The sequence below is a fragment of the Coregonus lavaretus genome, assembly GCF_964263955.1.
Source record: "Coregonus lavaretus genome assembly, chromosome: 5".
NCBI classification, from domain to species: domain Eukaryota; kingdom Metazoa; phylum Chordata; class Actinopteri; order Salmoniformes; family Salmonidae; genus Coregonus; species Coregonus lavaretus.
Genome location: NC_139992.1, coordinates 59757568 through 59879977, shown reverse-complemented (window position 1 = coordinate 59879977; position 122410 = coordinate 59757568). Strand labels below are relative to the sequence as shown.

Genomic DNA, 122410 nt, shown 5'->3' with positions numbered 1-122410 from the left:
AGCAGCAGTACTCTGTATGTGTGCTTATATGGAAATACTTGGTACAGAAAAGTAAACCGTGTCATTAAATGTCTTCCTCTGGGTGGGGGGTAAATTGGTATAATTGAGGAAGCTCTCCTCTTCCTCTCACATTTATGTCTGAATGAATTAGGGCAAGGCCTTGGGACCTTCCCCCTGGGCATTTAAATACATACTTCTCCAGTAAATCACATCCTGCTGCAACCCAGACAACTTGATCATTTGACATAACTTGTCTTTATACAGTGTACTGTGCTGTTTTATTCCCGAACCAACCATGTCCCCCCACATCTCAGATTCAGCAGTAGTGCCGACAGACATTACATTTATGTTAACAGTCTCTCACAAGAGACTATGTGCTGTTTGGGGATTCTTTAGTAGAATTGAGAAACAATTCCCTTCTACTCAAAGGGGTGAAGCAAGGATGTGCAGTCAGGGTCTGCAGAGTGTTCTCTGCTGGCCCAACAGTTCTGAAAACAACTCCAGTAATGTTCTAGAAAAGACAGCATTAACTTTAGCTTGGTTACAATACCGCTATGTCTGCATAAGTGGGGTTAGCTATCTTAGTTCCCAGACTATTGCTTGCTGCAGCACGTACATACAGTTGAAGTCGTAGGTTTACATACACTTAGGTTGGAGTCATTAAAAATCGTTTTTCAACCACTCCACAAATTTCTTGTTAACAAACTATAGTTTTGGCAAGTCGGTTAGGACATCTACTTTGTGCATGACACAAGTAATTTTTCCAACAATTGTTTACAGACAGATTATTTCACTTAATAGCTTGGAAAATTCCAGAAAATGATGTCATGGCTTTAGAAGCTTCTGAAAGGCTAATTGACATAATTTGAGTCAATTGGAGGTGTACCTGTGGATGTATTTCAAGGCCTACCTTCAAACTCAGTGCCTCTTTGCTTTACATCATGGGAAAATCCAAAGAAATCAGCCAAGACCTCAGAAAAAAATGGTAGACCTCCACATGTCTGGTTCATCCTTTTTCCAAACGGCTGAAGGTACCATGTTCATCTGTACAAACAATAGTATGCAAGTATAAACACCATGGGACCACGCAGCCATCATACCGCTCAGGAAGGAGACGCGTTCTGTCTCCTAGAGATGAACGTACTTTGATGCGAAAAGTGCAAATCAATCCCAGAACAACAGCAAAGGACCTTGTGAAGATGCTGGAGGAAACAGGTACAAAAGTATCTAAATCCACAGTAAAACGAGTCGTATATCGACATAACCTGAAAGGCTGCTCAGCAAGGAAGAAGCCACTGCTCCAAAAACGCCATAAAAAAGCCAGACTACAGTTTGCAACTGCACATGAGGACAAAGATCGTACTTTTTGGAGAAATGTCCTCTGGTCTGATGAAACAAAAATAGAACTGTTTGGCCATAATGACCAACGTTATGTTTGGAGGAAAAAGGGGGACGCTTGCAAGCCAAAGAACACCATCCCAACCGTGAAGCACGGGGGTGACAGCATCATGCTGTGGGGGTGCTTTGCTGCAGGAGGGACTGGTGCACTTCACAAAATAGATGGCATCATGAGGAAGGAAAATTATGTGGATATATTGAAGCAACATCTCAAGACATCAGTCAGTAAGTTAAAGCTTGGTCGCAAATGGGTCTTCCAAATGGACAATGACCCCAAGCATACTTCCAAAGTTGTGGCAAAATGACTTAAGGACAACAAAGTCAAGGTATTGGAGTGGCCATCACAAAGCCCTGACCTCAATCCTATAGAAAATGTGTGGGCAGAACTGAAAAAGCATGTGCAAGCAAGGAGGCCTACAAACCTGACTCAGTTACACCAGCTCTGTCAGGAGGAATGGGCCAAAATTCACCCAACTTATTGTGGGAAGCTTGTGGAAGGCTACCCGAAACGTTTGACCCCAAGTTAAACAATTTAAAGGCAATGCTACCAAATACTAATTTAGTGTATGTAAACCTCTGACCCACTGGGAATGTGATGAAAGAAATAAAAGCTGAAATAAATCATTCTCTCTACTATTATTCTGACATTTCACATTCTTAAAATAAAGTGGTGATCCTAACTGACATAAAACAGGGAATTTTTACTAGTATTAAATGTCAGGAATTGTGAAAAGCTGAGTTTAAATGTATTTGGCTAAGGTGTATGTAAACTTCCGACTTCAACTGTATGTCTTGATTACGTAAACAACACCTTGATTACATAAACTATTTGATTTAATTAAATAAAATGTGCATACATATCAATGTTTCACTGTCTATCATCTTCTCATTGTACTGTATGCTTATCCAAAACATGTAGACTAATTACCTCATCCTAAATGCATTTCTCATTCTCCTTTGCCCACACAGTCGATTGTGTGCCTTGACAGACCAAGCATGAAAATCTAGCTGTGGACAATGACCATCCCCTTGCCCTGAGCCACATCACATCCACTGTTGAGTAAGAGGCCTGTCCTATTCAGGGCTACTGCAGTGTTGTTGCCATAGTCTTCCATTTCTATTGGATGAGACGGCCTACTCATCAGGAAGCAACATGGAGGTATATATCACATATCGGCTGCTACGCACTTTTAACACTTGACTACGTACTTCTCAAAATTCTGTATTCCCTTTTTGGATGTGTGTGCAGACTTGTTTAGATAGGTGCTACCAGAGCAATATTCTGTATGTACACAAATATATGTAAGTTGCTCCACCAAAGTGCACAGCTGGCACAGAAGCACATTAGATTCCGCATTGGAGTCCCGCACTCAAGTTTCAAGCGTAATTCAGAATTACCTGGCACAGTGAAATGTGAATGTACTCCTAGGTATGAATATATCCCTTGGGGAGGGGGATAAAGAATAGATAAAGTGTGAGACTATAGTTGGGGAGTAGATCTGAGGGGAGAAGGGCCATAAATATAAGGGGGCATGGAGAGGAGTGCAGTGTTGAGGGTCTTAGGCACGATACTAATACCATACCATCCAGTTTATACTCCTTTTTACATAAGTGCAGTCCATTAACACGTCATGAACCTTGCCACTGCTACACAAACCATACCTTTCAATTCCTGTCTGTCTGTCTGTCTCCATGCCAATTCTCAGGCCATATATAACACACCAACAATGTGGTAATTCAATGCCACACTGAACAGTCTTACATTTCTACATGACAGTCATTCATTCAAAGCAGCCATCATGGCAGCATCTTACCCTGCCAGTGGCTATCCACGAGTGGGGACGTCAGTATAGATAGCACATGGAGGAATCTTCACTGTAGAGCATGCGCTGAGTGGTGGTGATCAGTGGAGGTGCAACATAGCGCCATCCTTCGTCACCAGGTCTCCCTTGAAAAATAAGTATTTTGATCTCATTGGGACTAAGATAGAGTTAAATAAAAATCGTAAAGGGTATCCGTGGTAGTAGGAATCCAGCCAGGGAACCCAGTCAAGGGCCCATGTTGAAGCTACAATGAAGAGAAGGCATGGTTTGGTCTTTAAGTCTTCAACAGCTGTTTAGATCCAGGGAGGAATTGCAGGGTAATCCACTGGGAGTCTGAGAAAACAAAATCCACGTGAGGTTCATATCCACAGAAAATAACAGAAAAGGCTCTTGCAACAATACCATAAACCCATGTGCACCACCATTGCTCTCTCTCTCTCTGAGCCTCCCTCTGCAATTCAGTCCTTTATCGCTCTATTTCTGTCCTTCTCTCTGATGCTCACTCATACTTCCACTTCAGTGCCCCCTCTCTTTCTCTCCCTATTCTCAGCTGTGTCTCAGCGTTATGCTCAGCCTGTGCCCAGCGGATGTATAACATGTGTTCAGGGTGGGGGTTGGGGACTGCTGACTTCATAGGTGGCACGTTCTGCTTCTGCAAGGCGGGTGAGGATAGCCATAGCATTTTGGACTATTTTAATGAGTGACCATGATAGACTTTAAAAAGTTGCCTCCAAAGCTACTTCAAAATCGTTATACTTTACATGAGAAGGGCAATTATTCTAACACTGCGTCAAAAGGTAGTTACAAGATATTTGACCAACGGTATACATTACTTTCTCTGAATTGACAGAATCAATTAAGTTTAAAAGGAATGTGTTTGACTTGTGGGTACTGCTGAGGAAGATAATGCTATGCTGTCAGGACTGAATTGGCCTCAGGTCTCAAATTATCAGAAATAAAATGATAAAATCACAGCAAACACATTACTAAAAAAAAAAAACATTATGGTCCACATATCAGCTTAATAACCTGCTTATGAATGGTTGCCCATTTGTGCACCTCATTTATTAGTCCATCTTCAGTGGAGTAGTATGATTCAATAGAAGGTGCACTGATGACGCAGTTATCTACACATTTGACAGGGCAGAGAGAGAGAGAAAGAATAACGGCTTTGGAGTATTATTAATAGTACGTTGGAAACTGATGTAAATAATCAGATCCTTTATGTCTGTATCATGTCACATGACCCTCAGATGATACACTGTCAGACTAACTCATGTCGAAAGAATCCTATGTCGCATCTATTGAAGAACTAAAAAGGCCCAAAACTCTAAAAACATTGGATTATTACAATGACATGTTTACAGTGAACATTTGATTATTAGATAGAAATGTTTATAGTGAAAATAAGGGCTATAACATTAACACCTGATATATAATATAGTATCTACAGTATATTTTTGCTATGAAATATACAGTAACAGACAACCAATGCCACGCTATCATTATGTATTTCTGCCTAGTGACTACCTAATCCACATTTTCTAGTGAGGATCTAAAAAGGGCCCTCCTTGAAAGTCCTTAGAAGGAATTGTCAACCTAGAATCTAGCATGGTTGCATTTACAGTCGTTAGGGCTATCAGAAGTGACTCACTAGGCCTAATGAGGTTAATGGGGAGGGAGGGGTGTAGATTAAGAGAGGGAGGAAAAGAGAGTGAGTGAGAGGATAGGGAGAGAGGAAAATAGCAAAAAAAGACTATGCGAGAGGGAAAGCAGAGAGAGCATGAGCGAGAGAGAGCAAGTGAGCTCGAGACAGAGACGCTTAAATGAAATTTCCCCTCTGGGAATAATACAGTACCTATCTATCTAATGCTCAATCAGTTGTTTTTTCTTTACATGAGCGAAATACATAAAAGTATAAAAGTAAGCTAATGTATGGGGACATGAGTGACAGCTGCTTAGATTTAATTAGGTAGCTTTTCAAAACAAAGTGTGGAGTGAGTGCTAACGTATTAGTTTGAGGTAGATACTGTTTGGAAGATAAATGAGCAAAAATGTGAATAGGGTTCCATGTACATGTCCATACATGTGTGTGAGTGTTTGAAGGACCAGGACACCCCTGGGCTTATGATGTGACCTACTTTGGGGCCTGATGCTCCCAAGGCTGGCAGGGAGTGTGTGTGTGTTGTGCAGTATGTAATGTACTGATGAGATGAAGCTGCATGGCTGCATTAACTGTATGACTAAGAACCTCAGCTGGACAAGATACAAAGAGATGAATGTTAAGGAATGTACAGATGCATATAAACGCTAATGCAAACAAATATAGCCTACAGTAGGAAAATTCATACCTGAAGTACACAAACCATACAAGTACATAAATTCATAAAGATGGGACATGCATACATTAAGGGTGCAACACACCAAATTCTATCTCTGGAATGCCTTGATAGCTCACACCATCAGATCCATTGTGGGCTTTCAAATGTATGTGAAACACAGACCTGGGTCAAAATAATATGTTTCCTTTCAATAACTTTAGGTGCGCTTGATTTAGCTGTGCAGGTTTTGCTACCTGCCATCACATCTTCTGGCTCCAAGGATCGTCCCTCAGAGACGTGGCCAATCACCAAACTATTTAATAAAGTTCCGTCTTTGTTGTTCATTCAGTTAAGCCTGTACTCGATTGAACTGCCCTTATGTAACCAATGAGTGAAATAATTTCGTCCCAGTTCCATCCGCTTGTCATCTGGCCAAATTTCCCTGCATGTCATCAAATGGTTAATACTGTGAGTCAGAATGGAGGGAAATAGCTACTCTCCAATGTAACACTCAAATTTCACATTGCACGGAGATACACAAAGACCATTTAAAAAAAAAAATTATTTAACCTTTATTTAACCAGGTAAGCCAGTTGAGAACAAGTTCTCATTTACAACTGCGACCTGGCCAAGATAAAGCAAAGCAGTGCGATAAAAACAACAACACAGAGTTACATATGGGGTAAAAAAACATAAAGTCAAAAAATACAACAGAAAATATATAGACAGTGTGTGCAAATGTAGCAAGTTATGGAGGTAAGGCAATAAATAGGCTATAGTGCAAAATAATTACAATTAGTATTAACACTGGAATGCTAGATGTGCAAGAGATTATGTGCAAATAGAGATACTGGGGTGCAAAAGAGCAAAATAAATAACAATATAGGGATGAGGTAGTTGGGTGGGCTAATTTCAGATGGGCTGTGTACAGGTGCAGTGATCGGTAAGGTGCTCTGACAACTGATGCTTAAAGTTAGTGAGGGAGATAAGAGTCTCCAGCTTCAGAGATTTTTGCAATTCGTTCCAGTCATTGGCAGCAGAGAACTGGAAGGAATGGCGGCCAAAGGAGGTGTTGGCTTTGGGGATGATCAGTGAGATATACCTGCTGGAGCGCAGACTACGGGTGGGTGCTGCTATGGTGACCAATGAGCTAAGATAAGGCGGGGATTTGCCTAGCAGTGATTTATAGATGGCCTGGAGCCAGTGGGTTTGACGACGAACATGTAGTGAGGACCAACCAACAAGAGCGTACAGGTCACAGTGGTGGGTAGTGTATGGGGCTTTGGAGACAAAACGGATGGCACTGTGATAGACTACATCCAATTTGCTGAGTAGAGTGTTGGAGGCTATTTTGAAAAACGCCGAAGTCAAGGATCGGTAGGATAGTCAGTTTTACGAGGGCATGTTTGGCAGCATGAGTGAAGGAGGCTTTGTTGCGAAATAGGAAGCCGATTCTAGATTTAACTTTGGATTGGAGATTCTTAATGTGAGTCTGGAAGGAGAGTTTACAGTCTAACCAGACACCTAGGTATTTAAAATTAAAACATGAATATGTGAAGATGAAATTATAAATAAGTAATTTTGTGAATTAAATGACTAGAATTACCACAATGCATGCATATCAATCAATCAATCAATTTTATTTTATATAGCCCTTCTTACATCAGCTAATATCTCGAAGTGCTGTACAGAAACCCAGCCTAAAACCCCAAACAGCTAGTAATGCAGGTGTAGAAGCACGGTGGCTAGGAAAAACTCCCTAGAAAGGCAAAACCTAGGAAGAAACCTAGAGAGGAACCAGGCTATGAGGGGTGGCCAGTCCTCTTCTGGCTGTGCCGGGTGGAGATTATAACAGAACCATGCCAAGATGTTCAAAAATGTTCATAAGTGACAAGCATGGTCAAATAATAATCAGGAATAAATCTCAGTTGGCTTTTCATAGCCGATCATTAAGAGTTGAAAACAGCAGGTCTGGGACAGGTAGGGGTTCCATAACCGCAGGCAGAACAGTTTAAACTGGAATAGCAGCAAGGCCAGGCGGACTGGGGACAGCAAGGAGTCACCACGGCCGGTAGTCCCGACGTATGGTCCTAGGGCTCAGGTCTCTCAGTTGGCTTTTCATAGCCGATCATTAAGAGTTGAAAACAGCAGGTCTGGGACAGGTAGGGGTTTCGTAGCCGCAGGCAGAACAGTTGAAACTGGAATAGCAGCAAGGCCAGGCGGACTGGGGACAGCAAGGTGTCATCATGCCCGGTAGTCCTGACGTATGGTCCTAGGGCTCAGGTTCTCAGAGAGAAAGAGAGAACGAGAGAATTAGAGAGAGCATACTTAAATTCACACAGGACACTGGATAAGACAGGAGAAGTACTCCAGGTATAACCAACTAACCCCAGCCCCCCGACACATAAACTACTGCAGCATAAATACTGGAGGCTGAGACAGGAGCGGTCCGGAGACACTGTGGCCTCATCCGAAGAAACCCCCGGACAGGGCCAAACAGGAAGGATATAACCCCACCCACTCCGCCAAAGCACAGCCCCCGCACCACTAGAGGGATATCCCCAACCACCAACTTACAATCCTGAGACAAGGCCGAGTATAGCCCACAGAGGTCTCCACCACAGCACAAACCAAGGGGGGGGCGCCAACCCAGACAGGAAGATCACGTCAGTAACTCAACCCACTCAAGTGACGCACCCCTCCCAGGGACGGCATGAAAGAGCACCAGCAAGCCAGTGACTCAGCCCCTGCAACAGGGTTAGAGGCAGAGAACCCCAGTGGAGAGGGGAACCGGCCTGGCAGAGACAGCAAGGGCTGTTCGTTGCTCCAGCCTTTCCGTTCACCTTCACACTCCTGGGCCAGACTACACTCAATCATATGACCTACTGAAGAGATATGTCTTCAGTAAAGACTTAAAGGTTGAGACCGAGTCTGCGTCTCTCACATGGGTAGGCAGACTGTTCCATAAAAATGGAGATCTATAGGAGAAAGCCCTGCCTCCCGCTGTTTGCTTAGAAATTCTAGGGACAATTAGGAGGCCTGCGTCTTGTGACCGTAGCGTACGTATTGGTATGTACGGCAGGACCAACTCGGAAAGATAGGTAGGAGCAAGCCCATGTAACGCTTTATAGGTTAACAGTAAAACCTTGAAATCAGCCCTTGCCTTAACAGGAAGCCAGTGTAGGGAAGCTAGCACTGGAGTAATATGATCAAATTTCTTGGTTCTAGTCAGGATTCTAGCAGCCGTATTTAGCACTAACTGAAGTTTATTTAGTGCTTTATCCGGGTAGCCGGAAAATAGAGCATTGCAGTAGTCTAACCTAGAAGTAACAAATGCATGGATTAATTTTTCTGCATCATTTTTGGACAGAAAATTTCTGATTTTTGCAATGTTACGTAGATGGAAAAAAGCTGTCCTTGAAACAGTCTTGATATGTTCGTCAAAAGAGAGATCAGGGTCAAGAGTAACGCCTAGGTCCTTCACAGTTTTATTTGAGACGACTTTACAACCATCAAGATGAATTGTCAGATTTAACAGAAGATCTCTTTGTTTCTTGGGACCTAGAACAAGCATCTCTGTTTTGTCCGAGTTTAAAAGTAAAAAGTTTTCAGCCCATCCACTTCCTTATGTCTGAAACACAGGCTTCTAGCGAGGGCAATTTTGGGGCTTCACCATGCTTCATTGAAATGTACAGCTGTGTGTCATCCGCATAGCAGTGAAAGTTAACATTATGTTTTCGAATAACATCCCCAAGAGGTAAAATATATAGTGAAAACAATAGTGGTCCTAAAACGGAACCTTGAGGAACACCGAAATGTACAGTTGATTTGTCGGAGGACAGACCATTCACAGAGACAAACTGATATCTTTCCGACAGGTAGGATCTAAACCAGGCCAGAACTTGTCCGTGTAGACCAATTTGGGTTTCCAGTCTCTCCAAAAGAATGTGGTGATCGATGGTGTCAAAGGCAGCACTAAGGTCTAGTAGCACGAGGACAGATGCAGAGCCTCGGTCTGACGCCATTAAAAGGTCATTTACCACCTTCACAAGTGCAGTCTCAGTGCTATGATGGGGTCTAAAACCAGACTGAAGCATTTCGTATACATTGTTTGTCTTCAGAAAGGCAGTGAGTTGCTGCGCAACAGCTTTTTCTAAAATTTTTGAGAGGAATGGAAGATTCGATATAGGCCGATAGTTTTTTATATTTTCCGGGTCAAGGTTTGGCTTTTTCAAGAGAGGCTTTATCACTGCCACTTTTAGTGAGTTTGGTACACATCCGGTGGATAGAGAGCTGTTTATTATGTTCAACATAGGAGGGCCAAGCACAGGAAGCAGCTCCTTCAGCAGTTTAGTAGGAATAGGATCCAGTATGCAGCTTGAAGGTCTAGAGGCCATGATTATTTTCATCATTGTGTCAAGAGATATAGTACTAAAACACTTAAGTGTCTCTCCCGATCCCAGGCCCTCGCAGAGCTGTGCAGATCCAGGACAGCTAAGCCCTGGAGGAATACGCAGATTCAAAGAGGAGTCCGTAATTTGCTTTCTAATGGTCATGATCTTTTCCTCAAAGAAGTTCATGAATTTATCACTGCTGAAGTGAAAGCCATCCTCTCTTGGGGAATGCTGCTTTTTAGTTAGCTTTGCAACAGTATCAAAAAGAAATTTTGGATTGTTCTTATTTTCCTCAATTAAGTTGGAAAAGTAGGATGATCGAGCAGCAGTGAGGGGTCTTCGGTACTGCACGGTACTGTCTTTCCAAGCTAGTCGGAAGACTTCCAGTTTGGTGTGGCACCATTTCCGTTCCAATTTCCTGGAAGCTTGCTTCAAAGCTCGGGTATTTTCTGTATACCAGGGAGCTAGTTTCTTATGACAAATGTTTTTCGTTTTTAGGGGTGCAACTGCATCTAGGGTATTGCGCAAGGTTAAATTGAGTTCCTCAGTTAAGTGGTTAACTGATTTTTGTCCTCTGACGTCCTTGGGTAGGCAGAAGGAGTCTGGAAGGGCATCAATGAATTTTTGTGTTGTCTGAGAATTTATAGCACGACTTTTGATGCTCCTTGGTTGGGGTCTGAGCAGATTATTTGTTGCGATTGCAAACGTAATAAAATGGTGGTCCGATAGTCCAGGATTTTGTGGAAAAACATTAAGATCTACAACATTTATTCCATGGGACAAAACTAGGTCCAGAGTATGACTGTGGCAGTGAGTAGGTCCAGAGACATGTTGGACAAAACCCACTGAGTCGATAATGGCTCCGAAAGACTTTTGGAGTGGGTCTGTGGACTTCTCCATGTGAATATTAAAATCACCAAAAATTAGAATATGATCTGCTATGACTACAAGGTCTGATAGGAATTCAGGAAACTCAGAGAGGAACGCTGTATATGGCCCAGGAGGCCTGTAAACAGTAGCTATAAAAAGTGATTGAGTAGGCTGCATAGATTTCATGACTAGAAGCTCAAAAGATGAAAACGCCATTTTTTTTTTTGTAAATTGAAATTTGCTATCGTAAATGTTAGCAACACCTCCGCCTTTGCGGGATGCACGGGGAATATGGTCACTAGTGTAACCAGGAGGTGAGGCCTCATTTAACACAGCAAATTCATCAGGCTTAAGCCATGTTTCAGTCAGGCCAATCACATCAAGATTATGATCAGTGATTAGTTCATTGACTATGACTGCCTTTGAAGTGAGGGATCTAACATTAAGTAACCCTATTTTGAGATGTGAGGTATCACGATCTCTTTCAATAATGGCAGGAATGGAGGAGGTCTTTATCCTAATAAGATTGCTAGGGTGAACACCGCCATGTTTAGTTTTGCCCAACCTAGGTCGAGGCACAGACACAGTCTCAATGGGTATGGCTGAGCTGACTACACTGACTGTGCTATTGGCAGACTCCACTAAGCTGGCAGGTTGGCTAACAGCCTGCTGCCTGGCCTGCACCCTATTTCACTGTGGGGCTAGAGGAGTTAGAGCCCTATCTATGTTGGTAGATAAGAGGAGAGCACCCCTCCAGCTAGGATGGAGTCCGTCACTCCTCAGCAGGTCAGGCTTGGTCCTGTTTGTGGGTGAGTCCCAGAAAGAGGGCCAATTATCCACAAATGTTATCTTTTGGGAGGGGCAGAAAACAGTTTTCAACCAGCGATTAAGTGCTGAGACTCTGCTGTAGAGCTCGTCACTTCCCCTAACTGGGAGGGGGCCAGAGACAATTACTCGATGCCGACACATCTTTCTAGCTGATTTACACGCTGAAGCTATGTTGCACTTGGTGACCTCTGACTGTTTCATCCTAACATCGTTGGTGCCGACGTGGATAACAATATCTCTATACTCTCTACACTCGCCAGTTTTAGCTTTAGCCAGCACCATCTTTAGATTAGCCTTAACGTCGGTAGCCCTGCCCCCTGGTAAACAGTGTATGATCGCTGGGTGATTCGTTTTAAGTCTAATACTGCGGGTAATGGAGTCGCCAATGACTAGGGTTTTCAATTTGTCAGAGCTAATGGTGGGAGCCTTCGGAGTCTCAGACCCCGTAACGGGAGGAGTAGAGACTAGAGAAGACTCAGACTCAGACTCCGACTCGCTACATAATGGGGAAAACCGGTTGAAGGTTTCTGTCGGCTGAATGAGCGACACCGGTTGAGCATTCCAACAGTATTTCCCTCCAGAAGCCATGAGAAAGTTGTCCGGCTGCGGGGACTGTGCGGGGGGATTTATACTAACGTTACTGTCTGTACTTACTGGTGGCACAGACGCTGTTTCTTCCTTTCCTACACTGATATTACCCTTGCCTAACGATTGCGTCTGAAGCTGGGCTTGTAGCACAGCTATTCTCGCCGTAAGGCGAGAATTCTCCTGTATATTATGAGTACAGCGACTGCAATTAGAAGACATCATGTTAATGTTACTACTTAGCTTCGGCTGTTGAAGATGTTGATGAACCATGTCCAGATAAAGCGTCCGGAGTGAAAAAGTTGAATAAGGGAAAAAAGTTGCGATGGAAAAAAGGAAAATAACGTAAAGTTGGCAGCTAAAACGCACAGGAAAATGACTCTTCTGTCTCGGGATAAACGTCCGGGGTGAAAAAGTTTAACGAAAAAAGATGAGTGAGGACAAAACTAAAAAGTTGGTAAATTTGTTGAACACAGAGATTGATTAAACGTTTATTAAAAGTAAAACGTGAATAGTTTGGCAGGGAGCCAAGTAGCAACAAACAGCACAGCAGCACGGAGACAATGCGGAAGCGAGACGGAAGTCACGTGTTTAGTCTCAGTGACATCACACACACACAGGCTAGACAGGGTGCATACAGTACATATCACTCTTGTAGCCAAGCTATACTGAACAAAGATTATAAACACAACATGCAACAATTTCATAGATTTGAAATAAATTCATTAGGCCCTAATTTATGGATTTTACATGACTGGGAATACAGATATGCATGCATCTGTTGGTCAATACCTTAATACCAATACCATAAATGGGCCTCACAATGGACCTCAGGATCTCGTCACAGTATTTTTGTGCATTCAAATTGCTATCGATAAAATGCAACTGTGTTCATTGTCTGTAGCTTATACCTGCCCATTCCATAACCCCACCGCCACCATGGGGCACTCTGTTCATAACGTTGACATCAGCAAACCACTCGCCCACACAACGCCATACACGTGGTCTGCGGTTGTGAGGCAGGTTGGACGTACTGCCAAATTCTCTAAAGCGATGTTTGAGGCGGCTTATGGTAGAGAAATTCTCTGGCAACAGCTCTGGTGGACATTCCTGCAGTCAGCATGCAAATTGCACGCTCCCACAAAACCTGAGACATCTGTGACATTGTGTTGTGTGACAAAACTGCACAATTTAGAGTGGCCTTTTATTGTCCCCAGCACAAGCTGCACCTGTGTAATGATCATGCTGTTTAATCAGCTTCTTGATATGCCACACCTGTCAGGTGGATGGATTATCTTGGCAAAGGAGAAATGCTCATTAACAGGGATGTAAACACACGTGTGCCCAAAATATGAGAGAAATAATATTTTTGTGCGTATGGAACATTTCTGCAATCTTTTATTTCAGCTCATGAAACATGGGACCAACACTTTACGTTGTGTTTATATTTTTGTTCAGTATAGATGAATTGAATTGGCATACATATTGTAATTAGTTGAATGTATAGTGAAAGAGCATGCAAAAACTATTCCCCAAAATAGTGTGCTGGACATTAGAATATATTATGTAGAATGGCTTAAGCACCACCCCTAAATGTAACCCTGTCATTGACCACTTTGGGAGTGAGCCATTTCCATCAACCTGGTAATATTAAATCCAATCACAAAAGGCAATAACATAAACAGACAAATGTCTATGCGTTTTGACACATCTCTGCGAAGGACTATACCATGCCAAACAGTGTGCTCGTTTGTTTGTCTGAAGGTGGCCAGAACTTTCCTGGCAGACACTAGACCACGTCTTACAACGCGAGCTGTGTACACACCTTGGTCTACACAGTTATTTTTTTTACTCTCATTGAGTCCAATGTTAATGGTAGTTTTAGAGTTTTGAACATGAGAATGTTACAGAATGCACCTTTAATATATTTCATTATTCTTTTTTGTACAATTATAAACAATTATACGAAAATAGTAAAGTTATAGTAAAGTCATCATGTTTATTCTTTACAGATTAGTAGAAGTCAAATAAAGAAGGATTAACCTGTTAATAGAGCAATAAATTGCAACATTTTGCAGCACTTTCGGTGTTATTCTGAATTGAGATATGCACGCTTATCAAAGAAATTTGCGCACGTCTCCCATTGACATCGTTGAATGATTTACAAAAAAGTAAAAAGGTAATTTGGCCATTTTGAGTCTTGATAAGTACTTATATTAAGACAATCACAGTTAAGGTCTATGGCGTTGATGTTTTCAACCATGATCACCACACTAAATAAGATGCTCTGTACAATATCCTTGTTCAGATGTGCTACATCAAATCCAGAGCCCACAGATTCAAAACTGTTGTGTAATAGTCGTGCATTTGTGCAATTCATACGCTGTAAACCTTGCTGATAACAGCTTGCATGTCCTTTTACATTATTCGTTCAATCAACCTGAATAATACAAAACGTTGAGGTTTTGTAGTAAAGTTTGGAAGGTTACATGTGTACCCTGCTCCGTTCTTTCCAGAACTCTGCAATGCCCAATGACAAAGCTCTCTCTGCCAGGACTCTGCACTCACGGGGCGTGAACCCCACCAGTGCCGTGCCCTTAGTGGCCACCCCCTGCCGTCCTGCCAGCTCTGCCACCCTGGCTGTGATAAGAGATGCCGGGGCATGGCAGTATAGCTGCCCACCAATACTGAAGGTGGGCCATGGCTCTTCCCTCTCCCCAACCTGGCTAGGAGGGTTCCCCTTTATGCTCTCCACATTGCAGGCTATCTCCACGGCACCCTCATGTGGCAGGGCCAGCACTTGCACCCCTGGTAGGCCCCCAGGAGTAGACTCCCTAATCGCCATGGCGACGCTGCGCCCCAGAGCCAGGTCCTGGGTGTCGATGGTGACGTTGCAGTTCATGACGTAGGGACTAGCTCCGATACCTGCATGGCAAAGGTGAGGTCAAAGGTCAGAAGATTAAACAAAAAGTCACAAGATGGTGTGAACAAAAGGGTACTGAGATGCAGTTATTTACAAATGTGCCCAATTAGTGGTTACTGGGTACCCTCTCTCTGTGCTATGCTTCATGAGAGTGTAATGTGGGGGCACTGAGGGCTTGTCATCAGAATGAAACATGCAAATCTAACCTAACCCTATGTTTTAAAAATCACCTTGCATTTCATCCCATGATATCTCAGTATTTGCGTGCACAGGACATCCGCTAAGCCCTAAGCGGGTGCTAACCTGTGAGGCCATATCGTTTCTGTGGCAGGGGCCCCATGTCTGGTCGGCTGGCTCCTGTGTCTGGATTCTTCCTGAACCAGCCCATCTCCTTGCGTCTCTGCGCCAGGCCTCGGTGCTGGGGTAAGTCCGCCCAGCCAAAGAAGAAAGCACTGGTGCCACTGACCCGTTCAGTCAGCCCAGCAGCCACCGCTGGACAGGGTGAGAGGATGGGTTAACACATACCTTACATACAGTGCCTTCAGAAAGTATTCACACCCCTTGACTTTTTCCACATGTTGTGTTACAGCCTGAATTTAAAATGGATTGGACACACAATACCTCATAATGTCAAAGTGGAATTATGTTTTTATAAATTAATTAAAAATGAAAAGCTGAAATGTCTTGAGTCAATAGGTATTCAACCCCTAAAAATAAAATAAAATAAAAATAATAAAATAAAATAAAGTATTCAACCCCTTTGTTATGGCAAGCCTAAATAAGTTCAGGAGTAAACATTTGCTTAATAAGTCACATAATAAGTTGCATGTACAATAACAGTGTTTAACATGATTTTTGAATGAGTGCCTCATCTCTGTACCTCACACATACAATTATCTGTAAGGTCCCTCAGTCAAGCAGTGAATTTCAATCACAGATTCAACATCAAAGACCAGGGAGGTTTTCCAATGCATCGCAAAGAAGGGCAACCATTGGTTGATGGGTAAAAAAAAAAAGCAGACATTTAATATCCCTTTGAGCATGGTGAAGTTATTAATTACACTCTGGATGGTGTATCAGTACACCCAGTCACTACAAAGATACAGGCGTCCTTCCTAACTCAGTTGCCGGAGAGGAAGGAAACTGCTTAGGGATTTCACCATGAGGCCAATGGTGACTTTAAAACAGTTACAGAGTTTAATGGCTGTGATATGAGAAAATTGAGGATGGATCAACAACATTGTAGTTAATCCACAATACTAATGTATTTGACAGAGTGAATAGAAGGAAACCTGTACAGAATCAAAAATATTCCAAAACATGCATCCTGTTTGCAACAAGGCACTAAGTTATTTGGCATATCTTGTTGCTTGCTAGCTACTCTGTTGACAGTTTGACAAGAATATGTGGTAGCCAATTAGCTTGTTAATTGTTTACAAACAAATTAGTGAATGTGCTAGAAACTAAACAGCCATCTTAGCTAGCTAATTGACTGCAGTAGCTAGCCAAAAATGACTTGTTTTAAAAGTTGGATAATTTGATCCTTTGAGGCTTTAAAGGTGTTCTTACACTATGATTTTGAACATTCAAAGCAACTGGGAAACATCCATGGCAGGCATTGTTGTCACTTTATCTTGCTACATAGCTTCTGAGTGATAGGAAGCAGGAGCACCACCACCAATCAGCCTACACCACTGCTCACACACCCGCCGTTACTATGACAACTAGCGTAGACATGTCAGCAAATGACTGCTGTCTCACACACAAATCCGATTTGGTCACTTGTAAATTGCTGTTTGGGAAGTCAATATTCCAAAACAAACTGATTTGAGCATTAAGGCCTGCAGTGTGAACAAGGCGAGACTTACAGCTGTAATTGCTGCTAAAGGTGCTCCTACAAAGTATTGACTCAGGGGTGTGAATACTTATGTAAATGAGATATTTCTGTATTTAATTTTCAATAAATTCGCAAAAATATGTTTTCACTTTCTCATTATCGGGTATTGTGTGTAAATGGGTGAGAAAAAACATATTGAATCAATTTTGAATTCAGGCTGTAACACAACAAAATGTGGAATAAGTCAAGAGGCATGAATACTTTCTGAAGGCTCTGTACATACACAATGCACATGTATACAGCATACAGCATAATGACTGAGAAGAGAGAAAGAGGGGGCCAAATCCTTAAAGTGTACACACATGCATACAGGCACACACACACCTCTAGCTTCCTTGGCACAGTCCCCCAGTCCCACCTCCTCTCCCAGAGGGTAGAGGGGCACCAGGTCCACAGCGCCCATTGTTGGGTGGCCCCCTGCATAGGCACTCATGTCAATCAGCCCACAGGCCTGCTCACACGCAGACAGCACTGCCTCCCCTACAACAGAAAAACATTGACAACGCCTTCTATTATTGGAATGACACAAGTGAAATCAGGGTTCAGTTATTGGTTAAATTAGGGTGCTTAGTTCCTGGTCTGCTTGAAAAATGTTTAAGCAGCCATGTTCAGGGGTTACCACTGCCCCTCATAAGAGTAAAAGATTGTTGGAGGATAATGAAGACCGTTGCAAAGTACTTGTCATATTTATTGTAACATTGTGATCCTGAACAAAGCCTGTAGGAAATGTCCCTTAGTGTAGTTGTTGTTTTTCCCCAATAAAAGGACAGAGACTCACTGATGCAGTCAATACTGGCCACGATGGTGATGACAGAGCGGTTGTAGTCTTGGTCATTAAAGATGTTGAGCACTGTTGTCCCTTCTCGCCGTCCGCCTGACAAGATGCATACAATGGGAAAGATGCATAAATCCATGAAGAAACCATCCTATTTTGTTAAATACTAACTATTGTTCACTCATATCACTATGTTACTACTGTATAAGCAGTGAACAATGTAACATTTTTACAGGGGTAACTCACCATTACTGTCAAATACAGCTGCCCTGGCCACTGTTTCCACCAATTCCTTCCTGCGGGCTTCTGAGACATTGAGGAGGCAGGCGACCAGACGCTGGCCCATGGCACTATGAGCCATCCCCCTGAAGGAACCCATGTCACTGAACTTTAGGTAGGCTGAATTTGCAGTGGTCCATTTCACCAGGTACAATTGTAGCTAAGCACCATTTATTTGACAACTGTACTGTATTTCCTTGGGTCTCTACTATATTCTGATGCTTGAAAAGTGTTCACTTTGGGATAACCTGTCTTACTCCATTTAAATACAACTTAATGGAGAAATTTAACATTTTCATCCCAAAAATGTCAATATGTCTACAACATTCTGTAGCAAACTGCAGCTCAGTGATCAGAAAGTAGGGGATATCTCGCCATCATAACATAAACAACATAGCAAACATAAACATGGAGTACAATTATTATTATTATTTTGTTGAAAAAAATACAAACGTATTCGTCTCAAAGGAATATCCCACTTGAAACTTTGAATGTTGTCATCAACCGATATGCTAAAAGTCCAAACATGGTCAATGCAGTTACACAAGACGAGAAAGCAAGCACAGTTCATAAATGCATTAATGAACATATAAAACATGACATGCTAAACATCTCTCGTGTGCGGGGTTGATATGTAGACATTATGTCATACTTGCGTTCTAATAACCACGAAAATTGACAACGCTTTCAGTCGATCACGTGTCTAGTGTAAAGCGAAAAATGTATACCATTTGCAAAATCATACAAAGGTAAAACTTCTTGTTCTTCTTCTTCTTCTTCTTCTTCTTCAGTGGGGTTTATCGGCGGTTGGCATCCAACGTTATGGTGCATTACCGCCGCCTACTGTACTGGAGTGTGGGCCAGAGACAGGGAGAAACTAAATCCTACCTGCCAGCCCCGTTGCTCTTAAAAAAAGATAACAAAATATTTGAGACTACATCTAATGACGTTCTACTCAATAAACTAATTTCCTGTATCCCCTTCTCCCTCATACTAGATCTCATCATCTCTCTTTCCCCCTGATACTGCCCACACTGTAGGAATACATGCTCCACGGTCTCTGTTTCCTGACAATAATCACACTTTCCTGTTGGATGCTTTCCCATCACATGTCTTATTCAACTGGCTGTGTCCCACCCTTAATCTTGTAAAAATAGCCTCCTCTCTTCTGTCCCTTCCTGCCGTCCTCCTCTCTCCATCTCTGCACCATCACTGTATATATCAGTCTTTTTGCCTCTGCCTTGCTAATTGTGGTCCTCTGTAGCTCAATTAATAGAGCATGGAACTTGTAACGCCAGGGTATTGGGTTTGATCCCCGGGACCACCCATATGTAAAAATGTATGTACACATGACTGTAAGTCGCTTTGGATAAAAGCGTCTGCTAAATGGTATATTATTATTATTGAAACTTCAACATCCCCTAAAGATAAAAACCAAAGAACGTACAGTATATGAAGAACGCCTCCTCAGAAGTAGGCATGTGCACAAACTCGATTCGACCTTGCACTCCTAAGCGACGCATAAAAAAATAAAAAATAATAATAATACTTTGGCAAAGCCTCAAGTCTGTAAAAGTTAGTGCACTGTGTTTGGGAACAGAAGAATGTGTTGAGATCAGATGTTTAATCGATGAGAATGGGCGGCAGGTAGCTTAGTGGTTAAGAGCATTGTGCCAGTAATCGAAAGGTCGCTGGTTCTAATCCCCGAGCCGACTAGGTGAAAAATCTGTCGATGTGCCCTTGAGCAAGGCACTTAACCCTAATTGCTCCTGTAAATCGCTGTCGATAAGAGCGTCTGCTAAATGACTAAAATGTAAATGTATGATAGACAGAAACTGCTTATCCAATAGAAATCAGTCGTCGCTAGTTACCAAAGTCATAAACACCGCCCATTTCTACAATTCTCTGCTTAAAATTGGATTTAAAACCTAACCTTAAATTAATACCAAAAAGCTAATTTTTGATCACATTAATTTTTACAATATAGACAATTTTGACTTCGTGGCTGTGGTAACTAGTGGAAACCATAGAAATCCCCGATCACACTTGTAAGCAATGTAATGGCGACGTTGGCTAGCTAAGCTCATGCACAAAAACACGTCATCGGGGGCTAATGGTCGTTTCGCGCCAAACTGCGCATGTGCAGGCCGTCAACTCAAAGGCACTCCTTCGATATACAAGTTTTTGATGAAAACGTGTCAGTTTGTCACTTTCACGAGGTTTGAGTAATAACATGTTCAAGTATTTAAGACATTGGCTCGAATCTAAGTTGTGCCTTTAGATTTCGAGAAAATTAACAACTAAGGAAGATTTTTTCACTTCTCTCATTGACTTCTCAAACCGCAAACCCCGGCCTGGTCTGCTTCGCAAGCGTTCCCGGAAGTCTCTTGTGACGTTGTACCTCTGGGTTTAGAAACTCCGTGGTAAACTCAACCTTCAACCACAGAGGCAACATCGCGAAAGCATGCGAAACAGACCAGGCCAGGGTTTGGGGTTTCAGAAGTCAATTAGAGAAGTGACAAATTCTTCCTTAGTTGTTCATTTTCTCGAAATCTAAAAGCACAACCTAGAGTCGAGTCGCCAACCTCATGAAAGTGACAAACTGACACGTTGTCATTTCCATCAAAAACAACTTTTTGAAGGACTGCCTTTGATTTGACGGTCTGCACATGCGCAGTTCGGCGCGAGACGACAGTTTAGACCCGATTACGTGTTTCTGCGCATGAGCTTAGCTAGCCAAAGTCACCATGACATCGCCTACTACAAGCGTGATCGGGGATTTCTATTGGAGAAGCAGCTTCTGCCCATCTTCATACTGTACTGTCTTTGCTTCAATTTAAGAACTATAAAAATATGTGAACATGCGCAATTCGTATTTTGCTTACGGGAACTGGATGAGGCCGGGCTGGTTCTCGTGCTGACGTCCTTTGTAAACAGCGACACGTGGAGGACCACAATGCAAAGACAACAACAGTACCACATTAACATCACCCAGGTTGACAAAATTATCACCGTCCAGGATAAACAACGATGTTTTTGAGGAGGATATACAACGAAATAAGGTAGAAAGTTGTTTGACTATTTTGTCGGTATTGCATCGTTTTGCACGTTCATTGTCTATGATGGCGTATGTCAGTCTCGGATGCTGTATGTTAAAGTTAGCTGGCTATGCATTTGCGTCTAGACTACAGTAATCCGGTTTTAGCCCACATGATAACCGCTCGTGGAGTTGCAACTGGCTTTCGTTGTGCAGCCAAAGCAATGAGCGCTGCAGCAGGTTCATCGTACTTCCAGGCTCCAGAACTTTGTCTGCCTGGAGTCCAGGAAACACGCCCTGGGTGCCCGCCGCGAGTGCGGAGACTGGTCGACATACCGGGATGCGAACCGGACCGAGTCAACGACTTGCTTCTACTCAGTACTTCGGAGTCACAGGGACAGTGCGGTTCAGCCACCGAGGCCTCCGAAGAACGCAGTGCACATGTTGTGTTTTTCCCTGGAGACATACAGGTGAGGTGTGGGCGTTGTCAGGCAGGACATTTGAATATCACTTATTTCGCCATCAAAGGAACATTTTAAGCTATTTGTCATTACATGATGCAGCTTGGTAACGTTATACACTTATTCCAATTGATGCCAAGCATTCGGTTAAAGGGCCGTTGTGTAGCTAGCCTATAATCCTGTTAGCTAAATTGGTTACAGTTATGGTTGTTTACATTTCAAGTGGAGTGTCGAATTCACATAATCATGCCCACAAATAATTAAATTCATTCCAAGAGTCCCAACAGGCTAGCCTACTTCAATGTTATTATTCCAAGTGTGTCTTAGTATTTCCGAGGGCTTTTTTGTATTCTTGGGATGTTGCGAGTGGGATGCTCATCGATTGTTAATGAATGTGTTCATTGTATGCAAACCCCTCAACCTGGTCACATAGGGACCACTCTTTCACCAGATGTGTGGAACACCATTGAGAGGAGGATAGTTGAAAAACTGGTGAAGTAAGCTAGGTCTTCTACCCAAGGACCAAAGAAAGAGGTCAGATTTGAGCCTTGGTGGAAGGGGTAGCCTATTTTCAGTCAGAATTAGTTTATGGTCATTGTTAGGCAAACTGCATGACAGGTCTTGTCTGCCAATTGATGCGGTTGTAATCGAGTTGCCATGGTGCACAAAAACATGAACCCTTCTTAAGCTGCTCTAAGCCAGGTGACTCACCCCATCTTTCTCTCTCTCTCCATCCTCGGCCCCTCTCTTCTGTCTATCTCCCCCACTCTCACCCCCATCTGTCTATTTCCCTTTTCACTGACCCCCTCTGTCCACCTCTCCTTTTCCCCCACCTCTCTCACCTCCACACAACCCACTCCTCCCATCTATATCCTACACCCCTGTTCCTCTGTCCATCTCCTCCCTCTCTCATCCCTAGAACTTCCAGCAGGAGATGTCGCTCCAGCCGGAGGGGGCGCAGTGGCTGTCCTGGAGCCTGGAGAACGTCGCCCTCACCCTGGGTCGTCGCTTCCCTGACCGCCACGTGTGGGTGATCCGAGCCTCCCGCATGTACCTGCACAAGTTCAGCTGCTACCACAACTTTGTGGAGAGCAACCTGTTTGGAGCGCCCGAGCACTCACCTGACTACGGAGCATTTCGCCACCTCAGGTGTTCCATCTCGTAATGTTTTATTCTAGCACTGTGATTGTCGCTAACACTCACTACCAACCTATGTTATTTTTATGCTGTTCTCTCAATTTACTGTAAATTACTTTAGATAATCTGCCAAATGACTGAATTGTAACTGTGATTGTAGGGCACTGCTGAGCAACGGCATGGAGCAAGCTGGCTTGCCTAACCCCCTCCCGCTTCAAGGGGGCGGCGACAAAGTCACCCCTGGTTTCTCCTTGGCCGTGGTGGGCTTCAGCAAAGGCTGCGTGGTGCTCAACCAGATGGTGTACGAGCTTGCGAGGGCGCGGGCTGACCCGGAGCTGGGGCCATTTGTGGAGCGCCTCTCAGACATGTACTGGCTGGACGGCGGCCACCCGGGAGGCAGCGAGACCTGGGTGACTGACAAGCGGGCGCTGGGGGAACTGGCAGCCAGCGGGGTTGCGGTCCACGCCCACGTGACACCGTACGAGGTACGTGACCCCATGCGGGCCTGGGTGGGCCGCGAGCATGGGTGCTTTGTCAAGAAACTTGAGGACCTAGGCGCCCGACTCAGCCAGAAGCTGCACTTTGAGGATGAGCCCGCATCCATCGAGAACCACTTCCGGATCATCCAGGATTTCTGAGGTGTTCGTTCATTCCTGACTGTCTATTGGCATGCAAAGTAAAAAAAAACTGGCAAAGCTTGATTCACGCTTATGATTTGAACTGCAAAATTCTGGTTTAATGCAAGGGGCTAAAGCTAGTTGAGTCTCATTTCATCCCTTTCAGTTCTTCCTTTCGTGCAGAAGTCAATCTCACTGTCCCCATCTTCCTGGACCTCATATTTCATGATCTATGATATCTTTAATAGCCAAGAATGCAGATTCCGATTGGAATGCTTTGCCCTTATCTAGACACCCCTCAGTCATTTCTCCTAGGAATTTATTTCCTTACTACTACAGATTGGCCTACATCATTGACAAAGTTTGCATATTGTACTTAAATAAGGGATATTTTTTATGTGAAAATCTGAAAGAATGCAACTTTAAAGACTGACATTAAGTATGTAGGACAAAATCAAACCTTTGATAAAAAAATGCCAAAGCATCTTTTGGCTGAAAGTGAGCAGAGGTTATTTGCAGTGTCTCACGCTGTTGCTCTGATGTCTGTAATCTCGTAAAGTCTTATGATATAATAGACACTATTGAATGTTAAAGTACGATGAACCTCATTGAGATACTCTTGAATTTCTGTCCTCAACCTCCCCTTTAAAAAGAGATTCTCCGGTACTTTTGTATACTTTTTAGCCAGTAGTTCTGAAAGTAGCACTCACGAGCCAGAAGTGGTGCCTAAAATTGCGTACTACGTCACATACTGTATGTGCAGATATGTGCACCACTTCATTGCTCTCTCTCGCTCTGCTGTGTGCATCTTGCGAGCTGTCACTCAAATGGCGAGGGGCTGAAGCTCATTGGCTAGAACTCCAATTGCTAGGGGGCTGGCCCACGTGTGGGGAAAATGGCACCACACAACATCCAGTAAACAGTCGCTTTCAAACTAGGGATTTCGTGTCTAGTTTAGAAACAGTAATTCTGCTCATAGATTATGCATGTATGAACTACACTGAAACATCCAGGCCAAAGCGGGAGGTTTAAAAAAATACTTACTAGTCGCCAAAGTTCCAGAGCATGTCTTTAAGATTGAGGGTCAGACCTGTCAATTGTCAGATTATCTAAGCTTGATTGTAACCTTTGCCTTTTTGTGAAATACTAAACATTGATCGTAATCTAAAAGTAGATTTGATCTGACCCCACTGTCCATGTCCGATGTGGTTGAGTAAGTTTTATTTTCTTGCAATATTTCAGTGGCAACAGTTGACTATTCCTCAAGTGCACCAGGTCCTTCCATTGAACATTTTCTTGATGTCAAGTGACATACTGTGGTGACTTGGAGTGGGCCTTTCTCTCTCACCAAGGAACACTTGGTGGTGTTTGTGCGGAACAACTACATTTCCTGATATTGTTTGAATGTCCTGTAACTTCTTGTAAATTGACTTATGTTCAGTGATGGACTTTGAGTTGGAGGTTAGCTTAAATTAATCTTGCAGGCTGTTGTTCAGCATGCATAATGCATTCTAATAGACTAGAGGGATTTCTCTTGGTAAGCTTAGAGCTGCTTTTGCACTACCATTCTGGATTTCTGGTGATGATTGTTGTTTCAATGTCTACTCAAATGCAATGAATGTACTTTCTACTTCATAGCCATTCAATTTTTTAAAATGCTGTTGTTTTTAAGACATGTTATTCCATAGCTGTTCTTGTATGATTTGTTCATTTAGAAAAAATCTTAACTCTTAAAAGAAACCATACTGTTGGAATGTGTGTATAGTGGTTCTTTCGCAGTCATAAAAAGCACATTTTATATTTGTGAATGCTTGAATACACATAGCTGCATGCATGTCTGGCACACAGCAATCATGATGAAAAGAGCATTTTAAGGTACACTACATGACCAAAAGTATGTGGACACCTGCTCATCGAACATCTCATTCCAAAAACATGGGCATTAAAATAGAGTTGGTCCCCCCTTTGCTGCTATAACAGCTTCCACTCTTCTGGGAAGGCTTTCCACTACATGTTGGAACATTGCTGCGGGCCATTCAGCCACAAGAGCATTATTGAGGTCGGGCAGGGCTCACTAATGCGAGGTGTTCGTTGGGGTTAAGATCAGGGCTCTGTGCAGGCCAGTCAAGTTCTTCCACACCAATCTCGACAAATCATTTCTGCATGGACCTCGCTTTGTGCACGGGGGCATTGCCATGCTGAAACAGGAAAGGGCCTGCCACAAAAGTTGGAAGCACAGAATCATCTAGAATGTCATTGCATGTAGCATTAAGATTTCCCTTCACTGGAACTAAGGGGCCTAGCCCGAACCATGAAAAACAACCCCAGACCATTATTCCTCCTTCACCAAACTTTACAGTTGGCACTATGCATTCGGGCATGTAGCGTTCTCCTGGCATCCGCCAAACCCAGATTTGTCCGTCGGACTGTCAGATGGTGAAGCGTGATTCATCCCTCCAGAGAACGCGTTTCAACTGCTCCAGAGTCCAATGGTGTTGAGCTTTACACCACTCCAGCCGACACTTGGCATTGCGCATGGTGATCTTAAGACTTGTGTGCGGCTGCTCGGCCATGCAAACACATTTCATGAAGCTCCGACTAACAGTTCTTGAGCTGACGTTGCTTCCAGAGGCAGTTTGGAACTCGATAGTGAGTGTTGCAACCGAGGACAGACGATTCTTACGTGCTTCAGCACTCGGTGGTCCCATTCTGTGAGCTTGTGCGGCCTACCACTTTGCGGCTGAGCCTTTGTTGCTCCTAGACGTTTCCACTTCACAATAACAGCACTTACAGTTGACCAGGGCAGCTCTAGCATGGCAGAAATTTGACAAACTGACTTGTTGGAAAGGTGGCATCCTATGACGGTGCCACGTTGAAAGTCACGGAGCTGTTCATGGCATGGCTGTGTGCTCAATTTTATACACCTGTCTGCAACGGGTGTGGCTGAAATAGCCAAATTCACTCAATTGAAGGAGGTGTCCACATACTTTTGTATATATATTGTATATCGATGTAGTAAATGTTAACTTATAATTAACATACGGTCATTACAAACACCTGTAGCTAGCTATGTCCTTACAACTTGTGCATCCAAAATGGATAAGTAACAATGGATTAGTTTTAAATGGAGCTTAGAGGGGAAGTTCAGGATTTTACAAATTGATGGTGCCTCATCCTGAAAGGAGTCAATGGGAGTGATGGGGGCATGTGTGCAATTGTCAATGTAATTGCCAAATCAACCGAAATCAACCCCTTATTTTTTTTGTATTACTTAAAAGGTGATTAGGCTTATATATATATATATATATATATATATATATATATATATATATATATATATATATATATATATATATATATATATATACATGGCACACATTCCCATCAGCACTAGGAGGCAATGTTTCCTCATCAGTAGATGGCAGAATGGATATAATTGCTTACTTGCTTTTGGCAGCACAATGCGTTGGATGATGGCATGCCTTAGCTCTCTGTTGTTCATGGCCGCTGGTAGTTCCTCTGTTTTAAGACCAGTCTCTGCAGGTGTTGTCCACAAATGTTTCTTGTGGTCTTCGCACCTGAGAGGGGACCCACTGAGATAAGACAAGACAAAATGTAGAAAAAACAACAGTTGACAACATCAGACTCAGGACTTTGTACAGTAGTGTAAAAAGACCAGACTCCATCCACCATGTAGGTTTTCTATCATCTTTAATGAGCATTCCCGTTTGCTAATGACACCTAAATATTAGATTGATGTTGATCAGAAAATACAAATAGGGATTTTACATTGTTTTTAGAATGGATCATTTCAAATGCAAACGGAATATACCTACAAATCTATCAAATGCGAAATAAACATCTTTAAGGGTTATTGCTTGTGCTTCTAAATGGTATTAGTTTGACTCAGACGTTTCCTTCAGTATTACCCTGGTAAAGTGGGAGAAGATCTCACTACAGGAATGTGAAGAGTGCAAACTGGCCACCTTTGTCCCCAGAGAACACACGGGTCACTTGACTAGCATCTGTATCTAAAAGTAAATTCAGACAGCCATACAAAATGAAATCAGCAGTGGAGATCTTACAAATATAATCAAGTTGTACAGGTCCACTTTGTGCCGACTGGTGTCAGCAGTACCTTCGAACGTCTGGTTTTCATTTAAGTGTCTGTCTTTGAACCACTCACTAATGACGTATTGGTGTTCCAGTTCTCCTTTAGGATGACAGCATACAGTGAGAGCATGGCCGTGACTGGAGACAGCCCTCTCGAAGAAAAAGGCTATTGTGTGTGCCAGGCCGGTGACATCTCTGGGAAACCTTGAGGACCACAACAAACAAGGATATGTAGTCTTTGCACCTCCTTGAACAAAGCGACATGTTCAGCTGAGGGCTGCTGGCAGTTAGGCTTCATAACACTCCAGTTTCAATGAGAATTTCTTCAGTATGGGTTATTCTTTCACAGATTGATGGGGAATGCATGCTCAACAGAGCACTTCCATTCATCCTGCTGGTAATACTGTACAAATATAATCTGTCTAAACCTTTCTCTTCTTTATCGACTGCATTACCAAAAGGTTTCTGTCCACATTTTATCCCATCAACTCCATAACCTTTACCCACATCACTTCCGTAATCAAAAATATTTTATCTTCCTCTGTAACCATCTCAATGTCATCATACCCTTTCCTCATAACCGAAACAATATTTTTCTCTTCTAAATCCAAAATCCATCTCTAATCACTTTTCCAAACCTTTCATGTATATCCCACATTCACCACTTCACAACCAAAGCATATTTCAATTTCATGTCACCTCCGTTACCAAAACAGCTTTTTGTTAAGAGATGCCATCAATACTATATCCCATACAACCCATATCTTCTTAATAAACCCATCTGAATCCAGTTAAATACAGCACATACACATATGTACATCTAAATCTAAACAAAACACCATCCCATTATATAAACATATTGAGAATCATGTTAGAATATAAAAAGGCACACAATAGTTACGACCAAAGTGAAAGGTAATTTTCCCTGAGATGAGAAGGAAATTGAATGAACATAGGGATAGGAAGGAAAATGAACTCGCCTTCATACACAGACAATCTGTTATGATTCCCAAATATACCCGACTCCCATTAAACTTGAAAGGGTTCCTAGCCATAAAAAAACAGTAGCTTTTTAATGCCAATTAAAGGAATGCAGATTAAATGACTTCAGTGAATATCAGGAAATACACTGTGTTCAAGTTACACAAAAGAAAACATGGAATTAAAAACATCTCTTCATAGGGCATAGTAATTTTCCAGTTAAGTAATCAATGAAATACCCAGAAGATAAATAGTTAAATGCTTCAGTCACAGTTCCCCTAAGCAAATGACTAAAGAGGAACTGACAACGTTTGAAGAAACACATTTGAGTAAGCATGGGAGTGGTGTATGAACTGTCCATGAGTCACCTTTTTACAGAACCCTCTTAAATCTCTATTATTGTTTAATTGTAAACCAGAGGAAGAGTTGGGGTTAACAGTAAACTGTGTGTGTAATAAACAGACACCAGTGTGACTTGTTGGCTTACTAATTATGCAGGCCAGGGCCGGGTACTGTGCATAGACAACATGTCTAAGACAACATCATACTGTGCTTTCAGATGTGGCGTGTTGTAGAGTGCTGGAGAGCAAGACAAGAGAATGTCACAGATAAGAGAATGTCACAGATGGAATATAATGTGCGTAAGCTTGTTTGAGAGTAGGGAGGTAATGTACAGCTTGGGTCAGGCAAACAAGGACATAGTGTGAGGACATACTTTACTTTCACTTCCTTAAATAGACTGATTTAGCTCATATCTGCACAGTTTGGTGTTCTGTCGGATGATTTTCTCACGAAATACTAAGAACACTTTTACGACCACTTACTGCCTTTCTGGCAAAAATTATCACGTAATAATTTGTTGACTATTTAAATGTCTCCTTTAAAAGTTACTTGTGGCAAAACAGTATTGCATAGATTTCCCTTGAGATATATCTGGCCGCATATTCTCTAAATTCCGGGACAAAACATACCCGACAAAACAAAGACAATACACTGGAAAGGACCAAAACAGCTCACAATAAAATACATGACTTATCTTAAATCAACTCTTAAATCAATGCATTATTTAGAAACACAAACTACACATAGAAACAGTGACGAATTGACGTTAGATCACAATGGAAGCTGGTTATCTTTGGTTTGGCTGGGCGCTCTTGGATACAAGCGAGCACTAGAACAGAACAGAAGCGCTCTTGGGTAGGCGACACTGTTGCCGGCAGGTTCCTTGCTGCATAAAACCAATAAAAGCAAAATGGGAGCTTGTGGGAGGGGTGCGCTTGCGTCGCTCTTTCCCCCTCAGAAGTCCCCGTCACCACCATTGGTGGCAGCGGGTGTCTCCTCCTCGAAGCGAAACCTCTTGGCCTGGGTGTGGGGCGAGTCCAAGGTGAAGTTCTCCTTGTCCTCTGGGTCCTCGGGTGGGGCGGCCCACTTGGTACCGCTGCTCCTCTCACGGGGGGTTCGTGGCAGGACAGGCTCGGTACTTGGGTATTGATGCTGATGCTGCTGCCACAGCCAGGGGTGGGTCATGCAGTCAGCTGCACTGGGCCTGTCCCTGTGTGGAGAGCGTGAAGACGGACAAGGGTCAAAACCAATTATTTGAAATGAAAACAGAAAATGTTTAGTAAGCACAAAAACAAAATTATTTATTATAATTTGTATTGCTGAACACAATTTGTTCTACCGCTTCCTGTCAGTAGCAGTACTTCAACTACCATTACAATTCCCTGAACCTTTACTGGCTGGTGATAGTCCCACTTACTCTGGAGTTTTGACCAGCAGCTTGCGGATGAAGTCGACGGCGAGCTCCGACACCCTGGAGAAGGCCTCTTGGCTGTAGTCCACATTGACCTGGGACACGTTCAGGTACGTCTCCTGCTTGTCATCCCCTGCAAACGGAGACTCGCCCGTCACCAGCATGTAGGCGATCACTCCCACACTCCTGAAAAATACATAACACACACACCCAGAATACAGTTAGTACAAATGTGTCAGAGGGTGTACACGTGTTGACCTGCAAACATACACACTTCACACAAGTGCCTCAGGCAGGCACGCACATACATCAACATATACACAGTCAAAAGAGTTTATAGTGTTAATAGTGATGACTCACCACAGGTCAGTTGCCGTTGTGATAGGCTCATAGTTCAGGATCTCTGGAGCTTATGTGAGAAAAGGGAGAAAGAGAGAGAGGCCATATCATTACATCACAACATTGTTATTGTAGAATGTCAAGACTTAATTGCAGCTAGTTGAAGGAACGTTGGAGGTATGTTACATTGCCTTACCCACGTACTCAGGCGTGCCCAAGATCTCTCGGAGCTCTCCGACCGTGCCCAGTTTGCGTGCCAGGCCAAAGTCCACAATCTTTATGTCCCCCAGCGGAGCCAGGCTGGTCAGTAGGATGTTCTGGGGCTGAAAGAAAGAGGGAGGGATTGGGTGAGTAGTCAAAAAGGGTGACTTAAAAGTTGTGCAGTGTAATAATAAAGCTGTATACAGCAGGTCCAGTCATTCACAATCCTTCCTGCATGAGATCATGTTTATAGGGAAAATACGCAAGTGGTGATGTAAAGATGAATAAGGGAGCAAATAGGGTTGAGAGGTGAATTTTAGGTTTATGTACATGTGTTTGTTGTATGTGTTTGTGGGCAGTGCACTTCTGTTTATATACTAGTCTATCTGTGTGTGTGTATTAAGAGATGTGGAGGGACAGACCTTGAGGTCCAGGTGCACCACGCTGGTCTGGTGGAGAAGGTGGACGCCCTCCAGCGTCTGTCTGATCAGCCGTGTGATCTGGCCCTCTGGGAGCAGCTCATCACAGTCACAGTGGTCAAAGATCTCACCCCCCGCCGCACTGTCTCACACACACAGAGAGACTGTCACAGTGTCTAACACAAACTATCGTAAAACTTTTTTGCATGATTGCATCCATAAAACCTAGGTGGTTTTGACTCAGCTGAGTGTATAAGCCTGTTTCATATCATTTCAGGTCAGGCAACAGATAATTGGGTACTTCCAATGGAATGGCCTTCCCCTTTCAGAGTTTACACGGCACTTCGCTTTCAGGGCAGGATTTGAAAGGCTTTCCTCAAAACTCAATGAAACATGTCTATTGGCTCTCAGAATATACAAGACTGCTAAGGGTATGGTTTAGGAACAACAGCAATCTCCAACTTATCTACTTCCCCAGTGTCAGATGAACTTGTAGATACCATTTTTATGTCTCCGTCTCCAGTATTAAGGAAGTTATAGGTAGTTTTGCGCAATGACTGGAAGTCTATGGGTATCTGCTAGCATGCTGGCAAATACCCATAGACTTCCAGGCATTGCGCTAATGCTAGTTAGTATTGCGCTAGCGCTAGTTAGCAACTTTCTTCAAACTGCACGCAGACATAATAATGGTATCAACGAGTTCATCGGACTCTGAGGAAGTAGATAATGGGCCTCATTGCCAAAATCCTGAAGTATCCCTTTAAGCACAGAATGTGGATTGCAGCCTATCTACAACCTGCATTCTAGTTTCTGTTTTGTTGGATTCAGTGTAAAGGAGTACCGATTCCAATAAAGTTCAAAGTATAATCACACATTATACCGTCTCAGATATGAGAAACTTTAAATAACCTCTGTCATGTACAAAGATATGGAGAACAAAAAATGGAGAAACATACATAAGTAACATATTTGAAAGATGGGTTACTGATTGAACTGATAGCATTGAGTGCAATCTAGAAGTTGCCCATAACTCACTATTCCAGCAGCAGGACGATGTCGTGGTCTGTCTCGTAGGCAGCGTGCAGGTTAACCACGCGAGGGTTGTTGCGGGCCGCCTCCAGCACGGCCATCTCGTGTACCACCTCGGCCCGGCAGTCTCTGCCCCGCCGCCGCTTCCGCAGGAACTTGGCGGCAAACACCTTCCCCGTGGACCTCTCCACGCACCGCTTCACCACCGCAAATTTCCCCCTGGCACCGAGGACGAAGGGAGGGAGGGCCGAGTCATTCATCACACACTATCTGGGTCATTTTAGTCTACACTGAAGGAGACAACTTTGTTACAATATGACATCAGTTAATATGTACATTTACACAAACATTATATTTCGCTTTGGATAAAAGCGTCTGCATATATTATTATTTATCTAGAGTGACTTACAGGCAGTTCAATCATCAACAGTAGGACAACCACATAGTGCACTGCCAACCAAACCGTACTGTGCCGGCTTTGATATTTTTTTCTCACATTGTCCTGTCAAGCACCGTTACAACAAGTAGGTGGATGCATAACCCGGCAAGCTCAGTAAGCCTATAGCTTGGCTCAGTAGTGTGAAAAGGGTTAAAATGAGGCCACTCCATACCCACACCCTCCCATAACAACACACAATATGTTGTGTGGTAATCAGGGTCTAAAATGAACACCTGCCACATGGATAGATTTTTGCATTGGCGGGTAAGATGTCCATTTCATCAGCCACGTTGGCATTTATAGTAAAATAACTGCTGCAGTAGCTGTTTTCAAAGTATTTCTGCCGTTTTGTTTCATAACTTAATTGCACAAAGTCAAATAACTATGAATCCTATATAGACTATCGCACCTTGGGTTGCAACACTGCCTGGCTGCGCGCACGTGAAGAGCTAAGTGAAAGATTCATTTTTAGGCATAAACGTTGGTCTAATTTACTTGACACGAAAGTCTACTGAAGTGAGACTTGGCCCTTGTGTTTCTTGGCTATTTACATTGTTTTGTTCACAAGTTAGGTTGTTTTCCAATGTTTGAGTTTCAACTGCTAGGGAAAAGACACTGCTACTAGTCAGACTCAATCTCACAGGCACAAACATGACTCGAGTTGCATTACTACATAACCTCCCACGTGATATTTTGGTTAAAAGACTCAGGTCACAAAAAATGAAATGAAATTAAACAATACACAACATTACTTATTACTAGTAATAAATGTATTGTTTTAGAAACATTACAAAGCATGCTCATCCGCCTTTTTGTGCTTTGTTGGTGTAATCTTTGTAGAAAAAAAATATTTGGGCTGGTAAAAAATCTGAGTGGCTGGTAGATTTTTTAATTTACCTTGCCACAGTGGCTGGTGGACCAAAAAAATTATTTTAGGCCTTGGTGGTAATGGTTAGCCTAGTCATTACCTTACCCTATGCGTTCTTTATTTCTTTACTTGATTGTAAATGCATTAGGCCTACAAACTCTTTATGCAATAATTTTACATTTCACATTGTCCAAGAGTTCACACATTTTGCTCAAGTCATCACTAGCCTAGGCCTAACCATAGCCTAAGCTTAAAACAACATGCTTTGCTATCTAAAAAGGCAACTCAAAGTACTCCCCATACCATGCATATCCCTAACTGTTGACACCAGAACTGGATTGATGTGTGAGGACTGAGAATTTACAGTCCCAATCTGATTGGAAACTGTGGCATAGGTCTACACAAATGCCGACAGTTCATGACTGTCAAGGCACCAGATCAGCTGTAGCCTACCTTATATGGTGGACTGAAAAAAAGTGGACTGACAGTAGGTTTGAAAACAGACCTTTTATGCCTACACATCTGTGTGTGGACATACTGCAGTCAACATCTCTCCTTCACACTGCCAACGAGTCTGCCATGGACACTAAAAGGGCAGACTTTTTCATCACTCAGTTGCGACACTTACAGTTGAAGTCAGAAGTTAACATACACTTTAGCCAAATACATTTAAACTCAGTTTTTCACAATTCCTGACATTTAATCCTAGTAAAAATTCCCTGTCATAGGTCAGTTAGGTTCACCACTTTATTTTAAGAATGTGAAATGTCAGAATAATAGTAGAGAGAATGATTTATTTTCAGCTTTTATTTCTTTCATCACATTCCCAGTGGGTCAGAAGTTTACATACACTCAATTAGTATTTGGTAGCCTTGCCTTTAAATTGTTTAACTTGGGTCAAACGTTTCTGGTAGCCTTCCACAAGCTTCCCACAATAAGTTGGGTGAATTCTGGTCCATTCCTCCTGACAGAGCTGGTGTAACTGAGTCAGGTTTGTAGGCCTCCTTGCTCGCACACGCTTTTTCAGTTCTTCCCACAAATGTTCTATAGGATTGAGGTCAGGGCTTTGTGATGGCCACTCCAATACCTTGACTTTGTTGTCCTTAAGCCATTTTGCCACAACTTTGGAAGTATGCTTGGGGTCATTGTCCATTTGGAAGAACCATTTGCGACCAAGATTTAACTTCCTGACTGATGTCTTGAGATGTTGCTTCAATATATCCACATCATTTTCCTTCCTCATGATGCCATCTATTTTGTGAAGTGCACCCGGACCACATGGCGCTGCCACCCCCGTGCTTCACGGTTGGGAGGGTGTTGTTTGGCTTGCAAACATCCCCCTTTTTCCTCCAAATATAACGATGGTCATTATGGCCAAACAGTTCTATTTTTGTTTCATCAGATTAGAGGACATTTCTCGAAAAACTACGATCTTTGTCCCCATGTGCAGTTGCAGGCTGTAGTCTGGCTTTTTTATGCTGGTTTTGGAGCAGTGGCTTCTTCCTTGCTGTGCGGCCTTTCAGGTTATGTCGATATAGGACTTGTTTTACTGTGGATGTAAATACTTTAGTACCTGTTTCCTCCAGCATCTTCACAAGGTCCTTTGCTGTTGTTCTGGGATTGATTTGCACTTTTGCACCAAAGTACGTTCATCTCTAGGAGACAGAACGCGTCTCCATCCTGAGCGTTATGACGGCTGCGTGGTCCCATGGTGTTTATACTTGCGTACTATTGTATGTACAGATGAACGTGGTCCCTTCAGGCATTTGGAAATTGCTCCCAAGGATGAACCAGACTTGTGGAGGTCTACAATTTCTTTTCTGAGGTCTTGGCTGATGTCTTTTGGTTTTCCCATGATGTCAAGCAAAGAGGCACTGAGTTTGAAGGTAGGCCTTGAAATACATCCACAGGTACATCTCCAATGGACTCAAATGATGTCAATTAGCCTATCAGAAGCTTCTAAAGCCATGACATCATTTTCTGGAATTTTCCAAGCTGTTTAAAGGCACAGTCAACTTAGTGTATGTAAACTTCTGACCCACTGGAATTGTGATACAATTAATTATAACTGAAATAATCTGTCTGTAAACAATTGTTGGAAAAATTACTTGTGTCATGCACAAAGTAGATGTCCTAACCGACTTGCCAAAACTATAGTTTGTTAACAAGAAATTTGTGGAGTGGTTGAAAAACGAGTTTTAATGACTCCAACCTAAGTGTATGTAAACTTCCGACTTCAACTGTATATGCCACACAATGCATTCTGTGCCGTTTCCAGTTTGAGTGTTTGTGTGGTTTCACCTTATAGCCTTTCGTTTGAGTGTTTGTACAAGGCTTGGGCGGTATACCGTATACCAGGGTAATTTCGAAATAGCCACAGGATGGTTTTTCCCAATACCGCTGAAACTATTTCTTACGTTTTTCAATAAATGTTTATATTTGTAGCAACTTTAAGTAAATACCTGCAGTCAACTTGTGCAATACATTAGGAGATAAAGCAGATTGCGTTCTTCATTTCACCTTGTCACATTATTTTACATTATGAAGCTTACTGTAGTTCCCCCAGAACAGTTGAGCCAGTCACGTGTTTGTTTATAAATAGCACAACGTAAGAAAATGGGAGCAGGTGTGTCCAGTTGTGTATTGACAGGGGTCAGTAAAAAAAATTCTCAAAATATAGAACAATAATGAGGCTATATACAGGGGGGTAATGGTACCGAGTCAATGTGCGGGGGTACAGGTTAGTCGAGGTAATTTGTACATGTAGGTAGGGGTAAAGTGACTATGCATAGATAATAAACAGCGAGTAGCAGCAGTGTAAAAACTAAGCAGGAAGGGTGTCAACGTAAATAGTCCGGGTGGCCATTTTATTAATTGTTCAGCAGTCGTATGGCTTGGGGGTAGAAGCTGTTAAGGAGCCTTTTGGACCTAGACTTGGTGCTCCGGTACTGCTTGCCGTGTGGTAGCAGAGAGATCAGTCTATGACTTGGGTGACTGGAGTCTGACTATTTTTGGGGCCTTCCTCTGACACCGCCTAGTATATAGGTCATGGATGGCAGGAAGCTTGGCTCCAATGATGTACTGGGCTGTACCCACTACCCTCTGTAGCGCCTTACGGTCAGATGCCGAGCAGTTGCCATCACCGGTCAGGATGCTCTCGATGGGGCAGCTGTATAACTTGAGGATCTGGGGACCCATGCCAAATATTTTGAGTCTCCTGAGGGGGAAAAGGTGTTGTGCCCTCTTCACGACTTTCGTGGTGTGTTTGGACCATCATCGTTTTTTGGTGATGTGGACACCAAGGAACTTGAAACTCTCAACCCACTCGACTACAGCCCCTTCGATGTGAATGGGGGCATGTTCGGCCCTCCTTTTCCTGTAGTCCACGATCATCTCATTTGTCTTCCTCACGTTGAGGGAGAGGTTGTTGTCCTGGCACCACACTGCCAGGTCTCTGACCTCCTCCCTATAGCCTGTCTTGTTGGCGATCAGGCCTACCACCGTTGTGTCGTCAGCAAACTTGATGGTGTTGGAGTCGAACTTGGCCACGCACTCGTGGGCGAACAGGAAGTACAGGAGGGGACTAAGCACACACCCCTGAGGGGACCCCGTGTTGAGGATCAGCATAACAGATGTGTTGTTGCCTACCCTTACCACCTGGGGGCAGCCTGTCAGGAAGTCCAGTATCCAGTTGCAGAGGGAGGTGTTTAGTCCCAGGGTCCTTAGCTTTGTGATGAGCTTGGTGGACACTATGGTGTTGAACGCTGAGCTGTAGTCAATGAACAGCATTCTCACATAGGTGTTCCATTTGTCCAGGTAGAAAAGGGCAGTGTGGAGTGCGATTGAGATTGTGTCATCTGTGGATCTGTTGGGGCAGTATGCAAATTGGAGTGGGTCTAGGGTTTTCGGGATGATGATGTTGATGTGAGCCATGACCAGCCTTTCAAAGCACTTCATGGCTACCGACTTGAGTGCTAAGGGGCGGTAGTCATTTAGGCAGGTTACCTTCTCTTTCTTGGGCACAGGGACTATGGTGGTCTGCTTGAAACATGTAGGTATTACAGACACAGTCAGGGAGAGGTTGAAAATGTCAGTGAAGACACTTGCCAGTTGGTCCGCGCATGCTCTGAGAACACTTCCTGGTAATTCGTCTGGCACCGCTGTCTTGTGAATGTTGACCTGTTTAAAAACACCCCCAAAGCATAATGTTTCCACCTCCATGTTTGACAGTGGGGATGGTGTTCTTGGGGTCATAGGCAGCATTCCTCCTCCTCCAAACACGGCGAGTTGAGTTGATGCCAAAGAGCTCCATTTTGGTCTCATCTGACCACAACACTTTCACCCAGTTCTCCTCTGAATCATTCAGATGTTCATTGGCAAACTTCAGACGGGCCTGTATATGTGCTTTCTTGAGCAGGGGGACCTTGCGGGCGCTGCAGGATTTCAGTCCTTCACGGCATAGTGTTTTACCAATTGTTTTCTTGGTGACTATGGTCCCAGCTGCCTTGAGATCATTGACAAGATCCTCCCGTGTAGTTCTGGGCTGATTCCTCACTGTTCTCATGATCATTACAACTCCACGAGGTGAGATATTGCATGGAGCCCCATGCCGAGGGAGATAGACAGTTATTTTGTGTTCCTTCCATTTGCAAACAATCGCACCAACTGTTGTCACCTTCTCACCAAGCTGCTTGGCGAAGGACTTGTAGCCCATTCCAGCCTTGTGTAGGTCTACAATCTTGTCCCTGACATTCTTGGTCTTGGCCATGGTGGAGAGTTTGGAATCTGATTGATTGATTGCTTCTGTGGACAGGTGTCTTTTATACAGGTAACAATATGAGATTAGGAGCACTCCCTTTAAGAGTGTGCTCCTAATCTCAGCTCGTTACCTGTATAAAAAGACACCTGGGAGCCAGAAATCTTTCTGATTGAGAGGGGGTCAAATAATTATTTCCCTCATTAAAATGCAAATCAATTTATTACATTTTTGACATGCGTTTTTCTGGATTTTGTTGTTATTCTGTCTCTCACTGTTCAAATAAACCTACCATTAAAATTATAGACTGATCATTTCTTTGTCAGTGGGCAAACATACAAAATCAGCAGGGGATCAAATACTTTTTTCCCTCACTGTACCTACTGAATATATGTACATTTCTACCTCAATTACCTCGTACCCCTGCACATCGACTTGGTACTGCTACCCCTTGTATACTCATTGTGTATTTACTCCTCGGTTTATTATTTTTCTATTATTTCATTTTTCCCACTCTATGCATTGTTGGGTTGGGCCCATAAGTAAGCATTTCACTGTTAGTCTACACCTGTTGTTTACGAAGCATGTGACAAATACAATTAGATTTGATATAGAGGGAGACATATGTTATAGCTAACTATGTTATAGCTAAAGATGATATCCAGCCTAACTAGGATGATGTGAGTACGTTTTAGCTCACTAACGTTAGCTCTCGAGGATCCAAAAGGCCAATGGAATGCATTGGAGTCGTAAGATGTGCGAGAAGAGAATGATGGAATGAGAAAGTTTGAAAAGGGGACATTGTAACATTGGCTCACCTGCCCAACTCGCCAGTGATTTCATAAACACTGTCCATCGGTTCCGTATTGATATGGGTTTGAATTTCTCCAAGTAGCCCAGTAGGTCCATTGCGGCTGTCAAGCCGCCTGCGAGACATCGTTGTTACTAGCCTGATTTTATTGTGGCATTAAATTAGCACCTGTCAAGCCGAGTCAAGGCCGTAGACTAGCTAGCCAGCTAGTAGTTAATGTGTTTAGCCAGTGCTAAACCAGGTAGTTAGCTGAATGTTTAGTTAGCTAACGTTATACCTATTAGCTGGATAGCTACATAGTAACGTTAACTAAGTTACTAGCTAATAGCTAGCTAGTTTGAGATGCTTTAGCTGTAGAGAAGAACTTGTTAGTAGTAAAATAGCTGGTTAAGGTTAGTTACTTGACAGACAGGTCACGCAGAACAACGGCTAAAGTTAGCTAGCTATCCATCTAAACACGCAAACAACAGTACGAGCTAGCTACCTTTTACTTTTCTTTTCTAGACAGTTAACGTTAACTATACATCACGAATTGTCACTTATCGGGATGCTTGACAAACTTTCCCTATTGACTGTGTTGATTAATAGGAGAGTTTACTGCCTAGCTAGCATCTGGCTATTATCCTTCCTCTCGTTGAAGTGAGCAACATATCTTCAAAATTAGATTGCGACCAATCTCATTCGGACGGTTTTGACATTTTGTCGCCTCGTTCTGCGCACGCGCGACGTGTCTACGTCTTTTCTACAGCTCAATTTTCATGATAAAATAAATGATATTTTAACCCATGCATCAGTTGTAACATAGAAGTATAAATGCAATTGACTGGGTGTTCATTTACATCATTTGCTAGGTATTAACACATTTTTTTGAAAGTTTGTCAAAGAGACGGCATCATCGACGTGAACCTGTGGCCGCTGATGCCCTCTGGTGGTTATATGCAAAATCAAAAACGTTAGGTTACGACCGTAACCCCGGTTCTCTGATAGTATGAGTGAGGTATTTCACTTATGGGATATGCTCCCAGTGTATTTGTCAGAAGCCTTTATTACACTACGCCAGCCATGACTGGCTGGACTTGAGAAGGGTGTCCTTCCTACCCTATATAAAAGATCCCACGCAGCGTCTGAGTCATTCAAAATTAGCAACACCTCTTCTGAGGGTGGTCTGGTGAAATACCTCACTCATACTATCAGAGAACCGGGGTTACGGTCGTAACCTAAAGTTCTCTTTTAAGAATTTGTTTCGGTATTTCACTTATGGGATATACTGACTCCCGTATTGCCAGACAAGCTTATCCTGACGACCGTCTATCCTGTGCGATATATCACACAAATGGGCCTTGCCCCTCAGAAGATCCGACACGTAAAACAGTATGCGCCAGGGTCGGTGCAGTGAAATCGAGCCAATAAAACTTTGCAAATGTATGAGGCAAAGCCCAACTCGCTGCTGAGCAGATACAGTTGAAGTCAGAAGTTAACATACACCTTAGCCAAATGCATTTAAACTCAGTTTTTCACAATTCCTGACATTTAATCCTAGTAAAAATTCCCTGTTTTAGGTCAGTTAGGATCACCACTTTATTTTAAGAACTTGAAATGTCAGAATTATAGTAGAGAATGATTTATACCAGCTTTTATTTCTTTCATCACATTCCAAGTGGGTCAGAAGTTTACATACACTCAAGTAGTATTTGGTAGCATTTCCTTTAAATTGTTTAACTTGGGTCAAACGTTTCTGGTAGCCTTCCACAAGCTTCCCACAATAAGTTGGGTGAATTTTGGCCCATTCCTCCTGACAGAGCTGGTGTAACTGAGTCAGATTTGTAGGCCTCCTTGCTTGCACACGCTTTTTCAGTTCTGCCCACACATTTTCTATAGGATTGAGGTCAAGGCTTTGTGATGGCCACTCCAATACCTTGACTTTGTTGTCCTTAAGCCATTTTGCCACAACTTTGGAAGTATGCTTGGGGAAATTGTCCATTTGGAAGACCCATTTGCGACCAAGCTTTAACTTCCTGACTGATGTCTTGAGATGTTGCTGCAATATATCCACACAATTTTCCTTCCTCATGATGCCATCTATTTTGTGAAGTGCACCAGGCCCTCCTGCAGAAAAGCACCCCCACAGCATGATGCTGCCCTCCACCCCTTGCTTCACGTTGGGATGGTGTTCTTCGGCTTGCAAGTAACCCCCTTTTTCCTCCAAACATAACGATGGTCATTATGGCCAAACAGTTATATTTTTGTTTCATCAGACCAGAGGACATTTCTCCAAAAAGTACAATCTTTGTCCCCATGTGCAGTTGCAAACCGTAGTCAGGCTTTTTTATGGCGGTTTTGGAGCATTGGCCTTGCTGAGCGGCCTTTCAGGTTATGTCGATATAGGACTCGTTTTACTGTGGATATAGATACTTTTGTACCTGTTTCTTCCAGCATCTTCACAAGGTCCTTTGCTGTTGTTCTGGGATTGATTTCCTGAGCGGTATGACGGCTGCGTGGTCCCATGGTGTTTATACTTGCATACTATTGTTTGTACAGATGAACGTGGTACCTTCAGGCATTTGGAAATTGCTCCCAAGGATGAACCAGACTTGTGGAGGTCTACAAAAAAAAAATCTGAGGTCTTGGCTGATTTCTTTTGATTTTCCCATGATGTCAAGCAAAGAGGCACTGAGTTTGAAGGTAGGCCTTGAAATACATCCACAGGTACATCTCCAATTGACTCAAATTATGTCAATTAGCCTAGCAGAAGCTTCTAAAGCCATGACATCATTTTCTGGAATTTTCCAAGCTGTTTAAAGGCACAGTCAACTTAGTGTAAGTAAACTTCTGACCCACTGGAATTGTGATACAGTGAATTATAAGTTAAATAATCTGTCTGTAAACAATTGTTGTAAAAATGTACTTGTGTCATGCACAAAGTAGATGTCCTAACAGACTTGCCAAAACTATAGTTTGTTAACAATACATTTGTGTAGTGGTTGAAAAACTAGTTTTAATGACTCCAACATAAGTGTATGTAAACTTCCGACTTCAACTGTATCTTGGATAGATATGCCCTTAAATAAAGCCCAGGATGTAGCCATTCCTCTAGTGGAATGAGCCCGTAGACCAGCAGGAGACAGAAGACCCTTACTTACGTAGGCCAAAGCGATAGCCCCCACTATACAGCCCCCACCCTGTTTAGAGAGCACTTTACCCGTGTAAGGTTTCGCCCAGGAAACAAACAACTGATCACATTTTCTAAACCCTCAGTCCTGTCCATGTAGATGCGCAGAGCGTGTACTGGGCACAGCATATGCAACCGTTGATGTTCCAGAGAGGAAAACAGTGGAGGATAAAAAGCTACCAGCTCAAGGGGAAGACACATCAAAGATGGGTTAATAATCTTAGGGATAAAGGCGGGGATAGGCCGCAATGATACCCTCTCATTACCTGGTGCAAATTGTGCACATGACGAGTGCACTGAGTGCGTGAATGTCACTTAAATTCTTGATGGAGGCCAGTGCTAGTAATAGTGCTGTCTTAAATAAAAGCATCTTCAGATCCACCTGATTCAGGGGCTCAAAAGGATGTTGGTACAGAGCATCCAAAACAACTGATAATTCCCATGACAGGGCAAGCTGTTTGGACACCGGACGCAAACGACATGCACCCTTTATAAAACAGGAGACGAGGGGGTATTGTCCCACTGTCGTGCTCCCAAATACCCACATGACAAGCCGAAATAGCTGCCAGATATACCTTAATAGTAGAAAAAGCCTTTCCTTTGTCTAATAATTCCTGTAGAAATGACAGGATTACATGGACAGAGCACTGGAATGGCAGTGTCTGTGACTTAGTGCACCATTCCACAGACACGTGCCATTTGCAATCATAAAGGGACCTGGTGGATGAGGCTCTAGCACTCTGAATAGTCAAATTTACATTTTGGGGAATCCTGGTGGTGTTCGAGTTTAACCGTTCAAAGGCCAGGCCCAGAGTGCCAACCGTTCCGGGTGAGGATGGAAAATCTCCCCGTGCGCCTGGCACAGTAGGCCCTGATGCAGAGGGAGGGGCCACGGTTGACCGCATAGTAGTTGAGTGATCTCCGCTAGCCAGTGTTTCTCTGGCCAATGTGGCACTATTAGTATGAGAGACAGACCCTTCTCCTGCACCCTGGCTAGGGTGGGGGAAATCAGTGCCAGTGGGGGGAATGCATACAGGAGGACGTGTGGCCACTCGTGCGCCAACGCGTACACTCCCATCGGTGCATCTCGATCCCTCAGGGAAAAGAACAGTGGACCCTGTGTATTCTCCATCGATGCATAAAGATCCACTGCTGGAATGCCGAAGTGCATCCAAACCTGATTGGCTACCTCTGGGTGGAGCTTCCACTCCCCATATACAGGTTTCCCCCTGGAGAGTAAATCTGCCCCCAGATTCAGTCCTACCGGTACATGAGTCGCTCTCAGTGACTGGAGATGCACAATGCTCCACATAATCAGTCTGTGTGCCAGTGTGTGTAAGTGAGGGGATCGCAGTCCCCCTTGTCTGTTTATGTAAGCAACAACGGTGGTATTGTCTGTTCTGAATAGAACATGATGACCCTCCAGAAATGGGAGAAACTACTTTAATGCTAGGAACACTGCAAGGAGTTCCAGGCAGTTTATGTGAATAGAACGGAGATGGGGTCCCCGTTCACTGTTCTGCCATCATGGGTCACAACCCAACCCGAGAGAGATTAGTCCATCGTGACTACTTTTCTGGATAAAACAGTGCCCATCTGGACACCCTGTGACAGAAACGTCAGGTGTCTCCAGGAGTGCTGTGCTACCGTGCAATCTATGAAGATCTGTACACTGTGATGTTTGTGACGTATTGGGCTCAGACCTAGAGACGAGACCCAGCGTTGAAACCCTCTCATATTCAAGCATCCTAATGGGATGACTACTAAAGCTGATGCCATCAAACCTAGCAGCCTCAGGCATGTTTTGAAAGAGACCAGGTTATACGTTCCACTGAAAGGCGAGCTTTGAATGATACCGAATCTAGGGTTAAACCTAGGAAAGACACTGTCTGCGTGTGAATCAGAACGCTCTTCACTGTGTTTATTCTGAAACCTAGAAATGTCAGGTGTTCCAAGAGCAGCTGACTGTGTTCTAAGACATTTTGTCTCGATTGAGCGCACAGCAGCTAATCGTCTACAGTACGTACGTCATTAGCCGAATGCCCCTTTCTCCCTTCTCTGATTTCCTGTGAGGAGGGTATATTGAGATGTGAAAGTAAGCATCCTTCAGGTCGATGGCTACGAACCAATCGCCTGGGCGCACAGAACGTAGCAGAGCAGTGTGTCAACATTCTGAACGTGTACTTTCTCATGTGTCTGTTGAAAGCACGTAGATCTAGGATATGGCGTATACCACCGCCCTTTTTTGGAACCAGGAAATATTTCGAGTAAAATAACAATTCTTATTGCCATTTTCCCCATTAGCGTTGTGATTTCCTCCCGGAGGACACACACTGATTCCCCCTGAGCCTGAGAGTATCTGATTCCATCTAATCGAGGTGGGGTGACAATGAATTGTAGTCTGTGTCCCCTGTCTATCATGCATGTACCCAGTTTGACACTGCACATCCCCGCCAGTTCTCTCTCCGCTCCGAGAGAGGGCTGATGGGCTTCCCCCCACAGATGGTGCAGCAGAACCCTCTGTCCGGGGAAGGGTGTATGACAGTCCGCAACGCACTGCGCATGCTCGGCTGGCCCACACTGGGAGAGCGGTTAAGTGGCGTATCACCACAGAAAAATAAGTAGCTCCCTCTGGCGGCGTTATAGGGAGGCACCCTATTTGTTTTGATTTTGTCAGAAACAACATGTCTGACTGCACCCTTGGCCTGTAGCTTGGTTGCGCTAGTGGTACATTTTTTTATGTGAACTGACATTGGGGAGTGTTTGTGAGAAAAGAGGGGGCCGTTGTAGGAGCATCCACCTGAACATTGTCTCTTCTCCTCTTTGGGCTGTACTCTGTGACCACCGACTTGGGGACGGTATGCCGGAAATAACACTGAGGTGCCTGGGTACTTGCACCCTGGAACAAGCTCAGGATTGGTAAAAGAGATAGATCTGCGCTTGGGGGAGGCCGTACTCGCCTGTCTGGCAATGGGGACACCGCTAGGCCATCCACTTCTTCCTCCTTACCCCCTGGGTGGGGTTAGGGGCTGGCTGGCTCCTTTGTGCCATGGGTGGGAAGGGAGGCTTCTTAGCCCAGGGGCCTTTAAGGTCCAAGGTTCTCTGCTACCCTGGGCTCGCAGCCTGGGGAGCTGGGAGTCTGGGGATCTTAAAGGTTGAGGGGGGCCGACCTGCTGCAGCCTGGGAGAAGGTGCGGTAAGGCACAGGGGAGGCACTGGGCTGTGTCTTAACTGTAGACACCGTGGATAGATTGAGCCATCGCGCCCTCTCCTGGGATATCATATCACTCATCCTGACGCCTGGACGGCAGCTTTAAGCAGACGCAGGATGAGGTCTGTGGCAATGCAGATCTCGTTCCATAAACCCGGCTCCGGTGTGAACGCTATCTCCTCCTGTATCTCATCTTGGTATGCCGAGAGCATGGAGGCGGTGCTGTGAGCCCTCACCGCTGTGGCGACCGACCTGTAGACCTTCTCTGTCACGGAAGACTGGAAGCGCTCGTACTTGGTTGGTAAGGTGGGGCCAGTTGAGGTCATGGAGGAATTCTGGCTGGGGTGTAGATGGGAAGCCATCAGGGGTTCGATGGGGGGCATGTGGGCAAGCCCAATCTCTTCCATGTCAACACAGTCCAACACCAACCTGCCTTGGACAGGGTTCTTGGAGGAGAAAGGTGTACCCCAGGTACGGGTAACATCCTCCAGGCCTTCTGGGAAGACTGGTAGTAATTGCCTGGCCACCCGTTTGGCTTTGGGTACCCTCGTAGCGGGACATGGTGGTCTCTGCTACTGCGTTGGGCCAGGGAATCACCAGTTTATCCACAGCGCATTTGCACACGTCCTGCAGGTCCACACCGAGAGTTTCCGGTTTTGGATTCCCTGGCAGGAGGCTTGGTGGCCTGGCCTGAGGGGTCGAAGGAGCCTTTGTCTCCGTCCGATGATTTCGAAAGGAGGCTGACGTAAAACCCCATGGAGTCGTTGTTGTCTCCAATCAGGAAGCCCGGCAGGGAAGCCGCGAGGTCGTTGCTGGAGTCTTCCAACAGCGGGACAATGCCGTTGAGCTGGTCGCCCCAGCTAGCGCTAGCTGTCGCTCCAGGATTCACTGTGGGGATATCTATTGCCTCTGGTGAGCCATCGGGGACGCCAGCCACCATGTTAGGGTCCTGTTGACTCAGGCGACGGAGGCTCTTCACAGTGAAGAGGGCACAGTGTGGACAGGAGCCGGGGAAGGCTTACGCCCAAGGCAAGCGGAGCACACCGAGTGGGTGTCCTTGGCCGATATCTTGTTTCCACAAGAGAAGATTCGTGCCAGGAGCTTCTCCTCGTTTGGAGTGGGAGATGCTTTTGTTGCCATAGCTGGGATGCTATGTTTTTAGCTGTCAGAAAAAAACTAGCGTGGTAGGCTAGTGAGATAGCTAGTGATTAGTGGGTGATCTCCGACGGTGGCACTCGGATGGCCGGATACCGTTTCCGAAATGACAGATTAGAAAAGGTAGCTTAGTGTAGCTAGTAAAAAACTTTTATTTTCTAAGTAAAACCACAAAAGCTAGCTAGCGTGGTGGCTAGCTTGCTAATGACTAGTCACTGTTTGGATACAGCTAACTTGGTCCTGAACGAGTTAGCCATGTCCCAGCTGTACCCGTTCCTCCCTCAAATAATCTTCCTCTAACTATGGTGAAGGAAAAGGAAAATTGCCACCACCACACAGTCCAGACAATAGGGCCCGGCGATCGAGTTCTAAACTCACGTCTGTGGACAGTTTAGCTAATTCTGGAAAATGCAGTCGTGTTGAGTTAAGCTTTCTGATGAAAAGCGAGAAGAGGTGTTTGAATGACTCAGAGACGCTGCGTAGGACCTTATATAGGGTAGGAGGGACACCTTTCCCCAACGCACACGTCTAGACGTCCAGCCAATCATGGCTGGCGTAGTTTAGTAAAGGCTTCTGAAGAATACGCTGGGGGCGTATCCCATAAGTGAAATACCGAAATGAATACTTGAAAGAGAATAACATTTTTGTGTTATCTGATCACAGAACAATTATCTCCCAAGGACAGGGTCATTCTGACATGTATTGCACAAAAAGCTGAAAACCATCAATACAATCATCGATCAGCAAACAAAAAAAACTTTGACTTTGAATTGTTTAGTTGGGCCCGGGTATTTTTCATATTTTCCTATAGATTTTGTTTGTGGAATGCAGTTAAAATAAGATGTGTGTGTTTGTTTATTTCTGCAGAAATTAATATATAGGATAGAAGGAGAGATATTCTCAATTTTATAGATTAGAAAACCATGCCCAATCTATGCTGTAGTTCTTCATCTGCTGCTCTCTAAGCGTTGGGCCCACTGGCTGAGCCCCTGGTTCATCTCTCAAAAGATATACAGAAAGAAAACACACATTCATGTATCTCTAATTAAAACTTGCAAATTAAAACTTGTCATTTGTCATTGTCTTTTAATACAATAATTGGGGTGAAATGGAGAGATACAGGAGCTTTTGCATAGAGTGGAGTTCTGACACTGAGATGTCCAATCCTATTGGTAATTGATCAGGAATGGGGAGTGGTGGTGGCGCTGAGCTTTGTCCTCATTGGGCGAGGAGCAAACTGACTTTATTCTTTTTTGGACATTCGCAGCAGAAAAATCCTTAGCGTGGAAAATGTATTGATTGGCAGAAATGATTAAAACCCTGTTGTGAAGGGTTACTGCCTATGTCACGAAGCTGCCCCTCTAAACTCAAGGTGATGTGGGTATGTGTGGCCGAGGCTTGGGTCATTCCTAATTCTGTCAACCTGACAGAGTTAGGGAGACATGGTTGACTATCGAAGCCCCAAACCTTTGGTACATTCGGTGCAAAATATATATTTATACACACAACAGGTACAGACATACATGTACACAAAGATAAGAGACATACAGGACCAGCACACCGTGTGGTTCTCTGTGTAGCCATGAACCATGACCATTGACCTCTAACCTATCATCAAGACAGGTGATCTCATGAATGTAACAAAAACAATTCCCTTAAAGCGTGCTGCCATAGTACTTCAGTAACACTCGTCATAACCAGTCATATAAACAAACAACATAATGCTTGTTATAACATTTCACAATTGTGAAGCCATAAACAATGTGTCACAAAACCTAAGTATTTATTTGACCACGGACATATTTATAACGCATTATAGCAGCATACCCTAAAGTTCTTAACCGGCTCCTCCCACCCTTTTCTCAACATCGATAGCGATATCCTCATGCAAAAGCTAATAAGGACAGACTTTTGTTGCACTATTTCGGCATGCAAATATCGAGATATAACACAACACCATCTAGGGGTTCCGGACTCAGTGCAGCTCACAGAGTTGCTGAGATGGACCCTGCATGCAGTTTCAAGCCAGGCTGAGATATGAAGGCTTCCTCCACAGTGCATCACAGTGGGGCTTCCAGCCCGGGTTGTATGTCTAGCTCGCACAGAACTCTGTACAGTAGTTGTAATCGTGCGTACACCCCATAGAAATGGTGTGTCTGTGTACACGTGTGTGTGTGTGTGTGTGTGTGTGTGTGTGTGTGTGTGTGTGTTTGAATGAGTCCTTTGGGTAGGGGTTATGCACTGAGAAGTCCAAAACCAGGATGAACACGTGCTTTCAAGAAATCATAAGCATCTGTGTAGGTGTGTAGTGTCCCGAGCTTAAAGATGCTTCCATAGCTGTGTGTACGTACTGAAGTAAGTACCATATCATGTACTGCCCTCTTGTGTTTGCATCCAGGAACTGTTTTGGAATACACAAGAGTTGTAGCTCTGTTTTTGTTGTGTGTAACACACCTAAAGCCATTTAAATGTTCTTTTGACCGACCAAATAAACATTACAAAGTCTCTCGTTACAACTCAGTTTTTGGTTGTGACCCAAGAGGAAGAAATAGGCGCGACCTACTATCGGGTCCCCAACCAACCCTCCGCAAAACACTGAGTGAAAGTGTCTCTCATAACAAGGAACGTGTCTGGTGCCACTTTCAGTCTCGGCTTCCACATTCCTCTGTCCAATTTTAAGTGCTCCACTTCCTGGTGCGGCGGCTGTGTTTATTTTTCTTTGGCCACAAAGGCTCCTCAGTCCTCCTACTACGGCAAGCCAGAGGTGCTGAAGGTTCATACATTCAGTCTTTTATGTGATACATTCATCGGTTCACTGGATGGGAGGCAATAACATTAGTGAGAGATAGAGCCATTTGTTAGGCAATGTCTCAGTGTGTGTGTGCGTGCGTGCGTGTGGAGCTACGTGTGTATGAGAAAGTGCATCTCATTTATTTTGAAAAAGAGTAACCCTACAATTGTAATTGTTATCGTGAGTTAGTGTGTGCCAGTTTTAGAGCCTTGCTCGTGTAGTCTAGCATAAGAAGTACAATGTGTTTTGGAGTGAGACAATGCCTTTGGTGCCCCTTAGGAGCTGTGACATACAATTTAATCCCCTCAGAAATTAATCATGAGGGTTATCTTGAAAGTGTGTGTGAGTGAATGAGTGTGTGTTTGCGTGCATGTGTGTGTGTTTGAAGGCAAGGAATTAGTCCATTATGTATTATAGTGTCCACTGTCTGCAGTCCCAGAGTAGAAAGACACAGTTCCGAGGTCCAGAGCAGGAGGTCAATCCAGGAGTAAGCATAGGGTATTAGGAAGAGGTGTCTCTGGACTTGAAGTGCAGGCTGAGGCCCAGTAAGAAAAAGAAGGAGATACAGTAACCAAGGCCAATAAACTGATAAGAGATAAAGCACAAGTGTGGTTGTTGTACGCAGGAATCGAATGGAGGGCATCAGTGCAGGTAATGGAACAGCAACGTTATTCCAGGAAGTGTGGGATCATGGAGAAGGGAGGTATAGCCAAGCGGGGGGGGGGGGGGGGTGGGATTGTCTTGGTGGTGAAATTGTCCCCAAAAGTTGTTGCTTCTCCAAAATGATAATTTCTGATAGATCTAGTCTATTCAGTTTCCATTGTGTACTGTGAGTACTGTCTCGCCGCAAGCTAAGGTGGCGGGATTTCCTCTTCACCATTGTTCTTTCCCAATTCGACCCCTGGCTGTGGCAGCCATTTTGGAGAGGTTACTCCAGGCCAAAGGTGCTGGTTTCCTCCACGGCCGTCAGCATCTTCTCGTAGAGCATGGAGAACGAAGGGTACGGCGGGAGGTCCAGACGGTTAAAGCATGTGTGAGCCCTGTAGAGAGGCAGACTGATAGTGAGAGGAGTACACTGACAGATGCGCATAATATACACACACTGCATACACACTAATTGATATGTGCACACATCACATATGCACAAACATACAGAAAAATAAGAATAGCTCACACAGACAGGTAGTCAAACATGGACAGACGGACGAACGGACAGACAGAGAGGTGTACTATACCTGGGTAAGGAGGTGATTTTGCCCCACTTCTCCACACAGAACCTGCGTGGTCCATTGCTACCTCTGAGGGAGGCAAAGCCCTCATAGGGAATACTGGAGGTGCCTGTCACAAACTAAGGAGACATACACAATCTTAACAATCCCCGTTTAGGTAACATTTTATTTTACAGCCCCTAATGACCAGATATTCGCTTAGAAACTACATGTTAACAGGGCAATTATGTCATTATTGCCCAGAAATTATTTATCGGTCACTAGGGGATTAATTGTACCAGGATGTTCCAATTGTTACCAAGTAATATCACATTCAATACCAGATAAATACCAGTAGCAACAGGGCTGACAAACAAAGAGTTAGCGAAGTTAAGTTAAGACCTTTCGTCAGTATCAAACTCTATTGGAGTGTCCCCTGAAAAGTAGTACCTGCAGCAGTCTGAGTCTCTGCTCATTGTTGAACCTCTCCACTGCTGCCCAGAACCAGCGGATTACTATGTGGTTGTCATGGTAACCTGGGGAGAAATATGAAAGGTGTACCTATCAGCCGTAGACCAAAATAAGCCTGCTTTTCTTAAAAGCACAATCTGTAACAAAAGTGCTGCCCCTGAGTTGTGCGGAGCCAAGCAGTAACACCTGATTCCACCAATCAAAGTCATGATCTAATCTTTAAAGACCAAGATTAATATAATCAGGGGCATCACTACTTGGCTGAAAAAGCGTGCCCCCACACCATCTGACTCTCCAAGGTTAAGACTGCCCCCCACTGCTCCCCTGTCTCTACCTCCTCTGTACTCTGTGTTGTTCCTCCAGTCTGCCAGGTCGATCTCTGCAGTGCCAGCGATCACCAGCTCCAGCTCCCGGGCATCAAACACAGACACCAGCCGCACGTCCACCACCTGACCAATACATGTCACAATTCTGATACATTTACTATTACAGAGACAATACCACCTGGCCAGTACATATCACAATACTAATTCACTTCTAATACATTAGGAGTAACCACATTAATTGTTAATGGCATGCATGACTTTCTATTTCATCATATCTATTTCAGATAAATTACCACTTGCTGCATCATTATCTATTACACAATACCTGACCAATACATACTGTATCACAACGTAGCTCTGCATCATTATGCAGACACAATGCCACTTGACCAATACATATCACAATGATGGACCATTATCGATGATGTGTGTGATGTCATAGGGTCCTGTGTTTTGTGCAACCATGTCACATGACCTGGATTTTAACCTTTATTTAAAGCTTTTTCATCAAACTGTCCCCTTTTCTTTTTTTGTCAGATGTTCCAGCACCATCCTCAGACAATTACTTTAATTTTTGCTGTAATTCTCATTTCTGGATAAGGCTTAAAATACAGGATAAAATCTTGCTATGTCACATGATTGCGCAAAACACAGGGCCCTACCTCATAGAAGCCTCGCACCAGGCTCTCAGTCTGCTGAGCCACGCCCCTTTCGATGCGCCACTTAACCATGCGCTCTATGTACTCCTTCTTATTCTTCTCTGACACTGGAATACCTGCCCCGCCTGGCTTCAGCTCTCTCTCTGTGATCTATAGGGCCGTAAAGATAGAAACACAATATAGGGTGAATCCTACCTTACCATTGACATCAATTAATGACTAAGTAAAGTCAGGATTTACCCCCAAGTACAACACATTGCAACAAGCAGTTAAATATCAAATGGAGGGTAGTGTATGTAGTCTAAAACGATTGAAGATACATACAATACATTAATTATTCAAAACACAAGCATGCACACACACCTGTCCGAAGACCTCCTCGTTGACGGTGAAGGTGAGGTCCAGCATGTCCTCGATGTCGTTGTCCTTCATCCACTGTAAACTTTGGTGGAACTCCTCGTCCAGGAACTCCAGGTCACTCAGGTCACACGGGCTGTAGGGGTCAAAGGTCAACGAGAGGCGAAAAATTTAACTCATAACTCTAAGCCTTATATTGACATTTTAGTAATTTAGCTTGTTGTTTTCCAGAGTGTATATCAACCACATAATGAAAGCATGGTAACTGAATAACTAAAGTCAAATCAATCTAACCAACTCCTGTCTGTTCAGCTTCTTCCAGTTCAGTAGTTACTACCTAAAAAATTCTGAGGTGTGTATTTTTCATATAATATATTTTACGCTAAAGCATAACTGGCAATTTGCCAGGGTGGTTGCATTGTCAAACCTATAACAATGCGGTGTTCATGGTGATAGGAGCCCTAGCCGTTTGCTAGCTAAGAGGACCTGATTGAGACACTTACATCCGCAGCAGGCCCTTGTAGAACGGGCGGGTAAAGAAGGCATCCAACAGATACTGGTGGATCAGAGCAAGGCCCAGGATACGCCCACTGAAACGAAACCTGGAACACAGAGCAACATTGCTAGGTGTAATACAGTACAGTATGTACAGTATATGATGACAAGTCAGATGTTATTATAGGTCTATCTGCGTCTTTGTTCCTTATTTTATCTACAGTATGTCTGTCCAGCATGTCTGTCTGTCTTCATAAATCCGACCACACGCCCGCCCGCCCGTCCATCCTTCCATCCATCCATCCATCCGCCTAACCATAATGGTAATGTACTCGTCACTCACCACTCGTGATGGTTGTCGACGAAGGCAGACATGGGGCTGATCTGCACAGTGTAGGTGTCATTGGCCGAGTACTCAAACAGGCCGTAGTAAGGGTTAAACAACTCCCTTGACACCAAGAAGAAGAACTCCCTTGAAGGGCCGCTGTAGTCCAGCCTATAACACACACACATTTTGTAAATCATGTATTGAAATTATGGAAAATAAACAATGTAGAGACACAACATAACAGCCGATGCAAATTAGCAAACTTTTAAGGTAATGTGTAGCATATATGAAAGAGCTAAACCCCAAAAGGCAACACTCACCCTTCCTCGCCCACAAAGCTGACATAGAGCTTACTCCTCTGCAGGTCTTTGCGGGAGTAGCACATGATCTGATTGAAGGCATCCTCCAATAGGTGATCTCTACGAACGATTAATCTGGAAGAAGGAAAAACACCCAGATATAGTTATGAATGCATGCAGGCACAACACACACACAAACCCAGTTTAGGATTGAACAAATCAAATCAAATTGTATTGGTCACATACACATATTTAGCAGATGTTATTGCGGGTGTAGCGAAATGCTTTCGTTCCTAGCTCCAACAGTGCAGTAGTCCCTAACAATTCACAACAATACACACAAATCTAAAAGTAAAATAATTAATTAAGAAATATATAAATATTAGGGCGAGCAATGTCGGAGGGGCATTGACTAAAATACTGTAGAATATAATACAGTATATACATATGAAATGAGTAAAGCAGTATGTAAACGTTATTAAAGTGACTAGTGTTTCATTATTAAAGTGACCAGTGATTCCATGTCAGAATACTGCTGATATTTAGCGGTTCTCTCAACCTATTGAATGACGTCATCAAGTACTCACTTGACTTTCCCAGGTCCCTGGCCATAGCCCTTCGTCTCCAGCTTGCGATAGAAGTTTCTCAGTTTGGCCTCAAAGTCACGTTTGTACGGGGCAGGGGCACGTGCATTAGCTCTCTGAGTACCTGAGAGAGGGGCGGAAGAAGGAGGAAGAGCAGGGAGGAGGGAGAGAAGTATGAAAAATAGACAAAAAATACATGATAAGTTCCTCAGAATATCGTAATTGTATCTTATTATTACAACCAACATTAGCATAGAATTGGTTTAGAAAAAACACTAAACTTCACTAATTGAGAGCGCTAAGCAACTTTTACGGCTCAAGGCTTTATCTCATTATCTTGCCCTGCTTTGGATGGATAGTTTCGATTAGAAGCAAGACTAAGGGAAGAAGAAGGGCATGAGGAGAAAATGAGAGGAGAAAATATATGTGTGTGTGTGTGCGTGTGCGTGCATGCATGTGTGTGGTCTCACCAGGGGAGCTTTGAGGGGAGGAGCAGTAGCTGGGGTGCAGTAAGGCAGCAGGTGGCACATAGGACATCACCTCCTCTTCAAACAGGCTAAGGGAGAGAGGAGTGCTTAAATGATCTCTCTCACACACACACACTCAATACCTTCTCGCACACACAAACATACACCAATCACAAACAGACATTAACACATAAAGACAAATACAAAGGTCCCACCTGAGCAAAATTACTAGATCAGCATCGCTAGAGAGACGAGCAAGCCCAGAAACGCCCTCGCTGCGAATGAACTGTAACCTTTCCCTGCAGACAAACACACACACACACACACACACACACACACACACACACGTTAACATTCGTGATACTGCTGTTTGGCATAATCATAATATGTTTAGAGGGTTAGGATTAAGGGTTAAATATCTGATTAAAGGGTTCCCATGGTGATTGGGGTGACCTACTTGAGTGAGTGGTTCCTGACAAGCTCTGGTTGCCTCTCCTGCAGGATCTCAATGATGTTGGGTTGCCGTAGAAACGCCACAATCTTGTCATTGTAGGCTGGGGAGAGACCCATGTTAGTAATCAACATTACTGTGTCTATTAGTGCATAAGTGAGCACTGTATATAGCGTGCGTGTGTGTGTGTGTGTGTGTGTGTGTGTGTGTGTAAAAAGGTTTAATAGGGGGTGCTTATATTTTTCCTGTTTCCCTGCATGTACAAGTGGGTAACCTGTATGAGTTTGAGGTGTGAAATTGACATGTTTTTTGCATATCCCAACTCCCCTTGAGACCCCCTCAGAGTGGAGTTGTGGCCAGGGACCCCTGGAGCAATTAGGGTTACAGATGCACTATGCAGAAATCGCTCCACCATTTCAGGGTTGCTAAAATTCTAATAAATAGCCTAATTTCAGTCTTGTGATAAAACAAGCAGTCACTGTGTAGAGAATCATTGTACCATCTAAACCGCTGTGAAATATATTTTCCATAACCAAAATATTGTATATTCAGCTGTTTGAAGCTGGTGTACAAAACCGAAAGTAAAAGACGCAAAAACAAAACTTCAGAACGGGAAGCATAGAAATAGCACACATAGAACAGATCTACCGCTTCTTAGACTTGCTTTCAATGGGAATGAAATATCTAGAACTCACGTTTCTATGTGAATTTGGTCGGGTTGACCCAAAAAGCTACATATAGTAGCTTTAAGTGGAGCAATTACGGTTAAGTGCCTTGCTCAAGGGCAGATGGACAGAATTTTCACCTTGTCTGCACAAGGAGTTGAACTAGCAACCTTTCGGTTACTGGCCCAACACTAACTGCTAGGCTAACTGGCGTGCGTACGTGCGTGTGTGTGTGTGTACTCACCCACAGGCACCAGGTCCTGGTATTGATTGCGAGTGGACCCACTGAAGGTGCTGGAGGGGCGGGGCATGACAGGTGGGCTGGAGTGTCGTGTGTTATCTACCACCTGCAAGGGGACACTGAGTCAGTACGGATCCCACTGCTGCTATCAATTGACACAATCAGGGAACTCCCAGCCATAAACCCAGCATTGTCATTGTTTCTATTGAAAACTGTACAACCTACACCCATTTTAGGAACCCTTTCAATCTTTTTCTTGCTATAAGCATTATGATTTATATTTGTATTTATTAGGGATCCCCATTAGCTGCTGCCAAGGCAGCAGCTACTCTTCCTGGGGTCGAAACATATTAAAGCACTTACATTACATATAAAACAAAATATAAAACAGTACATCATATGACATTATTACACCACTACCCATCTACAATACAAAATGTTGAATACCACCATACAACAATATCACAATGTGTGCGTATGCATGTGTCTATACCCTTGTGTGTGTGTCTCTTCACAGTCCCCGTTGTTCCATAAGGTGGAATAAAGTTCCATGTAGTCATGGCTCTATGTAGTACTGTGCGCCTCCCATAGTTCTGGACTTGGGGACTGTGAAGAGACCTCTGGTGGCATGTCTTGTGGGGTATGCATGGGTTTCCGAGCTGTGTGATAGTAGTTTAAACAGACAGCTTGATACATTCAGCTTGTCAACACCTCTTACAAAAACAAGCAGTGATGAAGTCTCTCTCTCTTCCACTCTGAGCCAGGAGAGACTGACATGCATGTCATTAATGTTAGCTCTCCGTGTACTTTTAAGGGCCAGCTGTGCTGCCCTGTTCTGAGCCAACTGCAATTTTCCCAAGTCCCTCTTTGTGGCACCTGACCACACTACTGAACAGTAGTCTAGGTGCGACAAAACTAGGGCCTGTAGAACCTGCCTTTTTGATAGTGTTTCTAAAAAGGCAGAGCAGCGCTTAAGTATGGACATACTTCTCCCCCATCTTAGCTACTGTTGTATCAATATGCTTTGACCATGACAGTCTACAATCCAGGGTTACTCCATGCAGTTTAGTCTCCTCAACTTGCTCAATTTCCACATTATTCATTACAAGATGTAGTTGAGGTTTAGGGTTTAGTGAATGATTTGACCCAAATACAGTGCTTTTAGAAATATTCAGGACTAACTTATTCCTTGCCACCCATTCCGAAACTAACTGCAAGTCTTTGTTAGCGTGGCAGTTATTTCAGTTGCTGTAGTAGCTGACGTGTATAGTGTTGAGACATCCGCATACATAGACACACCAGCTTTACTCAAAGCCAGTGGCATGTCGTTAGTAAAGATGGAAAAAAGCAAGGGGCCTAGACAGCTGCCCTGGGGAATTCCTGATTCTACCTGGATTATGTTGGAGAGGCTTCCATTAAAGAACACCCTCTGTATTCTGTTAGACAAGTAACTCTTTATCCACATTATAGCAGGGGGTGTAAAGCCATAACACATACGTTTTTCCAGCAGCAGACTATGATTGATAATGTCAATAGCCACACAGAAGTCTGACAAAACAGCCCCCATAATATTTTTATTATCAATTTCTCTCAGCCAATCATCAGTAATTTGTGTAAGTGCTGTGCTTGTTGAATGTCCTTCTCTATAAGCATGCTGAAAGTTTGTTGGCAATTTGTTTACAGTAAAATAGCATTGTATCTGGTCAAACACCATTTTTTCCAATAGTTTACTAAGGGTTGGTATTTAGTATATTGGTCGGCTATTTGAGCCAGTAAAGGGGCATTCTTAGGTAGCGGAATGACTTTTGCTTCCCTCCAAACCTGGGGGCACATACAGTGAGGGAAAAAAGTATTTGATCCCCTGCTGATTTTGTACGTTTGCCCACTGACAAAGAAATGATCAGTCTATAATTTTAATGGTAGGTTTATTTGAACAGTGAGAGACAGAATAACAACAAAAAAATCCAGAAAAACGCATGTCAAAAATTTTATAAATTGATTTGCATTTTAATGAGGGAAATAAGTATTTGACCCCTCTGCAAAACATGACTTAGTACTTGGTGGCAAAACCCTAGTTGGCAATCACAGAGGTCAGACGTTTCTTCTAGTTGGCCACCAGGTTTGCACACATCACAGGAGGGATTTTGTCCCACTCCTCTTTGCAGATCTTCTCCAAGTCATTAAGGTTTCGAGGCTGACGTTTGGCAACTCGAACCTTCAGCTCCCTCCACAGATTTTCTATGGGATTAAGGTCTGGAGACTGGCTAGGCCACTCCAGGACCTTAATGTGCTTCTTCTTGAGCCACTCCTTTGTTGCCTTGGCCGTGTGTTTTGGGTCATTGTCATGCTGGAATACTCATCCAAGACCCATTTTCAATGCCCTGGCTGAGGGAAGGAGGTTCACACCCAAGATTTGACGGTACATGGCCCTGTCCATCGTCCCTTTGATGCGGTGAAGTTGTCCTGTCCCCTTAGCAGAAAAACACCCCCAAAGCATAATGTTTCCACCTCCATGTTTGACGGTGGGGATGGTGTTCTTGGGGTCATAGGCAGCATTACTCCTCCTCCAAACACGGTGAGATTTTGGTCGCATCTGACCACAACACTTTCACCCAGCTCTCCTCTGAATCATTCAGATGTTCATTGGCAAACTTCAGACGGGCCTGTATATGTGCTTTCTTGAGCAGGGGGACCTTGCGGGCGCTGCAGGATTTCAGTCCTTCACAGTGTAGTGTGTTACCAATTGTTTTCTTGGTGACTATGGTCCCAGCTGCCTTGAGATCATTGACAAGATCCTCCTGTGTAGTTCTGGGCTGATTCCTCACTGTTCTCATGATCATTACAACTCCACGAGGTGAGATATTGCATGGAGCCCCATGCCGAGGGAGATAGACAGTTATTTTGTGTTCCTTCCATTTGCAAATAATCGCACCAACTGTTGTCACCTTCTCGCCAAGCTGCTTGGCGATGGTCTTGTAGCCCATTCCAGCCTTGTGTAGGTCTACAATCTTGTCCCTGACATCCTTGGAGAGCTCTTTGGTCTTGGCCATGGTGGAGAGTTTGGAATCTGATTGATTGATTGCTTCTGTGGACAGGTGTCTTTTATACAGGTAACAAACTGAGATTAGGAGCACTCCCTTTAAGAGTGTGCTCATAATCTCAGCTCGTTACCTGTATAAAAGACACCTGGGAGCCAGAAATCTTTCTGATTGAGAGGGGGTCAAATACTTATTTCCCTCATTAAAATGCAAATCAATTTATAACATTTTTGACATGCGTTATTCTGGATTATTTTGTTGTTATTCTGTCTCTCACTGTTCAAATAAACCTACCATTAAAATTATAGAGTAATCATTTCTTTGTCAGTGGGCAAACGTACAAAATCAGCAGGGGATCAAATACTTTTTTCCCTCACTGTACATTCTAGTAGGCTTAAATTGAAAATATGGCAAACAGGAGTGGCAATATCGTCCGTTATTATCCTCAGCAATTTTCCATCTAAGTTGTCAGACCCCGGTGGCTTGTCATTGTTAATTGACAACAATCAATTTTTCATCTCTTCCACACTCACTTTATGGAATTCAAAATTACAATGCATGTCTTTCATAATTTGGTCAGATATACTTGGATGTGTAGTGTCAGCAATTGTTGCTGGCATGTCATGCCTATGTTTGCTAATCTTGCCAAATAAAAAAATATTAAAGTAGTTGGCAATTTCAGTTGGTTTTGTGATGAATGAGCCATCTGATTCAATGAATGATGGAGCTGAGTTTGCCTTTTTCCCCAAAATTTCATTTAAGGTGCTCCAAAGCTTTTTACTATCATTCTTTATGTCATTTATCCTTGTTTCATAGTGTTGTTCTTCTTTTTATTCAGTTTAGTCACATGATTTCTCAATTTGCAATGCGTTTGCCAATTGGTTGTGCAGCCAGACTTATTTGCCATTCCTTTTGCCTCATCCCTCTTAACCATACAACTTTTCAATTCCTCATCAATCCACAGGGCTGTAACAGTTTTTACAGTCATTTTCTTAATGGGTGCATGCTTATTAGTAACTGGAATAAGCAATTTTATAAATGTGTAAAGTGTCTGTTTGCGCCTCATTACACACCACGGACCAACATATATTCTTTACATCAACAACATAGGAATCACTATAAAACGTATTTTATGACCTCTTATACACAATATTAGGCCCAGCCTTTGTAACTTTGGTTTTCCCAGATATGGCTACTATATTGTGATCACTACATCGAATGGATTTGGATACTGCTTTCAAACAAATCTCTGCAGCATTAGTAAAGATATGATCAATACATGTTAATGATTTCATTCCTGTACTGTTTGTAACCACCCTGGTAGGTTGACTGATAACCTGAACCAGGTTGCAGGCACTGGTTACAGTTTGAAGCTCTCTTGAGTGGGCAGCCTGATGAAAGCCAGTCAATATTTAAATCACACAGAAAGTATACCTCTCTATTGATATCACATACATTATTTTTACATTTACATTTAAGTCATTTAGCAGACGCTCTTATCCAGAGCGACTTACAAATTATCAAGCATTTCACACGTTATCCAGATACTGACTGTTAGCACTTGGTGGTCTATAGCAGCTTCCCACCAGAATTGGCTTTAGGTGAGGCAGATTAACCTGTAGCCATATAACTTCAACAGTATTTAACATGAGATCCTCTCTAATCTTCACAGGAATGTGGTTCTGAATATAAACAGCAACACCTCCACCATTGGTATTTCTATATTTTCTGTAAATGTTATAACTTTGTATTGCTACCACTGTATCATCAAAGGTATTATCTAAGTGAGTTTCAGAGATAGTCAGAATATGAATGTCATCTGTTACTAGCAAATTATTGTTTTCATTAACCTTGTTTCTTGAGCTACATATGTTAACGTGGGCTATTTTGAGCACTTTTCTTCTGGGATGCTTATTTGTTTTTATAGCTTTATTGGGAAGCTTAGCAGCAGTAGATGTGCTCATGTTCTATATTTTAGTGCTGGGTGAGCTGCACACAGTGGACTGCCTCCTTGGGCACACCGGCTCAGTGCTAACAGTATAAATCTGGTTCCTAGGCACATGATCACTGCACACAACAGCTGCAGGGTCAGCAGAGGCACCCAGGGCAGCTAGAGGGACACAAACCAGGTTACCCACATTGTGTCTACCGAGGCCGCTGGTGTAATGTACATTTGCTAAAGCATTTTGACAACTCTGCGTCACAATGGTAGGGATTAGCTGAGCTGGGCTTGGGTCATTGCTAAGTCATTGATATTGGTCTTGTTAAAACAGCTAAATCTAAAGTCTTAGTGATGATCACAGGTCAGAATTCCAGTGTGTCAGTGGTGCAGTGGGTGTAATAGACTAGATTTAGAGCTGATCTCAAGCCTGCATTAGTGGTGCAGTAGTACAGCAGTTTGCTGCGTTCACATAGGCAACTTATTACGGCAATATGAAACCAGATGTAATATTTTCATCGAGACAATGATGGCAAATTCTGATGAGGCCGACGGACATCATCCACTGCAGCGGTATTTTCTATTTTGGATGTTAGTTGGCATGTTCTTCAAACCAGCTATATGAATTCAACCGAGCCAGGCAAACCGCCAAGCCACATGTAGGGTAGTCCACTAGTTAGCATGCCGTCATGCAGTCCGGTCTGTCAAGTGGCCTGTGTGAATGCAGCAGTAGTCTCTCACCTCGCCTGCGCTGTGGCTGCGTTGGCGGCTGAGGTGCTGGCGGTGGGCCAGCAGGCCAGTGGAGCGTGCACTCTGGAGGGGGAGCCGCGGGTCGATGAAGGTTGTGGAGCGACAGTTGTGATCCACAAAGAAGGGCTGTGAAGACACACAGCCAGCCACGTACAGTAAGATAGATAAAGAAACTACAGTATATGCAGAAAGTATTCAGACCAATTGACTTTTTCCACATTTTGTTACGTTACAGCCTTACAGCTGTCATGTGCCTTTTACTGAGGTGTGGCTTCCATCTGGCCACTACCATAAAAGCCTGATTGGTGGAGTGCTGCAGAGATGGTTGTCTTTCTGGAAGGTTCTCCTATCTCCACAGAGGAACTTTGACCAAGGCCCTTCTCCCTCGAATGCTCAGTTTGGCCGGGCGGCCAGCTCTAGGAAGAGTCATGGTGGTTCCAAACTTCTTCCATTTAAAAATGATGGAGGCCACTGTGTTCTTTGGGACTTTCAATGCTGCAGAACTGTTTTTGTACCCTTCCCCAGATCTGAACCTCAACACAATCCTGTCTCGCTCTACAGACAATTCCTTCGACTTGGCTGGGTTTTTGCTCTGACATGCACTGTCAACTGTGGGACCTTATATAGACAAGTGTTTGCCTTTCCAAATCATGTCCAATCAATTGAATTTACCACAGGCAGACTCCAATCAAGTTGTAGAAACATCTCAAGGAGGATCAATGGAAACAGGATGCACCTGAGCTCAATTTCGAGTCTCATAGCAAAGGGTCTGAATACTTATGTAAATAAGGTATTTCTGTTTTTTATTTTTTATAAATTTGCAAAAAAATCTAAAAACCAGTTTTTGCTTCGTCATTATGGGGTATTGTGTGTAGATTGATGAGGATTTTTTAAAATGTAATCCATTTTAGAATAAGGCTGTGACATAACAAAATGTGGAAAAAGTCAAGGGGTCTGAATACTTTCCAAATGCACTGTATATTCACGTGTCATTGCACATAAACTAAAACATTCCCACACACACACACACCCTACACACACACTGTGGTCCAGACCTTGCCGGACTGGTCGTGCTTCATCTCCCAGCCCCTGGGTAGCTCCAGCTGTTTGTTGGTGAACATGTTGAGAAAGGCCACCAGGTCCCTGTTGTGCTGGTAGCGCTCATAGTGGTGGGCGTCCCGACGCACCTTACTGATCATGTGCTTCAGGCAAGTGTTGCTCGTAAACATGCGGTAGGCACTCTGAGGGAGGGAGGGAGGGAAGGAGGGAACAGACTGATGAGGTTATCAAAGAGGGACATGTGAAATGCCGGGCTCTTCTGTAAATGGGGTTGTCATTATTTTGATAAAACACAGATTAAGAGAAGAATGATGACTCATAATGGGAAATTAAATCCCAGATACCATACCTCATAGTTCTATTTCAATTAACCTGATGAAGGCCACATTTCATGTCAATTTGAAAACAGCATTTAATTCCAAAAAGTGGTAAGCACACTTTTGCAAATCGTTAACTACTGAGAGATATGACGTGATAAGTGAGAGCTGAGGGATCAAAGGTGACCATAAGAAGGTGAGGGTTGAGGGCCTGTGCAGCCAGACTCACAGGGTTAGAATGCAGCACGGTGAAGAAGTCTGGGCTGCACAGGAACTTTGCGCTGGGGGACTGGAGCAGCAGAGAGAGACGAGACCGGGAGCTGGAGTGACCCACCGCACTCTCTCTCCTGTACTCTACGACAGACAAAACACACACTGTAAGAGTAGAATAGATGTTGGGAAGGATGTGTGTGTGTAGAATGGTAGATGAAAAAGTATTTGACCAACTGGGGACATTTTGGGGTTAAGGTTAGTGTTAGGGAAAATAGGATTTTGAATGGGACTGAAATGTGTGCCCCCACAAGGTTAGTTATACAAGACTGTGTGTGTGTGTGTGTGTGGGTGTATGTTTGTGTGTGTGTGTGCTAGTGCTTTAAATAAAAATACAAATAAATTGATTGAGATATAGCCAATATGAATTCTAGCTAAGTCTGAAGCACATGTTGTGCCCTAGAAATGAATATGTAACCCTGTAAATACATGTTTATTATAAAAAGCTAAAATGTTTTATTTATTTTTTATTTATTTTTATACAAATACCTGTCAATGAAATTAAAAAGTATTTTGTAGAATATATGTTTACATTATGTAAAAGCGCTATTTTCCTATTGAGATGTATTACATTGAAAATTGTACACTCTCTTTAAAGGGATAGTAACCCAAATTACAAAATGACACTTGTTTCCTTACCCTGTAATCAGTCAATGGACAAGGTATGACAGCAATATATGCTTTGTTTTAGTTTCCCAGGCACTTTGTCCATAGACTGCTTGCAGGGTAAGGAAACCAATATGTAATTTGGCTGAACTATCCCTTTTACACTAGAACCGCTGAAGCAGTCATTTGGACTGCTCATGATTTTTGTTTAAAGTATTACTCTGCCATTTTAAAACTCATGCCCTCCTCCATCCTTGACTTTTCCTAAATAAGTCTATATAACACACTTGTTAGAATCTTAATATCACAAACTTAACTGGAGTTATAACCAGTTTTAGGAGGGCACGTTGTTTTTTGAATGGTTTTCCCCCCTTGCCCCGCCTTCTTCCGACAGTAGGTCCTGCTCCCCTCCTTCCCCTGACAGTTGAAAGTGCCATGCCCAGTTGAACCTAAACTACACCGAAACTGATTTCACACATATAACAACAGGTTAAATAAATGTGAGAAAGTTGCAGAAGCACAAATATCATACCCCCCAAGACATGCTAACCTCTCACCATTATAATAACAGGGAAGGTTAGCATCTTTTGGGGGGTATGATATTTGTACGTCTGTAACTTTCTCAATCATTATTGATGATTAATTCAGGACTATCCGTAATCATGGTGGAATCCACATTAATTCTTATTTTCAATAAAAGTGACTTCAAAATGACAACACATTATTTACCATTCATTTCTATTGGACAGAAAATGATCTGAAACACATCCAAAACAAACAGCAAATGCATCCAACAAGTTTGTAGAATCACAAGCTTGATGTAATCATTGCGTGCTAGGAATATGGGACCAAATACTAAAGTTTTGACTACTTTAATACACAAAAGTGAATTTGTCCCAATACTTTTGGTCCCCTAAAATGGGGGGACTATGTACAAACAGTGCTGTAATTTCTAAACGGTTCACCCGATATGGATGACAATACCCTCAAATTAAAGCTGACAGTCTGCACTACTTTAACCTCATAGTCACTCATTAGCTTAAAGGGGGGTCCCTCGAGGTCCAGCAGTTCTATTAAGAGCGTTACGTTTTTGATGACGACATGCAAGATATGTCATTCATTCATTACTATGATTATTGATCTCCTGAAGAAGCTATCCCCCTTTTTTTTATTTTTTGTGCCCCCAAATGTTTGGATATACTGGTAAAGTTACCAGGTTGTTAGCTAGCTAGCTACATGAACAAACAAGGTGTAAAACAAATGCGGACCGCAAGATGTTTTAGAACTGCCCGCGACATGGTTTATGAATGTAAAATGCGCCCCCCCAATCCGTGACAGGAAGAAAAAGACGTTGTGTTTCGGCTAGAAACAAGCAGTTTTCGCTGTAGTAATATTGCAAACATGACGCTCCCAAATTAAAACTCCAGATCGCACAGCAAAATATTTTGTTGCATCTGCGACCAAACTGGTCGCACTTTACATTTACATTTACATTTTAGTCATTTAGCAGACGCGCTTATCCAGAGCTTATGTGAATACATATTTTTTTAAATACTGGCCCCCCGTGGGAAACGAACCCACAACCCTGGCGTTGCAAACGCCATGCTCTATCAACTGAGCTACATCCCTGCCGGCCATTCCCTCCCCTACCCTGGACGACGCTGGGCCAATTGTGCGCCGCCCATGAGTCTCCCGGTCGCGGCCGGCTGCGACAGAGCCTGGATTCGAACCAGGATCTAGTGGCACAGTTAGCACTGCGATGCAGTGCCTTAGACCACTGCGCCACTCAGGAGATATGTACTTTAGAGCCCTGTGTGTGTGTGTGTGTGTGTGTATGTGTGTGTGTGTGTGTGTGTGTGTGTGTGTGTGTGACTATACTAGCACACCAGGGATGGTCTGGGGCAGAAGGTCACTCTCTGTGGGCTCTGGCGGGAGGTCAACTGTGTTCTCCTCGGACCTCTCACTGGTCATCGTCCTCCTTATGCTCTGATACCTGATCGAGAGATAGATAGAGAAAAAGAGAGAGGAAGGGGTGTGAAGGGTTACGGTGAGAAGAGGAAATGCAGAGGACTGAAGTTACAAAAGTATGTGTGCATGTGAGTGTGTGTGTGAGCGTAGAGTGGCTTGCGAAAGTATTCACCCCCCTTGGTATTTTTCAGATTTTGTTGCCTTACAACCTGGAATTAAAATGGATTTTTTGGGGGTTTATATCATTTGATTTACACAACATGCCTACCACTTTGAAGATACAAAATCTTTTTTGTGTGTGAAACAAACAAGAAACAAGACAAAAAAACAGACAACTTGAGCGTGCATAACTATTCACCCCCCCCAAATTCAATACTTTGTAGAGCCACCTTTTGCAGCAATTACAGCTGCGAGTCTCTTGGGGTATGTCTCTATAAAATTGGCACATCTAGCCACTGGGATTTTTTGAACATTCTTCAAGGCAAAACTGCTCCAGCTCCTTCAAGTTGGATGGGTTCCGCTGGTGTACAGCAATCTTTAAGTCATACCACAATTGGATTAAGGTCTGGGCTTTGACTAGGCCATTCCAAGATATTTAAATGTTTCCCCTTAAACCACTCGAGTGTTGCTTTAACAGTATGCTTAGAGTCATTGTCCTGCTGGAAGGTGAACCTCCGTCCCAGTCTCAAATCTCTGGAAGACTGAAACAGGTTTCCCTCAAGAATTTCCCTGTATGTAGCGCCATCCATCATTCCTTCAATTCTGACCAGTTTCCCAGTCCCTGCTGATGAAAAACATCCCCACAGCAGGATGCTGCCACCACAATGCTTGGATGGTGTTTTCGGGGTGATGAGAGGTGTTGGGTTTGCGCCAGACATAGCGTTTTCCTTGATGGCCAAAAAGCTCAATTTTAGTCTCATCTGAACAGAGTACCTTCTTCCATATGTTTGGGGAGTCTCCCACATGCCTTTTGGCGAACACCAAACGTGTTTGCTTATTTTTTTCTTTAAGCAATGGCTTTTTTCTGGCCACTCTTCCGTAAAGCCCAGCTCTGTGGAGTGTACGGCATAAAGTGGTCCTATGGACAGATACTCCATTCTCCGCTGTGGAGCTTTGCAGCTCCTTCAGGGTTATCTTTGGTATCTTTGTTGCCTCTCTGATTAATGCCCTCCTTGCCTGGTCCGTGAGTTTTGGTGGGCCATATTCTTTCCTTTTTTTATAATGGATTTAAATATAACCCAACCCTGATCTGTACTTCTCCACAACTTTGTCCCTGACCTGTTTGGAGAGCTCCTTGGTCTTCATGGTGCCGCTTGCTTGGTGGTGCCCCTTGCTTAGTGGTGTTGCAGACTCTGGGGCCTTTCAGAACAGGTGTATATACACTGAGATCATGTGACAGATCATGTGACACTTAGATTGCACACAGGTGGACTTTATTTAACTAATTATGTGACTTCTGAAGGTAATTGGTTGCACCAGATCTTATTTAGGGTCTTCACAGCAAAGGGGTGAATATATATGCACGCACCACTTTTTCGTTATTAATTTTTTAGAATTTTTTTAAACAAGTTATTTTTTTCATTTCATTTCACCAATTTGGACTATTTTGTTTATGTCCATTACATGAAATCCAAATAAAATTCAATTTAAATTACAGGTTGTAATGCAACAAAATAGGAAAAACACCAAGGGGGCTGAATACTTTTGCAAGGCACTGTATGTGTGTGAGAGAGAGGGTGTGTTTGTATGTGTGTATATGTACGTACATATACTGTATGTGTGCGAGTGTGTGAGTGTATATGTTTATGAGCGTATGTCTATGTGTGTGTGTGTACATATGTGTTTTTGCCTGTGTATCTCTCTACATGACACAGACCTGCGGTTGAGCTGCTCCATCTGTTGAATGGAGTTGGAGCGGGTCAGGCCCTGGGGGGCGGGGGGTCCGGTGGGGCGCTGCCACGTGGTGGTCCGATTCACATGATCCACAAAGAAAATACGACCGTGACTATCGATCCTCGCCTCCCAATCTGTAAGGAGAACAAACACATCGCTGTACATTTGCAAACACACACTTTACATTTAAGACACAGTCCACGTCCCAAATGGCACCCCATTTCCTTTTTAGTGCATTACTTTTAACAAGGGCCCATAGGGAATAGGGTGCCATTTGGGATGCACCCACAGTCGCAGTCAAACTGAATTCACACATGGTTGACATGTACGGATGAATTCTGACATCCAACCATGGCATCTTGAAATAACATAAACACACATTATGTCAAATAGTATAACATTGTGTACATAGCACTTAGAAACGTGGGCCAAATCATAGACTAAGATAGACAGCTCTAGTGCCCCAAAGTGTGTTTTAGCATGGGCAGCGCCATTGAGGACTTCCACCATTTTGAAGTAGTGAACTCGGTGGGAGTTCCTACTGTATGGGTTATGGAAAGATCACATAATTCCATCCAGGTCATAAGGAGAGATCAGCCAATTAATTATACTCCTGAGCAAACATTTTATAACTGCAGGCGGCAGTAAATCACAAATCTTGGCTTTATACCTGTTCAGACAACACACTCCAGGTGGCAGTATGCACACTTTCTGTTTACCGTAGAAGAAGAAATTGACAACTTTTTTATTTAACACTTATTGCAAATGTTGTCACAGAAGCATATATGGCACAGATACAAAAAAAAACTATATCGAGACAAATACACATACTACACTGCTCAAAAAAATAAAGGGAACACTAAAATAACACATCCTAGATCTGAATGAATTCAATAATCTTATTAAATACTTTTTTCTTTACATAGTTGAATGTGCTGACAACAAAATCACACAAAAATTATCAATGGAAATCAAATGTATCAAACCATGGAGGTCTGGATTTGGAGTCACCCTCAAAATTAAAGTGGAAAACCCCACTACAGGCTGATCCAACTTTGATGTAATGTCCTTAAAACAAGTCAAAATGAGGCTCAGTAGTGTGTGTGGCCTCCACGTGCCTGTATGACCTCCCTACAACGCCTGGGCATGCTCCTGATGAGGTGGCGGATGGTCTCCTGAGGGATCTCCTCCCAGACCTGGACTAAAGCATCCGCCAACTCCTGGACAGTCTGTGGTGCAACGTGGCGTTGGTGGATGGAGCGAGACATGATGTCCCAGATGTGCTCAATTGGATTCAGGTCTGGGGAATGGGCGGTCCATAGCATCAATGCCTTCCTCTTGCAGGAACTGCTGACACACTCCAGCCACATGAGGTCTAGCATTGTCTTGCATTAGGAGGAACCCAGGGCCAACCGCACTAGCATATGGTCTCACAAGGGGTCTGAGGATGTCATCTCGGTACCTAATGGCAGTCAGGCTACCTTTGGCGAGCACATGGAGGACTGTGCGCCCCCCCAAAGAAATGCCACCCCACACCATGACTGACCCACCGCCAAACCGGTCATGCTGGAGGATGTTGCAGGCAGCAGAACGTTCTCCACGGCGTCTCCAGACTCTGTCATGTCTGTCACATGTGCTCAGTGTGAACCTGCTTTCATCTGTGAAGAGCACAGGGCGCCAGTGGCGAATTTGCCAATCTTGGTGTTCTCTGGCAAATGCCAAACGTCCTGCACGGTGTTGGGCTGTAAGCACAACCCCCACCTGTGGACGTCGGGCCCTCATACCACCCTCATGGAGTCTGTTTCTGACCGTTTGAGCAGACACATGCACATTTGTGGCCTGCTGGAGGTCATTTTGCAGGGCTCTGGCAGTGCTCCTCCAGCTCCTCCTTGCACAAAGGCGGAGGTAGCAATCCTGCTGCTGGGTTGTTGCCCTCCTACGGCCTCCTCCACGTCTCCTGATGTACTGGCCTGTCTCCTGGTAGCGCCTCCATGCTCTGGACACTACGCTGACAGACACAGCAAACCTTCTTGCATTGATGTGCCATCCTGGATGAGATGCACTACCTGAGCCACTTGTGTGGGTTGTAGACTCCGTCTCATGCTACCACTAGAGTGAAAGCACCACCAGCATTCAAAAGTGACCAAAACATCAGCCAGGAAGCATAGGAACTGAGAAGTGGTCTGTGGTCACCACCTGCAAAACCAGTCCTTTATTGGGGGTGTTTTGCTAATTGCCTATAATTTCCACCTGTTGTCTATTCCATTTGCACAACAGCATGTGAAATGTATTGTCAATCAGTGTTGCTTCCTAAGTGGACAGTTTGATTTCACAGAAGTGTGATTGACTTGGAGTTACATTGTGTTGTTTAAGTGTTCACTTTATTTTTTTGAGCAGTGTATATCAAGCAGCTTTCTTTCTCTCTCTTTTGTCATCTTCCTTCACCTCAAATACAAAACAGATGTAGTATGTACAGGAGGACACTTACTAGGAGGTAAGGGTTCGTCCACTCGTTGGTATCGGTGGATGTCATGGCGCACTGTGGGGAGCGAGTGCACGGGGTGACCGTTCACTTGAGCACCTGAGCATACACAATATTCAGTAAAAGAAGAACACATGAGCCTTTTTATAGTTTTATTGTAATTCACTATTAGTTGCTACATAACTGGATGAATGAGGGAATTATATTAATGATTGTTCCAGGTAGGGGAGTATGTGGATGTTTTAATGAATCCCAAGGAAGTAAAATAGTAATTTCAAGGGAATTAAAATGTGATTATCATTTCAGAATGTAATTTAGAAGTAAATACCAGGTATACATCAGACCGTAAAAAAATATATATTTTAAAGGTGGTAGTTACATACCGTCCTCTCCATCTGTCTCCGTGGCAACTACATCTGAATCCACAGATCCTGCATCCCCCGCTGCCCTTGGCTCCTCCCCCACCTCATCCTGGGACACACCCCCAGATGCCTGCAAGCTCCGCCTAAGCTCCCTTATCTCCTCTCCTGGCTCCAGCTCATTGACTGGCGGATCATCTCCTTCAACCTCATTGCCTGGCATCTGCCCGCCTCCCTCTTCGTCTACATGTTGACTGGTGGGTGGGTTGCCGGTGATGGTATCTCCCCCTGGGTCAATGGCAGCTTCTGCCCTTTCCTCCGCCTCCTACAAAGCCCAAAGACATCCGACAACATGAAGGCTGATGAGGTCAGAGCATTGTTTCCCAAATAGTGGGTTAGGACCAGGGATGTAGTGGAGCGTTAATAAATGCTGTTAACACACCTTATTTGCTTTGGTGAACAACATTTGCACACCTAAAACACTAAACTGACATTGTTAGCATTTGTGTTACCCACCAGCATTATCTCGAAAGGCATTCTGTGTTTACCCAAGTTTTTCTAACCAATACTACAGTCCACACCAGATTCCTTGACTTACAGTGGGGGAAAAAAGTATTTAGTCAGCCACCAATTGTGCAAGTTCTCCCACTTAAAAAGATGAGAGAGGCCTGTAATTTTCCTCATAGGTACACGTCAACTATGACAGACAAAATGAGAAAAACAAATCCAGAAAATCACATTGTAGGATTTTTAATGAATTTATTTGCAAATTATAGTGGAAAATAAGTATTTGGTCAATAACAAAAGTTTCTCAATATTTTGTTATATACCCTTTGTTGGCAATGACACAGGTCAAAAGTTTTCTGTAAGTCTTCACAAGGTTTTCACACACTGTTGCTGGTATTTTGGCCCATTCCTCCATGCAGATCTCCTCTAGAGCAGTGATGTTTTGGGGCTGTCACTGGGCAACACGGACTTTCAACTCCCTCCAAAGATTTTCTATGGGGTTCAGATCTGGAGACTGGCTAGGCCACTCCAGGACCTTGAAATGCGTCTTACGAAGCCACTCCTTCGTTGCCCGGGCGGTGTGTTTGGGATCATTGTCATGCTGAAAGACCCAGCCACGTTTCATCTTCAATGCCCTTGCTGATGGAAGGAGGTTTTCACTCAAAATCTCACGATACATGGCCCCATTCATTCTTTCCTTTACACGGATCAGTCGTCCTGGTCCCTTTGCAGAAAAACAGCCCCAAAGCATGATGTTTCCACCCCCATGCTTCACAGTAGGTATGGTGTTCTTTGGATGCAACTCAGCATTCTTTGTCCTCCAAACACGACGAGTTGAGTTTTTACCAAAAAGTTCTATTTTGGTTTCATCTGACCATATGACATTCTCCCAATCCTCTTCTGGATCATCCAAATGCACTCTAGCAAACTTCAGACGGGCCTGGACATGTACTGGCTTAAGCAGGGGGACACGTCTGGCACCGCAGGATTTGAGTCCCTGGTGGCGTAGTGTGTTACTGATGGTAGGCTTTGTTACTTTGGTCCCAGCTCTCTGCAGGTCATTCACTAGGTCCGCCCGTGTGGTTCTGGGATTTTTGCTCACCGTTCTTGTGATCATTTTGACCCCACGGGGTGAGATCTTGCGTGGAGCCCCAGATCGAGGGAGATTATCATTGGTCTTGTATGTCTTCCATTTCCTAATAATTGCTCCCACAGTTGATTTCTTCAAACCAAGCTGCTCCTTTTTTTATCACAGCTCCGGAGAAGATGGCTGCCGTTTTACAGCCCTCTAACTATTTGTACTATTATGTGTGTTTTTCCGCGTTATTTGTCATTTATTTTGTACATAATGTTTCTGCCATCGTCTCTTATAACCAAAAAGAGCTTCTGGATATCAGGACAGCGATTACTCACGTCCTATTGGACGAAGATTTTTTCTTCAACGAGGCGGCCGCGAAAGATATCATACAGACACCCGACAAGGCCCAAACCCCCGTCATTCGCGTGAGGAAGAGACGAAGATATCGTGGACGTAGATCGGGGTGCCTTGTAAGGATCCGACGGCGAGCGAGTAAACTGCCTCTTCCATCAATCCTATTAGCCAATCTTCAATCATTGGATAACAAATTGGATGACCTAAGATTACGGTTATCCTACCAACGGGACATTAAAAACTGTAATATCTTATGTTTCACCGAGTCGTGGCTCAACGACGACAATGATAACATACAGCTAGCGGGCTATACGCTACATCGGCAGGATAGAACGGCTGACTCCGGTAAGACAAGGGGTGGCGGTCTGTGTATATTTGTAAACAACAGCTGGTGCACAAAATCAAATACTAAGGAAGTCTCAAGGTTTTGCTCGCCTGAGGTAGAGTATCTTATGATAAGCTGTAGACCACACTATTTACCAAGATAGTTTTCATCTATATTTTTCATAGCTGTCTATTTACCACCACAAACCAATGCTGGCATTAAGATTGCACTGAATGAGTTGTACAAGGCCATAAATCAACAGGAAAACGCTCATCCAGATGCAGCGCTCCTAGTGGCCGGGGACTTTAATGCAGGGAAACTTAAATCCGTTCTACCTAATTTCTACCAGCATGTTAAATGTGCAACCAGAGGAAAAAAAAACTCTAGACCACCTTTACTCCACACACAGAGACGCATACAAAGCTCTCCCTCGCCCTCCATTTGGCAAATTTGACCATAACTCTATCCTCCTGATTCCTGCTTATAAGCAAAAACTAAAGCAGGAAGCACCAGTGACTCGGTTAATAAAAAAGTGGTCAGATGACGCAGATGCTAAACTACAGGACTGTTTTGCTAGCACAGACTGGAACATGTTCCGGGATTCTTCAGACAGCATTGAGGAGTACACCACATCAGTCACTGGCTTCATCAATAAGTGCATCGATGATGTCGTTCCCACAGTGACCGTACGTACATACCCCAAACAGAAGCCATGGACTACAGGAAACATCCGCACTGAGCTAAAGGGTAGAGCTGCCGCTTTCAAGGAACGGGACTCTAACCCGGACGCTTATAAGAAATCCCGCTATGCCCTCTGACGAACCATCAAACAGGCAAAGAGTCAATACAGGGCTAAGATTGAATCGTACTACACTGGCTCTGACGCTCGTCGGATGTGGCAGGGCTTGAAAACTATTACAGACTACAAAGGGAAGCACAGCCGCGAGCTGCCCAGTGACACAAGCCTACCAGACGAGCTAAACCACTTCTATGCTCGCTTCGAGGCAAGCAACACTGAAGCATGCATGAGAGCACCAGCTGTTCCGGATGACTATGTGATCACGCTCTCCGTAGCCGATGTGAGTAAGACTTTTAAGCAGGTCAACATTCACAAGGCCGCAGGGCCAGACGGATTACCAGGACGTGTACTCCGAGCATGTGCTGACCAACTGGCAAGTGTCTTCACTGACATTTTCAACATGTCCCTGACTGAGTCTGTAATACCAACATGTTTCAAGCAGACCACCATAGTCCCTGTGCCCAAGGACTCCTGCCTAAATGACTACCAACCCGTAGCACTGACGTCTGTAGCCATGAAGTGCTTTGAAAGGCTGGTCATGACTCACATCAACAGCATTATCCCAGAAACCCTAGACACACTCCAATTTGCATACCGCCCCAACAGATCCACAGATGATGCAATCGCTATTGCACTCCACACTGCCCTTTCCCACCTGGACAAGAGGAACACCTACGTGAGAATGCTATTCATTGACTACAGCTCAGCATTCAACACCATAGTGCCCTCTAAGCTCATCACTAAGCTAAGGATCCTGGGACTAAACACCTCCCTCTGCAACTGGATCCTGGACTTCCTGACGGGCCGCCCCCAGGTGGTAAGGGTAGGTAACAACACATCTGCCACACTGATCCTCAACATGGGGGCCCCTCAGGGGTGCGTGCTCAGTCCCCTCCTGTACTCCCTGTTCACCCATGACTGCATGGCCAGAAACGACTCCAACACCATCATTAAGTTTGCCGACGACACAACAGTGGTAGGCCTGATCACCGACAACGATGAGACAGCCTATAGGGAGGAGGTCAGAGACCTGGCCGTGTGGTGCCAGGACAACAACCTCTCCCTCAACGTGACCAAGACAAAGGAGATGATTGTGGACTACAGGAAAAAAAAGAGGACTGAGCACGCCCCCATTCTCATCGACGGGACCGTAGTGGAACAGGTTGAGAGCTTCAAGTTCCTTGGTGTCCACATCACCAACGAACTATCATGGTCCAAACACACCAAGACAGTCGTGAAGAGGGCACGACAAAGCCTATTCCCCCTCAGGAGACTGAAAAGATTTGGCATGGGTCCTCAGATCCTCAAAATATTATACAGCTGCACCAATCGAGAGCATCCTGACTGCTTGCATCACCGCCTGGTATGGCAACTGCTTGGCCTCCGACCGCAAGACACTACAGAGGGTAGTGCGTACGGCCCAGTACATCACTGGGGCCAAGCTTCCTGCCATCCAGGACCTCTATACCAGGCGGTGTCAGAGGAAGGCCCTCAAAATTGTCAAAGACTCCAGCCACCCTAGTCATAGACTGTTCTCCCTGCTACCGCATGGCAAGCGGTACAGGAGTGCCAAGTGTAGGTCCAAAAGACTTCTCAACAGCTTCTACCCCCAAGCCATAAGACTCCTGAACAGCTAATCATGGCTACCCGGACTATTTGCACTGCCCCCCCACCCCATCCTTTTTACGCTGCTGCTACTCTGTTAATTATTTATGCATAGTCACTTTAACTCTACCCACATGTACATATTACTTCAACTATCTCAACTAGCCGGTGCCCCCGCACATTGACTCTGCACCGGTACCCCCCTGTATATATATAGCCTCCCTACTGTTATTTTATTTTACTTCTGCTCTTTTTTTCTCAACACTTTTTTTGTTGTTGTTTTACTTTTACTTTTTTTGTTAAAAAGAAATGCACTGTTGGTTAAGGGCTGTAAGTAAGCATTTCACTGTAATGTCTGCACCTGTTGTATTCGGCGCATGTGACCAATAAAATTTGATTTGATTTGACCTATTGCAGATTCAGTCTTCCCAGCCTGGTGCAGGTCTACAATTTTGTTTCTGGTGTCCTTTGACAGTTCTTTGGTCTTGGCCATAGTGGTGTTTGGAGTGTGACTGTTTGAGGTTGTGGACAGGTGTCTTTTATACTGATAACAAGTTCAAACAGGTGCCATTAATACAGGTAACGAGTGGAGGACAGAGGAGCCTCTTAAAGAAGAAGTTACAGGTCTATGAGAGCCAGAAATCTTGCTTGTTTGTAGGTGATCAAATACTTATTTTCCACCATAATTTGCAAATAAATTCATAAAAAATCCTACAATGTCATTTTCTGGAGAAAAAAAATGCTCAATTTGTCTGTCATAGTTGACGTGTACCTATGATGAAAATTACAGGCCTCTCTCATCTTTTTAAGTGGGAGAACTTGCACAATTGGTGGCTCACTAAATACTTTTTTCCCCCACTGTATTTCACATGTTGTTGTGTTAAAGTCTGAATTCAAAATTGATAACATGTTGTTTTTCTCAACCATCTACAAACAATTCCCCATAATGACAAAGTGAAAACATGTTTTTAGAAATGTTTACAAATTTATTTCAAATTAAATACAGAAATATCTTATTTACATTTGAAGTCGGAAGTTTACATACACCTTAACCAAATGCATTTAAACTCAGTTTTTCACAATTCCTGACATTTAATCCTAGTAAGAATTCCCTGTCTTACGTCAGTTAGGATCACCACTTTATTTTAAGAATGCGAAATGTCAGAATAATAGTAGAGAGAATGATTTATTTCAGCTTTTATTTATTTCATCACATTCCCAGTGGTCAGAAGTTTACATACACTCACCAGTCCCTCACCAGTCCCTCCTGCAGCAGAGCACCCCCACAGCATGATGCTGCCCTCCACCCCTTGCTTCATGGTTGGGATGGTGTTCTTTGCCTTGCAAGCTCCCCCTTTTTCCTCCAAACATAACAATGGTCATTATGACGAAAAAGTACAATCTTTGTCCCCATGTGCAGTTGTAAACCGTAGTCTGGCTTTTTTATGGCGGTTATGGAGCAATGGCTTCTTCCTTGCTGAGCGGCCTTTCAGGTCATGTCGATATAGGACTTGTTTTACTGTGGATATAGTTACTTTTGCACTCCAGCATCTTCACATGGTCATTTGCTGTTGTTCTGGGATTGAGTTGCACTTTTCGCACCAAAGTACGTTAATTCTGGGAGACAGAATGCGTCTCCTTCCTGAGCGGTATGACGGCTGCATGGGCCCATGGTGTATCAAATCAAATCAAATTTTATTTGTCACATACACGTGCTTAGCAGATGTTACTGTGGGTGTAGCGAAATGCTTGTGCTTCTAGCTCCGACAGTGCAGTAATATCTAACAAGTAATATCTAACAATTTCACAACATATACCCAATACACACAAATCTAGTAAGGAATGGAATTAAAAAAGATATACATGGACAAGCAATGACAGAGAGGCATGGACTAAGATACAGTAGAATATTATAGAATAGAATACAGTATATACATATGAGATGAGTAGTGCAAGACATGTAAACATTATTAAAGTGACTAGTGTTCCATTTCTTAAAGTGGCCAGTGATTTCAATAGGCAGCAGCAGCCTCTAATGTGCTAGTGATGGCTATTTAACAGTCTGATGGCCTTGAGATAGAAGCTGTTTTTCATTCTCTCGGTCCCAGCTTTGATGCACCTGTACTGACCTCGCCTTCTGGATGATATCGGGGTGAACAGGCAGTGGCTCGGGTGGTTGATGTCCTTGATGATCTTTTTGGCCTTCCTGTGACATCGGGTGCTGTAGGTGTCTTGGAGGGTGGGTAGTTTGCCCCCGGTAATTCGTTCCGCAGACCGCACCACCCTCTGGAGAGCCCTGCGGTTGCGGGCGGTGCAGTTGCCGTACCAGGCCGTGATACATCCCGACAGGATGCTCTTAATTGTGCATCTGTAAAAGTTTGTGAGGGTTTTAGGTGCCAAGCCAAATTTCTTCAGCCTCCTGAAGTTGACGAGGCTCTGTTGCGCCTTCTTCACCACACTGTCTGCATGGGTGGACCATTTCAGTTTGTCAGTGATGTGTACGCCAAGGAAATTGAAGCTTTCCACCTTCTCCACTGCGGACCCGTTGATGTGGATAGGGGGGTGCTGTTTCCTGAAGTCTACGATCATCTCCTTTGTTTTGTTGACGTCTCGTCATTGTTGGTATTCAAGCCTACTACTGTTGTGTCGTCTGCAAACTTGATGATTGAGTTGGAGGCGTGCTTCGCCACGCAGTCATGGGTGAACAGGGAGTACAGGAGGGGGCTGAGTACACACCCTTGTGGGGCCCCAGTGTTGAGGATCAGCGAAGTAGAGATGTTGTTTCCTACCTTCACCACCTGGGGGCGGCCCTTTCGGAAGTCCAGGACCCAGTTGCACAGGGCGGGGTTCAGACCCAGGGCCTCGAACTTAATGATGAGCTTGAAGGGTACTATGGTATTGAATGCTGAGCTATAGTCAATGAACAGCATTCTTACATAGGTATTCCTCTTGTCCAGATGGGATAGGGCAGTGTGCAGTGTGATGGCGATTGCATCGTCTGTGGATCTATTGGGGTGGTAAGCAAATTGAAGTGGGTCTAGGGTGACAGGTAAGGTAGAGGTGATATGATCCTTGACGAGTCTCTCAAAGCACTTCATGATGACAGAGGTGAGTGCTACGGGGCGATAGTCATTTAGTTCAGTTACCTTTGCTTTCTTGGGTACAGGAACAATGGTGGCAATCTTGACGCATGTGGGAACAGCAGACTGGGAAAGGGAGAGATTGAATACAGTGAGATAAAAAAGTATTTGATCCCCTGCTGGTTTTGTACGTTTGCCCACTGACAATGACATGATCAGTCTATAATTTTAATGGTAGGTTTATTTGAACAGTGAGAGACAGAATAACAACAAAGAAATCCAGAAAAACGCATGTCAAAAATGTTTTCAATTGATTTGCATTTTAATGAGGGAAATAAGTATTTGACCCCCTCTCAATCAGAAAGATTTTTGGCTCCCAGGTGTCTTTTATACAGGTAATGAGCTGAGATGAGGAGCACACTGTTAAAGGGAGTGCTCCTAATTTCAGCTTGTTACCTGCATAAAAGACACCTGTCCACAGAAGCAATCAATCAATCAGATTCCAAACTCTCCACCATGGCCAAGACCAAAGAGCTCTCCAAGGATGTCAGGGACAAGATTGTAGACCTACACAAGGCTGGAATGGGCTACAAGACCATCACCAAGCAGCTTGGTGAGAAGGTGACAACAGTTGGTGCGATTATTCGCAAATGGAAGAAACACAAAAGAACTGTCAAATCTCCCTCGGCCAGGGGCTCCATGCAAGATCTCACCTCGTGGAGTTGCAATGATCCAGTGAAGTTCTTTGAGGGCCGTCGTGGTATCGGCTTGAGGGGGGATATACATGGACGTGACTATAACCGAATAAAATTATCTTGGGAGATAATACGGTCGGCATTTGATTGTGAGGTATTCTAGGTCGGGTGAACAGAAGGACTTGAGTTCTTGTATGTTGCTACAATTACACCATGAGTCGTTAATCATGAAACACACACCTCCACCCTTCTGCTTCCCGGAGAGATATATATTCCTGTCTGCACGATGAACTGAGAGCCCATCTGGCTGGACCGATTGACAGAATATCCCCAGAGAGCCATGTTTCCGTGAAACAAAGTATGTTACAGGTCTTGATGTCTCTCTGGAAAGAAATCCTTGCCCGGAGCTCGTCGAGCTTGTTAACCAGAGACTGAACATTAGCGAGTAGTATACTTGGAAGCGGTGGGTGGTGTGTGCGCCTCCTAAGTCGAACCAGCAGGCCGCGCCGAGTGCCTCTCCTCCGCCGGCGATGTTTTGGGTCAGCCGCAAGGAATCAGTTAAATTAAATTAACCTGGGGAGAGCAAACAAAGGATCTGCTTCGGGAAAGTCATATTCCTGGTCGTAATGCTGGTGAGTTACCGCCGCTCTGATATCCAATAGTTTTTCCCGGCTGTATGTAATGATACAAAACACATTCTGAGCTAATAATGTAAAAGATAATACATAAAAAAACAAAATACAGCAAAGTTTCCTAAGAGTTAGTCGCGAGGCCGCCATCCTCGTCGGCACCAGGTACACGGTGCCAGGTGTTTATACTTGCGTACGATTGTTTGTACAGATGAACGTGGTCCCCTCAGGCGTTTGGAAATTGCTCCCAAGGATGAACCAGACTAGTGGAGGTCTACATTTTTTTTCTGAGGTCTTGGCTGATTTCTTTTGATTTTCCCATGATGTCAAGCAAAGAGGCACTCAAATGATGTCAATTAGCCTATCAGAAGCTTCTAAAGCCATTACATCATTTTCTGGAAAGGCACAGTCACCTTAGTGTATGTAAACTTCAGACCCACTGGAATTGTGATACAGTGAATTATGAGTGAAATAATCTGTCTGTAAACAATTGTTGGAAAAATTACTTGTGTCATGCACAAAGTAGATGTCCTAACTGACTTGCCAAAACTATAGTTTGTTAACAAGACATTTGTGGAGTGGTTGGAAAACAAGTTTTAATGACTTCAACCTAAGTGTATGTAAACCACTAACTTCAACTGTACATAAGTATTCACATCCCTGAGTCAATACACGTTAGAATCCCCTTTGGCAGCGATTACAGCTGTAAGTCTTTCTGGGTAAGTCTCGAAAAGCTTTGCACACCTGGATTGTACAATATTTGCACATTATTCTTTTGAAAATTCTTCAAGTGCTGTCAAGTTGGTTGTTGATCATTGCTAAACATCCATTTTCAAGTCGTGCCATAGATCTTCAAGCTGATTTAAGTCAAAACTGTAATTAAGCCACTCAGGAACATTCAATGTCGTCTTGGTAAGCAATTACAGTGTATATTTGGCCTTGTGTTTTAGGTTATTGTCCTGCTGAAAGGTGAAATGTTTTCCTCTAAGATTCTGCCTGTGCTTAGCTCTATTCCGTTGCTTTTCATTCTAAAAAACACACTAGTCCTTGCCGATGACAAGCATACACATAACATGAGCAGCCACCACCATGCTTGAAAATATGAAGAGTGGTACTCAGTGATGTGTTGTGTTGGATTTACCCCAAACATAAAGATTTGTATTCAGGACATAAAAGTTCATTTCTTTGCCACATTTTTTGCATCTAAAAACATAATTCCATTTTGACATTATGGGATATTGTGCGTAGGCCAGTGACACAAAATAAAAATACAGAATGTAACAACAAAATGTGGAAAAAGTCAAGGGGTGTGAATACTTTCTGAAGGCACTGTATTTGGACAGTGAAGCAAAATATTATGGGGCTCTTTACTCCAGCATTTTGGATTTTAGATATATTTTCTATTTATCTTACTGTTTAGAAATGAAAGACCTTTATGTATCTAGTCCCCCATTTGAAAAGATATATATTTGGACAAATTCACTTATAGTGTATTAAAAGTAGTCAAAAGTGTAGTATTTGGTCCCATATTCCTTGCACGCAATGACTACATCATGCTTGTGACTCTACAAACTTGTTGGATGCATTTGCAGTTTGTTGTTTTCTTTGGATTATGTTGTACCCAATAGGAACTGAATGGTAAATAATGTTGTGTCATTTTGGAGTCAATTTTATTGTAAGTAAGAATAGCATCCACATTCATGGACATTCCCATAGACTTGCCTGTAACTTGCAAAGAGAGGGGGGTGGAGATCCCACCCTGCTTTCACTCCTCGTTGTAGTATATTTTTTAACACTTTTGTCCCCAGAACTAAATTGAGAATCGGATGCAATTACGCAAGATTTTAGTTCTTGATTTCCAATATTATTATTTTAGAGATATACTATACATTTACATTTTAGTCATTTAGCAGACACTCTTATCCAGAGCGACTTACAGTTAGTGAGTGCATACATTTTTTTTTTTTCATACTGGCCCCCCGTGGGAAACGAACCCACAACCCTGGCGTTGCAAGCGCCATGCTCTACCAACTGAGCTACACGGGACCTATAGGCTATTTCAGGTGGAATTATTGCATAGAGAACTTTTAACCACAGGTTAAAAGCTCAGTGCAGTCAACATTCAGTGTTTCCTGTGTTTTGTATCATTTTGTCACGCCTACTCCCGCTCCCCCGCTCCAGCGCTCAACGTTGCCGGTCTACTAACCACCGGTCCTGGCAACCATCATTACGCACACCTGCTCCCCCTCATTACGCACACCTCGACCTCATCATCACCTTGATTACGCTCCCTTTATTTAGCCCTCAGTAGCCTCAGTCATCAGGCAGTATTGGTTTTGGCACGTTCAGTAAGCTTCTCCTGTTTTGTTTATCTGCCTTATTCTTATCATTAAACTCACCTTCTGCACCTGCTTCCTGACTCCCAGCGTATACGTTACACATATTGTACAACAGCTGATGAAACTAACACTGTAAAAGTGTGAAAACATTGGATCAGTGTTATTTCCTCATAGTTGCTTCTTGAAAATACAATCTATACAGGAACTTCTAATCAGCAGGTTTGCATCGGCAGGAGTTCTGGCTTTCCATGGTGACATTGTCATGTGGTAAATTGGTTAATAGACCAATAACAAAGAGAGCTCCAAACCTCTCTACCAATAACAGCTAGTTTTCAGTTTTCCCCTCCCCACTCAGACCACTCCCAGACAGTCCTAGCAAAAATAAATGTTTGCCCATTTTAATGGAATACTATTACAGTAAGGTACTTAATTGTTACCCAGAAATGATTTTATATTTATATAAAAACGGCTGCATTGGGCCTTTACGATCTACTTACTGCACCACCGGTCACACTCACCTGAGCTGTGGACATTGTGATTGGGCAACTGTCTGAGGAAGAGAAGACTGTCTGTGGGGCTGTTGCCATGGAGCATGTGTCAATCTCCGACGAGGGGTCGTCAGCGGGCCCCTGGCCCTCCTCTGGCCCCTCCAGGCCCTCAGCCAAAAGACTCTGGGACAGTGCCTCTGAGAAGAAAGGAACGTCCTCCACCTCTGAGAAAACATCAGGCTCTGAGGCGTCTTCCAAGTCGAGGGCCAGGTCTAACTCAGGTGCCACATAAGATTCACCACCAGAGGCACAGTCTTCCCCCATTACCCCCTCCTGTTCATCACCCTCCACCCTGGGCTGCGGCTGCTCAATGTAAGAGTCCTGCTGTAGCTCTGGGAAGAGATCTTCTTCTTCATGCCCCCCGTTGAGCAGCAGGGGGGACCCGGGCACCGGGTAGATGTCGGTGGACCCCGAGCGCTCCTCTTCTTCGTCCGAGTCAATGTGCAGCATGGCACTGAGGCGTGTGTGAGTGGGAAAGCTAGACCGCAGCTTCGGGGAGGCAGCGCCCAGGGGCCTCTCTCCGGGGCCCTTGGGGGCCTCGATGGCATCCAGGCCTTCACTTAGGGACCTCTGCAGCCGTTGAGGGCCAGAGTAGGATTCGCCCTCTGTGGTTCCGCCCTCTGTACCACTGAAGTCCCTGTAGTCTGGGACTGGATAGGCTGTGGCCCCGCCTTCCCAGGACCTCTGTGAGCCCAGAGAGCCAGTAGGGGAGGGGCCTCCAGTGACCACCCCCGGGAGTGGGTGGGGCAGATCCTCGTCATCTGACGGAGTCCCCGGGGCCCCGTTATTGGGCACACCAATGATAGAGTCTGGTGAGGCCCCTGAGCATGAAACAGAGAAAGATCGATCATTTTGTAATACCTTGATTTCTATTACATTACAATTCATCAGTGTGTACTTTCATTAGATATTGTTGTTTACAAACACAATAAATTAAAGGTAATGGTCTTCACCGTCAGGTCCAGTGGATGTGAGCTCCACTTTGAACTGCATTTGGCCACTCACATGCTCAGTGGGCAACCGTCGACACAGAGAGAAGCTCAGAGGCTGGACACTGAGGACAGACAGATGGACGGACATACAAACAACCAAATGCAATCACTCAACTGTAGTGAACACTCAATGATAAAGTACAGTGAACAATCAATAATTATGAACATGGGTCTACTTGAGTGTCAGTAAGAACACGTATGTCTTCGTATGTGCATGCGTCCTTTTGCCATGTTACCTACCCAGGTATCTTCTCAATCAGCCTCTGAACAGGAATGGTCAGCTGACCAAGGAAGCGCTTGATGATTGGTCGACTTTTGGCAAACTTGTCCTTGACCTCGATGTTCAGAATGTCTGTCATCAGTGCTACAAAAGTGTATTTCTACAGAGGGAGGGAGACACAGACTGTTAGAACATGTTTCTATGAGCTGGCTTTTTCACAAAAGATAAAGGTTAGATGGTGCTAAGCTAAGTAAACAACAAGTGAATTGCAGCAATCAGAGTTTCAGGACTAATTTAAGGGTACAGCAACTTAATCAGAAATCTGAAGTTCAGCACCACATGACAGTGGACAGTGACCATCTGAGACGCCAAGCGAGACGCCTAAAGGGAAAGCCTTGCTCGGCTCCCCATTAACTCTATATTTATCTAGACCAGGGATGGGCAACCCCAAAAGGCTAGGGGATGCATGTGTGGGTATGGATGTGGATACGCAGACCCGCCAGCCACTGCAGCCCCTCATGATGAGTTCAGATTTTGTGTCCCCCACCCCCATCAAAAGTTACCAATCCCTGACCTAGTCTCTTCAGCCATATTGATTTCAAACGTCTAACCTTTACAATATTGTAAATAATAGGGAACACATTTGTGTATAATTAAAATACACTTAATACTCAAGTGATTCTTTGAAACTTCATCTATAGTGAGTGAGTGACCTATAGGAGTGGAGGGAGCGTGTGCATGTATGTGCAAGTGTGTGTGTGCACATATGCATGCTTATAGATCACCTCTCTGTGCCACTTAGGGTTGGTGGTGTTGGTGATGATGGCGGAGCGTCTCTCCTGTCCGTGGTGGCTGAAGGTGGGGAAGCCGCTCCTCTTCCCAGGGTGGATGGACATCTTCAAGTAGGGATCCGGGTTGAAGAACATTCCCTTCTTCAGCCCCACCGCACGCATATCTACACAGAGGAAGATTATCATCACATCAGGGGATGTATGTATTAATAGTGTCAGAGTAGGAGTGCTGATCCAGGATCAGTGTAGCCTTATAGAGCACAAAAAAATAAGACTACATGGACAGGGGGACCTGATCATATATTCGCACTCCTACTCTGAGACTCTTATACATACAGTACGGCCCCAGGTCCTCCTTCACTGAGCATTGTCTGAGGCTTTGACAAAACAAAATTGGAGGCTAAACTGTCAACCAGAAGATGCTAGTTGGTGGAGATATAGGAGGATGGGCTTTGATACCATTCCATTTATTCCATTCCAGCCATTACAATGAGCCCATCTTCCAATATCTCCACCCAACATCTCCTCTCTGCAAATGCAGTGATGAAGGTTGTGTGAAACCGCAACACATTGGCAGTAGACAATATTTTTACCTTTTTCTTTTTTTTTACTTTGCAAAATGAAGATGCCAAGCCGTTTCAATAATGGCTTTTATCTGCAACTATATCATACATGTTTAGCCAAATCCAATTTCATGTCAATGTCACAAGCCAGGGAAACCAAAGGGCACCTTACTATATGAACTGCATGTATTGCAATTGGAGAGGGAACAGAATCTTCTGTGTTTTCACTAATTGTCTGAGGTTTATTGCAAAAGGAAGGATGATATACAGTGGGGAAAAAAAGTATTTAGTCAGCCACCAATTGTGCAAGTTCTCTCACTTAAAAAGATGAGAGAGGCCTGTAATTTTCATCATAGGTACACGTCAACTATGACAGACAAAATGAGATTTTTTTCTCCAGAAAATCACATTGTAGGATTTTTTATGAATTTATTTGCAAATTATGGTGGAAAATAAGTATTTGATCACCTACAAACAAGCAAGATTTCTGGCTCTCATAGACCTGTAACTTCTTCTTTAAGAGGCTCCTCTGTCCTCCACTCGTTACCTGTATTAATGGCACCTGTTTGAACTTGTTATCAGTATAAGTATTTGGTCAATAACAAAAGTTTCTCAATACTTTGTTATATACCCTTTGTTGGCAATGACACAGGTCAAACGTTTTCGGTAAGTCTTCACAAGGTTTTCACACACTGTTGCTGGTATTTTGGCCCATTCCTCCATGCAGATCTCCTCTAGAGCAGTGATGTTTTGGGGCTGTCGCTGGGCAACACGGACTTTCAACTCCCTCCAAAGATTTTCTATGGGGTTGAGATCTGGAGACTGGCTAGGCCACTCCAGGACCTTGAAATGCTTCTTACGAAGCCATTCCTTCGTTGCCCGGGCGGTGTGTTTGGGATCATTGTCATGCTGAAAGACCCAGCCACGTTTCATCTTCAATGCCCTTGCTGATGGAAGGACGTTTTCACTCAAAATCTCACGATACAAGGCCCCATTCATTCTTTCCTTTACACGGATCAGTCGTCCTGGTCCCTTTGCAGAAAAACAGCCCCAAAGCATGATGTTTCCACCCCAATGCTTCACAGTAGGTATGGTGTTCTTTGGATGCAACTCAGCATTCTTTGTCCTCCAAACACAACGAGTTGAGTTTTTACCAAAAAGTTATATTTTGGTTTCATCTGACCATATGACATTCTCCCAATCCTCTTCTGGATCATCCAAATGCACTCTAGCAAACTTCAGACGGGCCTGGACATGTACTGGCTTAAGCAGGGGGACACGTCTGGCACTGCAGGATTTGAGTCCCTGGTGGCGTAGTGTGTTACTGATGGTAGGCTTTGTTACTTTGGTCCCAGCTCTCTGCAGGTCATTCACTAGGTCCCCCCGTGTGGTTCTGGGATTTTTGCTCACCATTCTTGTGATCATTTTGACCCCACGGGGTGAGATCTTGCGTAGAGCCCCAGATCGAGGGAGATTATCAGTGGTCTTGTATGTCTTCCATTTCCTAATAATTGCTCCCACAGTTAATTTCTTCAAACCAAGCTGCTTACCTATTGCAGATTTAGTCTTCCCAGACTGGTGCAGGTCTACAATTTTGTTTCTGGTGTCCATTGACAGCTCTTTGGTCTTGGCCATAGTGGAGTTTGGAGTGTGACTGTTTGAGGTTGTGGACAGGTGTCTTTTATACTGATAACAAGCTCAAACAGGTGCCATTAATATAGGTAACGAGTGGAGGACAGAGGAGCCTCTTAAAGAAGAAGTTACAGGTCTGTGAGAGCCAGAAATATTGCTTGTTTGTAGGTGACCAAATACTTATTTTCCACCATAATTTGCAAATAAATTCATTAAAAATCCTACAATGTGATTTTCTGGATTTTTTTTCTCAATTTGTCTGTCATAGTTGACGTGTACCTATGATGAAAACTATAGGCCTCTCTCATCTTTTTAAGTGGGAGAACTTGCACAATTGGTGGCTGACTAAATATTTTTTTCCCCCACTGTATATAGATATATATACAGTACCAGTCAAAAGTTTGGAGACACCTACTCATTTGAGGGTTTTTCTTTATTTTTACTATTTTCTACATTGTAGAATAATAGTGAAGATATCAAAACTATGAAAAAAGACATATGGATTCATGTCGTAACTGGTAGTCACCTGAAATGTTTTTCCAACAGTCTTGAAGGAGTTCCCACATATGCTGAGCACTTGTTGGCTGCTTTTCCTTCACTCTGTGGTCCAACTCATCCCAAACCATCTCAATTGGGTTAAGGTCGGGGGATTGAGGAGGCCAGGTCATCTGATGCAGCACTCCATCACTCTCCTTCTTGGTATAATAGCCCTTACATAGCCTAGAGGTGTGTTGGGTCATTGTCCTGTTGAAAAACAAATGATAGTCCCACTAAGCCCAAACCAGATGGGATGGTGTATCACTGCAGAATGCTGTGGTAGCCATGCTGGTTAAGTGTGCCTTGAATTCTAAATAAATCACAGACAGTGTCACCAGCAAAGCACCCCCACACCATAACACCTCCTCCTCCATGCTTTACGGTGGGAACTACACATGCGGAGATCATCCGTTCACCCATACCGCGTCTCACAAAGACACAGCGGACCAAAAGGCCACATTTCCACCGGTCTAATGTCCATTGCTTGTGTTTCTTGGCCCAAGCAGGTCTCTTCTTCTTATTGGTGTCCTTTAGTAGTGGCTTCTTTACAGCAATTCAACCATGAAGGCCTGATTCACGCAGTCTCCTCTGAACAGTTGATGTTGAGATGTGTCTGTTACTTGAACTCTGTGAAGCATTTATTTGGGCTGCAATTTCTGAGGCTGGTAACTCTAATGAACTTATCCTCTGCAGCAGAGGTAACTCTGGGTTTTCCACTCCTGTGGCGGTCCTCATGAGAGCCAGTTTCATTATAGCGCTTGATGGTTTTTGCGACAGCACTTGAAGAAACTTTCAAGTGTTCTTGACATTTTCCATATTGACTGACCATGTCTTAAAGTAATGATGGACTGTCGTTTCTCTTTGCTTATTTGAGCTGTTCTTGCCATAATATGGACTTGGTCTTTTACCAAATAGGGCTATCTTCTGTATACCCCCCCCCCCTACCGCATTAAGAAGGAAATAAATTCCACAAATTAACTTTAACAAGGCACACCTGTTCATTGAAATGCATTCCAGGTGACTACCTCATGAAGCTGGTTGAGAGAATGCCAAGAGTGAGCAAAGCTGTCATCAAGGCAAAGGGTGGCTATTTGAAGAATCTCAAATATAAAATATATTTTGATTTGTTTAACACTTTTTTGGTTACTACATGATTCCATATGTGTTATTTCATAGTTCTGATGTCTTCACTATTATTCTACAATGTAGAATGAGTAGGTGTGTCCTACTTTTGAAATAGAAATCAGTTCGTTAATTTTGAGGCCAGTTGGAGGAAACTTCAGTCAATGATAGAGGCTGACTGTAAAGCTGCCTGCATGTAAGATGTGAGGTCCATTGCCATTCACGTTAGGACACTTAGGGTCAGATCTTGTGAGCATTTGCACCAATGCAAAGTTAGAACCTCTTATTTTCAAGTGGGAATAAGACATGTAAGGAGGAATAAAAAGGTTGAATAAAGTGGTAGCAGATTAGATTAATATGTTTAATCAAGTTTAATCTTATTGATTAATAAGATTAATCAATAAGGGAAACCCTGACAAAAGCAGTTTGCTGCCAAAACGTTGGCAATCTTCTACTAAATCATTTGAATTGGAACTATAGAGTGTACACCTTTTCTAAGACAGAGTCAATGAGGACATTTACCTGGTTTTAGCCAAACCACACCTCACCTGTTAAAGTAAAGCTGATTAGTTTGCGAGGATGATCTGTGGATGACTTCCCCTCACTTTGACCTTCTCCCTGAGAGACGCAGAGAAGTTGTATATTTTAACATTGACATTTTAGTCATTTAGCAGATGCTCTTATCCAGAGCGACTTACAGTTAGTGAGTGCATACATTTTCATACTGGCCCCCCGTGGGAAACGAACCCACAACCCTGGCGTTGCAAGCGCCATGCTCTACCAACTGAGCTACACAGACACACACACCATGCATGCACACAGACAGACATACACACACACCAGGACTCCAGGGTTCTTCACAGTGATGCAGGGGGTGGTTGCTCTCAGGGCTCCACTGACACCATGGTAGTACTTGAAGCAGATCTTGGTCTCAGCTAGAGGGAAATAGAAAGATTGTTGATATGAACACAACTTCTATTTTTCTCTCTTCACCAACTCTTTGGCTAGCTGAATCTCAATTGTGAGACGTGACTTCTAATCTTCCTTGTTAAGAGGGAAGTATGTACAGAGTAATGCAAAAATCTTGCTCACAATTACTTGTATTTACATGTATTACAGAATTAACAATTCAATTAAAAGTAGTGTACTATATAATTGCAGTGCAATTACCTTCCCAGTAGAATAATGGCCCTATGTGCCCTGCTCAAAAGTAGTGCACTACATAAGGAATAGGGTGCCATTTGGATCAAAACCTGTTTATTATTAAGCGTTGCCTCTCCCCCTTTCTTAATCTCATCCCATTGGACCGCACTTATTGCTCAAAGACCCTTTGAAACTTCATTTCCACATCATACTTGATCATATTGATGCTTTCTTTCTTTCCTTCACTCCCTCCTTCCCTTCCTTTCCTCTCCTCTCGTCTTCTCTCCTCCCACTCACCGTCCATGAAGTAAGGCCCAGGCTCCAGCCTCCAGACGATCTGGCCCCTCTGTGTCCCATTCACCCCACGATTCTTACAGTCCCACACATTAGACGGGCTGGTCTCATCTGAGCCGGCCGGGGAACAAAGAAGCTTCGTCAGTCCACTCAGTTTGTGTGTGGTTCTAAATGAGTGTGTGTGCATGTGTGTGTGCGTGTGTGTTGTGGTCTATAAAGACGTGACAGTGACTGACAAAATGTTTGATTATTGTACAACCTTGAAAATGGTTGACCCCAATGAAAACTAATGTTATGGTCAGATGTTTACTGAACAGCACATATCTACGCTCCACATTGCAGCCTTATCAACTCTTGTTCCATGTATAATGTCTGTTTTGCCCCATACCATAACCTCAACAGATACTTCAAACTCAGACAATTATCCTTTAATTCGTAAATGTAGTGCCTAAAATACATTCTCTACAACCTCTAACACAAAGGACAAGAAATTGAAACCTCCCACAGTGTTAAAACCGAGGGAATTCCCCTGTACGTAGCACTTTCACCCCCTTATAGTGAACGACCACTTCAGGCTGAACTAAACAAGCACGAAGCAGCATGATGTGGGGGAAAAGATGAGGAGGGGGGGGGGGGGGGGGGGGGTGATATCATTGAATGTCTGCTTAGTTGTGGAAAGTGGGAAAGCATGCAGCACCCCAGGGGGATTAAGACCCTGACGCTGGTAATGAAGTGCATGATGGCCTCGTGATCGATAGCTAAAGGGATCCCTGCATGGATTGCTTTCTCTGCTTTCTCCCTCCTCTCATATTTTCACCTGACAGGGATGATTGGGATCCCTCTTCCTTAAAGGAGGAAGGGGGGAAATCCAGACAGGTCAAGGGGCGGGTGGATAGAGGATTCAGAAGCTTCTTGGAGGTTGACTGACTCGTCCCACAGCCAATTATTATATTGGTAAACTGGTAAATGAGTATTAGAGAGGACTGTTAGACAAGCCTAATGCGATTGCATATAGTTTGTGTTAGATAAATACTATTGAGTTTGTTGCCTGAATGTATTTAGTGGGTATGCATTCTCGTATAGAACCAAATTGGTTATACTGTAGGTATGCTAAATGGCATATTATTATTATTAAAACAATATGTGGCTCATTATATGAATTAATATGAAAAAGTTGTTGGAGAAGTTGTTTTTAGCCTAAGTAGCCTTATACAGTGTGCCACTTAATATATACTGAACAAAAATATTAATGCAACATGCAACAATTTCAAAGATATTACTGAGTTACAGTTCATATGAGGAAATCTGTCAAATTAAATGAATTCATTAGGCCCTAATCTATGGATTTCACATGACTGGGAATACAGATATGCATCTGTTGCTCACAGATGGGCCTCAGGATCTTTTCCAGGTATTTCTGGTATTTATGCCATCGATAAAATGCAATTGTGTTCGTTGTCCATAGCTGATGACTGCCCATACCATAACCTCACCGCCACCATGAGGCACTCTGTTCACAACGCTGAAGTCAGCAAACCGCTAACCCACACGACGTCATACACTTGGTCAGCGGTTGTGAGGCCAGTTGGATGTACTGACAAATTCTCTAAAACAACGGAGGCGGCTTATGGTAGAGAAATGAACATTCAATTCTCTGGCAACAGCTCTGGTGGACATTACTGCAGTCAGCATGCCAATTGCATGCTCCCTCAAAACTTAAGACATCTGTGGCATTGTGTTGTGTGATAAAACTGCACATTTTAGAGTGGCCTTTTATTGTCCCCAGCACAAGATGCACCTGTGTAATGATCATGCTGTTTAATCAGCTTCTTGATATGCCACACCTGTCAGGTGGATGGATTATCTTGGCAAAGGAGAAATGCTCACTAACAGGGATGTAAACACATTTTAGTGCATATGGAACATTTCTGGGATCTTTTATTTCAGCTCATGAAACATGAAACACAACATGTTGCGTTTATATTTTTGTTCAGTGTAGTTTACAATCAAAATCCTGACCCTAAGCAGGGCATTAATACAGTGCATTCAGAATTATTCAGACCCCTTGACTTTTTCCACATTTCGTTACGTTACAGCCTTATTCCAAAATGGATTAAATTGTTTTTTTCTCCCTCATCAATCTAGACGCAATATCCCATAATGACAAAGTAAGAACCGTTTTTTAGAAATGTTTGCAAATGTATAATTCTTTAAAAACAGATATACCTTATTTAAGAATTCAGACCCGTTGCTGTGAGAATCGAAATTGAGCTCAGGTGCATCCTGTTTCCATTGATCATTCTTGAGATGTTTCTACAACTTGATTGGAGTCAACCTGTGGTAAAATAAATTGATTGGACATGATTGGGAAAGGCACACACCAGTCTACATAAGGTCCCACAGTTGACAGTGAATGTCAGAGCGAAAAACCAAGCCATGAGGTCGAAGGAATTGTCCATAAAGCTCAGAGACAGGATTGTGTCGAGGCACAGATCTGGGGAAAGGTACCAAAAAAAATCTGCAGCATTGAAGGTCCCCAAGAACACAGTGGCCTCCATCATTCTTAAATGGAAGAAGTTTGGAACCACCAAGACTCTTCCTAGAGCTTGGTCAGGGAAGTGACCAAGGACCTCAGACTGAGGCGAAGGTTCACCTTCCAACAGGACAACGACCCAAAGCACACAGCCAAGACAACACAGGAGTGGCTTCGGGACAAGTCTCAGAATGTTCTTGAGTGGCCCAGCCAGAGCCCGTCTTGAACCCGATCAAACATCTCTGAAGAGACCTGGAAATAGCTGTGCAGCGACGCTCCCCATCCAACCTGACAGAGCTTGAGAGGAGCTTGAGTCAGAAGTTTACATACACCTTAGCTAAATACATTTAAACTCAGTTTTTCACAATCCCTGACATTTAATGCTAGTAAAAATTCCTTGTCTTAGGTCAGTTAGGATCACCACTTTATTTTAAGAATGTGAAATGTCAGAATAATAGTAGAGAGAATGATTTATTTCAGCTTTTATTTCTTTCATCACATTCCCAGTGGGTCAGAAGTTTACATACATTCAATTAGTATTTGGTAGGATTGCCTTTAAATTGTTTAACTTAGATCAAACGTTTCAGGTAGCCTTCCACAAGCTTCCCACAATAAGTTGGGTGAAATTTTGGCCCATTACTCCTGACAGAGCTGGTGTAACTGAGTCAGGTTTGTAGGCCTCCTTGCTCGCACATGCTTTTTCAGATCTGCCCACAAATGTTCTATAGGATTGAGGTCAGGACTTTGTGATGGCCACTCCAATACCTTGACTTTGTTGTCCTTAAGCCATTTTGCCACAACTTTGGAAGTATGCTTGGGGTCATTTTCCATTTGGAAGACCCATTTGCGACCAAGCTTTAACTTCCTGACTGATGTCTTGAGATGTTGCTTCAATATATCCACATAATTTTCCTTTCTCATGATGCCATCTATTTTGTGAAGTGCACCAGGCCCTCCTGCAGCAAAGCACCCCCACAGCATGATGCTACAACCCCCGTGCTTCACGGTTGGGATGGTGTTCTTTGACTTGCAAGCGTCCCCCTTTTTCCTCCAAACATAATGATGGTCATTATGGCCAAACAGTTCTATTTTTGTTTCATCAGACCAGAGGACATTGCTCCAAAAAGTACAATATTTGTCCCCATGTGCAGTTGCAAACCGTAGTCTTGCTTTCTTATGGCGGTTTTGGAGCAGTGGCTTCTTCCTTGCCGAGCGGCCTTTCAGGTCATGACGATATAGGACTTGTTTTACTGTGGATATAGATTATTTTGTACCTGTTTCCTCCAGCATCTTCACAAGGTCCTTTGCTGTTGTTCTGGGATTGATTTGCACTTTTCGCACCAAAGTACGTTCATCTCAGCTGGTAGAGCACGGCGCTTGTAACGCCAAGGTAGTGGGTTCGATCCCCGGGACCACCCATACACAAAAAAAAAAAAGTATGCACGCATGACTGTAAGTCGCTTTGGATAAAAGCGTCTGCTAAATGGCATATTAAAATTAAATTAAATTAAAGAACGCGTCTCCTTACTGAGCGGTATGACGGCTGCGTGGTCCCATGGTGTTTATACTTGCGTACTATTGTTTGTACAGATGAACGTGGTACCTTCAGGCGTTTGGAAATTGCTCCCAAGGATGAACAAGACTTGTGGAGGTCTCTAATGTTTTTTCTGAGGCCTTGGTTGATTTCTTTTGATTTTCCCATGATGTCAAGCAAAGAGGCACTGAGTTTGAAGGTAGGCCTTGAAATACAGTGGGGAGAACAAGTATTTGATACACTGCCGATTTTGCAGGTTTTCCTACTTACAAAGCATGTAGAGGTCTGTAATTTTTATCATAGGTACACTTCAACTGTGATGGACGGAATCTAAAACAAAAATCCAGAAAATCACATTGTATGATTTTTAAGTAATTAATTTGCATTTTATTGCATGACATAAGTATTTGATCACCTACCAAGCAGTAAGAATTCCGGCTCTCACAGACCTGTTAGTTTTTCTTTAAAAAGCCCTCCTGTTCTCCACTCATTACCTGTATTAACTGCACCTGTTTGAACTCGTTACCTGTATAAAAGACACCTGTCCACACACTCAATCAAACAGACTCCAACCTCTCCACAATGGCCAAGACTAGAGAGCTGTGTAAGGACATCAGGGATAAAATTGTAGACCTGCACAAGGCTGGGATGGGCTACAGGACAATAGGCAAGCAGCTTGGTGAGAAGGCAACAACTGTTGGCGCAATTATTAGAAAATGGAAGAAGTTCAAGATGACGGTCAAAGGGGACAGGACGACTGCACCGTATTGAGGGGAGGATGGATGGGGCCATGTATCGCGAAATCTTCCCTCAGTAAGAGCATTGAAGATGGGTCTTCCAGCATGACAACAACCCGAAACACACAGCCAGGGCAACTAAGGAGTGACTCCGTAAGAAGCATCTCAAGGTCCTGGAGTGGCCTAGCCAGTCTCCAGACCTGAACCTAATAGAAAATCTTTGGAGGGAGCTGAAAGTCCGTATTTCCCAGCGACAGCCCCGAAACCTGAAGGATCTGGAGAAGGTCTGTATGGAGGAGTGGGTCAAAATCCCTGCTGCAGTGTGTGCAAACCTGGTCAAGACCTACAGGAAACATATGATCTCTGTAATTGCAAAAAAAGGTTTCTGTACCAAATATGAAGTTCTGCTTTTCTAATGTATCAAATACTTATGTCATGCAATAAAATGCAAATTAATTACTTAAAAATCATACAATGTGATTTTCTGGACTTTTGTTTTAGATTCCGTCTCTCACAGTTGAAGTGTACCTATGATAAAAATTACAGACCTCTACATGCTTTGTATGTAGGAAAACTGCAAAATCGGCAGTGTATCAAATACTTGTTCTGCCCACTGTACATCCAAAGGTACACCTCCAATTGACTCAAATGTTGTCAATTATCCTATCAGAAACTTCTAAAGCCATGACATCCTTTTCTGGAATTTTTCAAGCTGTTTAAAGGCACAGTCAACTTAGTGTATGTAAACTTCTGACCCACTGGAATTGTGGTAAAGTGAATTAAGTGAAAAAAATCTGTCTGTAAACAATTGTTGGAAAGATTACTTGTGTCATGCACAAAGTAGATGTCCTAACCTACTTGCCAAAACTATAGTTTGTTAACAAGAAATGTGTGGAGTGGTTGAAAACGAGTTTTAATGACTCCATGTAAACTTCCAACTTCATCTGTATGTATGTATATACAGTGAGGGAAAAAAAGTATTTGATCCCCTGCTGATTTTGTACGTTTGCCCACTGACAAAGACATGATCAGTCTATACTTTTAATGGTAGGTTTATTTGAACAGTGAGAAATAGAATAACAACAAACAAATCCAGAAAAACGCATGTCAAAAATGTTATAAATTGATTTGCATTTTAATGAGGGAAATAAGTATTTGACCCCTCTGCAAAACATGACTTAGTACTTGGTGGCAAAACCCTTGTTGGCAATCACAGAGGTCAGACGTTTCTTATAGTTGGCCACCAGGTTTACACAGATCTCAGGAGGGATTTTGTCCCACTCCTCTTTGCAGATCCTTCAGCTCCCTCCACAGATTTTCTATGGGATTAAGGTCTGGAGACTGGCTAGGCCACTCCAGGACCTTAATGTGCTGCTTCTTGAGCCACTCCTTTGTTGCCTTGGCCGTGTGTTTTGGGTCATTGTCATGCTGGAATACCCATCCACGACCCATTTTCAATGCCCTGGCTGAGGGAAGGAGGTTCTCACCCAATATTTGACAGTACATGGCCCCGTCCATCGTCCCTTTGATGCAGTGAAGTTGTCCTGTCCCCTTAGCAGAAAAACACCCCCAAAGCATAATGTTTCCACCTCCATGTTTGACAGTGGGGATGGTGTTCTTGGGGTCATAGGCAGCATTCCTCCTCCTCCAAACACGGCGAGTTGAGTTGATGCCAAAGAACTCGATTTTGGTCTCATCTGACCACAACACTTTCACCCAGTTCTCCTCTGAATCATTCAGATGTTCATTGGCAAACTTCAGACGGGCCTGTATATGTGCTTTCTTGAGCAGGGGGACCTTGCGGGCGCTGCAGGATTTCAGTCCTTCACGGCGTAGTGTGTTACCAATTGTTTTCTTGGTGACTATGTTCCCAGCTGCCTTGAGATCATTGACAAGATCCTCCCGTGTAGTTCTGGGCTGATTCCTCACCGTTCTCATGATCATTGCAACTCCACGAGGTGAGATCTTGCATGGAGCCCCAGGCCGAGGGAGATTTACAGTTATTTTGTGTTTCTTCCATTTGCGAATAATCGCACCAACTGTTGTCACCTTTTCACCAAGCTGCTTGGCGATGGTCTTGAAGCCCATTCCAGCCTTGTGTAGGTCTACAATCTTGTCCCTGACATCCTTGGAGAGCTCTTTGGTCTTGGCCATGGTGGAGAGTTTGGAATCTGATTGATTGATTGCTTCTGTGGACAGGTGTCTTTTATGCAGGTAACAAACTGAGATTAGGAGCACTCCCTTTAAGAGTATGCTCCTAATCTCAGCTCGTTACCTGTATAAAAGACACCTGGGAGCCAGAAATCTTAAAACGCAAATCAATTTATAAAAATGTTTACATGCGTTCTTCTGCATTTTTTTGTTGTAATTCTGTCCCTCACTGTTCAAATAAACCTACCATTAAAATGATAGACTGATCCTTTCTTTGTCAGTGGGCAAACGTACAAAATCAGCAGGGGATCAAATACTTTTTTCCCCTCACTGTGTATATACAGTGGGGGAAAAAAGTATTTAGTCAGCCACCAATTGTGCAAGTTCTCCCACTTAAAAAGATGAGAGAGGCCTGTCATTTTCATCATAGGTACACGTCAACTATGAGAGACAAATAGAGAAGAAAAAAACCAGAAAATCACATTGTAGGATTTTTTATGAATTTATTTGCAAATTATGGTGGCAAATAAGTATTTGGTCACCTACAAACAAGCAAGATTTCTGGCTCTCACAGACCTGTAACTTCTTCTTTAAGAGGCTCCTCTGTCCTCCACTCGTTACCTGTATTAATGGCACCTGTTTGAACTTGTTATCAGTATAAAAGACACCTGTCCACAACCTCAAACAGTCACACTCCAAACTCCACTATGGCCAAGACCAAAGAGCTGTCAAAGGACACCAGAAACAAAATTGTAGACCTGCACCAGGCTGGGAAGACTGAATCTGCAATAGGTAAGCAGCTTGGTTTGAAGAAATCAACTGTGGGAGCAATTATTAGGAAATGGAAGACATACAAGACCACTGATAATCTCCCTCGATCTGGGGCTCCACGCAAGATCTCACCCCGTGGGGTCAAAATGATCACAAGAACGGTGAGCAAAAATCCCAGAACCACACAGGGGGACCTAGTGAATGACCTGCAGAGAGCTGGGACCAAAGTAACAAAGCCTACCATCAGTAACACACTACGCCGCCAGGGACTCAAATCCTGCAGTGCCAGACGTATCCCCCTGCTTAAGCCAGTACATGTCCAGGCCCGTCTGAAGTTTGCTAGAGTGCATTTGGATGATCCAGAAGAGGATTGGGAGAATGTCATATGGTCAGATGATACCAAAATATAACTTTTTGGTAAAAACTCAACTCGTCGTGTTTGGAGGACAAAGAATGCTGAGTTGCATCCAGAGAACACCATACCTACTGTGAAGCATGGGGGTGGAAACATCATGCTTTGGGGCTGTTTTTCTCCAAAGGGACCAGGACGACTGATCCGTGTAAAGGAAAGAATGAATGGGGCCATGTATCATGAGATTTTGAATGAAAACCTCCTTCCATCAGCAAGGGCATTGAAGATGAAACGTGGCTGGGTCTTTCAGCATGACAATGATCCCAAACACACCGCCCGGGCAACGAAGGAGTGGCTTCATAAGAAGCATTTCAAGGTCCTGGAGTGGCCTAGCCAGTCTCCAGATCTCAACCCCATAGAAAATCTTTGGAGGGAGTTGAAAGTGCGTGTTGCCCAGCGACAGTCCCAAAACATCACTGCTCTAGAGGAGATCTGCATGGAGGAATGGGCCAAAATACCAGCAACAGTGTGTGAAAACCTTGTGAAGACTTACAGAAAACGTTTGACCTGTGTCATTGCCAACAAAGGGTATATAACAAAGTATTGACCAATTGTTATTGACCAAATACTTATTTTCCACCATCATTTGCAAATAAATTCATTAAAAATCCTACAATGTGATTTTCCTGGATTTTTTCCCTCATTTTGTCTGTCATAGTTGACGTGTACCTATGATGAAAATGACAGGCCTCTCTCATCTTTTTAAGTGGGAGAACTTGCACAATTGGTGGCTGACTAAATACTTTTTTCCCCACTGTGTGTGTGTGTGTGTGTGTATATATACATACACACACACACACACACACACATTTATAAAAAAAAAAATATATATATATACACATTTGTAAAAATGTCTAAAAACCTGTTTTTGCTTTGTCATATTTTGGAGTATTGTGTGTAGATTGATGAGGGGGGGGGGGGGGGGGGACTTTTATCAATTTTACAATAAGGCTGTAACATAACAAAATGTGGAAAAAGTCAAGGGGTCTGAATACTTTCTGAATGCACTGTATTGGAGACCACCCAGGATAGTCTAGGTGTATATATACAGTACCAGTCAAAAGTTTGGACACACCTACTCATTCAAGGGTTTTTCTTTATTTTTACTATTATCTACAGTGTAGAATAATAGTGAAGATATCAAAACTATGAAATAACACATATGGAATCATGTAGTAACCAAAAAAGTGTTAAACAAATCCAAATATATTTTATATTTGAGATTCTTCAAAGTAGCAACACTTTGCCTTGATGACAGCTTTGCACACTCTTGGCAATCTCTCAACCAGCTTCACCTGGAATGCTTTTCCAACAGTCTTGAAGGAGTTCCCACATATGCTTAGCACTTGTTGGCTGCTTTTCCTTCACTCTGCGGTCCATCTCATCCCAAACCATCTCAATTAAGTTAAGGTCGGGGGATTGTGGAGGCCAGGTCATCTGATGCAGCACTCCATCACTATCCTTCTTGGTCAAATGGCCCTTACACAGCCTGGAGGTGTGTTGGGTCATTGTCCTGTTGATAAACAAATGAGAGTCCCACTCTTCCCAAACCAGATGGGATGGTGTATCTCTGCAGAATGCTGTGGTAGCCATGCTGGTTAAGTGTGCCTTAAATTCTAAATAAATCACTGACAGTGTCACCAGCAAAGCACCCCCACACCATCACACCTCCTCCTCCATGCTTCACGGTGGGAACCACACATGCGGAGATCATCCGTTCACCTACTCTGCGTCTCACAGAGACATGGCATATGGACCCAAAAATCTTCAATTCAGACTCATCAGACCAAAGGACAGATTTCCACCGGTCTAATGTCCATTGCTCGTATTTCTTGGCCCAAGCAAGTCTCTTCTTATTATTGGTGTCCTTTAGTAGTGGTTTCTTTGCAGCAATCGACCATGAAGTTCTGATTCATGCAGTCTCCTCTGAACAGTTGATGTTGAGATGTGTCTGTTACTTGAACTCTGTGAAGCATTTATTTGGGCTGCAATTTCTGAGGCTGGTAACTCTAATGAACTTGTCCTCCGCAGCAGAGGTAAATCTGGGTCTTCCTTTCCTGTGGCGGTCCTCATGAGAGCCAGTTTCATTATACTGGCTCCCCGTGGGAAACGAACCCACAACCCTGGCGTTGCAAACGCCATGCTCTATCAACTGAGCTACATCCCTGCCGGCCATTCCCTCCCCTACCCTGGACGACGCTGGGCCAATTGTGCGCCGCCCATGAGTCTCCCGGTCGCGGCCGGCTGCGACAGAGCCTGGATTCGAACCAGGATCTCTAGTGGCACAGTTCGCACTGCGATGCAGTGCCTTAGACCACTGCGCCACTCAGGAGAACTCATGAAGCTGGTTGAGAGAATGTCAAGAGTGTGCAAAGCTGTCATCAAGGCAAAGGGTGGCTATTTGAAGAATCTCAAATATAAAATATATTTTGATTTGTTTAACACTTTTTTGGTTACTACATGATTCCATATGTTTTTTTTCATAGTTTTGATGTCTTCACTACTATTCTACAATGTAGAAAATAGTAAAAATAAAGAAAAGCCCTGGAATGAGTAGGTGTGTCCAAACTTTTGGCTGGTACTCTATGTGATGGTATTTGTGTGTTATAGAAGTATTTGTGTTGACTCAGTCTTCCCTTCTGTGGAACTTCAACAGCTCCAGTTTCATTTTTTGACTCTGTAGTCTCCTGCACCAGAGACTTGCATTTCTCAACTCTCTACATAACTAGCTAGAATCAGCCAGTCCTACACAACAGCTAGAATCAGTTCAGTCAGATCAGTAGTATTAGTTAAAAAGTTTGCCTTGTCAGTCCAAATCAAAGAAACACTACTATAATAAAACTAAAATGTGAACATTTCTTTCAACCCTTGATTCAATGCTCTACCAGTAGCTGGATAAGGCTAAATAGTGTTTACCTTGTTCTGGCGGGGTACCCCTGGGTTAGACCATTTTTGTTTACACCTGTACTACCAACTCCTTATTCAACTAATCAAGGGCTATATTAGTTGAGTAGTTGAATAAGGTTGTGTTTGTACTGGACTATAACATAACTGTGTATCCCTGGGGGCAACCAGTACATGTTCTACTTTAAACGTTCCTAGTTACTAACTACCCCATTGTGAAACGAACATGCTGAGTGTCTCACCGATGTGGTAGAGGCCGATCCAGTCGGTGGCATCCACCTCCTCCTTGATGTCCCAGGAGATGACCAGGTTCTCGCCCCTCCCCAGCGTGAACTCCAGCGTGGACGCCGTCAGCGACGAGCGGCTCTGCGACGTCACCAAGTCTGTGTCACTGTTGGCCCTCGGGAGGCCCATGGGGCTGCTCACCACGGAAGCCGTGTACCCGGCAGCGCCGCCACGCTCTGCCAGGCTCCGCAGGTTCTCCGGGCTGAGCGTGTGTCGCAGGTGCGGGCTGCGCCTCCGCGGCGCAGACAGGTGCTCCCGCCCCACATGTCCGGACAATCCGTGTGCATTGTGGGGGTGGGCTGTGTGGGGATGGTTACGGGTCCTTGGAAGGACTGCTGTGGCAAGTGAGGGACGCATGGTGGCTGCAGGGGAAAGGCCAAAGCAGGAAATTTAAAGTTTGGAGATGTAGTTACGGGAGCTCTCAACGGGTTGGTTAGATAACCGGAAACCCTTGGTCTTAGTGATGGGTTACGCTTCAGAGATGTGGTCTACCTCGGCCACTTAATAACTATGGTAGCTTGCTACAGCTTTAGCTTTCAGATGGTGGTGTCAGTAATGTTTCATGTGGAGGCTGCAGAACTTAGCCTTCCATATAAGCTCTGCAGTGTGTTGTACCTAAAGTTCTGACCATTCTCTCTCTGGCCAATGTAAAAATATAATTATTTCTTGAGTGCAGTGAACAATCCAGGAGCAAAGACGGGTGGAAGACACAGCCACCGTTGTCCACTCTGCTACTTCAAATTTACGCTGTCCAACAAGCAAAGATTGAGACAGAGACCTCAAGACTAGGAAAGAGGAGAAGACAACATGGAGAGGAAAATGAAGGACAGAGGCAGACAGACGGGTGACACAAAGAACAAAACACGTCAGTACTCTTACCCGATGCACTGCACGCACAGCAAAAGCAGTGAACACTGGACAAGTCTCAGTGAAATGCAATCACGAGATCCCTGAACAAGCATTTGTCACCACCAGACTGCTATGTGGTGTCAAAGATCCAGTCACCAATGAATGTATAGTACATTGCCAACTAGGCCGAACCATTCTAATTTACACACTGTGATTCTCTCCTTCCTAATCAACCTTCCAAATGAATGAGGAAATGACATCCGGAAAGCTGGGTTTAAGCGAAACTGCTGATTGTTTCACCTCTCCATCTCGATTTAATTTGTGTTTCTTTACGTAATAGTTGTACTGTATGTGTGTCTCCAGTTTTGTGTTAGAGTATGTGAGTTGTTTAGTCTGAAACTTTGTTCCTCCTGCTGCTGTCGGACCAGTTCTCTCTTGAAAAATAGATTTTATCTCAATAAGAAAAACCTGTATAAATAAAAAGGTTAAATAAAAATAATAAATAAAAAATGCATGCAATGGGACAGACAAAGCTAAAACAGGATTTATTGTATTAGAGACATGTTTCCATAACAATAACAATGTCCCACTGTACTGTTTTGAGGACTGAAAGTCCCCCTCTCTCTCACTATGACTCTTTCCCTCTCTCCCTCCATGCTTTGTGGAGTCTGTCAGATTGACTGCCCCAGAAAAGGGAAGCGGAGATCCAGCAGAGAAAGGCAGCTGTAACTGCCTCCCTGGAAGCTCTTAAAATCAGCAAAGGTGTCTGGGGGATATCAGGGGGAGGACTTTCTGATTGGCTGTCAGATTCTGAACCACAACTGTATAGAATGAAAAGGGGGACATGTGACTTTAGGATCCAGTGGGAGCTTATTTTAGATGTGCTGAGCAACAACCAAGGCTTTTTGGAAGATTAGGTATAATTTGAGCTAATGCTAGCACCAGTCATTTCTGATTTGGGCTGATCTATGCTGGGCTCGTCTCATCGTCTGTTCAGCACTATTATAACCGACTAAGCTGTTGTGGGTGCTTGCGGACCATTACACAGTACTGTAGCTCCTTGGTAAATTGAGGAGGTGATCTCTGATGAACCAACATACACTACATGACCAAAAGTATGTGGACACCTGCTCATCGAACATCTCATTCCAAAATCATGGGCATTAACATGGAGTTGGTCCCCCCTTTGCTTCTATAACAGCCTCCACTCTTCTGGGAAGGCTTTCCACTAGATGTTGAAGCATTGCTGCAGGGACTTGCTTCCATTCAGCCACAAGAGCATTAGTGAGGTCGTGCACTGTGCACTTTGTGTACGGGGGCATTGTCATACTGAAACAGGAAAGGGCCTTCCCCAAACTGTTGGAAGTTGGAAGCACAGAATCGTCTATAATGTCATTGCATGCTGTAGCGTTATGATTTCCCTTCACTGGAACTAAGGGGCCTAGCCCGACCCATGAAAAACAGCCCCAGACCAGTATTCCTCCTCCACCAAACTTTACAGTTGGCACTATGCATTGGGGCAGGTAGCATTCTCCTGGCATTCGCCAAACCCATATTCGTCCGTCGAACTGCCAGATGGTGAAGTGTGATTCATCCCTCCAGAGAACGCGTTTCCACCGCTCCAGATTCCAATGGCGCCGAGCTTTACACTACTTCAGCAGATGCTTAGCATTGTGCATGGTGATCTTAAGGCTTGTGTGCCGTTGTTGCTCCAGGGCAGCTCTAGCAGGGCAGAAATTTGACAAACTGACTTGTTGGAAAGGTGGCATGCCACGTTGAAAGTCACTGAGCTCTTCCGTAAGGCCATTCTACTGCCAATATTTGTCTATGGAGATTCAATGGTTGTGTGCTCAATTTTACACACCTGTCAACAACGGGTGTGGCTGAAATAGCCAAATCCACTAATTTGAAGAGGTGTCCACATACTTTTGTATATATAGTGCATGTTTGTTGAAATGTGGGTGGGTCCGACTGTTGCAGATGGTCTGACTCTGGCTTTATATGTATGAACTGACTGGAGATACTTAAGGGGTGTGTCTAGCTGGCAGACTCAGCGATGCACAAGGTAGACTCAGCGATGCACAAAGTAAACAAGTGTCAGGCCATGGTCCACAACAACTAAGCGCTTGAAGCACGAAGTTTAACTTTTCTTCTGTTCTTGTCCCGCAGCTATGTTGTGATGTGAGTTAATGGTCACTAGACTTGATGCTGAATGTTATGGATTGCTCTCATATCTGTTAATAGAGATTGATGCCAGAGCAAGTTACTATGGTCCAAGTACAAGGACTGAGGATACACTGATTATTTACTGTTGTATTGATGACATTCTGTGGACAATGTTTGATGATTGATCACTGATGATCGTCTGACTACTGTGTCTGCTCTGTTAGAGTACTGTTTTCAGTAGTAGATGATGTTTATAACTCTGTAGCAGGAGACAAAGATCACTACCTTATTTGGGTTTCCTTCAAACCCCTAGGGCTAATGTTGACAGAACAGTTTCCCGTCTGATTCGGAAATAAGGGCCAGTTCAGAGAATGCCAGCAAGACTTTTCCTCTGCTTCTGTGTTGGGTGGTGTCTCCCTGCTGCAACTTGTAAGAACCGGATAGATTTTTGATTGACTTTACTGCTCTCCTTTTTGTTCATCTGGAAACTCCTGTAACAGAAGTGTACTTGTGCACATGCGCAGATACTTTGTATGAGTGCAATGTCTTGCATCGTGCACATCTGCAATATCATCAGTTCATCTGCTGCCCGAGGCAACATCATATCACTGAATCTCAGTTTAATAGTGATCTGTAATCCTGTAACGATCTATGTTGCTCAGTGTGATAGTACATGAGATGAGAGATCCTCGTCGTGTGTGTGTGAGGATTGCCTGTGCGTCCAGACTGATGCTGAAACTGGAGAAAGGGATGCCTGCATGGATGTGCCTGAGTCAACAAGACTATACAACTGGGGAACACACACGCATGCAGGCACAAACAGATATGTACACAGCTACATGTGCGCGCACACACACACACACACACTTGTGGGAGAAGGAGCATTTTAAGTAAACAAGCATTATACAGTCGAGAGAGAGAAAAGTCTGTACACTTGAATGGTAGTTATGTAACTGTTCTTGAGGTCAGTCCTCAAATTCCTTCTATGTCTGTATGCCATTGTTTACACTAATTTGATTGGGAGAGGTCTGGGTTATGTCTGTCTCACTGAGCCAACGGGATAAGGAGTCTGTTCACTGCCTCTATTCACAGTACAGGGGCATTGACCTGAAAATGCATCCTTCCTTCCCTTGAAATAAATACTGATCTTACATGACTGGTTAGGTGAACGCTAGGCTTCTGCTACACCGCTTTAATGTGAGATCTGTGATTGATTTACATCTAGGAAAGAAAGAAGGAAGCAAGTATTCATTTTCAAAGAAGCAAAACAAGGCCATGGTAGCCATTTATGTTTCGGACAAAAAAATTGCAGGTTCCAAAAGTTGGTAAAAAAACAAACAGATGCTCTTCTGTATTGGGACCCACAGAATCTATCTGGTGCTTTGAGATTCTGGTTATAACTGCATGAAACAGTGTATTATTAGGCCTATAAATAAATAATCAGTTCCATTTTGAGCTTGTTGGGCACCAGGCTTATGGTAAAGCCATAGAATTATATTGTTGGGCAGGCATACCATAGAGCTATTCTGTTGGGCACAAATACTGGTTGAATAAACGTTGCTTCCACATCATAAAAAATAAAATCTATATTGAACAAAAATATAAGGAAATCAGTAAATTGTAATAAATTCATTAGGCCCTAATCTATGGATTTCACGACTGGGCAGGGGCGCAGCCATGGGTGGGACCCAGGCCCACCTATTGTTGAACAAGGCCCAGACAATCAGAATGAGTGCTTCCCCACAAAAGGCATTTATTACACACAGAAATACTCCTCAGTTTCATCAGCTGTCCGTGTTGCTAGTCTCAGACGATCCCACAGGTGAAGAAGCTGGATGTGGATGTCCTGGGCTGGAGTGGTTACATGTGGTCTGCGGTTGTGAGGCCAGTGTGACGTATTGCCAAATTCTCTAAAACGATGTTGGAGGTGGCTTATGGTAGCATGCCAATTGCACGCTCCCTCGAAACATCTGTGGCATTGTGTTTTGTGACAAAACTGCACATTTTAGAGTGGCCTTTTGTCCCCAGCACAAGGTGCACCTGTGTAATGATCATGCCGTTTAATTAGCTTCTTGATATGCCACACCTGTCAGGTGGATGGATTATCTTGGCAAAGGAGAAATGCTCACTAACAGGGATGTAAACAAATTTGTGCAAACATTGAGAAATAATATTTTTGTGCGTATCGAACAATTCTGGGATCCTTTATTTCAGTTAATAAAATAAAAACATGTTGCATTTATATTTCTGTTCAGTAAGTATGTGTGTGTATATATATATATATATATATATATATATATATATATATATACACATATACACACACACATACATACATACATACATACATATATATATATATATATATATACACACACACACACACACACACACACACACACACATACATACAGTGAGGGAAAAAAGTATTTGATCCCCTGCTGATTTTGTACGTTTGCCCACTGACAAAGACATGATCAGTCTATAATTTTAATGGTAGGTTTATTTGAACAGTGAGAGACAGAATAACAACAAAAAAATCCAGAAAAACGCATGTCACAAATGTTATAAATTGATTTGCATTTTAATGAGGGAAATAAGTATTTGACCCCTCTGCATAACATGACTTAGTACTTGGTGGCAAAACCCTTGTTGGCAATCACAGAGGTCAGACGTTTCTTGTAGTTGGCCACCAGGTTTGCACACATCTCAGGAGGGATTTTGTCCCACTCCTCTTTGCAGATCTTCTCCAAGTCATTAAGGTTTCGAGGCTGATGTTTGGCAACTCGAACCTTCAGCTCCCTCCTGAGATTTTCTATGTGATTAAGGTCTGGAGACTGGCTAGGCCACTCCAGGACCTTAATGTGCTTCTTCTTGAGCCACTCCTTTGTTGCCTTGGCTGTGTGTTTTGGGTCATTGTCATGCTGGAATACCCATCCACGACCAATTTCAATGCCCTGGCTGAGGGAAGGAGGTTCTCACCCAAGATTTGACGGTACATGGCCCCATCCATCGTCCCTTTGATGCGGTGAAGTTGTCCTGTCCTCTTAACAGAAAAACACCCCCAAAGCATAATGTTTCCACCTCCATGTTTGACGGTGGGGATGGTGTTCTTGGGGTCATAGGCAGCATTCCTCCTCCTCCAAACACGGCGAGTTGAGTTGATGCCAAAGAGCTCGATTTTGGTCTCATCTGACCACAACACTTTCACCCAGTTCTCCTCTGAATCATTCAGATGTTCATTGGCAAACTTCAGACAGGCCTGTATATGTGCTTTCTTGAGCAGGGGGACCTTGCGGGCGCTGCAGGATTTCAGTCCTTCACGGCATAGTGTGTTACCAATTGTTTTCTTGGTGGCTATGGTCCCAGCTGCCTTGAGATCATTGACAAGATCCTCCCGTGTAGTTCTGGGCTGATTCCTCACCGTTCTCATGATCATTGCAACTCCACGAGGTGAGATCTTGCATGGAGCCCCAGGCGGAGGGAGATTGACAGTTATTTTGTGTTTCTTTCATTTGCGAATAATCGCACCAACTGTTGTCACCTTCTCACCAAGCTGCTTGGCGATGGTATTTTAGCCCATTCCAGCCTTGTGTAGGTCTACAATCTTGTCCCTGACATCCTTGGAGAGCTCTTTGGTCTTGGCCATGGTGGAGAGTTTGGAATCTGGTTGATTGATTGCTTCTGTGGACAGGTGTCTTTTATACAGGTAACAAGATGAGATTAGGATCACTCCCTTTAAGAGTGTGCTCCTAATCTCAGCTCGTTACCTGTATAAAAGACACCTGGGAGCCAGAAATCTTTCTGATTGAGGGGGTCAAATACTTTTCAAATCAATTTATATGCGTTTTTCTGGATTTTTGTTGTTATTCTGTCTCTCACTGTTCAAATAAACCTACCATTAAAATTATAGACTGATCATTTCTTTGTCAGTGGGCAAACGTACAAAATCAGCAGGGGATCAAATACTTTTTTCCCTCACTGTACATACACACACACAGTACCAGTCAAAAGTTTGGACACACCTACTCATTCAAGGGTTCTTCTTTATTTTTTACTATTTTCTACATTGTAGAATAATAGTGAAGATATCAAAACTATGAAATAACACATATGGAATCATGTAGTAACCAAAAAAGTGTTATACAAATCAAAATATATTTTAGATTCTTCAAAGTAGCCACCCTTTGCCTTGATGGCAGCTTTGCACACTCTTGGCATTCTCTCAACCAGCTTCACCTGGAATGCTTTTCCAACAGCCTTGGAGGAGTTCCTACATATGCTTAGCACTTGTTGGCTGCTTTTCCTTCACTCTGCGGTTCAACTCATTCCAAACCATCTCAATTGGGTTGAGGTCGGGTGATTGTGGAGGCCAGGTCATCTGATGCAGCACTCCATCACTCTCCTTCTTGGTCAAATAGCCCTTACACAGCCTGGTGTGCTTTGGGTCATTGTCCTGTTGAAAAACAAATGATAGTCCCACTAAGCGCAAACCAGATGGGATGGCGTATCGCTGCAGAATGCTGTGGTAGCTATGCTGGTTAAGTGTGCCTTGAATTCTAAACAAATCACCAACAGTGTCACCAGCAAAGCACACCCACAACATCACACCTCCTCCTCCATCCTTCACGGTGGGAACCACACATGCGGAGATCATCCGTTCACCTACTCTGCGTTTCACAAAGACACAGCGGTTGGAACCAAAAACCTCAAATTTGGAATGATCAGACCAAAGGACCGATTTCCACCGGTCTAATGTCATTTCTCGTGTTTTTTGGCCCAAGCAAGTCTTCTTCTTCTTATTCGTGTCCTTTACTAGTTGTTTCTTTGCAGCAATTCTACCATGAAGGCCTCCTCTGAACAGGTAATGTTGAAACGTGTCTGTTACTTGAACTTTGTGAAGCATTTATTTGGGCTGCAATCTGAGGTGCAGTTAACTTTAATGAAGTTATCCTCTGCAGCAGAGGTAACTTTGGGTCTTCCTTTCCTGTGGCAGTCCTCATGAGAGCCAGTTTCATCATAGCGCTTGATGTTTTTTGCACTTTAAGAAACTTTAAAAGTTCTTGACATTTTCTGGATTGACTGACATTCATGTCTTAAAGTAATGATGGATTGTTTGTCTTTGCTTATTTGAGCTGTTCTTGCCATAATATGGACGTGGTCTTTTACCAAATAGGGCTATCTTCTGTATACCACCCCTACCTTGTCACAACACAACTGATTGAACGCATTAAGGAAAGAAATTCCACAAATTAACTTTTAAGAAGGCACACCTGTTAATTGAAATGCATTCCAGATGACTACCTCATGAAGCTGGTTGAGAGAATGTCAAGAGTGTGCAAAGCTGTCATCAAGGCAAAGGGTGGCTATTTGAAGAATCTCAAATATATTTTGATTTGTTTAACACTTTTTTGGTTACTACATGATTCCATATGTGTTATTTCATAGTTTTGATGTCTTCACTATTATTCTGTGTAAAAAATAGTAAAAATAAAGAAAAACCCTGGAATGAGTAGGTGTGTCCAAATGTTTGACTGGTACTGTATATGCTTCTGATAGCGGTGAATCAGCGTGGAAAACTGATTGGATTTGAATGAAGTCATCAACGTAAAGGAATTTGAGGATTTTTTTTACTGAACATTTGACCTAAATCCAATGACATTGTAAAATGTTTTGTTGAAGTTCAAAACTAGATTTTGAACTGACATCTGTGCCCAGTGGGATAAGCAAAGGCTGAATTCTCTTCATTGCTTTAGAAATGCTATCTTCCTACAGCCCTTCTTTGAAGGAAAGTCACTGATCTGATATGACTAGATCGGTGAAAGATATGTTGTGGAGCACTTGCTTTCTCCTGTCCAGTTATGTTAAATCAATAATTATTTCAAGGAAATAAGGAAGGAAGATTGTACTTGTAAAGTATTGTAGCGAATGGCAGGAGTGAGTAAAGTTATCTCCCTTGGGGAGTTTGTAACGTCCCAGCGCTTCACCATTAAAAGTGCCTCGCGGGCACAGCGGTCTAAGGCACTGCAGTGCTTGAGGCGTCACAACAGATCCGGGTTTGATCCCGGGCTGTGTCGCAGCCGGCCGTGACCAGGAGACCCATGAGGCGACGCACAATTGGCCCAGCGTCGTCCGGGTTAGGGGAGGGTTTGGCCGGCTGGGATGTCCTTGACCCATCATGCTCTAGCGACTCCTGTGGCGGGCCGGGAGCATGCAAGCTGACTTCGTTCGCCAGCTGGACTGTGTTTCCTCCGACACATTGGTGCGGCTGGCTTCTGGGTTAAGCAAGCAGTGTGTCAAGAAGCAGTGCGGCTTGGCAGGGTCGTGTTTCGGAGGACGCATGGCTCTCGACCGTCGCCTCTCCCGAGTCCGTACGGGAGTTGCAGCGATGGGACAAGACTGTAACTACCAATTGGATATCACGAAATTGGGGAGAAAAAGGGGTAAAAATAATAAATACTTTTATTTTTATTTATTTTTTTAAGAGTGCCTCGCGCCTCAGACCTGGGACCCACTTCCAAAGGCCACACAGTGTGCCATTCCATTTTGACACCAATGTAGCAAACAATGAGTGGGAATGGAACCTGGTTTCCCTGACCCCAAAAGCAAAAGTGCTAGCAATAAACCTTGTGGAAGTTCACAACTACAGTATTCATTCAAACGGGAGGTTGGTGAGAAAAACTAAAAAAATTGTGTATAGCTGGAATAAGAATATTGCTGTTCTTGCCAATTGACCCGTATTCTACCAACACCACTGCATACCTAGACAGTGGAAAATGTCTCCCTTTCGCTCTCCTTACACCTCTGTGTCCCTGCTAGAGGGTGGGTGGCCTTGTGAATATTGATTGACACCTGTCCGTCTTCCAGGCTTCCTGTCGATATCATTCTGTCCAGAGGAGATTTGGGCCTCTCAAAAGGCTGAAAAACTCAGGGAGGATAGATGACAGTACGGAACAGTGCACACACTTCCATGCCTTACACACCTCTTGCCAAGGAGAAGTGCTGAATCTTCACAACGCAAGGCACTGTATAAAGAACTCCTTTGCAGCACACACACAAACATGCACTCCCATTATATAATGCGCAGGGGGGTGGTTGTGTGTGTACATGCTGACAGTAGTATGTTAGCAAGTGTGTGCTCAGTATTGTTTTTGGGGGTTTTTGACGGCACAGACTTGTATTGGTTATCAAATACTGTCATGTAAACAGCTAGCACACACACTATACTTCTACACACATACACACTGAAACAGGAGGTGTTTCTCAATATAGATACACCTTGCTCCACACTCATGCTCCGAGTGCATTCTCTGAGGACGTTCTCGAGTGTGTTCTTGTGAGGACGAGAGTGTGGAGAACGCATAAAACATTACATTTGACAAGCACTCACACTCCCCCTACTGTATTGCCTCACACTGCATCTCCCCATTCACTGAACCTTCTTCCAGCCAGGACAATGGCAACAATAGAGACAAAACAAGATATACACAAAGAAACGTTTTACTTCATAATTATTAGCTAGATATATGTGACTCGTAATAATGTAGCTAATCAGATAGTTTAACGGGCAAAAATGACCTAAAACTAATGTTATGCAAGGTCAATTCTTTATGGGTAGCTAGCAAACAATTATCTGGCTAGCTAACAGTAGTAGCTAGCCAGTTAGCCCTATTGACTTATTATGGGCTTGCGATCTACGGTACGTAGGCAGGTAAACATGCCAAAACAGCATGTAATTATTAACGTATCAAGATCAAATATTGTAGTCATATGACATATGAGATGTGAATAGGCAACATTTCATTCCGAAGTCGGAGTGTATTTTCTCTCGCTTCAGCTCAAATAATGGCCCCCATTGATTTCAATAAATATTTTGTCATTTTTTACGTGGTTGCGTCATATTTCTTTGCATACTTTTCGTTGAAGCTAGCATCGATGCATGCTTCAAAATATGTACAAACGGAGTACACATTCGAGAAGTGCCCTCCGTGCTCCGCTTCGCACACTTTGATTTGGACTCATACTCCGACCCTCCCGTGCTCCAATTTGTGTGCTCGGAGCACGGTAGTCTGCATTTTGAGAAACACCTAGGCAGTGCATCTATGACGCATACACGTAGGGTACCCCGAAAGCCACACACAAAAACACATGCCGAATGCGCTCACAGTCCACACAGCTATAATATGATATGCTGTAAATGAACCATGCTAATGTTACTGTGGATATACAGTAGGTTAATCATTTATGGACCTGTGCACTATGGGTAATGCAGTTCATATAAATGTGTAAGCTTTATCGATGCACTGAGGCCTCATAATAACGAATGCAGTTCTGACTCACTATGAGAGCAGTAACTGTATACTGTGCCAGAGTATTTCTAGCAATATACCATGGAGCTATCGTCATGGCTACTTCGCTGGCTGCTTCCCCATGGGAATACATGCCTGGAATGAGTCACACACTGAGAGGTATCCCACAATGACCTGCAATGCGAGTAAGCGCCTCGGAAGTGGCTCCATTCACGCTCACTTCCTGTTTTCATGCAGAACCACTTTAGAACGCTGATATTTTTATAAACACAATGGAAGTGAAGGCTACTAACATATGCACACGGCACATTAATCTGCACCTTAATTTTACTTAGATGTGCATACACACACACACACACACACAAAGACAGACACGCATGGTCATGAAACAAGCATATAAACTGTACAGCCAACCCAGACACATCCATTTCACCTGTTCTCAGTCTCCCTACTGTACATCACTTTGTCCAACTACACCTTCACTGCATGACCCCACAAAACAGATGGCTTTTGGTTTTGACAACTGAGCCGAGTCGAGACAAAATCATGTCGTACTGAGCCCGCCTGGTTACACATCCACCATAGTTGCTGCGATGTTCTGAGCCAGCACAGTATGGTTTGGGTCTGCATGATATTGTGAAAGGGTAATAGTTTCCTCTTCCCAGGTCTTAATCAGTCTCAGGTGAACAGGATAGAACCCTTGAAGACTGGAGCTGTGACACCCTGGATGTAGGCATAACATAAACCCACTCATACCATCTGAAATAATGGCATGATGTCAATGCTTAGCTACATAGCACATGGAGTAAGCATTATTCTGTCCTCCCCAGGGCATTACGCAGCCACAACGTTCTGTTACAATGGGTAGCCTATAACACCAACAGAGAAGTATCATGTTTTATATCCTACTCTCAATATTGACAGGTGAATTGAACATATCTTACTATAGCACCTACTGTAGTCTACAAGGCAAGCTAGCCTACATCAATTAATTAGCATGTCAATACCTACGCTTCTCTCGTGCTGTCGAGGCCACAGGCGTATTGCTTTGCGCACATTACTGAATAGGGACCGCACTGAACATTATGCTATCATTGCTCGCTATTGGGTTAGGCTACTCTGGAAATTCCCTACGTCAATTCTTAATGCCAATCTCCTTGACAAGACGCAAGGCTATAAATCAATCAATTTCACTTAATTGAAAGTGATGACACATGCACAACATGACTCTGTATTCTAATGTAATGGTTTGGCTATAATAACATATTTAAATTCCTTTGGTCAGCATCCTAAACCATAATAAAATGCAACATTAAATATTGACCACGGGTGCATCCATGGGAAGCATACCCATTGCTTACCTTTTGCGCAGAGGTGCGAGAAAACAGACCCACAAATTAAACGCGAGCACAGCCTTTATCCGCAGTTATGGTGTGGATATCACGATGGTTTTGTTTCCTCTCTGTGCAGTCTCGGATTTATGGACAGGCGGGGTACCGCTTTAGCGGACCCATGTCCAGGCCAGATATGTAGAGGCAGCCTGGGTTTGAGTCAAGTATAGCGTCGGTATCTCTCCTCGGGTTGCCAGCACCATTGGCGTGAAATTGTCAGGCTGCGGAGGCAGCACGGCCTTCTTGTAGCAGGCTGTCACAGTGTCTAAAGGTGCGCGCTAGAAACACCATTCTCCCTTATTATTACGATTACAAGGTTCGTTTTGTCTTTTCAACTTATAGCCATCTATGATTTTGCATCACAATGCGTATTCTACACCCTCAGCGATAGAGTCCATATCATCTTCTCTGCCAGCAGATGCTCAAATCCGAACGCCCTGTCCTGCAAGCAACACAGGTTTGGAGTCGAACCTACCGAGTAAAATGGCGAATGTAGCCTTCCTAATTATTGCAGTTAGCCTATGAGTCGTTTGTCTAACAGGGGTCATTATGGAATTATGCATATTATACCTGATGCGTGAGCCGTGCCTCCTCTCTGTTGATATGGGCGGTGACTTAAAGAAGATAGACCCAGCCCGCGGAGCTATGTGTGGCGGCTGGCTGTGCAACCTGGTCTCAGAGCTATTCGTATTATTCTATACGTAAACCAAGATATTACGCTCATTTTCGTTTTCACGGATTTACATTTACTATGTTACGTCTAGTGTATGAGAACAGGCGGTTGTGTTGGAACGCGTGCATGCATGTGTCATATAGGCAGTGGCGATTTTACCATGTAAATCTTGGTGGGGCAAACTGAAAAAAACTAAGTTTTTTAGATGCATGCCAGCAAAGCCACTACACAACACTAAACAATACATTAATTGCACTATAACGGTGACAAACGGTGCCCACAAACTGAGGGCCTATATAAAGCTGTCCCAACACCTTACCACTGCTACACCTGGCTATCAGCAGAGCCTTGTCTGGCAGCAAAACAGTTAATTCAGTCTAATTTATTGCCTTTAAAAAAAAACATAGCTGATATGGCTGACTTGCTTGAACAAATGTGGTTTCTACTGAAAATTTAGATGTACAAACTATGGCATAAGGGGACGACGAGCGGATAAGAGGCATATAAGCAGACAATGAAAGCTCTTACAATATTCAATGATGACATTTCTCTAAAACAGGCTATAGGCCACATATGCACCACCAAGTCAGAACAGTAGGCGAAATTAGGAGGGGAAACAATACCAAATTATTAGGGCGAGGCACATGGGCTACTAACAGCTTACTACACAACATACACTTAGTATTACTTGATTACATACAGTATACTTATCTCCCTGGCATATTACATAATTTATGCAGCAGCATACAATACATTTTGGACTCACCTTGTTGTGCTGTGCTCAATTGAACAGGTAGATGGCGCGGCGGTCCTTCGTGGGCAAATATTGTCACCAAACTTTGTCATCAAAGTCTGGCATTCTCTGGATTGATGGTGCTTTCAAGACAACTGCGAACTCTGAAAAAAACAAGGTCGAATCATGATGACATCAGTGATCTTCAGGTCGGAGCTCTAGAAAGAGGCAGAGTTCCCGACTTGCAATTCCGAGTTGAATGACCGTTCAAAATGTATTTTCCCAGTCGGAGCTCATGAAATCAGATCTCCCAGTTGAGTTTCCAGTTTTTTTGAGCACGGCAGAAGTCATGCTGGATTGACACCATGGCCACTGTTGAATGTTTATCATTTTAAGCTTGGAAAAGAGACCCTTAAACCCAGACTTGGGACCACACACCCACTTCACTGAATAGAAGGCTAGTGATTGCTTTGCAATACTTGCAGTTAGTCACTGATTTCTTCCAATCCACTCATTGCTGAATTTGCTATTTCCAACTTGTTGTGTAGTGTTTATGTCCAATGGCTACATTGCACCGATACATTTTATCTATAATTTCTCTTAATTATTTCTCTTCATATGACAATGATTAAAAATGATTTGCCAGTAGATTGTCGACTTGATTCATGATGATGACTGCTAACTTGCTAGCTAAGATTTTGAAAGTATGATGTTGACATGATCAGTCCAATCAAAGCTGCTGTAGATATAACGTGATTTGACGTCATTTATCTGTGGCCAATGACCTTGAGCCTTCTTGGATGGGCACTTCTAATGTAACTCTATGGTAGCACCCAAGGGGCTTGAATTTTCGAGCTCTACCCTTAGATTTGGCGGTGAAGTAGTGTCCCCATGAGTAACAGAACACTGAGCCAATCACGGCGCAACTAGAGAACATTACAAACACCTACGTTCCGTATTTTCAGCTGGCTGCCCCACCACCACAGAAAGCACTGAGCTAGGCTGAAACACCAGCATTTTGGAGATGCCTTACTCAGGAAAGCAAAAAAGAGAGCAAGTTTGTATATATATATATATTTTTTACATTGTTTGCAAACTAATGTGACACGTATTAATGCCAAAATAACATGCAAAACAGCTCTGCCCCACCTGCCCTGAATGACGGGTCGCCACTGCATATACATTTTACATTTTAGTCATTTAGCAGACGCGCTTATCCAGAGCGACTTACAGTTAGTGAGTGCATACATTTTCATACTGGCCCCCCATGGGAATCGAACCCACAACCCTGGCGTTGCAAGCACCATGCTCTACCAACTGAGCTACACAGGGCTTGCTCATATAGGTAGCCTACTAAACTTAACTCCACAATTTATGGAGTTAAGCAGCAACTAGTGTGGGCGGACTGGAGCTCCGACATCACATAAAGTGAAGTTATAAAAAACGACTGATTTCAGCACCCAAAGAATAGCCTGCAATTACTCAGAACAATGTTTTGTGTAATTGCGGCCTATTCTTTGGGTGCTGAAATCAGTAGTTTTTGATAACATCATTTTATTTGATGTCGGAGCTCCAGTCCGCCCACACTAGTTGCCGCTCAACTCCATAAATTGTGGAGTTGAGTTTAATCGGCTATCCTAGTAGGCTACCTCAGTGTTTTTTTATGTTCAATACATGTATAACAGTGGTTCCATTTTGCAGGTTTAAAGCTTATTTCCTGCAATTCGATACATTTTGCCATGGGGTGGATACTTTTTTTGGTACTATTTTAAAGCCCATTTCCTGCAATTCTACACATTTTGACATTGTGTTCATGTGATATCCGAGTGACTCAAACATGGGCTAGTTGATCTGGACATTTCTGACATGTTATAAATAGCTCTTTAAAGTCTGCAATGACTGACATGACAAGAGGAAAACTGCTAATGCACAACCCAATTTCGAAATTGCATCGTGTGCATTTTACTATTACAACTTTGAAGAGTAAGTTGAATGCCTGACAATTCAACCACTGATGTAGAGGAATTAATTATTTAATCACCATGTTAATTAATAGGCATTTTAATTAGTTTATTCGAGGGGAAATGTAATAAAGTCATGATTGACAGGCTCATGCCTTAATCCTTCAAGTTTTTTTATTAGGTAAATGTGCACACACGTAGGCTAATAAAGCCTATACATTTATGGGACATTCACGTGCTTGTCGGAAGTGGGAAACTTCCGGGAAGTCGTAATCAAGACTTCTCAGGGCAGGTCTGCCGGTTTTGACTAGCAGAAGTGTCTTTTCGTGGCAGGTTAGGATAATTAACGTGGCAGGTTAGGATAATTAGGTCAGGATAATTAGTTTATGGTTAGCTAAAATTGTCCCTGACGTGACTCGAACATATCTAGCTACAACCAGGCCTGCTCTAATAACAGTCTTGGTTTCCACTAATGCGATGCTTCTCTGTTCAAGTGCTTTTGAAGTCAAAACAAATCTTCAACAAGATTTTAGCTAGCTAGATAAGCTATAGAACATTGCTATTATAAAATGTGCTAACTTGGTAAAGTATTGGTTCACTATTTTACAACCAAATCTCAATTTGATGTAAATGGCATATTATAGAAGGGTCCAGACAGCTTTTTAGTGATTTCACTTGGTTTTGATAAACTTACCCCACCTGCAATAGACTTCCTCATTCTGCAGTATGGGGGCTACGGAAAAACATGAAGGCTCTAAAAACACCCAGTTACAAATGGCAAAGCGCTCAGTATAGTGATGCAGGTCTTTTGTTACGTTCCCCAACAAGCAAACCAAATAATGTCGCTCAAACAGAAGGGGGAAACTAACAGTCACAGACAACAACCAAAACAGGTGGGGTTTTAGGAGGGGTTCTGAAAGACACTCATGGGGGTGTCCCCTGAAAGTTAACTACCGACAACTGGACCCTAAAAGACACCCACCATGAGTGTCCACAAAATGTTCCTAAAAAGCAAACAAAAGAAAATCCACACCAAACTTGAAGACAGGAAGCAACACGAAAACAGGGACAAACAGATAAAGGATCTAGAAATCAATACGGCACGCCAACTAAAAGGTGTTGACCCAAGACAACTCGACCACTGCGCCAGCCACTCTTAAACATCACCAGGGCCAGCACAGGTGAAATGCCTTCCCACTAACGAGATGGACAAGCCAGCACAGGTGTAACACATACTGACTAACAAGGTGACACCAATCAGTGTAAACAAGCTATACGTGCTAAATCCAACAAATATATCACATTGTTTTGTTGGACAAGTTTGCTCATCACCAACAGAAAACAACTTCCATTGCACAACATAACCAACTTAAATGCATGGCCTTCTCCAATGTAAACATGGTGTTTACTGGCTGTCAGCAATTAAGTATAAGACAACACACTTTTTTTTTGTAAATTGATAAGTTGCGTCAATTCAAATCTGGTATAGGAACAAAAAGAGGTCAATACACGTCTTCTAAAGTAGACTAGTATTTTAATTAATGCAAACCACTTCAATGGTAAATATGATGTTCGTATATACGGGTCCACTGAAATACCACGCAGGGCACTCAGAGAACTGAGCCATTGTCATAAGTTCTTCTTTAAATACTCTGACAGAGATAGTTCCTGCTCCAAGCAGGCCTATCAGAGTAGAGACTGAGCGTGGTTTAGACTTACTCAGCCTATCGTTGGCGCACAGGCTGGTCCCAGCCCCTTGGCGCTTCACTGTTGCCAGGTGTTCGTTGTTTTGCAACTTGTCCAGAGAGTCAGCACTTTTGCAGTACATGTCCTTGAACGGTCTAACAAAGAGGCTGTGTGTGTGTATGTGAGACACAAGTCTAATCTCATCCTACCCCCTAACGTTCCTCACATTAATCACAGCTTGTTATATTAAACAGTCTATATCAGTACAGCACAAACCTATTATGTTTAATCATTAATGTATTCTTTCTAAGCTCACAGCACATCTAAAATATAATATAATAATTTCCCACAATCCCCCTTTTCACACCCACTGGGTGTGAACCCAAAATAAGAAAACCCCAAATAAGAAATTTCAGGGAAATTTAGGATTCCCCCTTTTGACACCCACTAGGGTGTCACTCATTAAAATACAATACAAACAAAAAGAATCACACTTTTATTAATAGGCAATAATGATAATAAAAAAATACAAATAAAACCCAGTCCTTCCATCTACACCCAACTTGTACTAGGTTGGCTACCAGCCACCCAGGAACGTCAAACCTTCACATAAGGAAAGACAAACATTCACAATGGTTAACTTGATTAATAAAGCATAAAACACAGGATTAATAGAACACTAATCCATAAAACCACTCAAAATTCCTCGAGTATACAATGATAATTTAATTGATTACCCTAAATCTGCTACATGTGACCTCATCTTAAATGATCCATTATCAATTATTTGATCAACCCCCTAGGATAATCTGTCTCCCCTTCTATTGTTCCTGTCCCCCCTGTAAATGTCATATTTCAGTTTTTTAGCCAATACAATCACGATTACATCAAAAGTAATGCAATGTCTATATTAGGGTGTAAGGTAAATTATTCCTGTTTTCTTTTTCAGCTAAACGTTTTACAGTGGGGGAGAAAAGTATTTAGTCAGCCACCAATTGTGCAAGTTCTCCCACTTAAAAAGATGAGAGAGGCCTGTAATTTTCATCATAGGTACATGTCAACTATGACAGACAAAATGAGAAAAAAAATCCAGAAAATCACATTGTAGGATTTTTAATGAATTTATTTGCAAATTATGGTGGAAAATAAGTATTTGGTCAATAACAAAAGTTTCTCAATACTTTGTTATATACCCTTTGTTGGCAATGACACAGGTCAAACGTTTTCTGTAAGTCTTCACAAGGTTTTCACACACTGTTGCTGGTATTTTGGCCCATTCCTCCATGCAGATCTCCTCTAGAGCAGTGATGTTTTGGGGCTGTCGCTGGGCAACACGGACTTTCAACTCCCTCCAAAGATTTTCAATGGGGTTGGGATCTGGAGACTGGCTAGGCCACTCCAGGACCTTGAAATGCTTCTTATGAAGCCACTCCTTCGTTGCCCGGGTGGTGTGTTTGGGATCATTGTCATGCTGAAAGACCCAGCCACGTTTCATCTTCAATGCCCTTGCTGATGGAAGGAGGTTTTCACTCAAAATCTCACGATACATGGCCCCATTCATTCTTTCCTTTACACGGATCAGTCGTCTTGGTCCTTTTGCAGAAAAACTGCCCCAAAGCATGATGTTTCCACCCCCATGCTTCACAGTAGGTATGGTGTTCTTTGGATGCAACTCAGCATTCTTTGTCCTCCAAACACGACAAGTTGAGTTTTTACCAAAAAGTTATATTTTGGTTTCATCTGACCATATGACATTCTCCCAATCCTCTTCTGGATCATCCAAATGCACTCTAGCAAACTTCAGACGGGCCTGGACATGTACTGGCTTAAGCAGGGGGACACGTCTGGCACTGCAGGATTTGAGTCCCTGGCGGCGTAGTGTGTTACTGATGGTAGGCTTTGTTACTTTGGTCCCAGTTCTCTGCAGGTCATTCACTAGGGCTCCCTGTGTGGTTCTGGGATTTTTGCTCACTGTTCTTGTGATCATTTTGACCCCACGGGGTGAGATCTTGTGTGGATCCCCAGATTGAGGGAGATTATCAGTGGTCTTGTATGTCTTCTATTTCCTAATAATTGCTCCCACAGTTGATTTCTTCAAACCAAGCTGCTTACCTATTGCAGATTCAGTCTTCCCAGCATGGTGCAGGTCTACAATTTTGTTTCTGGTGTCCTTTGACAGCTCTTTGGTCTTGGCCATAGTGGAGTTTGGAGTGTGACTGTTTGAGGTTGTGGACAGGTGTCTTTTATACTGATAACAAGTTCAAAGAGGTGCCATTAATACAGGTAAAGAGTGGAGGACAGAGGAGCCTCTTAAAGAAGAAGTTGCAGGTCTGTGAGAGCCAGAAATCTTGCTTGTTTGTAGGTGACCAAATACTTATTTTCCACCATAATTTGCAAATAAATTCATAAAAAATCCTACAATGTGATTTTCTGAAGAAAAAAATTCTCAATTTGTCTGTCATAGTTGACGTGTACCTATGATGAAAATTACAGACCTATTTTCTCCCTAATATATCTTCATGCTCCTCTGCTTTCCCTAAATGAGATTTAATCCCTTGCCTTTCCTCTACTATCCTTCTATCATTACTGGATCAATGATAATAACTGTAATAACTATTAATAATAATTGTAATACTATTTCACATTAAATTGTGCCTTTTTCTGATAATGTTATAATTGTAGCCTAATGCATTACTTTAGTTTAAAATATATGTTTGTTTATTTAACAAATCTAGAACCCACCACAGGCTGGCGCTATTCCCCCAGCACAACAGCCAAAGCCACTTGCATCCCCTGGTCCCCGTAATGAAAATAAATTATTATTCTAGAATTCACCAACTATTTGCATACACCACTGGCGTCAAGCAACCTATCGAATAAAGTAATAACCATTAGACTTCGTCAAAAGAAATGCTTTTCATTCAACTATTAAAACTTCTGCTCGATCTAGTCAAGCAAGTACAACCCTTTTACCCGGGAACTAGAATCATAAATGATTTTCCTTTGTCCTCAACTTAAATAATTTTCACAGCTCTATCGCCATTTCAGTTCGCTATTCAATTTCTTTAACTGTTCTCTCTGATTAGGCCCTAATTAATAAAACAAATACTTGCTATCGTTGATAAGCATACATTTAATGATATTTCTATCATTTGAACTCTCTCTCACCCCTCCCCTTGCTCCTTCCTACACAACGGGGAAGGCACGGGGACCTTGTAACATATTTTCATAGACCTTTCTAGAGTACTTCTACTTAAGCTATCTAATTCAACCTTTCACATTTCTCAATCCACGTAGTAATCTAGGTCTATAGCCCCAATGTGAAAGCTTTACCCACTGTCCCTACTTGTGTTCGAACCAGGGACCCTCTCCATACATTGCCAGTCACCCCACACATTCCGCGATGCTTTCAAAGCACGCCAAACAACCACTTCCATGTCGCACAACCAGC

General features: G+C 43.4%; 4 protein-coding genes across 9 annotated transcripts; 1 reads left to right on the top strand and 3 right to left on the bottom strand.

Moving 5' to 3' along the window:
* Positions 1 to 14204: 14204 nt before the first annotated feature.
* On the bottom strand, positions 14205 to 21002 carry ftcdnl1 (formiminotransferase cyclodeaminase N-terminal like 1). 6 transcript variants are annotated; one of them, XM_084162463.1, is made up of 6 exons: positions 20979 to 21002; positions 18061 to 18179; positions 17818 to 17913; positions 17364 to 17519; positions 15446 to 15634; positions 14205 to 15144 (listed from the first exon to the last, which is right to left on the bottom strand). In XM_084162463.1, exons 2-6 carry the CDS (start codon positions 18173 to 18175, stop codon positions 14705 to 14707), a joined length of 996 nt encoding a protein of 331 aa, XP_084018589.1. In that variant the 5' UTR covers positions 18176 to 18179; positions 20979 to 21002; the 3' UTR covers positions 14205 to 14704. The 6 variants fall into 6 exon arrangements, with proteins under 6 accessions (XP_084018589.1, XP_084018587.1, XP_084018590.1 ...); XM_084162461.1 differs by lacking the exon at positions 20979 to 21002 and adding an exon at positions 18822 to 18899; XM_084162464.1 differs by lacking the exon at positions 20979 to 21002 and adding an exon at positions 18746 to 18885.
* Positions 20532 to 25097, top strand: cUnh2orf69 (chromosome Un C2orf69 homolog). Its single transcript, XM_084162469.1, has 3 exons — positions 20532 to 21600; positions 22511 to 22740; positions 22889 to 25097. Exons 1-3 carry the CDS (start codon positions 21262 to 21264, stop codon positions 23364 to 23366), a joined length of 1047 nt encoding a protein of 348 aa, XP_084018595.1. The 5' UTR covers positions 20532 to 21261; the 3' UTR covers positions 23367 to 25097.
* A 1942-nt stretch (positions 25098 to 27039) lies between these two features.
* On the bottom strand, positions 27040 to 39731 carry stk17b (serine/threonine kinase 17b (apoptosis-inducing)). Its single transcript, XM_084162236.1, has 7 exons — positions 39062 to 39731; positions 32187 to 32399; positions 31155 to 31293; positions 30728 to 30854; positions 30553 to 30601; positions 30199 to 30378; positions 27040 to 29991 (listed from the first exon to the last, which is right to left on the bottom strand). The coding sequence occupies exons 1-7, from the start codon at positions 39178 to 39180 to the stop codon at positions 29736 to 29738; spliced, it is 1083 nt and encodes a 360-aa protein (XP_084018362.1). The 5' UTR covers positions 39181 to 39731; the 3' UTR covers positions 27040 to 29735.
* Positions 39732 to 50097: 10366 nt separating this feature from the next.
* hecw2a (HECT, C2 and WW domain containing E3 ubiquitin protein ligase 2a) lies at positions 50098 to 101548 on the bottom strand (the record flags this gene model as incomplete). Its single annotated transcript, XM_084161717.1, has 29 exons — positions 50098 to 50419; positions 50615 to 50727; positions 51038 to 51123; positions 51393 to 51507; positions 52047 to 52193; positions 52407 to 52536; positions 52904 to 53002; positions 53239 to 53391; positions 53544 to 53657; positions 54110 to 54230; positions 54577 to 54662; positions 54789 to 54872; positions 55031 to 55127; positions 55934 to 56036; positions 61649 to 61783; positions 62713 to 62898; positions 63263 to 63387; positions 65796 to 65902; positions 67754 to 67904; positions 70259 to 70351; positions 70636 to 70936; positions 82541 to 83391; positions 83524 to 83624; positions 83803 to 83942; positions 84568 to 84737; positions 88976 to 89045; positions 89268 to 89362; positions 89868 to 89975; positions 101149 to 101548. The coding sequence occupies 29 exons, from the start codon at positions 101546 to 101548 to the stop codon at positions 50308 to 50310; spliced, it is 4593 nt and encodes a 1530-aa protein (XP_084017843.1). The 3' UTR covers positions 50098 to 50307.
* Positions 101549 to 122410: the final 20862 nt, after the last annotated feature.

What these genes read in the sequence shown, in the direction of transcription:
- stk17b (XM_084162236.1), bottom strand. Translation starts at nt 39,180, where the DNA reads ATGTCTCGCAGGCGGCTTGACAGCCGCAATGGACCTACTGGGCTACTT. An exon ending in ATCGTCCTGCTGCTGGAATA is followed by an intron (nt 31,294 to 32,186) that starts GTGAGTTATGGG and finishes TGTGTGAGACAG; the next exon opens with TGCGGCGGGGGGTGAGATCT. An exon ending in GGGCACGCCTGAGTACGTGG is followed by an intron (nt 30,602 to 30,727) that starts GTAAGGCAATGT and finishes TTCTCACATAAG; the next exon opens with CTCCAGAGATCCTGAACTAT.
- cUnh2orf69 (XM_084162469.1), top strand. Translation starts at nt 21,262, where the DNA reads ATGCATTTGCGTCTAGACTACAGTAATCCGGTTTTAGCCCACATGATA. An exon ending in TTTTCCCTGGAGACATACAG is followed by an intron (nt 21,601 to 22,510) that starts GTGAGGTGTGGG and finishes TCTCATCCCTAG; the next exon opens with AACTTCCAGCAGGAGATGTC. An exon ending in GGAGCATTTCGCCACCTCAG is followed by an intron (nt 22,741 to 22,888) that starts GTGTTCCATCTC and finishes CTGTGATTGTAG; the next exon opens with GGCACTGCTGAGCAACGGCA.
- ftcdnl1 (XM_084162459.1), bottom strand. Translation starts at nt 18,193, where the DNA reads ATGGGTTCCTTCAGGGGGATGGCTCATAGTGCCATGGGCCAGCGTCTG. An exon ending in GGCCAGTATTGACTGCATCA is followed by an intron (nt 17,520 to 17,817) that starts GTGAGTCTCTGT and finishes TTTCTGTTGTAG; the next exon opens with GGGAGGCAGTGCTGTCTGCG. An exon ending in GAAACGATATGGCCTCACAG is followed by an intron (nt 15,145 to 15,445) that starts GTTAGCACCCGC and finishes TTTGCCATGCAG; the next exon opens with GTATCGGAGCTAGTCCCTAC.